The sequence below is a fragment of the Lotus japonicus genome, chromosome 2 (genome assembly GCF_012489685.1).
Source record: "Lotus japonicus ecotype B-129 chromosome 2, LjGifu_v1.2".
NCBI lineage: Eukaryota > Viridiplantae > Streptophyta > Magnoliopsida > Fabales > Fabaceae > Lotus > Lotus japonicus.
The window spans coordinates 69,804,818-69,927,204 of NC_080042.1; the positions used below are offsets into that span (position 1 = coordinate 69,804,818).

Below are 122,387 nucleotides of genomic sequence, written 5' to 3' on the forward strand. Positions count from 1 at the left end.
TGAAAGTTTTAATACATAAACCAAACCAATTGCCAAAAATATGGTTGGGATTCTATTTTACCTCAAAATCGAACCAACTCAAGTCATGTTCTCGGATAGAATCGCTTATGTTATGGGAGACAATCATGTTCGAGTCGGGAATATCATATCATAGTGAGACTAACTTAACATAGAGTTTTTTCATTTACGAGACTCGAACCATATACATTATTTATTTACTTAAGAGGAATCAAGCATGTACACTTGAATTAGGTTCCATAATAGTATTATTATTATTTTTTGGGGTCAAATAGTAGTATTATTTTAAATAAATATTTATACGAAATATAAAAATGAAAAACTAGGCTAGCCCATTGCGGACGAAGCCATTTCTGTCTGGGCTATGTTAGACTACATTAATGTTGCAGTGAATTTTCATTATCCAGCCCACGTCAATGAACCTTCAATATTAATCTCAATATGAAAATGGATACAAATGAATATAGAACTATTTAACACCAATCAAATATATTATATAACCAAATTTTATTCTTTCTATGAGAAAATATTTTTATAACTAATTTTTCATTATCACCTACTATTACTTTTTTTAAAGAAAAGAAAATACATGGATAAGAAGAATGAGAACTCAATTTACAAAAATATTAAAAGGTAAAAAAGCCCAACAAAAACATGCAAACCCAAACAAGGAAAATAAGCTAAAAATCCGAAAAGAAGAATCTGCATAAACCAAAATATTAGAAAGAACAATCTAAGAACAGATATAGCCTAAAACCAAAACAATTCTCAAACCCATTTCTAGCTCTACGGGACACAATCTGCTTAACATATGCTTGAATGACCATAGTCATTAGTCAGAACACACCGAGACTCTTCCCCACAAAGAAAGCCTGCCTCCCTCACGTCAAAGAGGCCAAAATCAAAATATTATTCCTACTGTTGTTTCCTCACCATCTTTGGTGTCCCAGAATCCTCTAGAATCATTGCCGTTAGAACCTTCTTTTTTCTACCTCTAATTGAACAATTTTCCACAACGACTTCTTTTTCTTGAAATAAGAAAAATATTTGCATTGCTGTTCGGTTTGTGCCGAGGTGTTCTCATGCCAGGTTGTATGAGCCAATGATTTAATGGCTAGGGCATGATGATGCTTGATTTGCATAGGATGGTTCTTTGTATTAAGAGGTCTAATTCAATCCAAAAGCTAGCTCAAGAGTTAAGGTTTGCACAACTATATATAAGCACTTGCTTGACCACATCTCTAGCCAATGTGGGACTCTAACACACTCCCTCACGCCCTGTGTATAATATCTGGAGCGTGGAATGAAACGAGTGGTCCAAATATGAGAGGTCTCCACAACAAATGGATCTAGGATAGGGGCCCAGGCTCATGGTCAAACAACCATTGGCTCTGATACCATATTAGGAGGTCTAACTCAACCCAAAAGTTAGCTCACGAGTTAAGGTTTGCACAACTATATATAAACACTTGCTTGGCCACATCTCTAGTCAATGTGAGACTCTAACACCCCCTCACGCCCAGTGTAGAACATCTGGAGCGTGGAATGAAACGGTTGGCCCAAATATGGGAGGTCTCCACAACAAATGGATCTAGGATAGGGGCCCAGACCCATGGTCAAACAACCATTGGCTCTGATACCATATTAGGAGGCCTAACTCAACCCAAAAGCTAGCTCAAGAGTTAAGGTTTGCACAACTATATATAAGCACTTGCTTTGCCACATCTCTAGCCAATGTGAGACTCTAACACTTTGCTCAGTTTTGGGCGCTCTTGTTCGAGGGCTTTTGGTGTGTTTGAGGTTTGTTGTTGGCAGCTGTGGGATTGAGGTGTGTTGGTTGGGCTTGTTGGCATCGGTTTTGGGTGTGGTGGTTTTCGGGTTGCTCGTGCTTTCTGGGTTGAGGTGTCCGTTATGTTGCTGCCTTTGGTCGATGTCTTGTGCTAATTCGTGTTCCCCCAATGCCGAGATGAGGCTCTAGTTTTGTTGGGTTTGTGTGGCTTCCTCTCGCCGCATCTAATCCCCGATAGAGGCCTCCTCTCGTTGGTCTTATAGTGCTTGATTAGGGGTTAGACTCTTTTGGTTGTGGCTCTGGGTTAGTTTGTTGCCTTGTAATGTTTTACGGGACGAGCTCGATTTTAGGTTTGCTTTGTAACATTTGGGGGACTTATGCTCACATTATTATGTGATATTTATACTATCAATCATTATCTAACCATGAATATTTTTATTTTTTTTTAAAAAGAAAAATTTGAATTAGCCCAGCCTCACAAATTTGTTAACATTATCACCTACTATTACTTACTTAAAATTATTTCACTACATATGTAAATTTTATAATTTATGAATAGAATAATTAAGAAATGTTAAGACACACACAATTTTAATAATATCTTAATATTAACTATTATTATTATTATTTATCACTTGCTACTCATTTGGACTCAATTCTTTACATAGTATAATTTAAAATTGACTAATTTATTCAAATAAAAAGATTAACTTAATAGTGGTTTGGATGAATGGTTATGAAGCATTTTTGTTAAGAATTTTTCCAAATTGGAGTTGATAATTAAAGTAGTGCATTTTAGTGACATGTTAGGTGGATCCCACAATGTTGCGATTGTGAAAGAGGTAATAAAAAAGTGATTTTCCTTAGTAAATAAACTTTTATTTGCTAAAAATATTTAGAAATTAATATTTTTTCAAACATTTAAAAATTATTACTCATTATGTCCCCTATTATAAGACCCCTTAATGACTTACTCTATATTCCTTAATATAAGACCCTTTATTAGATTTTAAAAAATTATTTTATTCTGTTTCATATTTACCCCCTTGTATTTATTAATTTTTTTTAATTTCAAAAACTTAAGTATGAGCAACTATTCATGGCTTAATTGTTTTCTAAGGCTAGAATTTAAATGTTTGTTAATTTTAAAGAGAAACTTTGAAAAGATAAACTTTAAATATATGATTTTAATATCTTGTGGATACATAGAAGATGTATTTTAATTTTGAGATGAGAAAAATGTTGATACATGAGAATGATAGGAATAAATCATAATCATTGGATCTAATATTGAACGGTTAAGATTAAAACATTAAGTCATGTCACATGATATCTTAAGGATAATATGACCATTAATTAACTTTCAATCATAACCATTCATGATTTATTTCTACCATTTTCATATATAACAACACATTTTTCACAAGACAATATTTATTAATAATTAATTGCATTTCTTAATATATGTGTTTTTGATAAAATTGACAATTATTTCGAAGTAATATACATAAGACAATATTTATTATTATTTTTACTCAAAAGTCAAAAATATTAATTGTTAATTAATACTATAAGAACGACATTAATTAATTTTTTTTTACTATTATCACATGTTATACAATAACTCTATGGCAAAGGATAAGTACGAGATGACATCATTCAGCTCTTTTTTTTTTTATAAGCAAAGGCAAGCAAGCATATAACATCATTCAGCTCTAACATTGGCAGTATATATTAATTCACACAAGGTAATTGACATCGTGTTTTTGAGACTTCGGAAAATGGAGAGTGGACGTGGTAGTGAGAAAAACAATGACAATCAAGGGAAGAGGAAGATGGAAACCAACACAACATTCTCAGAGATTACAAATCAAACTATAGAAAAAATTAAGCGAAGTCGTACTGGGTCAAGCTCAATCAAGGCCCCCTTGTGCACTGCTCATGACATGACATCACCAGGATATGAGTGGTTGCTCCCAGGCTGGGTCGCAGAAGAGCGACATATGCAATCTGGCAGGGTCTATAGGGTAAGCATCACATTCTTCTGGTTTCATAACATGTTAATTTGAATTAAATTATCTTTCCTGGAAATAAATTTCAAAACCCAGAAGTTATTCATATAAGTTTTTTCAATAATTGATTTTGGCTTTGAAATCGATTGTAGAAAGGGCTATGAGGAGAAGCTTATGTGGGTAGTTTCTGGGTGCCAAAAGATGCTATGCATATCCTCATTCATCAAATATCAAGAAAATTTTGATATACTCTTTTCATTAAAAAATCACCTTCTAGGGTTTCAATTGGGATTTTGATCTATTTCAATGCATCAAACAAATTGTTTGGTAATTATTTATATAAATCACCTAGATTTAACCATCTCTATATACTCATTTCCTTTGATCCCCCAAATCTAGGGTTTGGATGGGTGGCCGCCGCGCCGCCTCCTCGCGCGGCGGCAACCCCCTCTTTCTCCTCTCCTTTGCTCTTCATGTTATCCCTTTCTTTTGCTCCTTCCTTTGTGTTTCGTTTTGGCTTGCCCTGGGATCTCAGCGTCGATCTCTATTCCTCTCTTTTCATTAAAAAATCACCTTCTAGGGTTTCAATTGGGATTTTGATCTTCAATGCATCAAGCAGATTGTTTGGTAATTATTTATATAAATCATCTAGATTTACCATCTCTTTCTAACTTTTATCTCTCTCTATACTCATTTCCTCTGATCCCTAGATATAGGGTTTGGATGGGTGGCCGCCGCCTCCTTGCGCGGCGGCAACCCCTTCTCTCTGCTCTCCTTTATGCTCCTTCATGTTATCCCTCTCATCAAGCAAGCGTTTGTGTTTATGAATGCGGATATGTAAGGACTTGCCGTGACTTGTAAATCCAAGCGGATTGTCTTGGTGTTAGGTGGGTTTTTGGGATTTTGCTATGAGGTTTTCTGGCGACGGTGGTTTTCGGGTACGCTGGATGTGGTTGGGCTTGTGTTTATGGAAGATGGTAGGGTGTGGTGCGCGTGGCTAGTTGGTTCCTGTGTGATTGTTGGTCTCCAGTCCTTGTTCTGTGGAGATCGCTCGTTTTGGCTACAGCCACCTTCCGGCTTTAGCGTCTTGGTTTCTGCACGGTTTTGGATGAGTGATCATCTTTTGTGCCATTGTCTAGAGGTTGTTTATGGAGTCCTGCAAGCATTATTTTCTTTCCTGTTTGTTATGTATCTTGGTTTTTATGTCTCAGCTCTATAGTGTGGTTTAGTTTTATCTGTTGGGGCTTATGGTCAGTTCTTTTGGTTTGGTCTTTGTTGCAAGTGTTGAGCGGCTCAGTTATTTCCTTCGGTTGTTTTTGTCACCGTTTTTGACTTTTATGAAGACCTTTTTTAGAGAATTTTTCGCTTGGGGTATTTACTAGATTTTTAGCACGCTCTTGTGCGTGTAGGTTCTTTGGGAGGTTTTTGCTATATGAGCTGAATTTTGTCTAGTGTTATGCTAGCTAGATACTATACTCATGTTGAAAGGGGTTGTTTATCAACCTTCTTATCTATATAATATCATATCTTTTAAATTTTTCCTCACTCTGTATGGGTATATAGAAATGAGGTGTCCATAGAAGATTAACGGCTATGCGAACTAGGATTTATGCTTCATGTGATTTTTAGATAAGCAAGCAAAATGCATTAATAGACAAAAGAAGCGCCAAAGAAAAAAAACCAAGTACAATAAGAAACAAAAACCTGGCAAAGCCTTATCAGAAGAACACTGAAAAAAGCCAAACTAGAAAAAACAGAAGTTCAAACCAGAAGCTAAAACAAAAACAGGAAAATAAGGATAGAAAATACCACCTCTCTTCTCTACAAACCCCAACTCTCTTCCCTAGACAAAAAAAAAATCTCAGCTAGTTGAGCTTTTATATGAGAGAGAAAAGAGGAGAAAACAATTTATATAGGGCGAGGAGGATAATGAATAAAGAGGTTATATAATTTGTTCAAGTGGTCATAATTATTTTCAAATTAGGATAGTGTGTAGTAGCTAGCAGTAATGTATAAATAATGAATATAATGTGGTGTACATTTCATCTATAGATACTACTCAATTAATACGTAATACCATTCACATGCATACTTTTTTCTCATGCAGTACTTTTACGACCCTGAAGGGAATTCCTATAAGAGCAAGACCGAGGTTAAGGCTATTTGGGAGAAGGCCGGAATAATTGTCCTTGATGGCTGAATTTGAAGGTAATAATATATATAACAACATATACATATGCTTATGGGCTATTATTTTTTCTTTCCATTAAGCACATTTTTTGTGTTTTCTTATTATTACAGGATATTCTTTGTGCTGTGCTTATATAAGAGAATTCGAGCCTATTGGAGAAAAGCAACAATGTTTCATTTTGAAAGCAAATGGTGTATTTTTTCCGTAGGTTTTTGGTTCTTTTGAGCATGGTAACAATTTATATGTGTTATATTTATATCTGTAGTACTTTTTCTATGGATGCGTTAAGCATTTATGTTTCATTACTTGTCAATTTGCTATGCGGATATTTGGCAGTTGTGCTGAATTTGAGCCTATTGGAGAAAAGCAACAATGTTTAATTGCGAAAGCAAATGGTGTATTTTTTCCGTAGGTTTTTGATTCTTTTGAGCATGGTAACAATATATATGTGTGATTAATTTCTATATCTGTAGCACTTTTTCTATGGATGCGTTAAGCATCTCTTATGTTTCATTGCTCGTTAATTTGCTATTCGGATATTTGGTAGTTTGTGCTATGCTTATATGAGAGGAATTCGACCCTATTATGAAAGCAAATGTAGGCTGCCTCTAGTCCTCTACCGTGGGATATTTTGATTTTGGTCCACAGTGGTCCAAATTTCATTTTCAGGTGATAAGATAAAAATGTCATATTTTCACAATTTTTTTTTCATCTTTCTCATTCCTCGCATTTTCTCAATCAAGCCAACCCTAACCTCCCTCCGTCAGAAAAATCCCACGAGCTTTCCCTCATTTTCCTTTCCAAAAACCCTAACCACCAATTTCCCTTCCTCCCTCCCATGGCATGACTGCCGCCATCTCCTTCACCTTACTAGACCAGCGTCACCCTTACCACTCCTCTCACCGATGCACCACCATGCTCCTCCTTCGTTTCTGAGCTCCACGCCGCTGCTGCCCTTGCTTCAATGCCAACGCTCCATCCCATAATCTTCTTCCTCTCTCAGAGCTTCGATCTGGGTTTGTGAGAAAGAAGAGAGACTCCAATTCACGTGATATGATCTGGGTTGAGAACAATGCGTTTTTGGTGTAGATCAAACCCATATCAAGAAGGTTTGAGTGCGGAGGACGACAAATATTGGTGGCCTTGGCCGTGGTGAAGGCTCGGTGGTGTGCATAGATGACTTTGGCATGGTAGTGAGAGTGAAGAAGATGAAGCACATGCAACACAGATCAAACCCATATCTACTTTCAAGATGAAATATTTATTCTAGTTGTGGTTCTTGCGAGAGAGACATTGTGTGTGTGGTTTTCTAGTTCTGCGCTTTTTCTGGAATTGAGTAGTGGTTGGTAAGGAAGGAGGAGGAGGAGTGGTGGTTGAAGGGGAGGAAGAGTGGTGGTTGAGGGGCTTCATTGCAAGCTCTTTTGCTAGGGTGGAGGAAGACTAAGAGGGGTATTTCAGTAAAGCAATATATATTTAATAAATGATTTTTTATTCATGATTAATCTGATAAAAAATTATATCTAATAGTTGAGAATAAATTAGACCACGATGAGCCAGATGTCGGCAAAACCACAAATGTTTTTTTTTGATAAGCAAAATTGAATTAAAGTGGGTACTAGGTGTACCCAAAACCAAATACAAAGAAATAAACCCAAAAAATAGGGTCTACAAAGGTCTGCTACAAAAAGAGAAGCCTATCCCTCTAAGGCTACAAGAAAATAGGCGCCAATAAAAGAGGGTAGGGGAAAAGCAAAACAAGTTCTCAAAACAGCAGCTACAGACAAAGAATGCAGGGAAACAAGCACATGGAACCAGTCCTCATAAGCTATTTCCAGACTCCAATCTGATGCAGAGAAACACAGCAGCACAATGTTGATTACACAGCAATAAACAACTCCAGTAAACAGCTACAAGATTTGAAGACAATAAACTGGATTTGTCACCCACTCGTAGAGGGAGTATCGGAAGCGCTTATAGCGTGCTTTTAGCCAGTCCAAGCACGCATTTGGGCTAAGTCAAAGACTCTTTCAGCATCCTTCACACCTTCTCTAAAAATTACCCGGTTTCGGTGTAGCCACAACGTCCAAATTATTGCTAGCCAGATTGTTTGCGAACCCACCCTCTGCCTATTACTCCAGAGCTGCTGTCCATGCTGTAGGAGGTGCATCCTGCAATTTTCTGGAAGTGCTGTACTAACTCCAAACCAACTATTGTAAGCATTCCACACCTTCATTGCAAAGGGACAAGTAAACAACACATGTTCCATAGTTTCTGCCGCGTTAATACAGAACAGACAAGCCATCGCTTCTTCCGTTTGAATGATTCCTCTTCTCATCAAATTCTCTTTTGTTTGTATCCTTCCCCAAAGCGCTCTCCATCCAAAAGCTTTTACATTTGAGGGTGCTATATTTTGCCACAGTAGTTTGAAGACCGGAATTGATTCCTCTTCCTCAGGCCCCTGAATAAGCTTATAGGCTGACTTCACTGAATATAAGCCATCAATTTCAGGTTCCCAAAACCATTTGTCAGGTCTGTCTCTTGTGAGAGTTACCAAGTCCAAGAGGGCGAGAAGAGACTCAAGCACCTGTATTTCCCTATCCAGCAACAGTCTCCGCCATTGTAATCTCCACTGCCACCTGCCATTTGTCCACAGTCCCATGTCTCGGATCGAAGCATCTTGCTGTGAAGAAAGCAAGAATAGCCTAGGAAATTTGTCCTTCATCTTTGTCTGATCCAACCAAGGCTCATGCCAAAACTGAACCTCATTCCCTTCACCTATTCTCCTTTTAATTCCTTGATCAAACCAGCACATGTTTGGATTGTCAAAACACGTTTGAAGGATGTCTTTCCACCATTCGGACGCTTTTCCCCTCCTTTCCACTGTGTCACCAGGATTTGGGATTGTATATTTTGCTCTCAAAACAGTCCCCCATAAGCTATTTTGTTCATGCATTAGCCTCCATCTCCATTTCCCGAGAAGAGCTTTGTTAAAGACATGCCAATTCTTTATGCCTAGGCCACCCATCTCCTTCGGTTTACACACTACATCCCATTTTATCCAAGCCAGTTTTTTGTGAATGTAGTTGAGAATTAATCTGATAAATGATTTTTGCACACTATAATATTGTTAAGCACACACCCAATATTTTTTTAAAAGTTGTAATTCCCACAATACCCATAAATGTAAAAGTTCACAATCCAAGCATCCAGTACTTGAATGAAATTCCATAAATAAAAAATAGCTCCCAACACTTAAACCTCGATCTGGAAGTATTTTATTTTTATTTTATTTTTTTGCGAATCAGACTTCTAGAATTTGAATGTTCGGAAGTAAAAAATCACTCTTCCAGAAGTTGAAATTTCATAAGTGAAATTTTAGCTTTCAGAACTCGAACTTCCATATGTGTAACTAAATTATTTGCATGTTCATTATACTTATGAAAGCAAAAGATTTTGCACTTTCAGAAGTTAAAACTTCATAAGTGAGCATAATTAACTTTCAGAACTTGAACTTTTGAAAGTGTAAATTTTATTTTCTTGTAAATTATACTTTCGGAATTTGAAATTTTGAAAGTGTAATATTTTTTTCTTGTGAATTGCACTTTCGGATTGGAACTTAAACTTTTATAAGCATTGGCCACTTCCTCTGTAGTGTGGGTTAAGGCATGGGTTTGATGCTACGGTTCCCTTCCGACCTTAATGTTCTCCTCGACCAATGTTGCTGCGAAGGTGGTCCGGTAGCTGTTATTGGGTTGCTTGCTGCTGCTTGTTGTTCTATGTTTCTAGTTTTTCTATCTTTTTCTGCTGGTTGATATTGTTAGGTTTTGGGTCTCAGCTCTTTTGCCTCTGGAAGGTTTTTCTTATGTTGTTACTTGGACTTTTTAGCACGCTCTTGTGCGTGTGGGGGTTTTCAATGGTTCTATGGGAGGTTTTTAGAGGTTCTTTGGAAAATTTTAATGGTTCTTTGGGAGGTTTTTAGAGTTGTTAGGGAGGTTTGTTAATGGTTCTTTGGTAGGTTTTGGAGCTTAGTTTTCTGTCTGATATTTCTGTAAACTAGGTGACTTTACACATGTTGAGAGGGAATGTTTCTCAATATTTTCAATATTCACACACACACACATACATATATATATTAATTGCAACTTTGGTCCCGACGTTTACCAATACCACGATTTTGGTCCCCCACCTAATTTAATTACATGGATGGTCCCCGACGTTGTAGGCCGTGTGCAACGTTAGTCCTACCGTTTATTTCTTAATGGAGGAGACTTACATGAACGTCCAATTGGAGAGAGAAATGAGGTATGAGGAGAGAGGGAAGCACGTGAGTATCACGTGACCCTTATCTGAACTCATTATACCCAAACCCCTGACCTCCCTAGAACGAAGAAGGTAACACGATTTAGATCCCTAGGGTTTCAGATTTGGGTATAATGAGTTCATATAAGGTTCATGTGAGTTTACGTGATACTCATGTGCTTCCCTCTCTCCTCATATCTCATTTTTCTCTCCAACTAGACGTCTACGTAAGTCTCCTCCATTAAGAAATAAACGGTAGGACTAACGTTGCACACGACCTACAACGTCAGAGACCATCCAAAAACCATCAATGTCTTAAAAGTTCACTATCTCCTATAGCCGAAGCTTCCTAATTTTACAAAATCGTATTTGGCCTTTAAATTTTATCATCATTGCTCCCTTACCTAATGCCATTAGTTATCAATAAAGTAAGCATCCTCTTTTTTGTTATTCCAAATATATATATTCAAAAGGTGCACCAATTTGTTGACAATATGGATGAAAATTAAATATATCAAAGTTATTGTGGAAGGTTTAAATTAATTTAAGGTTATACCAGATCTAAACAAATTTCTGTCAAAAAAATCTAAACAAATTATATAATTTTCTTAAAAATATATTTAAATAAGAGTAAATTATACTCCACTACCTTAATATTTTCCTAATGTACTAAACTTCAAACTTACTAAAAAAAATATAATTTTGTGATGGATATAAATACATAGCTAATACTAATTACAAATTTGTATGATAAAAACACAATTATGTTTTTTTTATAAGCAAGATAGTATAAAAAGAAGTACTTAGTAGGGTACTTCAACCCAATACAATAGGGGAAGAAAAGAGAACAAATAAAAGAATACATACTAGAAAAAAAAACACGATTATGTGATTGGATCCCCTTTTAAAAAATGAGATATTTTAAATCTATTGGTAACACAATGTTGTACATTAAAAAATAATTTTTAATATTTTCACTAGAATTCACAGCTAAATTTTTAAGAAATAGATGCGATATTAGATATGTCAGAAAATTATGTTTTTTTAGTCTTGACAATTTGATATAAACGGGATCAAGTGTAATATTTGAATAAATTTAAAATTTAATATCACATTGATATAGAAAAACCTTAATGTAGTAGAGTGTAATTTACGGTATATTATTCAATTAAAAAAATATAACCGTTTAATTTTTGCATTTCTTTTTAAATGGTGGATCATATAAGCTATTAAGATTGCATTTATCATATCATGATTAAATTAACTAGTCCTCTAGTTTACAATAGGAGCAAAGCTACATTTCAGGGACATGTTTTACTGATGGCAACGTCATTCCAATAACCTATAAAGCCAAAATTTAAGGGTGTGTGTTCTGAAATTTATTATGAGTTTAAATTGTGGGGAAGATTGTTTAGGTGTTGGCGGGCCATGTGAGTAATAATTAGTTGTTTCTGTTGTTCACGAGCAGTGGCTCCTAGACAGTTAGATCACTTTAGTTTATTTACAATAATTCTTCTTGCCTGGCTGGAAAAGGCCACAACGGATATTTATGCTTTGCTTTCCCATGGAAGAATTTTATAAATCATACCAAATACAAAACTATAGATAAGTTTATTCAATTAACATAAATTTAAGTTAGAAGAAATTAAAGTTTAAGAATTTTGATCTTGTAATGTTGTAGCTGTTTAGTAGATTAAGTGTATGATTGGTTTCTCATGCATGATTTTACGTACCACCTAGACTCAAATGTGGATCATTGTTGAGTTTAGAAAAAATTCAAACATAAGGTATGGAATTTTTTTTGTTTTTGTATATCATACTTTTCTCACGATTGAAAGGTTGTGAGGACCTAACCAAAATATTATAGCCTTGTTGTCTTTGCCATCATGAGCATATGAGTCAGTCAGGATTACTTTTTGCATACCTTAAATTTGCTAGTTATCCACTCAAATTTTAAAACTTATTAATTACTAACATAACCTAAAGTAAAAAAAAAAAATAGTTAGTTGTACTTAACTATTTTCAAGTTCTCAACTCTCATATACACATTACCACACTCTTTACTTCTTGGCATGCATCTTATTACTTTCTTAGCAACAACTTAATGATAATTCCTAGGATTAGCAATAATTGCTATCATGCATTATCGTTATGCTTTATCCCAAGCTCACTTAATTAGTGGCGGAGTCAGAAATTTGAGACTAGGGAGCCAAAATTAAATAAGAGGAGGCCAAGAACAAAGAATATGGCATGCCTTCAATAATTTCTAACCCATGTAAAAATTCAAAATTGAAAAGTTTGTTAGCATGTCACCACCATGCATGTCCCATCCCTCAGCCCTTGCACTATATGTATATCTCCTTTGTTAAAACATTGGTTTTTATTGATTTTTTCACAATTATAATTACTCCTAACTTATACCTTGTGTGCAAGAAGACCACAAAATACGCAGATTCACATTTGCTTAAGATTGATATACAAAAAACATTGTGTACTATAATAGCATGGCACTTCAGCGCTTCCCTGAAAAGTGAAAACCATGGTTGAAACTAGCAAGAGTCCACGACAAGACTAAACTCATGGACGCTTCTCCATCATGTACTTGACTTGACACTAAGAAAAATAAGCTTGATTTTCAACAGTGTTACTGTTTTTGATTACTTGATGATTACATGATGGAACAAGCATTTACGTTGTCATCATTAAAAAGTGACACAAAATTCTCTTCAGCAGGGGCATTGGATGAGTCATGAGGAAATGCCTGATCAACGTTCCTAACAAATCCAGCAGGTGCTTTTCTGGCATAGGCTCCGGGGGCATGAGGATAGTACACCAGATGCTGCTCAACATAAGGCCAAAACTTAGCTCTTGTTTTCCCAGTGCTCTTTACCCTCTTTAATACCTTGTTTGGATCTACATAGCCGCTCACCGACACGTAGCTTTGCTTTCGATCCACCTCCACAGATTTCACCCCTGCGGAAGCGAGAGTCAGGATTAAGAAAAATTTGATTCACAAATTAAAAATGATTCTTTACAAATTAATTCTAGTACATGAAGAGCATCTTGTATATTAATAGTAAAAAGTGAAAACATAGTTTATTGGTGAACCAGTTTTTAACATGGCGCATTTGAAGCCTTGTAGGAAGTAGAATTTAATTAAAAACAAAATTAGACAAAAAAATATAGGAATGTTAACTGATCAAAATCCAGATATATAGAGAAGTTAGTAAAAAATAAAACACAACAGTATAGTTAATGAACTTGAAGTTTATACATTTCATATTTGAAGTCAAATTTTGCTATGACAAAGAAAAACAAGCTAGCAAGATGGGAACCTTTTAATGTAGTCACTGCATTTCTGACTTTTCTTTCACAGCCTTCACAGTCCATTCTGACTTTGATCTCAACTGTCTGAAATATTAGAGAGCAAAAATCATATCTGAGTAATTATATATCTAAAGGAATAAAACTACAAAAAAGTTAGATTACACTTGGTATAAGGAAGCAAGGTATGAAGAAACGTGAAGAAGCAAATTAAGAAGTGAGGCTGTGCTAAGTTCCTATTTGTTACCTGCATTGCTTTGCGCTTGTTCCTAGTGCTAATGCTGTCTACCGTGCAAAAGTTAGAGAGGTAATCAAGTGCACCCATTGAATTTGCTTCTTCTTTTCTAGAAAGCAAAGTCAGAGAGAGAGTGAGATAAAGTGAGATAGATGAATGGTGTTTATATAGGGGCCTCAAGAGTCAAGAAGAATGAGAGAACTCAGGTGCAAATTGTAAAAGCAGTGTCTTGAAAATTATATCATATAAAACTGCAATTATCAATGGGGACATCTATATGCTCCAAAGGCTCATTAATTGAGATGGAGCCAGCATTAGAAATGAGTCCATCCGTGCTATGTTTTGTAGACAATTTTCTTTTTCAAATCTATATGTTTTTATTTTATTTTTTATGGCTTACTTTTATACAATTTACTTACAAAATACTCCATCAAGTTACATAATTGTATGTAGGGTTATGACCTAAACCACCAACCGTACATACACTTTTCAAAAACCTCATTTTTTATCACTTCTTATCACAACACACATCATATATTACATTTTATTACTTCTTTTTTTTTTCTTCATTTTTTCTTCCCACAGTCGGCAGTTATGAGACTAATCATCTCTAGACTCTGAGTAGGTAGACCTTTACAATAAATCTATTTTCATAAACACCGTCCAACAATCAAACACTCAACTCTTAATGAATTCAATTATATATCAATTGTATTAGAACTTATTCGTTGAAACATCATGTTCTCCTTTTCATTTCTCACTCTCCTTATGTAGAGTGTCTAGGCCCCAATTGGATGTTTTACAGACATTTTCCAAGTCGGAAAGAGATTTATATAAAATATGATTTTAAGATATGTTAATTAAATAGAAAGACAAACAAGAGCGGCGCCATAGCCGAACAAGTTGAAACGACTATGATTATAATCCACCACTTCATGATATTGATATATGATTATTGAACCAATCACTAGACAAGGGTAGAATAATTGAACCAATTTGCTATATACTCTATTGTTGCCCACAGAAAGTGTAAAGTCTCTCTCTTTCGATCCATCAAAATTGCATGGAAATATATAATGGAATTATGCAACTCCATGATGAAACTGTCTGTTCAATTTTTTCGGCTATTAATTTTTCCTTGGCATTTATTAAGTGGCAAAAGTGGAAGGAACATGAGATATAAGAATTATGAGGAACAATTGAGAAATTCAGAGAGGATAAGAATGTGATGTGTAATTATTGGAATAATTTTTGAGAGGTTCAAATGGTGGATATGCATGCATGAGAATTCTATATCTCCATGAATATCGGAACTTTTGTTTGTAGTGTATGATTTGGTCTATGTACATAAACTGATAGCAACACACTAACATACAGTATTATGCAGGATTGTACACAAAATATCCTTTTTTGGCTCTATCTTTAGCCATGTATCTTTTATCCTTATACATTTAATGTGTATTTCCGTAAATGCTTACAAAATTAATTTTGAAAGAACTTAAACTTTGTAAAGTTAATTAGAGTAATATTGCATTTGAAAACAGTCATGGGTGTAGTTTTGTTGATTCTGTGGGTATTATTTATGTTTTTGTTTCCTTATATTTGGAATATGGGTTTCAATTAGCTAGAGTTTCATTGCCACATTTTTTCACTATTCAGTTTGTCTGACTCCAATGGTTATTCTGTTTTTAAGGGACTAAGAGCCAACTTGCTGGATTTGCTACCATCAACAAAAACTAGGAAATTTAAAAGACCCAAAAGCTACATTATGAAAAGACTGAAATGATCTCTTAATCTAACTACTTGCTGTGTGAGAAAGAACGGAACTCCCCATCAAGGAATAACCTGCTTACTAACTTGACAGCTTGCATTGATTTTGATTTAGCTACAGATGCACATGTCATGTCTCATTAGCTTGTTGCTTGTATTTAGATGTTTGAACAGTGGTCAAGTACCTTTGAAAGCTATATTTGTAAATTGCAAGTACCTTTTGCATTAAGCTAAGGAATTGCATCAAGGAACAATATGTAACAATTCTTTTTACCTGTCCCAAAAAACATTTCTACCGCAATCTTCCTTGGAGAGTTAGATCGACAACCCGCTTGAAGATGAGTGTTAATAACACTCATTTTAACACCCTTTTTAACCCTTTTTTGTATTAGTTGAAATCATGTGAGATCTACTAAATTATAGTCCGACCCCAAATTTAGTGAGTCCCATCTAGAATGCAACCAATTAAAGAGAGTTGCAATTTCTCCTCCTTCGAACATCGGAATTTCCATTTTCCTCCCTTTGTCGATCAAAACACTGACCATAGCTTCTTCCACACTCTTCTCACCTTCCGAATCTTCCTTGTTATCGTTTCTCCTTGGTGATTTCCTTGTAGAAATTCCTTTCTGCAGGTTTCGCGACACTTTCTGTTCATCCCGCGAAACCTTTTGCACGTTCTGCATCAAACTCAACATCATCTCCTCCAATTTCTTCATGCGAATTTCATTATTATCCCTGTCAGTGCTCAAGTTCTTCTCCATAGCATCAATCGTTCCTTCCACCTTCTTGTTGACCATGAGTGCGCTCAGATTTCTTCCCACAACTCCAGAAAGGAGCTCTGATACCAATGATAGGTATCAGAGGGAAAAGGAGAATTAGAACAGGAAAGGTAAACTGAATTCAGTCTAACTGGCATTTGAGAGGCCAGAACTCTCCACAACAATGGTGATTCTATGGAATGACCATAACTGACTAACATCCCCTCTCTTATAGGGAAAGTCAGTTACTAACTGCTAACTCCTGGTAACACACTAACTACCTCATATGCCACTTCTGGCTCAACAGCATCCCTTACAACTCATATTTACACCAAAGACATAATAGTCCCCCACCCCTCACGGACCCCTATTATTAGCCTTGGCCCTTCTCTGGTAAACTTTCCTAATAAGAGGCCTAGAACGAACTCTATCAATCAGTTAAACTTCAATGGAAGGAGATACCTCCTTCAACGTCTTCTTCATTGGAAAGTGTATAACACTTCCCATTTACCTAAACGGATATTCAACATCAAACCAAATAAGTTCTAAATGCTCTCTCATCTCTCATAATAAATTCTACTCTCACTTGATATACCACCTCTGTGTGTGTGTGTGTGTGTGTGTGTGTGTGTGTGTGAATGTGCGTAAGATACCAAAAAAGAATGCTTGTTTGAGAAGCCCTTTTATAGAGAAATTCGAAAGAGGATAGTTATACATGAATCATATAAAATGAAGAAGAAAATGAAAACAAAAAAGGAATTGATTGCCAAAACAGCCTAAAGATAACTTAAATAATAGGCTCTGTTGGGTAAACCACCTCTCATAATGTCTTCAGCTTCTGTCCCCGTAGCCCATTCCAAAAAGCAGCTGCATTTACTACCTTTTTTCCTGGAAGCTGAACTTCCAATACCTGACAGTATAACAACATCATTGAATTCAGAAAGGCATATTGATCTGCAATAATACTTGAATATAAAACTGTGCTAAATGCGTGTAACAAACAAGTGCTCTTTGTCAGATTAAAAAGTAAAAGTTTCAATGCTTGTTCCGCGTGAAATAAGGAAAAACGCATATTGACTGTATCTTTGAAACCAATCAATTTTCATAAACCTGCTTGACTATGTTCCAGAAAATTTCCATGTAATTACAGATTACATATTTATGGAGATCCCATTTTCAAAGTACAAAATGCTGTTTGAAACTTTGAATAAAGTGTGCATAAAAAATTTGGATCCCCAAAGACATTGCCTTTACAGCCAACTCCATTTGTTTTTCATACAGGATATTGTATTGGATATTAGTTTCAATACATAACACAGAATTTCAAAAAGAGCACTTGGACAAAAGAACAGGACGGGAAATTCCCAATTTTTTATTGAAGCAACATTAACTATATTTAATAGTGATTTTAAGTTGAAGATATTAATTAAGTAGTAACTTCGGCTTGAGATAACATATTGCGTAAATCGAAATGAATTCAAAATACAACTTCTGAAATAACTGCCATGTTTTTTGCTTTAAATTATTGTTTACTTTATGATTATTTATAAAAGCAATGAACAACTTCTAGTTTATAGTTAAAAGCAGATCCTTGGAAACAAAATTATTTTGGAATTAACAATAAACAATCCATTTTTCTCCAATTTTTCAATCTCTACTGCAGAAGGAACTATTTTTTTAATTCTCTAAAATTGTTTTGAAAATAAATTCAAAACAAAAATAAGAAAAAAATCTGGTAGAAAGTTTTTTTCTTAAGAATAACTTGTTTGGAGAAAAAAAAAAGAGAAAATTACAGCTTAATGAGATCTTTGCTTTGAAAGAGTTACTCCCAGAATTTTTTAGATTAACTGAAGGTGAAGAATCAAACTTATATAAGAATAAGAAGAGCTTCCCATAGAGACAAAACCAAAAACAAAACAAATTTACAAGTTTAGAAGATCAATTTTTGGGAGTAGTTCTCTGTTGGGTTTCTTAATATTATACTGGTTATAGTGTTCACATTACAAGTTTACAACTAAAACCTGTGACCTCTACCAAAATTACATATCTAGGTAGTGCAGGTGTAAGCATGATTTAGCTCTGCAGTGATCATAGAAACTTCAAAGATTGATTTAAAAGCTAAACATACCTCAAGTGCAGTGCCCCTTCCACATGGAAACACCAATGCACCATTGACAAATGCAATATCATCTGCTTCATTGAACTGCACATTTTCATGACTGCAAACTCTTGTAGTTATAATTTTAAACTCCAAAGTTTTCTGCTGACCATTCTTGTCAACAACTAAAACCTTTGCTCTAGTTCCTGGCCACCCTGAAAAAGCACGAACCTAAAATAGTTTTATGTCACAACTGCGCAGTTCAGATAAGATCATGAAGTTTACCTTATTATGTAGAACACATGCTTCTTGATCAAAACCTAGCCATGTTTCATCTGGACTTATCTGCATAAAATAGCGAAATCAAAATATGATGAATTCTCTAAAAGGAAGATATTTTATCAGCTGTATATATTGGTGTTTCTTTTCCTTTTCCTATTGTGGATAATTGGATATATACTGGAGTGAACAGAAAGGCACATAATATAATATCTCCCAAATCTATCTTTTTGACTCTCAATGACTCTAAAGAGTTTAGCCAACGGCTGAGTGAAACTATGCAAAAATAAATAGCATGAAAACATATGTCTTTTCAACAGGAGCTCCACATGTAGAAAGCTATCAGAATCAAAAGGAGAAAAATAAAATCCTTAATTCTCTGCAATTGATATAAGATCCTGCAAGATTATCTCTCTCAAGGACATGCTTCTTAGTTCTTAGAGACAACTGGTTTATTGAAGAATCTGATATATACACTGAACTAACATCAATAGGAAAATCATTTCTATTTCACTTTGAAGTTTGAAGTAACATAATCAAAACTAACACTACCTTTGGAGCCAATGTAACCTTAGAGTCATCTTGGGGTTGTGCCTTCACTCTCGCTGATCCATCAAATATAGAAGGAAGTTCCCGAATTAGAAGATTAGATCCTGCATTATAAAATAAGGATAAGAACTGATTCAGTAACAAAGAGACTTTGTATAAAAATGTCTGATAACAATAGCCTAGTACAACACTGGGAGAAAAGAACAAAGGAATGCATAAGTTAAAGTAACATTCATGGAGAGAAGAGTTATACCTTTGTGAAACAGAAGGTCAAGCAAATCAGGTGCCTACATAGATACCTAAAGATTTGTCAGAAGCAGGGAGAAAATGCAGTAACTAAGTTGCAACTTGTAAGTTTCACCAAATAAGAAGAGTTAAGCACAAGTCCCATAACGACAGAGCAAAACATGCCAGCTACAAATACACAGACACGCACATACACATTGCCTTTGCATATGCTTGATTTCAAAATGCAGATAGCAGAGCATATATGTCCTCTCAAGGGAGGGTGGATAAAGTCACTGATAGAAGGGGGCACATAAAATTTACTGAACATTCTAGTAATGAGCATAAGAAATTATTAATACATTGAAAGGAGCGCAAAAGCCTTGATATAATATGCAGTAGTATTACTCATTCAAACCAATAGTTTAAACATTCCAAGTTTAATTATCAAAGAGAAGTTGAGGACTAAAGACAATCATATGATCATTAATCTTTTTACAGATAAGGCTTATAAAAAAAAACTTTTTACGGATAAAGAAAAAGCCTGCGTGCAAAACCTTTTGTATTAAACCAAGACAACAGAAAATCATACCTTTATTTGATCATCAACTTCAACTCTTTCACTAGCAATGAGAGGTCCAGCATCCAGTGCACGAACAGTGTACGCTAATGATACTCCAGTTTCTTTAACGCCATCCTATTGTACAAATCAATATGTAGCATCCAAAAATAACCTCATGACAAAAAAGTTATAAAGGCTTTAGAGACTAAAATGAACTGACACACAGAAAAAGGAAAAATACCTGCAACGCTCTTTGAACAGGAGCAGCACCACGATACATTGGCAACAGGCTAGGGTGAATATTGACTGTTCCTGAGATATTAGACAGAAAAAATCAGTGTTAAAGCTATAGGTTTCACTATTTATAAATTTTGCAATGCAAATGTAGTGTGAGTTGAAGAAATTTGAATTCCCTACAATCAGGGAAATCCTAAACCCACGCAGTCAAGGAATCTTAAAGGTTCGATTAATCCTGACTGCAGTCAGATTACCTGAACGATTCGTTCCGATCCAGTCAAATTTTGAGCTAATCTGAGACATCCGATCTTAACGAAACATATGAGTTATACGATCCTAATCAAACAAATCAGATTACTTGAACACGTGAATTTACGATTGTCCTGACTGCAGGGAACCCTAATCCGAGTTTGCGTGTCCTATCAGTTTAGTAATAATGAAGGATACCCCATTGTAGTTTAAGCAATGAATATGAAAGAAAGATAACGGCATTAGCATTGGCAGTGCGAAAAATGACTAACCTAATGGTGGAATATCTAGAAACTTGGTAGGCAATATATTCCCATATGCTGCTGTAATGCATAGCTCCGGTTGCAAAGCTTTTAAATTTGACAAGAAAGCATCCTTCAAGAAGAAAAGTGAGTAAGCAATTCATTTTTTTTCATTCAAACTCAAAAGAAGACCGCGACGCAATAAACAGAACAAATAGAAAACAATAGTATAATTTAGTTACATCTCCAGCTCGCTCAGGAGTAAAAATGAGATGAGAAGAGAATCCCCTTTCAAGAGCATAGCTGGCCAAAGGAGATGGCATGAGCTTCTTTCCCCTGTCTCTTCTGGCATTTGGTTGAGTTACAATCGCCGCAACCTAAATTCCAAAAAGAAAAACTATCAAATCAGAAATTGAACATGGTGGTGAGAACTGAGAAGTGATGGGGGGAAATTGCCTCGAATGAAGAATGTGGAGAAGTGGAAGCGGTGAGAAGTGCGTCGAGGACGATTGCTGAGACCTGAGGTGCGCCTAGGAGGACAAGGGGTTTCTTCTTGGTGGGAGTGGAAGAGAATGGGAGAGATGGAGAAGTAGAAGAAGAAGAAGCGCTCTGTACGCAGCATAACCGACGAATCATTCTCAAACAACACCGTTCGTTCGAATACAGCTAGCTAACTACACACACGCCTTCTTCTTCTGCCTTATCACAATAGACTCCACTCTGTTCTGTTTTCAAAATGTAGCCTTCTCATTTTTTTTATTGGAGTGAAGAGTAAAATTAGTGACCCGAATATAGTTCAAGTGCTAGGAGCAGGTGAACATATGAATTCGGGAGGAATATGTTAAAGGATAAAATTTTAAAAATTGTAGTTTATCTTTTTGATATATTAACAAAATAGTAGAGTTAATTTCGGCACTAGTAAATTTGTCATTACAACAAAAAAAATAATAACTGATTCGATCGACATTTTACGTAATTGTAAATATGTCTTGATTCTAGAGACAAATTTGTCGGCCCTCAACCCTATAGATACTAATTTGTATTTCCATTTTGTTCCTTTTAATAATATATGAATTTGTTTGAATGTTGAGAAAATTATTTGTTGGAGGCATAGTGACAGTTTTCTGAAAGTTAGTGGCCTTTAAAAACGACTCATTTCGTAAGTGGTCATTAGTTCTTCTTCTTCCTTGTATTGGAAGATGTGATTTCTTCCTGAAGTGACTGAAAGAATTGCATGTTATCAATGAGGGAGAAATAAAAAGACTGAAAGAGAGAGTAGAAGAAAAGAGAGATATGTGATCTTTTGAGGCTGTGATAGAGGTTGGTGGCGTGTGAAATGTTTGGAACCACAACCATTTATATATATTATGCATAAGCGGTTAACACGGTCTAGAAGACAATAGCTTCACAAAATAATAGTCTCATCCAGAAGTGCATTTTATTTCATACATTTTTATGGGTGTAATACTAGTCTCATGGTAATTAATTTGATGTTGCACCCAATCTTTTTTAGTAATACCGAAATTCGTTTGAACCTTGAGAAAGTTATTTGTTGGGATAAAATGTGGCAGTTTTATGTAAGTTAGTGGCCTTTGGAAACGAATCATGTTTGTGTCCGGAGTTGGTACATTTGAAATATGCTTCGTACATGGTCATCTTGTTGTTCTTCTTCATTGCCTTGCAACCTCCAATTCCTCCCATGATAATTGATATGATATGATTGAGAGAATTGCATGTGATGAGTGAGGGAGAGACAAATAGAGAGAGCTGAAGAGAAGAGAGACAGAAAATTATCTTATAAGTGTCATGCTAATTTGATGTTACCTCCAATTTGTTTTAATAATGTGTTACAACCCTGATAAAGTTATTTATTGAGTGACATTGTGATAGTTTTCCAAACGAGTTTACATTTGTTAAAGAATAAAAAACTAATACTAAATCAGATTTAATTTTGTATTGAAGAATGAACAATATAATAATTTGTCAATTTCAGAAAAACAACAATTTATCAATTTAAAAAAAAAACCTTAAATACTGCATTGTATTTAGTATTTACTGTGGTATCACTCCAAAAGTGAAGTTCAGTCTAGTGTGTATGTTCTTATCTATAGTCTTATCGCTAGAGTGACCGAACAAGGTACCTGAGCAGAGCCGGAGCATCTTCCTCTGTGTCATCGGAATGGCCGTTTCCTTCGCCGTCAACCGCCCTCTCCTCCCTTCACCACTCGCTCCCTCCCAACCCAAGCTCAAATTCCCTTCACGCTCCTTCGCCATTCGATGCTCTTCTTCCCCTTTCACCGACAAAACCCTCATTTCGCTCCAACCCACCACAGTTTCAAACCCCAATAACCCTTTCGTTTGCCATGCTCGTCGTGCTCGTGCCCCCTTTGGAGGTAAGCTTCATTCCATTGCATTGCATTCACCCAATTGCTTATTTATGTTCCCAGTTAGATTTTTTAGGCCCAGTTTGGATTAGCTTCTAGCTTATGAGAGATTTTTCAGCTTATATGAGTATTTGGTTCCTAACTTGCAAAAAAAGCACAAAACTTGCTAAGTTACTAAGGCCCCGTTTGGGAAAACAGCTTAATTAAGCGTTTATGGTCATAAGCGCTTATGACATTAAGCGCTTATGACATTAAGCGCTTATTCATAAGCTATTCTTAAAAATTTATTAAAATAAATTGAAAATAAGCTATATATAAGCATAAACTCTTTTTCATAAGCTATCCTGGATAGCGATAGCTTATGAAAATAAGCTCAAAACAGCTTATGGTAGGAGAAGTTAGACAAAGAAGCTGGAAGCTATTGTGTAGAAGACTTATAGTTTTCGCGAGATCGTTTTAACTTTTCTTTTAGAGTAGGTGATTGTTAAGAAGTTTATCTAGTGGGTGTTTGGTTTCACGATTTGCGCACGATTCAATGCTCGTTTACTCGGAAGCGTAGATTAGAGTGTTTCGTAAACTCACTAGGCACATTTAATCAGAAAGTGAGTCTAGAGCATTTCGCTGCGGAACCAAGCATTCTTCTAAGCTGGCTTTTATCTCTTCTTAGCGGGGAACAAAATTTATAAGTAACGTGATTGAATTTGTATGTGTTTTTGGTATAGTGTCACACCCTACTTTGACATACCAATGGTTGTTCAATCAAACTAATACATATAGCATTTTTGGGAAGAGATTTAATCTTAGTTTAATCTATTTCCATGAAATGCTCTAAACTTACTAGGCACACTTAATCTTAGTTTAATCTATTTCCATATAGATTATGTATTTTTGGGCTGGCATGAAGATAATACATGTTCCTCATTCTTGGGAGTTGACCAGAATCTATTTACTAATTCAGAAGCACCTATTTTATATGAAATAATAATCCTTCTGAAAATCTCAAATGCTTTAGTACAACACAGAAAACAATGCTCAGTATTGCTAGAGCATGACTCCAACCAGATTAAGATAAGCTCATTTATATGTATGAATAAGATTAGTGACCAAACAAATATTTAGATTTTAGAGTTATATTTTTCTCCATAGTTTCTATCTTCATTCAGATTGTCACTTGGTTAGGCTGATAACTTCTGGTGAAGTTATGTATATCAGATATGGTTATATTCAGTATTGTACTCTGTGAATGCCCTATTGCTTTCAATAGCTAAGTTTTGGCATAGTGATAGATGAGAGTTTGAGAAGGGATGCTAACTTGTACACTGGTTATCCATTAGGCGTGTTAGCCACCTCTATCATCTTGTGCCTTTATAGCTGACACAACATTTTTCCCTTTATTCACTCTTATCGAAACTGTTTTTCTACAGTATTAGAAACTCAGTGGCAATGCCCTTATTCATTGTATGGGATTAGGAAGAGTTCTGTAACATTTAACTAAGATTCAAGTAATTGGTTGATACATATAGCATCCAACTATTAATACATTCTCATTTCCTTCGTTTAAATAGTGAGAGTTCTTATTGTTTTTTGTGAAGTGGAATATAGATTTGACTATGAGGTCTTTCTAAATCTCACCCTCACACACTCAAGGTATGCATGAGAAAGTTTAGGAACTCAAAATTTTCAGCCCTTCAGCATGCAGGTCCAGATGTTACTTTAATATTCCATCATGTATTGGATGTTAATGTTGTCATTCTGCTTAAAATGAAATGGTAAAACATATAACATATTCAATGGTCTGCTTAGAGTGAAATGGTTAAACATAGAACATATTGAATGCTGCAGGACAGGAGACCAACCAACAATATGTAGAGGCCTATGCTGTAGGGCGACATATTCGTACGTCTGCTGACAAAGCTCGAAGGGTAATTGATCAGATTCGTGGGCGTCCATACGAGGAAACACTCATGATATTAGAACTCATGCCTTACCGAGCCTGTGAACCCATTCTGAAAATAGTGTTTTCAGCAGGAGCAAATGCCAGCAACAATTTGGGTTTGAGCAAGTCAAGTTTAGTTATTAGTAAAGCAGAGGTTAATGAGGGGAAAACTATGAAAAGGATGAGACCCCGAGCTCAAGGGAGGGCTTATCAGATTAAGAAGCGCTCTTGTCACATCGCCATCACAGTAAAAGGTGTACCTAGTGACACTGCTGTGGAAGCAAAAGCTGCTTAAGCCGATTTTGGAAAAAAAAAGTATGAATCTCCTTCAGCCATTACATTTGATGAAAATGTCTGCAGTTTGATATTTTGTAGTTCATTCTATACAGTGACTTTATTAACAATCTTGAGTATTTTGTGTTGTTACAAGTGTATGTGTATCTAAGAATTGTTTGAATATTCTATTTAGTACTGAAAACGAAATGTTTTAGCATTAAATTTGAAAACAATTGTGACATAATTTTGCGCTTACAAAGAAATATGAAAAAAAAAGTTACTGCATTTAGCATGTAGCTTGATATGTTTCACAACACAACTCTTCATAAGTTGTTAAATTTATCTAAACCTTCTTTTAGTATTGTATTTTCACTTTACCAAATGCGAAACTTTTTCTGTACATTTTAAAGAAATTTAAACATATAATTGCTGAAGATTTTGGATTTGCCTCATCTAAAATGAGTTTTACTACTTAAATATATTCATGGCTCATATCGTTTACATTTTTTTGAAAAGGATATATACACACATACATATATTCCCTCTTACAGCAATCTTCTTTATATCCATGTTTCCTTTGTCCTTCTGCACTGTTTTTTGAAATAAGTTTTTTAACTTATGTTGAAAAGAAGAAGGACAAATTGTTTGACCAAGATATTTTGCAAGGTTAAACGACATGGCGTGAAAATTAAAAGCAAAACAAACTTGGGATGTTTTCAGTTTTGGTTTTAAAAACTAAAAACCAGAAACTGTTATTAAAATCAGTTTTTTCAGGACAATTTCTATCAAACATGACTTCCTCTTCTTTTGTTTTGAAAGACTAAGAATTCTTTGGTAAAATAATTATGAACAAAGTAATTGAACAAGCCCTAAGAGGCATTACAGAATTGAGAATGTTAAAACATGAAAACACTTAGAGAATGTGTTTGAATGTCAGTTAGGTAAATCAATGGAATTTCATTCCAATTCAATAATATATCAACTTCTCTGTTCATTGCATTTAAAATTCACTTTTGAGCTTTAGAAATAGTGCAAGCAATGGAAAAAGAAATGGACTTGCAAGTTAGCTCAAAGAGGCGCACGCGAGCTTTCTAACACCAACACTCAAGTAAGCATCCCATTTAACTGGATTCAAATACAAACACTCTCATTCGTGAGATCAATCTCTTATGACAGAATGAAGAAGAGACTGATATTGCTACTTTCTTTGCTTGAAATCTGATACCATTGCCCCAGTGTATCATATGCGTGTTTGTTATTAATTTATAACTTATTATCAGAAATAAAATCAACCAATGGGGTCATGCCCTTTGGCTATTGTCAATCCCTAACTAAAACTTGGTCTCAAAGATCAAAACCATGCGACTCAACCAAAGTATCCATTATAGCAAAGCAAAACCAATGCACAAATCTTCATTGGAAATGCACATTTTTATGATTCTTTATGTTTAATACTAGTTGAGTAGTTTTATTTTACTTCAGAATAAAACTTCAATCCACTTTATTACTTGCTAACCCCACTTGCAAGGGGTGACAGTTAACAGGTATCAAACCCAGTGTAACATTCAACTCAAGGATAGATAAGTTGCAAAATCCAACACATGAAGCAACAACATTCATAAAAGAGTGCAGTTCAAAATATTAAAAACGCTTAGCAATGAAAATTGTAAAGCTGATCCATGTGTACCATTTTCCTAAATCACATGTCCAACCATTTCTGATAATGGGACCATAAGAAAAACAAAGATAGCATAATAAGGGCTTAAGTTTCACTAACAAGACCATAAGAAAAATAAAGATAGCAGAATAAGAGCTTAAGTTTCACTAACGATGCTATCATCACCCAGCAAGTGGATTGACCACCTGCCCTGTAAATAGTATTGTTCCAGTCATCTCTTCTCTGATCACGAACAAGAAAGGGTGGTCAGCTACGAAGTCTACCCGAGTCTTCGGGCTTGGCGGCGCACACATCACTTGATCCATCCCTCCGCTCTCTGCTGCTGCAGCTTTGGTGCCTTTTTCATTTACTTCAATGAAAGACTTGTGAAACATCTTGGAAACATATAGGTCAGAATCCACCATTTTTGTCAAATTTGCATCAGTTGAGAAAGGTAAAACCACTCCTAACTCCTTAAGAACATCAGAAGCTTCAAACCCCAAAGAAATTTTGAATCTGGGAATCCTGAAGTCACCTACTGCCACTTTTTCACGAGGAAGCTTGGATTCGAGGAACCCAGCATTTGAAGTTAACTGCTCAACCAAAGCAGACAACCCACATTTTGCATTTGGAAGAAAAAAGAACATGGAAAACCGACGCTTATCTTGACCCTGCTTATAAGGCAAACCAAGGACTTTGAAACCCTTAAAAACACTAATGAATTGCTCCTCATAGCTGACCATGAAGCGAGCCTTAACTGAGGTGCCATTAAGAAGGTGAAAATCATACTTTTTTGTCATTGAAGCATCAAACTCCTCAAACCATTTACCTTTGAAGTACAATGCATTTGCAAAAATGAGTCTGGTTGATCTGTTAACTGAAATAGGATCAATAATGTCTTTGACAAGGCCATCTGTCTCTTGCTCAGCCCATGAATTAACTTCATTGGCCACTTCACCCGCCTTTAAAACCACCATCAAATTTAAAATCAATCATCAGAATATAATAACTTTATATAATTCTTAATTTTCATACAAGCACTTCAACCCAAGATTTTTTCTACTTTCACAACTATCACTTAATCATCAATTAGATAAAGTACAGAACAAATAAAAAAGGGTTATATACCAAAACAAAATACAAAGTCACTTTTGCTAACCTAGAATCAGAAACAGCAAGCAATTGTTTTCACTAACACACTACTACTACCCTAGAATCATTCTGGTGGTAAGTGAGTAACTTTCTTATTTCAAAAAATTAGAGTTATCAAAACTCAAAATAGAAACAGAGCAATCATAAATTAGGGTTATGAAATCAAATTATCACTGACCTTATTACGGAAATCAACAGATGTCAAAGAGGCCTTATAATCAGTAGCCACGAGTTGTTTGAAGGAATGGTGAAGAGCAAGGGATTGTTCAACCCACACACCGCTAGCAAAACGGAGTTCAGGGCCGCCGACGGAGGAAGCATCAGAGCGCGCGACGGAGATGAGTTGAGATCGTCCGTGGAATCGGATCCGAGGAAGGACAGAAGCTCATCAAGTGTGGAGCCATTGGAACCAGCAGCGATTATGCTGAGAAGAACGTGAAGCGATAACGGTGAAAACACAGTATTTCTGTCATTGTCTGAATTTTTCAAGAACAAACGTTTGGCGATGCTAAGTGCAACGTCTGTTTGGGTTCGGTTTGTTTGTTCACGCGCGGGTTTTAATTCATTCACATTCAATTTTCTCTTTTGTTCGAACCCCTCATACTCTCTTTTTTTATCCTCATACTTTCTCTTTTTACCTTTCTTTTCTTTTCCTTTTACATAAACCTTCATCATATGCTTCATCCTCCTTTCTCTTCTATTTCTATACTAATTTAGATGCAAGTGAAAATTGAGAGTCAATTCCTCTCTAACTTTTTTTATATATAGAAGAAAACCGTCTAAGTCCTAAGGTATGCTTGGGAATAAGTTTGTGTTTTTTAAGTGAACCTTTAGATATTGTCATTTAATATGCTTGGAGATTAAGTTTGTGTTCTCACACTAATTGTCATTTAACACATAGGTGTATCTTGACCTATTAATAATAAAATCAAATCTCGACTTATAATATATGATTTTGGAGATAGTCATAAAGTTCAAAAAAAGAGATAATATATCATATAATCGTATCTCTATAATTATTATAAATACAAATAACTTTCTAACTAAGTAATCATCTCCAGTTGGGAATCCGTTAAAAAAAAATCTCCTATTGAGAATAATGTTGTGAAAGGGATAATAGAATGTAGTTGGATGAATATCTTAATTAATATAATATTTTAAAAAACATAAAAATTTATTGAATTTTTTTTAATAGGTAAATGTTTGTTGTTAGTAATATTAGTAAATTAGTTTCTCCCCATGATTCAAGGTTCGAACCCTAAAAAATGACTAATTTATTAACATTTTTTTTAAGGAAACTAATTTACTAACAGTTTTTTTAACAAATAGTTTACTAACATTACTAGCAACTAATATTGAGTTATAAAAAAAATAACTTAAGTAACCCTCGGGATAAATCTATTGAAATTTAAAACACGCATATAATTTTTTTTTGACGGGTAACAACTAACACGCATATAATTGATACAGCCGCAAATTTTATTTTTTCCAGCCAGCTATTATTAAAATTTATCATAACAAATTGTTAAGCTTTCAATTTACTTTAATAAAATATGTATAACAAACTGATTCAATCTAGTATAAAACATTTACGTAAAAAAAATTCTTATATAGAGATTATAATATCAAATCATATAATAATGAAATCAGTATATGAAATCATAGTATTACTTTTAAGTTGAATCTTTAAAAAAAAAAGTTGAATTACATTACACATTACAATGAAATTGAAATTAAATTAACATAGGGTGATAGGGCTGTGGAGGGTCACCCTGGTTTGCCGTGGCATCAAATATGGAAGTGGGATGGGCCTTTCAAAGTCTCTAACTTTCTGTGGCGGGTTCTAAATAATGAAATCTGGGTCAATTTCCGCCGCTGGTGTGCGGGCATGGCTTTGGACTCTCTTTGCCCCCTTGCAATGAAGAGAGTGAGACAATTATCCATCTCCTCAGAGACCGTAGATGTGTTAGTCCCCTTTGGCAGCAACTCGTTCCCGCTCACCTTTATTAGGCCTTCATCGCGAGTGATCTTCGTCCTTGGTTGCTGGGGCAGCTTCGTAGTAGCTCACTGGCGCCGTTGGGAGGAGGAGTTGCCCCTGATTTTTGTAAGACCCAAGATTTTAGAATTAAATAATTAATTAATTTCCAACTCACGCATAGGATTATGTGTAAGCGTGAGAGGAACTTGACTTGTGCTTGATGGTTGGATTAGTATTATGAAGAAGAAAATTTAGGAAACGACATAGAATATTACTAAATTCGCTATAGGTTATAGCACGAGTTTCATTCACTTCCGCCTTAGGGCGAAAACGTTAGTAAATGGCTAATTTGCTCTTAAAGCACTGTAGAAACGATATTAAAAAATATTCAGAGGAATATAAGAACTTCTCTTATTCCTTTCCACGACGAGTGTTTCGACAAGAAACCCTGAACTGTACGAACGATTGATTTCGATTCTCGAAGTTTGCCGAAACCGAGTTCCTGTTAGCTCAAGAACCTTAAAGTAAACTGTTGATGAAGACTTTTTCTATTCGGAGCTTCAAACGAAGATTCCACACGCATACACCCATTTCTTTCGATGTTTCTAATCTTTCTTCAGAAAGAAGTTTTCTCATCCGACATCAACTGCAAAAAGTAGTTTTTCGAGTAAAATATATTTACACCGACTTTGGATTGTTTGCTTTAATTCTGAGAAACCTGTTTTGAGTTCTGGAATTAAGTCGCCAGAACCTATCTTAGAATTCACAGAGGAATGTGCAGGAAAAATTGGAATCGCGAAATATTCATTTTCCCGCGTTTTCCATTTTCTATAAATAGCTTGAAAAATGAAAAAAAAAAAAAAACAAAAACATCACCACCAACACACACACACGGCCGTGGGCTTCAAGGAGGAAGAAGGAGAAAAAGATTTTTGTCGATTCTTGTCTGATCGTAGCTCTGTTCGTTGCTACGCGTAGGCCTCGAGGTACTGATGCTTTTCCTTACCTCTGATCGTAAATTCTGTCGCTTTTCTCTATGTCTTTATGTGCTCAAAGTTTTGAGCTTTTTGTAAAACTATCCAAATAACTTGATTTCTCTGTCTAAACTTATTCCCTGCATGCCCAAGAGCATGTTTAGCGGATTACATTTCGCCAAATCTCGTCGAATCGCCGCAGAACTTCAATTCCGCTTTTTGAGTCAAAAACTCTCGACTAAGCTTAGCGTCAGTAGGATTAGTCGTCATAATCGTCGTTGGTATCGACCTCATCCAATTTATTTTTCGAAATTCTGATTTTGAGTTTCCGAGCTAAAAATCTTGACCAAAATACCCCTGTTCTAGTTTTCGATCCGATAATTTTTCTGAGAGTTTCCCTGGCCTAGATATCGCCTAAGAATACCTAGGAATTAAATTAGATCGAAGAAAAAGTTCGGAAACCCTATTTTTGAGAGTGGCCGAAACCTGTTTGTTAGGGTACCGTGTCCAAAAATAATTATTGGGTCTCTATGACCTGAGCTATAGCGTAGCTCTTTCAATTGTCGAAATTTTGGCGTTGGTTTCGTGCCATTCCGAGTTCTGTAGCTCAAGTTATGCGCGTTTCAGCAAATGAAGTTTTGTTGTCAATTTGTGCCTAAATAGGAACTCTGAAGCTTTAAAAGCGTTCTTTACGATTTCGATTAGTATTATTAGATCGTGTTGCTTCCAGTGAGGCTTGTGTTGATGATTGTGTTTCCTTGCTTTAGGTTCGCAACTTCCATGCACAACTTCTACTCACGAAGGTAAGGGTAACTCAGTTTTAAAGCGTCTTTGAGTCTTGTCTGCTTTTATCGCACTGCCTGCGTTTGAGATGAAGATGTTTACATTGATTGGCATTGGATTATGATTATTATGCTGAACTGGGAAAATGTTTTCTGGAGGCTTCGGCCGAGTGGACTTATTGAGACGTGTGTCTCCATTTTCTGAGAGGCTTCGGCCGTTTACTGGTTTCTGTCATTGAACTGAGTTGCTATGCAATTGAATTGAGTTATGTTCGTTGATAATAGGAATAACATGTGGTTACTCCGAATTAATCATTGGTTTGGACATTGTTGTTGATTGACTTGGCATATAGGGTTTGGTCTTTAAGTGGCGATGAGGTGGGGTGTGGTCCCGCGTGATTGTCCCGTCTTTCGAGACGTTATAAAGTGGCGATGAGGTGGGGTGTGGTCCCGCGCGATTGTCTCATCTTGTGAGATGTCCTAAGACCATGTACAATGGTGTAAACAAGTTTTTCCCATTCAACACCACTTTTTATCTTCCCAACACTCCACATCATCTTCTCTCTCCAATTCAACACACTTTCAACAAATACCCACTCCAATGGTTTTCTCTCTCAACACCCTACCCCACCACTCACCCTACCCCACCACTTTTTATTTCATATTTTTATTTAATTTTATGTTTTTGTTTTTTTTATTTACATAAAATTACAATTATTATTTTAAATTAAATTAAATAATAAACACTTAACGAATTAATTTTTTTTAATATAGATAATAATTTATTTTATTTCCTTAACTAAAAAATGGAAGACGATAAACGAAGCACACAATAATTTATTTTATTTTCTTAACTTAAAATGCAAGACAACAAACTAAGCACACAACACACAAATAACGTAATTAGTACGATACAAATCATCTTCCATCACGAAGCATTTGCAAACTTTGTCCATATGTGCTTCACTAGATCTGCTTGCAGTTCGTGATGAACGTTCGAATCACGCAACTCGGATCTAGCACGCACATGATTTGAATCGTCATATGTAGGCTCATTGGCAAAGTAGTCGTCAATTAGCCTTCGGTTTGCTGCTGCATGATCTCTACGGACATACTTTCTACGAGGTGCACTATCTTCCAAATTTTGGTTTGGACCCAACCCTAATTGGTTGAGTATAAAAGCTTCTTCAAGTTGAGAATTTTGAAGGTATGTTGCAATATCAAAAGGATTTTCACAAGGATTCTCAAAAGGATCAAAAGGATCCATTTGTTGTGAAATTCGAAGTAGAAAGTAAGAGGTTTTGGATATTGGTACATAAATTGATCTATGAATCCATATATATAAGTAAATTGAATGGTGGACACTGACGGATTCAAAACAAGTTACCCACTAGAGTTAATAATCGGAAAAGGACTAGATTCGAATTGAGTGGAGCATATTCAAACCCAATAACCCATACACTAAAGCCGAACACTGCAGACTTGACACCACTGGCAAATTATTAAAGCAAACCTCACCGACTTGACACCACTGGCAAATTATTAAAGCAAACCCCACCGACTTGACACCACTGACAGATTCGAAACAAGTTACCCACTAGAGTTAATAATCGGAAAATGACTAGATTCGAATTGAGTGGAGCATATTCAAACCCAATAACCCATACACTAAAGCCGAACACTGCAGACTTGACACCACTGGCAAATTATTAAAGCAAACCCCACCGACTTGACACCACTGGCAAATTATTAAAGCAAACCCCACCGACTTGACACCACTGACAGATTCGAAACAAGTTACCCACTAGAGTTAATAATCGGAAAATGACTAGATTCGAATTGAGTGGAGCATATTCAAACCCAATAACCCATACACTAAAGCCGAACACTGCAGACTTGACACCACTGGCAAATTATTAAAGCAAACCCCACCGACTTGACACCACTGACAGATTCGAAACAAGTTACCCACTAGAGTTAATCGGAAAATGACTAGATTCGAATTGAGTGGAGCATATTCAAACCCAATAACCCATACACTAAAGCCGAACACTGCAGACTTGACACCACTGGCAAATTATTAAAGCAAACCCCACCGACTTGACACCACTGGCAAATTATTAAAGCAAACCCCACCGACTTGACACCACTGACAGATTCGAAACAAGTTACCCACTAGAGTTAATAATCGGAAAAGGAGTGGATTCGAATTGAGTGGAACATATTCAAACACAATAACTCATACATTAAAGCCGAACATTACAGACTTGCCATCACTGACAAATTATTAAAGCAAACACAACATACTTGACGACAACACTGACAAATGGTTAAAGCAAACACCACAGACTTGACACCACTGGCGGGTTTGACCGAATACAGACAAATACTCGATTGAAATTAATTACCAAATAGGTCTTGGGCCAACTTACTCAACAGCTCTTTCTTACGGTCATCGAGATCCTCTTCAGAACTTAGCTTGAGATACAAATTGGTTTTCATCAATTGGTTAGTTTGTTCTTGCACCATTGTTAGCTTATCAATTCGTGCAATCTCTTGAGCCTTCAAATCTTTGTATTCAACCCAAACTTTCCCCTTCTCCTCAACGACAGGTTCTTTACTTTTCTTTTTATTCTTTCTTTTAGCTGCCTCCCTACCCATTGGACGAGGAATTGATCCTATAGTGGTTGAGCCACATGCATCACTGTCGTGAGATCTCTTAGATCCACTACTTGCTGAGCCACCATTTCCTCCTACTTGACTACAAAAACGTGGTAGATCACGGAGAGCGATCCATTCTTCCATCAAAGTAAATTGAACATTCTTCCCACATGCGAATAATTCCTGCGCTTTTGCCAAAACATCATTATCCGACCAACCGCTTCCTTGTTGACGCTTAGCGGCATCATAAGCGCCAATCCATTTACCCAGTATTTTGTTCATATAATTCCAACGGTTTCGACATGCAATTCCATCACGCGGAGGATCGAATGAGCAATGCTCATTACAATACTCAGCAATATCTCTCCAAAATGTTTCTCCTTTCTGGTTTTTCCCCACAACACTGCTTGTTCCACAGTTAATCCACCCACTAATTAGCACCATATTTTGTGCAGTGTTCCATGCGGGTGCATGCGTTTTTTTGCTCTTAGGAGTGACTTCATTGACTTCATTATCAGCTGACCCGTCACCAAGATTGACTTGTGTTGAAAATTCCGGAAATTCCGGTCCATCAACACTAGGAAAATTTGCACGAACCATTGGCATATAACCACTAGACTGGGGTGTTTGAGATGGATATCTCACAGATCCATAAGATGGATGAAAGTTTGGAACAAATGATGACTGGTTCGAATACTGATTTGGATCTGGATAATAGTTTGGATTTTGAGGATGTTGGTTGGAGAATTGATGTGGGACTTGAAAATAGTTTGGATTTTGAGGACGTTGGTTGGAGAATTGATGTGAGACTTGATAATTGGTGGGATTTTGAGGACGTGGGTAAGAAAATTGATTTGGATCTTCATAGTTGTTGGGATTTTGGTTGGAAATTGGGTAGCTTGAAGAATTCTGGGTGTTGTAATGGTGATTGTTGGGATCCATTTCAAAACAAATGCTAATAGAAGGATAATAAGATGGTGAGAGAGATAATAAAGATGGGGAAAAACTTGGTTTTTTTTTCTGTGTCCAAATCTATCAAACCAAGTCTCTATTTATAGAGAAAAAAAAGTTATGAATTTTGGTAAAAAAAAAAAAAAAAAAAAAATTTCAACAAGATAATTCAGTTTAAAGTTTTTAAAAAAAAAAAATCCGGCTGGCCAATGGGACGCTGCCACGCGTCCCATCCTCACCCACTCGGTCTTCTCTCTCCTCTCCCACTGACACGCCACGCGCGTTGTCGGCGCGTGTCCTGCACGCGCCTAGCGTTCTCCAATCCGGAGCTGCCACGTGGCTCCGGATGCTCCTCTCAACAATGTTGAACGGTTTCAACATTTTCCCAACTTCAACAACATTCAACAGACCAATGCAAGGGCTAAACATGTTTCAACAACATTCAACATCAGTTTCAACAGACCATTGTACATGGTCTAAAGTGGCGATGAGGTGGGGTGTGGTCCCGCGTGATTGTCCCGTCTTGCGAGACGTTATTGATCGATCCATCTTGGTAGCAGCATATAGTTGCATTATAGGGAACTAACACCTGACCCTATGTTGTTGGATTTTAGTTATTGGTTTATTGATATCAGATTTGATGTTACATTGTTGAGGTTATTATTATCTGAGTTAATCTATGTTAAGTTGTTGATATATGAGTTGAGTTATGTTGCTAGTTTATTTACCATGCTAGGTAATTAAATTTGAATAGCATGATTTTCTCTTTTATACATGGTAATTGCATGGAGTTAACCCTTTCTGTTTGCTACTTGTTGTTTGGGCGCTTAACGCTATTAGGCGATGAAGAGCCTTCTGACGATGCTTAGCCATGCTGAGATGGAGGAGGGATAGTAACCGGCGGAGCAAGGATGGAAGAAGCTGTATAGTTTCCTCTTAGTAGTTTATGCTTTGAGTCTTCTTCGTTATCTGAAAACTCTGCTACTAAAACCCTGTTTTCGCCACTGTTTAAGTGTGCGTACTTATTTTGGAAACTTGCTTATGCTATTGTAAGACACTATTATTATATGTCGGAAACGGGTTGTTTAATTAAGACTATGTTATGTATTAAACTGTGTTTAGTTGTTTTGAAAAGGAAAAAAATTATCGTGTTTTCTTAGGATTACGAAATAGTCCTTAGACTTTGTTAGGTGACTAATGTGACTCCTCAATTGAGAAATTGGGGCGTTACAATTTTGGTCTTCTTCTTTGGAATATATGGACATCGCGCAGGATTCCATTCGATTTCCATCAAGTGTTGACGTCTGGTTTACCGCAACAGCTGGACTATGTGCATTGTCGGAATGTGCTGCAGAACCCAGCTTTACCTCGTCGAGACAGATACCACACGGTGCAGATTGGTTGGTCTCCACCTCTGCAGCCATGGGTGAAGCGTAACACTGACGACTCAGTCAGAGGATCAACGAACTTAGCGGCGCGTGGTGGGGTGTGTCGAGACAGTTTTGGGTGCTGACTTTTTGGCTTCTGCAGAAACTTGGGTACTTCCAATGTGTTGTGGGCTGAGCTGTGGGGGATTTTTTTCCAGTTATTCAGCTTGCTTAGGATCGGGGTGTGCCGCGGATAATGGTGGAAAGTGACTCTAGTGTAGTCGTGAAGCTCATCAATGAAGGCTGTGATGTTTTGCATCCTTATGGTGGGCTGATTGCTCAAATTTGGCAGTGGAAGGACAGAGCTTGGGAGTTCCAATGTGTTCATGCTTGTCGGGAGGCTAATTGTGTGGCAGATGAGCTCGCTAATATGGTGCATGATCTTGATTTTGGCATCCATATCTTGGATTCTCCTCCCCCGAGGGTGTCGAACCTCCTTATGTTTGATGTAACGGGAGTTACTTTCACACGCTCTACTCGTGTGTTGTCTTTTCGTTTTTGGGTTGTAATCCCTCCTTTCAAAAAAAAAAAAGAAATTAAATTAACAAATATGATTGATTTATATGGGTATACTTGTTATCTCTTCTAATGTAAAAAAAAATATTAATAGTTTAATATGCAATTAGTAAGTAGTGTGATGAAGAAAAATAATATTATTTCTTTCTATTGACACTCAAAAATCAGTAATGACGGTGGATACCGGTGTTTGGCACTAGTATCAACAGTTTGTCATTGAGATTTGAGAGTGATTTTGTTGATGCGGTTGATTGTTTGACTACGCACAAACCTTTCGCACATCCTTATTGTGATATGGCGCGTGGTATTCGGCGTGTGATCCTTCCTCAGATGGTGGTGAAGTTCCAATCTACCCTTCGTGAGGTGAATAATGTTGCAGAGAGCACATTCTTGATGTCTCTCTATTTGAATGTCGCAGTCTCTTGTACGCGGACGCGGTTGAGACTTTGGCTTCGCTTAGTGTTTTTTTAGTGTAGCGTTTTTACCTTTTCGGGGCTCGCCCCACCATGTTACTAAAAAAAAAACTATAATGACTACAAAGATAGTCAAAAAGATAAGTTAACACTAGTGTGTAAGAGCTAGTTGTTGGCATGTCAATCGAAGTAGCATAACTAATCGTGTAACACCCTAATTTTAAATACTGAAATAATACTCTTTTTTAATAAACTTACATTTCTATACAAAACATAGTTAATAAAACTTTGTAGAATAATGTTTCTTTCACACCTCCCTTTGAGGTGGAAAAAGGTGGAATAAGGAGAGAGATAGAAAGAAAAGAAAAAGTAAGAGAGAGAAAGTATGAGATATGATAAATGATTAAAGGAGAGAGATAAAAATAAAAATATGTGGAAATGGAATGTTTAAAAAATGAGGTGTGTCTATATCATTATTGATACAATAAAATCTTTGAAAGTACATCGACTCCATGTGCATATATGCATTGTGACCATGATCCAACTACTTAACTTGAAATGTGATCCAAATTTCTCTATAGAATCTGGAATGTCATAACCCAAAAGCATAGTGAGTAAAAATCAGTGAAATAAAAACATTTCCAACAATGACATTCCAACATACTCTCTGGAAGGTATGAAAAATTCTCTTTTAAACACTTACTCCTATAAGAAGATAAAAAAACATGACCTTACAAGTTGGTTCAAAGTGGCGCACGAGTGCTGTCTAACACCAACACTCAAGTAAGCATTCCATTTAACTGGATGAAAATACAAATACACTCTCATTCGTGAGATCAATCTCTTAGTATAAGAGGAGTATTAATTTATTATTTATTATCAGAAATAAAATCAACCAATGGGGCCATGCCCTTTGGACAATGTCAATCCCCAAACTTGGTCTCAAAGATCAAAACCATGCGACTCAAGCATGGTATCCTTTACAGCAAAGCAAACCAATGCATATCATCATTGGAAATGCACATTTCTTATGATTCTTTGTGTTTAATACCAGTTCAGTAGTTTTATTTTACTTCGGAAGAAAAGTTAAATCCACTTTATTACTTGCTAACACCACTTGCAAGGGGTGACAGTTAACAGGTATCAAACCCAGGGTAACATTCAACTCAAGGACAGATAAGTTGCAAAAGCCAACACATAAAGCAACAACATTCATAAAAAAGAGTGCATTTCAAAATATTAAAAACGGTTAGCAATGAAAATTGTAAAGCTGATCCATGTGTCTCACGTCAAACCATTTCTAATAACAGGACCATAAGAAAAACAAAGATAGCAGAATAAGGGAAGTTTCACTAACAGGACCATAAGAAAAATAAAGATAACAGAATAAGGGCTTAAGTTTCACTAATGATGTTTTCATCACCTAACAAGTGGATTGAGCACCTGCCCTGTAAATAGTATTGTTCCAGTCATCTCTTCTCTGATCACGAAAAAGAAAGGGTGGTCAGCTACGAAGTCAACCCGAGTCGGCCTTGGCGACAGACTCCTCTTTAATACTATACCCGCACTTGCTGCTGCAGCTCTAGTGCCTTCTTCATTTACTTCAATGAAAGACTTGTGAAATATGTTGGAAACATATAGGTCAGAATCCACCATTTTTCTCAAATTTGATTTGGATGAGAAAGGTAAAACCACTCCCAGCTCCTTTAGAACAACAGAAGCTTCAAACCCGAAAGAAATTTTGAATTTGGGAATCCTGAAGTCACCTACTTCCACTTTTTGACGAGGAAGCTTGGATTCGAAGAACCTAGCATTTGAAGTCAACTGCGCAACCAAAGCAGACAACCCATCTTTTGCATTTGGAAGAAAAATGTACATGAAAAACCGACGCTTATCTTCACCCTGCTTATAAGGCAAACCAAGGACTTTGAAACCATTAAAAGTACTAATGAATTGCTTCTTCTTGCTGACCATGAAGGGAACCTTGACTGAGGTGCCATTAAGAAGGTGAAAATCATAGTTTCTTGTCATTGAAGCATCAAACTTCTCAAACCATTTACCTTTAAAGTACAATGCATTTGCAAAAATGAGTCTGGTTGAGCTGTTAACTGACCTAGGATTAACAAGGTCTTTGACAAGGCCATCTGTCTCTTTCTGAACCCATAAATTAACTTCGTCCACCACTTTACCCGCCTTTAAAACCACCATCAAATTTTAAATCAATCACCAGAATATAATAACTTTATATGGTTCTTAATTTTCATACAAGCACTTCATCCCAAGATTTTTTATATTTTAACCAATCTTATTTTCACAACCATCACTGAATCATCAATTAGATAAAATACATAACAAATAAAAATGGGTTGTATACCAAAATAAAATACAGAGTCACTTTTGCTAACCTTAGAATTAAAAACAGATAAATTAGTTGGCATGGTTGCCAAGGCAGCAAGCAATTGTTTTCACTAACATACTACTAACCCTAGAATCATTCTGGTGGCAAGTGAGTAGATTTCTCTTTATTTCCATAAATTAATTAAGGCTATGAAATCTCAAATTAAAACAGAAACAGATCAATCAGAAATTTCAAAGGCATACAATAAATTAGGGTTATGAAATCTCAAAATCGGGGAGGCAGGGAAAATCAAATTATCACTGACCTTAGTAAGAAAATCAACAGAGGTCAAAGAAGCATCATAATCAGTAGCCACAAGTCGTTTGAAGGAATGATGAATAGCAAGGGATTGTTCAACCCACACACCACTAGCAAAACGGAGTTCAGGGCCGCCGACAGAAGAAGCATCAGAGCGCGCGACGGAGATGAGTTGAGAGGCGGAGGAGTTGAGATGCTCCAGGGAACTGGAACGGAGGAACGAGAGAAGCTGATCGAGTGTGGAGCCATCGGAACCAGCGGCGATTATGCTGAGCAGAACGTGAAGCGACAACGGCGAAAACACAATGTTCTTGTCTTTATTAGATTTTTTCAAGAACAAACGTTTCGCTATGGTAAGAGCAACGTCCGTTTGGCCGGTTTGTTGTTGTCGGAAGGGTTTTGATTCATTCACACTCAGTTTTTTATTAGGTTCGGACTCCTCGAATTTTATCTTTCTATCTTTTTCTTCCTTGTACTTTCTCTTTTTACCTCTCTTTTCTTTTCCTTTTACATCACCCTTTATCATATTGTTCATTCTTTCTCTTCTATTTCTATGTCACTTCAGATGTAAGTGAGAATTGAGTGTAAATATATATTTATCCTTTATTTATAGAAGAAAACCGTCTATGGTGATGCTTGAGGAATAAGTTTGTGTTTTCTAAGTGGGCCTTTAAAACACTGATTGTGATTCAATACACAATCCTTGAAGATTAAGTTTGTGTTTTCAAGTGAACCCTAAAACACTAGCTGTGATTCAATAATCAATACATGGGTGTATCTTAAATAAAATCAAATCTACGTTAATTTTGATCCATTTATATGATAATTCTAGACATAATATATCAGAATTGTATTTTCTTTTTTGAATATATCAGAATTGTGTCTGCAATTATCATAAGTACAAATAACTTTTTAATTAAGTAATCACCTAGGGATAGGAATGGAAATAGGTAGCTTCTATGCATGGTACTATAGTACTCATCTTTATACTTGCGTTTTCAAAAATTACTTATAATTACCCTCATACCTACGTCGATAGCAACTTGAGTCTTGTCCACGTACCCTTTAAATACTTATGTACATGCACTCATACCCATTACTCGCAATTTAATTAACCAAAATATGACTTTCAATATTTTCATTATCAATAAAAAAAACAAAATTATAACTACATTTAGAAAATAAAAAACATCAATTAATATACAATAAACTCAGATATTTGACAAGTAAATCATTCAACTAAGTATAACTTTTCTAAAAGACTGTATGGAGGAGTCCATAAGAGGTTCAAGTTTCATTTATGTGCTAAAAGACCTCTTTGTTAAAGTTGTGAGATGAATGAAATCTTTGAAAATGGGGGCAAGTTGCTGATTTAACAGCTCTTACAAGTTATATATACAATTATACACTACCGGAAATAGTATACTGGTTTTAGCGACAAATTTGTTTTGCCAGCATTTTATGTAAAAAATTGTAAATATTTTAGAAAGTGGCGATTGGTCATTAATAAGTCCAGGATAGCGGCAATTAATGACAAAAGCAAAAAAAATAAAATAATTCACTTCCCCCTAAATTGTGACTCTCTTCCTCTTCGTTGTTGGTCTCGTCGGCGTCGCTACCTCTTTTCTTCCCCCTTTTTGGTCCTTGCTCTTCCCTCTCTCTCAACCTGTTTCCTTCTATTATCGGCGGCGACGTCCGAGTCGGTCGCGGCCACATCGTCCTTTCCACGCCCTCCGCCGCCGGCGAAGCATCCCCGCAGCAACGATCCAGTTCTCCCAGATCGGATGAACTCGTAGTTACCCTAGCACCGTCGCCGACGTTCGAGAAATTATAGCACTGCAAAGATAAGAGGAACGGTGTTCTGGTTATTTGATTGAGTTCAGGTTCTCGATTTCATTTCGGCGTTTGATACTTGTTTCAGATTTTGAGTTGCATTTGATTGAGTTCAGATTCTAATTGCATTTCCATTTCCATTTCCATTTCGTTTCTGCATTTGATTCTCATTTTAGGTTTTGTGGATTTTGACTGTTTGTAGGCTTTGGAGTGGCTTGGATCAAATAAGATCTTGGAAATGAGGAAAATTGGTATGCCTCAGAAATTATTCACAATTGATATTGTCTGTCTCATTTTGAGAAATTCTCAATTTTCTTGTTTGATGAAATGCTGAGATTTATATCATTTCCTTGCTAATTGTCAAGTCTATGATCAAATCACTATTGATTGTGTTCCACTCTAGTTTTGGTTGCTGATTATGCCCGACTTGTTTTCTATCTGGCAGCAGCTACAGTTGATGGGATGGAAAAACTTGTGTGCAGAAATTGCGGGGGAAGTAGTGTTGTGTTGTGTAAGTTCTGATGAAACTGTTTCCTTTGTGGTGATCTCTTAACTACATGATTTGAACTATACTTCTTCATTTTATATGCTCAACAATTCACATGTAAATCTTCAGAGAGAAGATATGAAAATTTCCATAATTATAAGTCTTGGTAGACCTTGTTTCTTTAAGAGAGTGAGACTTCTTGAAACTATGAGGAATATTATAGAGATCCATGACCATAAGCAAATCAGGTTATTGAGATGATTAATCTTTAAAAAGCTTTGCTAGTCCATCCTACTTCAAAACTATAGTAATTACAGTATTGGATAAAGCACCCTGGTTTAATAACACCTAACTAAACCAAGTTCCTAGCTATAAATTCTATAATGAATCTGATTTGTTCTTGGACCGGTTAAGAATATGATTGTTTCACTTTCCATAGTATTACCCAAAACCATGTTTGGAACATTTTATCAATCTGGAACCAGCATATGTGACTTTTATTTTGGAGTATTTGAGATGTGATTAAGAACAGAACTATTAGCGCAACTCTAGCTATTGGAGATGGAGCAAATGATGTTGGAATGCTCGAAGAAGCAGAATGGGTTGGTATCAGTGTTGTCTAAGGAATGCAGGTAAATTGGCAATATCCTTCAAACAATTTTCTTTGTTTTTTCTCTTACCTTTCTATAACCATAAACCTGAATTTGCATTTTTTTTAGCTTGCAGAGCCATAGACCCCTACCCTCTCAACTACTACCTGATTTATTTGCATTTGCTTTTGTTTTGCAGAAAATCAAGCACCCTAACTACAAAGGAAAATGGAGAACCCAATGGATAAGTAATCGAAGTTTGTTCAGTGTCTATATGTATATCCAGGTTCTTTGTCTTAATTTTGTATAGATTTCAGACTTTCATATGCACTAGTAAATGCTTAACTTTCGTATGTAGTCTCAGCTTGAATTGTACTTAAAGTTTCTAGCAATACTTTGTACATTAATTTAGTTCTATCCCATACCTTTGATTCAAAGAAGGCCATCATACAAGGGTTTATGCTAAGAAGTGGTGTTAGTGAGTGTGTATTTTTATGTGCCACATTCAATTGTTGACTTTTGGAGTTTATTTTATTTTGCACCATGATCTGAATCCACCAAGGCCTTTTCTTTTTTGTAAGCTCCCTTGGGAAGCTACCAAAGCACTATTATTTGCTGAAACTATCCAAATGCACATTATGACTAATACTACTTCATAATTGCAGATTTTGATTGCTTTTGCCCCTCAAAGTTCCTACATTAAGGTTAGACTATGAAATATGCTTCACTGGTCGATGGTTGGTTGAATTGTGGAGTTATAGTCATGAAACAGTATTCATTTGTTGGCTTGTCAACTGTATGTATTCTATTTGTTGAGGACCACTTCGTGCATTACTAATTTGATGTCTTTAAACAAATTCTGATTTTGAAAAATCAAAAGAAATATATTTCTTCTGCTATATTTATTCAACTGTAACTTGGCTTGCAAGAGTTTCTTCTGGAAAAGCTGGTACATTGAATGACAGGTTCAGTTTACCTTATTGGGAGCCATTTGATGGATAAGTCTGGAAGAAGACTTCTTATAACCGTAAATCTATTTTCAAGAACTCATTTATAAATGCTCTATAAAAGAAAAAGGATTAAGAACCTATATGTTTAGCAAAGTTCTTGTATATATGCAGGTTTCCCCAAGTTGGACATTCTTGGACAGCTTTATTATCGAAATTCACCTTCTTGACATCATGAATCAGAATCAAGGCTTATTGCTTGAGTGGGTGCCAACATTAGAAATTGCTGGTGTGTTGGTGAGATAGCGCGCAACTATACAGTCATTTTATAGTTGATAGTTTAACTATACAGTCTTTAAATTCCAGCTTGACTTGAAATTCTTTGATTTTTTTCATTCTTGTAATCATAATATATAACAGCATTTTCTATTGGGTTGGGGACTGTTCCTTGGATGTTAATGTCTTGAGGTATGTATCATTTGACACCGAAATTGTATTGGTATGTAGCTAGACTCTTCTGGCATATCTGTATTATTAAACAAAAGCTAGTAAAATTTGAAATGATAGTTATCTGAATATGTTTTTGATGTGTTCTTTATCAAGAGATGTAACCTGTTTTTTACTTCTGATTTTCAGATCACCTACACTTTTTTTTTTGTAAGCAAAAGAAATAATATAAGAAGTGATACTAGGGGGTATCACAACCCAAAGAAAACAAAAAATGAGGATGAGACTAAACTAACAAACCAGCATAGCAAAACTCAGCAGAGGCATAGTCTGCGAGTAGGAAAAACCATGCGACTCGCACCTTCGCGTCTTCTCTATCTGGAGGTTATACTATATTTTTATCATAGCATCAAATCTGAAGATGGACATAATAGTAGCTAGAAATGCATTAGACTATACTTGCAATTCTACTGACCATCTTCAACCAACATGTGGTACAAGTGTCTACACACACTTCATATCATATGATCAAAGATAGTAAGTTTTTTTTTAAAGAAACATAAGAAATTTTATTAGATAGAAAGAAGCTTGGGCACAAGGCTTACCCAAGTAGTCCACTAGGAAACAGAAACAATTTTTTTTTTCTTCTCAAAAGCTCTAAAAAAATGTTTTTCTCTTAAAAAATATATAATTTTGAAATAAGCATAATATATACTTTGGTAATGTTGATGTTATCACCCAAAATCCTAAGTCGTATCCGACGCACAGACTACCACTCATTCCCTGAGTGTATCATATGCATATTTGTTATTAATTTATTATATGTTATCACAAATAAAATCAACCAATGGGGCCATGCCGTTTGGATATTGTCAATCCCTAACTTGGTCTCAAAGATCAAAACCATGCGACTCAACCACGGTATCCATTACAGCAAAGCAAGCAATGCAAATTTCTTCATTGAAAATGTACATTTCTTATAATTCTTTGTGTTCAATACCATTTGAGTAATTTTATTTTACTTCAGAAGAAAATTTTAATATACTTTATTAATTACTTGCTAACCCCACTTGCAAGGGGTGACAGTTAACAGGTATCAAACCCAGTGTAACATTCAACTCAAGGATACAAAATCCAACACATAAAGCAACGACATTCATAAAAAGAGTGCAGTTCAAAATATTAAAAACGTTTAGCAATGAAAATAGTAAAGCTGATCCATGTGTACCATTTTCGTAAATCCTAAGTCACGTATCAAACCATTTCTGATAACAGGACCATAAGAAAAATAAAGATAGCAGAATAAGGGCTTAAGTTTCACTAACGATGCTATCATCATCCAGTAAGTGGATTGAGCACCTGCCCTACAAATAGTGTTGTTCTAGTCATCTCTTCTCTAATCACGAACAAGAAAGGGTGGTCAGCTACGAAGTCTATCTGAGTCTTCGGCCTTGGCGACGCACAAAGCATTGCTCTTCCTGCGCTCGCTGCTGCAGCTCTGGTGCCTTCTTCATTTACTTCAATGAAAGACTTGTGACATATCTTGGAAACATATAGGTTAGAATCCACCATTTTTGTTAAATTTGCATCCGTTGAGAAAGGTAAAACCACTTCTAGCTTCTTAAGAACATCAGAGGCTTCAAACCCTAAAGAAATTTTGAATTTGGGAATCCTGAAGTCACCTACTTTCCCTTTTTCACGAGGAAGCCTGGATTCGAGGAACTCAACATTTGAAGACAACTGCTCAACCAAAGCAGACAGTCCATCTTTTGCGTCTGGAAGAAAAATGTACATGGAAAACCGACGCATATCTTCACCCTGCTTATGAAGACCATGTTTATAAGGCAAACCAAGGACTTTGAAACCCTTAAAAGCACTAATGAACTGGTTCTTCTTGTTGACCATGAAGGGAACCTCAACTGAGGTGCCATTAAGAAGGTGAAAATCATAGTTTCTTGTCATTGAAGCATCAAACCTCTCAAACCATTTACCCTTGAAGTACAATGCATTTGCAAAAATGAGTCTGGTTGAGTTGCTAACTGACCTAGGATTAACAAGGTCTTTGATAAGGCCATGTGTCTCTTTCTGAACCCATAAATTAACTTCATCCGCCACTTCACGTGCCTTTAAAACCACGCTCAAATTTAAAAATCAGTCATCAGAATATAATAAATTTATATGATTCTTAATTTTCATACAAGCATTTCAACCCAAGATTTTTTATATTTTAACCAATCTTATTTTCACAACTATCACGTAATCATCAATTAGATAAAGTACATAACAAATAAAATAGGGTTATTCCAAAACAAAATACAAAGTCACTTTTGCTAACCTAAAATACAAAATCAAATTATCACTGACCTTATTGCGGAAATCAACAGAGGTCAAAGAGGCCTTATAATCAGTAGCCACAAGTTGTTTGAAGGAATGGTGAAGAGCAAGAGATTGTTCAACCCACACGCCGCTGGCAAAACAGAGTTGAGGGCCGCCGCCGACGGAGGAAGCATCAGAGCCCGCGACAGAGATGAGCTTAGAGGCGGAGGAGTTGAGATGGTCGGTGGAATCCGATCCGAGGAAGGAGAGAAGCTCATCGAGTGTGGCGCCATCAGAACCGGCGGCGATTATGCTGAGCAGAACGTGAAGCGATAATGGCGAAAACACAATATTTTTGTCGTTGTTTGAATTTTTCAAGAACAAACGTTTTGCGATGCTAAGAGCAACGTCGGTTTGGCTTCTGTCTCGGTTGGGCTTCTCATTCGTCGCAGATTCAGATTCTTTGAAATTTCTCTTCCTATTTCTCTTTTCTTTTCTTCCCGATTCTTCGAACTTTCTCTTTCTATTTTTCTTTTCTTTTCCTTTTACATCATTCTTCATCATATTGTTCATTCTTTTCATTCTTTCTCTTCTATCTCTATACCACTTTAGATGTAAGTGAAAGTTGAGTGCTAATCCTTGTTTATCCTCTACTTATAGAAGAAAACCGGTGATGCTTGGTGAATAAGTTTGTGATTTCTAAGTTAGCCCTAAAATACTTTTTTTTTGTGCATCGGAAAATAGCCCTAAAATACTAATTGTGATTTAATACATAAGTGTATCTTAATCAATTAATCATAAAATCAAATCTCCACTAACCTTGCTCAATTTATATGATTCTAGAAATAATATACATCAGAATTGTATCTTTACAATTATCATAAATATAAATAACTTTTTACTCAAAAAATGAAAAAATATAAATAACTTTCTTATTAACTCTCAAGCAATTTTGCTTCAACCATAAGTTTTTAGTTATTAGTTCTTACCACTATTCATTTGGTCCCACCAACCACATTATTTATACTTTTTAGTTTTTATTTTCATAAAGTAATAAAACAAACTCATAAAGTAATAAAATAATTTGGATGAGAGAGAAAAAATAATTGTTTATGCTAAGAACTCAAAAAGTAAAACTCCTTATATAAGAATTGAGTTCTTATTTTTAAGAACTAAAAACTTCATGTCAGCACCTCCAATGGTTAAGAACTCAGTTCTTAGTTCTTCACTTAAAAATAAGAACTAAGAACCTTGCATTGAAGATGCTTTAAGAACAAAACAATTTTTTCATAGTTGACAATTAATAGGGAAGAAATGTAATATTAAGTAGAGAAAAAGAAGGCGCACTGACAGTGTAAACTTGTTTTACACATGCACTCAATTGATTCCGCCACATCAACAATTTATTTATTTACTAATTAAAATTAAAAAGATTTATAACCACTTACTCTTATATGACATAATGTGATTGGACGTCAGCGTAAAATTATTGTGAATTTCGTTCCAATTCAATAATATATTTACTTCTCTAATCATTGCATTGAAAAGTCACTTTTGAGCTTTTGAAATAATGCAAGCAATGGGAAAATAAACATGGCCAGCCAAGTTGGCTCAAAGGGGCGACCGATAGCTGTCTAACACATAAGTAAACATTCCATACAACTGGATTCAAATACAAACACACTCTCATTCGTGAGATCAATCTCTTCTGAAGATAACAGAAGGAGGAAGACACTGATGGTTGCTTTCTTTCCTTGAAATCTGATATCATTCCCTGAGTGTATCATATGCGTATTTGTTATTTATTTATTTATTATTTAATATTTATGATCAGATCCCTTTGGATATTGTCAATCCCAAACTTGGTATTACGGATGGCAATGGGTAGGGTCTGGGTAGGATACTATAGTACTCATTCCCATACTCGCGTTTTAAAAAATTACCCGTACTCGTTCCCATACCCGCGTGGGTAGCAACTTGAATGCCCGTCCCCGTACTGGGTACCTATATGTCCGTACCCGTGCCCATTACCCGCAATTTAGCTAACTAAAATATATTTTTCACTATTTTTGTTAATAGAAAACAAAAAATACAACTAACTTTTTAAATAAAAAACACTAATATAAATACAAAAGATTATCTACGTAACAAATAAAATCATTCAACTAAGAATATATTATTTTAGAACGAATAAGCAAGAAAGATATAACTTAATTTTTTATTTTGGATTTATAATATAGTCCTAAAGTTGTAGGTTATTAACTTACTAATTTTAAAAATAAATTGGAGTAAATTAACAATGATTATGAATACTTTAAATAGTCACCTATTTTTTAAAATAAGTAAGTTTGAAAGCTATAGCTTAAGTGAATTTGTTCATATAATACTAAATAATAATAATAATAAATGTGTGTGCGGGTAGTACCCATACCCGCACCCATACCCAATACTTTTTTGCGGGTAATTACCCATACCCAACCCCATACCCATCTAGCAGGTTTTTACCCTACCCATAGTGGGTATTTTTTGCGGGTACCCTATGGGTCCGAGACCCATTGCCATCCTTACTTGGTATCCAATCCATTACAGCAAAGCAAACCAATGCACATTTTTAATTTTATTAAAATTTTGATTTACAGAAAAATGTAAAAAAAGGGATTTGATGGGTATGATCCACGGTTTATTCTTATATGCATCATAAAATCTCAGGAATTTAAATAAAAAACGAAAAAATTGAGCAAGTACGAGAAATTGGCCTCGCTCCGCTTTATTAAAAGCAAGGACCACTACGGGAGGTAAAACCAAGGAAATGACCTATGGAAGTCGGGGCTCGTCCCCGGTCAATATTGGATCAAATAAGATAGGGTCGTAGCACTGACCTATTCTTTTTTTTATTCAATACAATAGGGGAAAAGATCGTAAAATTTCCTACCGCGAGACAACAGAAACTCTCAACGGATCCTCCGCGCGCTGGGCATACCTCTTCCTTCTGTGGGTCTTTCTCGTGGCGGGAACAGAACAACAGGGAAAGACCCGACCGACCTGCCCAAGGCTTGAGGGCGAGCTTTATTTAAGAGAGAATGGGGAGTGAATCGAAAGGCTTCCATTTTCGTTCTTGGTTTTTTTGGGCTTGATGACCCGAGGTTTATTCTATGTTTATCGAGTCATTTTTGCCTCTTTATTCTTCTTTTTTGAGTCCTTCATTAAGTGTTGAGTCAAGTTGAGTCACTTTTTAATTCATAATTGCATCTGCATTAGTTTAGTTGTTTTTAGTCTATTTATTTGGTCTTTTTATTAGTTTTAGTTAGAGGATAATTGCTAAGGTCAGTTTTGAGCTGAAGTCCTTTGAATACTGAGAGTTGATTGCATATTGGGAGTTTTATTTGATGAATTGAATGAATGATTTCTGAATTATTGTGATTAAATGAGTGTTTCCATGAGTTACATTGGTGGAATGATGGTTTGTTTAGATTCTTTGAAGGTTTCAGGTGTTTTTGATGGCTAATGATGATGATTGAAAGCCAAGTAATGAGCCATGATGATAAATGAAGAAGGAGTTACAAAATTAAAGAAAAATCAGATGAGCCACGCATGTGCGCCATCTATCCCACGCACATGCGTGGAGCTACTGTTGGAGAAACCTGATGCCCACGCATGTGCGCCGCCTAATCCACGCACATGCGTGGTGGCAAAACCTGATGCTGCGATTTTTGCGTTTTGAGCGTTTTTGCCCACGCGCCACGCACATGCGTGGATGACCGCTGGAAACTCTATAAATAGGGCTTTTGTTATTTCTTTTAGGATCTTGTACTTTTTTGAACAAAACCTAGAGTTTTAGTTTCTTGGAGCTTGTGGGAGGCTTCTTGGCCCTCTTGTTTCAAGTTTTTGTTCCTTTAGTTTTCATTATGAATTCTCTATCCATGCTTGGCTAGCTTTCTTTGTACTTTGGGTGAAGTGAACCTTAGCTTTGATTATGTTTTGAACTTCTGAGTTTCTTATATGAATAAAGTTTCCTTTCAATGTATCTTTTCTCTGTTTCAATATTCTCTTGAATGCATGCAAGTGTTTGGCTTTCTTCTTGCACAACGGTAGTTGGTAAGGATTAAGGGACCATGAGATTAGATTGATTTGCTTACTACCACTTAGGTATAAGGGTGAGAACTTATTGTGATGGCCTGAACATGGAAGCTTCATTCTTCAATTGAATTGACTAGGTACTAAGGCATTAGGCTTAGCAACGGAAATTGAATGATTTACTTGATTAAGGTATTAACAAGTAAAGGTAAAGGCTATAGCATCATAGAAGGGTTTCTAAAGTTTATATAAGAATTTGGTTGTATGAAACACAATTGGACTAAGTGATACTTTGCCCAAGGTACTTCTTTTTCTGAATTGATTCTAGCTTTTGATTACAAGCGTTTTACATAAAACAAAACTCAAACTTATATTATTTTTCTTTTTACATTCTAAACACTAAACTCTTAGAAGAAATTGATGAACAACTATCCCTGTGGTTCGACAATCTTTTGTATTACTTCGATCAATCCGTGCACTTGCGAAATTGCTATCAAGGCTCCTCTCGATCTTATTCGTAGTTAGGAAGGGGGAAGGAGTCTAAATCAATGGACATTAATGAACCATCATTGATGGACGTTGCACATGACACGATCAATTCGACTCAAGGTCAGGCGCTAATAGAAGTTGCTTACTCTCCTAGTAGCGAAGGATAAAGGCAGGGCTTTTTTCGTAGTAATAGTGGGCGGGTCTCATGAGATCTATCTATGCCGGCCGTCGGAATCAAATGAAGGGGTCGAAGGACCATTCGATTAATTAAGGGGCATAGATCTAGGCCTCTTTGTTTGGTCAATCACCAAAGGCGGGGGGAACCACTATGGGCGAGACCCCCCGGCCTCGATTCTTTTGCATAGTCCAGGGGCCGGCCGCTGCAGAGCGGCGCCCTCGCCTGGCACCATTCCCGGATCTAGCAGCAGACAGGCGGGCCGGGCCTGAGCTTTACTGTATTCAGATAAAGTGATATACGAGTACTAACAGTTTGGTTTAATTAATGCCAGCCGAAAATGGGTTGGAGGAGAAGTTGTGCAAGCACTGGCTTATGATGTGCCAATTCCTGGATACCAAACCAAGAACACCATCAGTCTCCGCCTCTGGGAAGCAAAAGCGTCTGCTGAGGATTTTAATTTATTTTTATTTAATGATGGGCATCATGAATCTGCTTCAGTGCTTCACTCACGGTCTGAACAGGTTCGTATTAGTAAAATTTCTCTACTATTTTACATATATGACGAATAAGAATGAAATACATACAGAGATACACATTTCTTTGCAATTATAAGATCTTAGAACAATTACTGTTGATTTTTGTGTCTCCCCATTTCTTGTAAAGCAGTTCTATTTAAATTTTCTATGTAGATATGTGCGGTCTTATATCCTGGGGATGCCACAGAAGGTGGAAAACTTCTACGGCTGAAGCAGCAGTACTTTCTCTGCAGTGCATCACTCCAAGTAATTTAATTCCATCTGATAATTTCCCATATTTCTCTTTGTAACAAAGAATGCACTCTGATTTCAATGGCATGGGTATTTTTAACCAGATAATTAATTATATAATTTGGGCCATGGTTACGTTCTTTATGATACCCAAAAAGCAAAAATAATTTAGTTACCTCTTTTGATCGACACACTATTCTTACTGTTATTTACTCCTATCATGGACCAATTGCAGGACATAATTTCCCGATTCAAGGAGAGGAGACAAGGACCCTGGAACTGGTCTGAGTTTCCGACAAAGGTTGCTGTACAATTGAATGATACTCACCCAACTCTTTCAATACCTGAGTTGATGCGATTACTTATGGATGATGAAGGGCTTGGTTGGGATGAAGCATGGGATGTGACATCAAAGTCAGTGAATTGTAAATTGTTGCATGGAATGATTATTTGCCATTTCTTTCTTCAACTTCATGTCTATGTTTGTGGTGTATTATTGTATTCCTCACTGTTAAAATGCGATGCTGTATTAGGACAATTGCTTACACAAACCATACTGTCCTCCCTGAAGCGCTGGAGAAATGGTCTCAACCTGTAATGTGGAAACTGCTTCCTCGCCACATGGAAATCATAGAAGAAATTGACAGGAGAGTAAGTTTCTTTTCTTCCTTGTTCCTTTTTAATAGACTCCATTGATGATATACAGATAGATTTAATGTAAAAATCATAAAATGCTTGCAGTTCATAGCAATGATAAGTAAAACCCGGTTGGACCTTGAGATTGAACTTTCCACCATGCGCATCTTGGACAATAATCCCCAGAAGCCACTGTTCGGAACCCTTTGAACACTAAGATAATGCTTGAGGATTAAGTTTATGCTCTCACGTGAACCCTAGTACACAAATTGTGATTCAATATATAGTAGAATGTATACTTGGATCAATATCTTAATTAATATGATATTTTAAAAATGATAGAAAATCTATGAAATTTAAAACACGCATATGATTGATACGGCCACAAATTTTTTCAGTCAGATACCGCTATTATTAGAACTTATCATTACAAATTATTAAAATTTTCAATTTACTTTAAATTTCTAAACCAGTGTTCTTATTGAATTATTGTTTTAAATATTTAGTTCGAAAAGTGATATTCCACATCTCAAATTCATAAGCATAAAGCGTGAAATGAGCTTGCAAGCTCTATGAGCATTCCGTTTAAATGGATCCAAATCCAAACACATTCAATCGTGTGATCAATCTCTTGATTTGCTTGAGGACTAGAAACGGATGAACTATGCAGACAATCTTGTGAGCTGTTTGATTAATTATTGTGGAAAATTAACTTTTAAAATGCAGACTATTTTTGGGTGAAATTTTAATTTCACGATGCTTTAAACACAATAGACAAATTTTTATGCATTAGTGCATGTTTGGAAATCATTCTATAATTAATTTTGAAGCCCGAATAAATTTTGGGAAAAAAACTTCTTTGAGAATTGATTCCCGAAAGCATTCATACAGAATAAATTAATAGGTTCCTAGCATTTTAAGTGTTCAGGGTTACCTCAAAGTTCTGAAATTCGCTTACTACTCATTCTGCAAGAACAGGTAGAGTTCAAAGGCAACCACCTCAGCTACGAAAACAAAATATAAAGATACCACAGAAAACTCTTAAGCTCTGGCTCTTATGTTACCATAGTCCAGACAGAATGGCACACAGAACACAACAAGGCTTAAAAACACAAAGGGGCCAAACTACTAGAAGACCCTTTATTAGAAATAAGACACAAAGAAACAGAAACATAACAAAATTGGAGCACATTACTCTTCCTCTGATTCTGATTCAGCACTCTGAAGCCAATCGATCAAAGGTTTGGCATTCTTCCATATGTGAGAGTCCTTATTCTCGCCCTTCAGCCCTTCTTGATGCCACTGCAATATGTGCTCTTCCTCCAACACATCAGCATCATAGAGAGCCTTCAGAACAATGGCAATTTCCTTTGTAGCATTGGAAGTGGACTTGAGACAAAATGCCTCAATGCCTTGAAGCAATAGTATCTGCGAACCCCCCTCCATGGAAGCTGCAGCAGCAAGGTAGCTCTTCTTCCTGTTCACTTCTTTCCCAAACCCTTTCTCAATGCCCTCAAATAAGGCCTCAAGCAGAGCAATGGTCTTTTCTTGAGCAGATGCAGGAAGTCCAGCCATGAGGGACTGCAATCCTTTCGCATTGATACCTTTGTTCAAATTTGCTTTCAGTTCTCCGACCAGTTTCATGTAGTGCATTGAGTTGCCATTTTCAGAACCATCGCCTACCTTGCTTGCTGCTTTTCCGTTCTTCTCATGCCCATTTGTGGAGAGATTCTCAGAGCCATTGCCTACCTTGCTTGCTGCTTTCTCCTTCTTCTCATGCCCATTTGTGGAGGGATTCTCAGAACCATTGCTTGCCTTGCTTGCTGATTTATCCTTCTTCTCATCCTCATTTGTGGAGAGCATGACCATATCAGCTGTTACAGCACTTAACTGCTCTTGGATGCGTTGGCGAGCAGCCTCAAGTGAGGTGTCTGTTAGCCATTGTACATCACCATCATCTTCTTCATCAGGAGACTCTTCATTCTCATCAACTTGACCACGAGGTGGAGAAGTACGGTCTTCATCAGAGCTGTTTGATTTCTTCTTTGTAGAGCTGGGTTTTGCAGTCTCACCCGTGGATGTGGAAGAGACTTTCTTCTTGACCTATTTCTTTAATTTCTTTAGCTCCTCATCAGCTGCCTCACCTTCCTTCAATCTCTCCTTCTCAGCTCTCCTCATGGCCTTCTTGTCTTTGGATCCTTTCTTTGTTTCAGGAGGGTTTTTCACAATAAAGGTAGTCAGCTTGTCTCTCATATCCACATCTGACACAAAACCACAAGCAGCACATTTCAGCTGGATCATTTGGCTCTTCGTGATCAGTACCTCAGTTTCAGGGTTTCCACAACCATAACACTGGACATACTTCTTGATGAAATTCTCCAAAAGAGCAGCAAGTTTCGCAGTTTCATGTGCCCCATTCACATGAGATGTCCCATTTTTCTCATCAAATTTGGACTGAGCTCCAAGCTCACAACCAAAGTACTTGGTCGTGTACGCGGCCGGCCTCGCCAACGCCTTGGCAATATCAACCATATTGACAATATTTGTCTTGATGCCATTACCTCTACCCTCAATTTTGGTAATCATTCTAGGCATCTTATACCTGTAGAAGGCATCATCGCTGTTTCCAGCGCCAATGTTCTGTAACGCCATGATTACTTGAGCAAGGAAAGTTCCAAAGACAAACAATCAAACTAGATGCCACCCGTTGTAATCACAAAGAAGGTCCGCTGCGTGCAACTAGGGAAAGCTGCCAAGTACAACAACAAAGGTTACAATGTTCCTGATATGGCTGGGGATGCATAGACAAGGGCTTGTCCTTTTTCCTTTTAGGATTAAAACAGTCTCCTCCAATGAGATCAATTGCTCCGAAATGGATAATAGCCCGTTCAAACATGAAAGAAAGCTCAACGTGACTCCTTCACCTTCACTACAGCAGAACTTGCAGGAAATCCTGAATCAACAAAAACAATAACTAGGCTGAGAATTTACATAACATGATGAGACAAATTCATAGCCCATAACATTAACCCTACACATGATGCATGTTCTATTAGAACATATATTAAAAAAAACCTAATTGCACATCATATAAAATTATAAATTGTTGAATTGAAACAGATTTATGATATAAGGGGCTAAGGTTACCTATAATATATGAAAAAATGCATAAAAAAAACGAGAAAATAAATACAAAGCGTTGGTTTATGGAATTTGATCGAATTGAAACATATGAATGAATGTAACTGTGTGAGGAGATTAGTGTTGTTATTATGATGATGACAAACACGAGGATATGAGAAATCGAATTCGAATTTCGCAGAGATTGAAAGGAAGAAACCTGCGTGCGTGCAGAGTGAGATTGATTGAAGGAAGAAGATGATGAGAAGGGCGTCACGAGAACGAGAAGAATGCCTTCAAATGCTGCGCAGCGCCGCGTATCAAAGGGTTAATGGCTTTATATACGCACACGCACACGCACACGCACACGGAAGTTAAAATCAAGCATGCGTAACAACTTTAATTATTTAACGGGATAAACATTCTCTCATGTAAAAAAACTAGTATTATGTGGGCTTTAAGCCCTCCAAATTATCAAAAAAAAAAAACTAGTATTATGTAGGGTTTTTGTATATATCTCTCTCCATGTATATATTATATACTCTAAATATTTATAAAAAAGACAAATATAATCTTCTACTTAATATTGTTATGTCATATCACTCATATGTGATAGTCTAAATAGTATTGATCAAATTGAATCTATGTTATTTATGAAAATAATCAATGTCAAAATAAGATACAATTCAATTATTTTTTTAAATCTGATACAACTCAAATATATATTTTCGCGGTCGTTTTTACTTTCATTTTGTTAACAAAGTCACAATCTTGCAGTTGCAGTGGAAGCGTTTGAGGACGGTGAGAAACACTAATCTAATAACAAAAAGTGAGAGGAAGAGGTGCAATTGAGGTGATGCCACTAATATGAGAGCGATAAGGGGAACAACAACATTGATCTCTGAAACTAGTAGTAGACTCAACTGTCCCAAGGGAAGATGATTTTGCGTTCCTGCTCACTCGCTTAGTTGCTTCTATAGATTTTGTGGGGATGAAGAAGATGATGATTATAATTCAGAAGAAGATAATGAAAGAAAGATTTGTGTTTTTTTTAAATTGATCATGGTTACAAAATATAGATCAAAGTTAAAGATATAGAGAAATATGTGGTGGTCGGGGTAGAGATAAAGAATGAGGGGAGGGGGAGATGGAGGTGGCCATTGATCAGTTTTGATTTGCAAGACTAAATATTTTTTTTATAAGCTAAATATATTAGGAAGCACTAGGTATACTTCAAAACCATGGTATGTACATGAAAGAAGAAAGCCAACAAGCTCTAAATTACAAGACTTTAGAATTCTAAAGACATAAGTCAGCTAACTAGAAGAAATCAGAAACAGTGGCTGAAAACAATACTAGTACCCACACGAATACACAACCCTTCTATTCGCAAGACTAAATTGAAAATCACAAGGATTTAATTGACATTGATGTGATCCTTAAGGTGACATATCACTTAACTATTAACGGGATGAAAGACAAAACATTTCAAAGAACTAGCGTGATTAACATTTGAGAAAAAGGATGATGCACCGACGGTGTAAAGTTTTTTTACACCGTCAACCAATCAGATTTCAAGGATGTGCCACGTCAATTAATGAAATTAAATAAAAAGAGAGATTTTCTCACATCCTTGAAATCTGATTGGTTGACGGTGTAAAAAAACTTTACACCGTCGGTGCATAGAAATTAAACTCTTAACATTTTACAACTATTGTAACATTTTTGCTTCTTTTATGAGTAAAGAGACTAACCTAACCATCACTCACAACTTAAAAAATCACTCTATAAAATAACAAAAAAGATTTGGTGAACAACTGAATATCTAAATAGTGCAAACCATTATCAGACACCTATTTTTGTGGCAGTTTTTAATCGTGACAAAGTATTTTGATAAGTATAAACCACCACAAAAGTGAGGTGTCGAAGAGTGGTTTACACTATTTGAATATTTGTGTATCATTTCATAAAATAAATAAAAGTGTCCTTGCGTAATTTGGGTCATGTCAAATAGTAATGGTCAAATTTTTATCAATCATACTTTAGTAGAAAAATTTGTATACTTACCCAAATAAAATAAAATAAAATTGTAAGTTAAAATAAAATGAAGAAAATTAAAAAAATTAAAAAAATTTCGTGCTTAACGCTTTGCAAAAAAGTGTGAAATGTGGAAAAACTCTTTGGTGTTCATTTCAGAGACACACTGACACAGTACCTCTTCTCTTCCACCCTAATTTAGCTTCCAGTCTGTGAATCGTTCGGCGTTTGCTTGCAGCGCCATGGGTTTTCACGTCGCCGCCAGACGCTTTTACCAGAACCTCGCCGCCGCCGCCACCTATGGCCGTCAATGCCACCACTACTCTTCTTCCGCCTCAAACGAAATGAATCTGGTCAAGCAACTGAGAGAACGAACAAGCGCTCCGATCAAGGACGTGAAAGCTGCTCTCGTCGATTCCAATTGGGACATCGAGGAAGCTCAGAAGGAGCTCAGAAAACGAGGCAAAGTTCTCGCCTCCAAGAAATCCTCTCGAACTGCCTCCGAAGGTTTGCTCGCGCTCGCCCATGATCGCACCAGAGCCGCCCTCGTTGAACTCAACTGCGAAACTGATTTCGTCGCCAGGTAAGGGATGCTGTTAGAGTTAGTTATTTTCTGTTAGGGTTTGTTCAGAGTTTGTTAGAGTGGCGGTTAATCTTGTAGCTGAAGCTATATCTATGAATAGCTCTGTAATTGTTTATTCCGAATCGGTGAGACGATGATTACTCATGTTTTCTGTTTATATCAGGAATGAGATTTTCCAGCACCTGGCATTGTCTTTGGCGAAGCAAGCTTTATTGCTGGAAAACTCTTCTGATGCTCCATTTCACTTTGGACCTCAATCACTGGAGGTAATAGAAGCTTTCGTTTAGTGAACGGCTTTTACGATTTCAGTTTGAGTTGTTGATGGTGATTATGATGGGGTATTGTTTTACTTTCGCCAGGAGATGAGGTTGGATCTTCAGCACCCGAAGATCAGTGGAGAAACCACCGTTCACAATGCGATCACTGAAGTAGCTGCTATTATGGGGGAGAATGTAAAACTAAGGAGAGGTTTTGTGATGCCTGCATCGTCGCAGGGTCTTATATCTACTTATCTTCATACCAGTCCCCAACCAGGTGGTGAATTCAATCCTTTTTATTTTTATGTTTTTGTTCTCTTTAGTTTATGCATTTATGAGTGTTTTCCCGTTCTCGCATTTGCACTCTGCACACACTTAAGGTCATCAAATGAGGTTTTCATTGTTCTTTTAGAACATTTTGTGCTAAGTACCAAATTCTTTGTGACACCCACAAACTTGACATGATGTGGATATTGACTTACCCCCCTATTTGATTAGGTTTGGGTCGCATAGCTGGGATTTTGTCTCTTGAAGTTGATAATGGCAACACACGAGTGGATGCACTTCAACGAGTTGGATCAGAATTGGCCATGCATGTAGTGGCAGCAAAACCATTATTCTTAACAAAGGAACTTGTGTCCTCAGAGGCTTTAGAAAATGAGCGTGAAGTTCTTAAATCTCAGGTATTCCATTACCTTATTTTTTGGAGTTAACGGTAGTTGTAGGTCTATGCTTGGCATATGAATGATGAATCTTAATTGTCAAAGATCTATGCTTAGGCTACTGTAAGTTCTGGTCTTTAAGAAGTATTTGAAAAAATCTTCATTTGTTTAAGTGTGTGAATGGGGTGTGTTACACGGATTCATTGACATGCCTTATCGTTTTTCTCTGTTTTAACAGTGCTTAAGACTGTTGTATGGTTTTTGAGTCGTATGGATTGGCTTTTATTTAGTTGGGTTTAAGTATACTTCAACTGACTAGGTTTGGTTCAGTTGGCATTTGGCAAAGCTGACATTTGAACCAGTGACTCTATGAACTATGGCAGGGTACACCTGCACAAGAATGACGTCCTTCTTGTATTATAATTGTTTTTTTTTTCTCTTTGACCTTTCCCCTACTATATATACATGCCTTGATGAGTTAATAGCATTTCATTAGTGGCTATATCAACTTTAGGATTGTATTCAACTTTTTGATATACCAATTTTTACTAGCATTTAAAAATTCAGAATTAAAAATTTTGTTCAAAAATGCAGTCTGCTCAGTATTTATCTCATTTTGGATTTTCTGAATTCTTTCAGTTCATGTGCTGCAGTGCTACTTTCTTTAGCACATTATAGAAACTGAACAATAACTTTTGGTTTACAACTCATGATTTTAATATTTCAGGCAGAAGCCTCTGGTAAGCCTCAAATGGCCATAAACAAAATGGTTGAAGGAAGACTGCGCAAGTACTTTGAGGAAGTTGTGCTCATGGAGCAAAAGTTTATCTTGAATGATGCTTTGAATGTAAAGGTATGTGAGGGTTCTGTAAATTGAATTGGATCCTCCCAAAGAAAATTGAACCATGATAGCTATATTTATTGGTTAATAATGGTCAAGAATTTATTTAAGTAAAATTAAATCTTAACTACCCATGTGAGTTAGAGTAGTCAAGATTAACCCCACACTCGTCACACTCTCACTTGTTTCTCTTCCCATATGTATAGACTGAAAATAGAAAATACTCATATCTAGAATGCCTGCAATATTTTTTGTGAAGCATTCCTTGTTGGAGCCAAATTGTTTATTGTATCATTCATTATCTATTATCTTTCATGCCTCTTTGCAGACAGTGCTCGATAATCTATCCAAGGAGGTGGGCTCATCTGTAAGGATTGGGAGCTTTCTCAGAATGGAAGTTGGGGAAGGAATTGCAAGGTGAGACCTGTACCTTTTTTGACACTACTAATTCCTATCTTGTTTTAGGGCCTATTTACTATCGAAACAAGTCATTGCGGTTGGTCTACAATTTCATGCTTTGATGGAATTCTATTAAGTGTTTTTGGTGTAGTCAATGATGTTTTGTTGTACAATTTATGTTTTGGGTGTATTCGTCTTGCTGTTATGGCACGGTTGGGACTGAAGGTATATGTTTACGGAGATTACTTTTTATGTGGCTTTAGCAAAGGGGCTTTGTCAGTTGAAAATGCTTAGTTTCTCTTTTAGCTGATAAAAACGATCTAATGTGTATAACCTAAAGCATTTCTTGTCTAACAAATATTATACTATCTTTTCTTACTTACAACCTCCCTGATCAGTTCTAAGTTTCTTTTTGGCTTTGCAGCATCTTATTCCATGTCTGACTCCCTCTTAAGTCCTAACAACGAATGAATGAAATTGTGGATGAATTCTCATTATGTTTTCATATAATGGGAGCATTGTTGATTTTTCTGTTAATTGATTTTGATAATTTTGCTGACATCCGCTATTTTCAGTCAAGAAGCAGATTCATCTGAGTCTGTTGCTCAGGTTGCGTAATTTAAGGCGATTCAGTACATGTATGGAGGAAACTTCTCAGAGCTAAGGTTTGTTCTGTCTATTGATCCAGAAGTTTTTAGGTACAATATTCTGTTGAAAATTTTGCTCCTTAGGAGAAACTTCAATGGTTTCTGGTTAGTGCTCGGGTATGCTGTGGTGCGCTCTCCTGGTGGATGTCTGCTAAAAGCCCAAGAAAGTTATAGTTGAACCACATTGGTTGCTTTATATTTTGTTTCTACATCTTCTGTTAGCTCAGAAAGTCTCTTAATTTTAAATTTGCAAAACTGACAAATAAATTGATATGTTGAGCTTCTATTTAGAATGAAGCAAAAGATGCCTAAAAGCAGACTGAAGGTATTTAAGTTTTTAAAGGATTCAAATAAATGAATTATCCGATTTTCAATGCAAAAGCTTCATATTAACACGCATTACTTTTAATTCCATCCTGTAGTTCTGATTGATACAACCATTTACGTGCTTGCACTTCCGGTGAATAAAAAACATGGCATCCTCTAACTTCTAAGGAAATAATTTCGAAGTTTCTGGTCGGATATATTTAATGAGAAGTTATTCGTTTATAAGAAAATTAAAAGAAAAATAATGAAAAATATTTATTTTAAAAAGAAAAAGAGAATATATGACATGCATCCCCAGTGACACATTGTGGTAGATTTCGTTAGAAATTAGATGATAAATTGATGAATGACCAAGTTATACAAATTATAAATTTAGAGACCAAAATCCCTCGTCTTAAAATCATGCAGTCAAGCCATCAAAAGTTTAGAGATCAAAAGTGCAATTAAGCTTTTGTTTTACTGTTATCTTTTCTAAGCCAGTTTTTTTTTTGGTCAATCTTTTCTAAGCCAGTTAAGAAAGCCTTTATCTCATGGTGGGTTAGAAAAACTAATTAAAGGTTACCTGTAGCCGTCTGAAGTTTACCTGAAACACAAACTAGCTCGAAATTGTTCAACAAGTTAACAGAGTAGTTTCCATGCTGTGTTGTCATTTTAATTTGTTTTTCCTCTCAGTGAAACAAATGGGCCGAAAAGCCCAAGGACCAAAGACCTAAAAAAAATTCTTCCTTATAGGAGATTAGTAGTTGAAGACTTGTCCACTTTTGTTATTTTATTTTAAGTTTTTACAAAGATGATAGAACGAAGAGAAAACACCTCTAGATTATCGGGCATGACATCAGTGGTATGCTGGAGAGGCAAATAGAGACTCCTAGGTTGGAGCGCCAGAGGATCTCCCTAAATAGACGGTTGCTCACCAACTGAGATTTTATTGAACACAAATCATTTGAACCCTTAATCTATGAGGAGGTGAGAGTTAAACTCAAAACTCGTAATCAATTGTGTCAACTCAAGTCAGCGACTCATCCACTTTGTAGTGATGCTCCAACCCCTCATTTTATAATCTGATGGCTAAGTGATAAAGGATGTTCATATTATTTTGCATTGATTTTCTTTTGCTAAATGAAGCATCTTCTCCATAAAACAAGGATAAAACCATTCCTTATGAGAAAGAATATATTGAATTCAGAGAAGGCACATAGAAGTAATTAATGTTATTTTTCTAATGATATTGCTACAGAGAAGGCATGGAAGCCATTACTTAAAAAATTTGTCACATCCACTTCCAACTTACAACATGCAATTGATCGTTGCGAAGGCAACATGAAACTTCCCGATTCCCATCTTCAACAAAGAATTCTCATATGCCTGGAAAAAGAATCTAGCTAATCTGAATCATAATTATGACAAGTATGATTAATCTAAAATGATGCATCACGGCAATGGGTACGGAACATATAATGTAACTAATCATATGATTATCAGTGGATCCTCTCTGCCAATGCCATTTGCCAGAGAAGCGTTCCTCAAGAATGAGGTGTCATCTAATAAACCAGCTATATAAAAGATGACAAAAGAACTCTTACCATTAAAATAATTACTAAAAAACAACCATAACCTATTCATTGCTATCATGATACATATATGTATAATTCTTTAATATTCTTGATGTGGATATAATTTTAAATTCATGAAAGGAATGTATAGGAAAGTTTGGAATTAATGTGGAACCAACTAACCATCTCTTGAATATCATGAGCTGCATGCTACAACTTATCGACACCGTCACCGCAAATAAATATTAGTACTAGTGTTTGATCCGTGAGTTCACATCATCACATGCATTCTTTAAAGTTTCCTTCCTTATTTTGTGCTGAAGGTACTCAAGAAATTAAAATTAAAGGAATCCTTGTTCAAGTAATTAAAGCACCAAGCTATGAATATGAGCATAATAATGATAGGAAGTGTCAACCTAGCTAGCTTTCTATGTGAAGCAACTTAGAAAATATTGCACTTGGGTTCTACGCGTATATTGGCACAATAATAGTTTAGCAAATCATCACAACTTGCTTGTTTGACTATAAAAAATTAAAAATATAAACAAATAGCTTATCGCAAACTAGAAAATGGCAAAGAATGTGGTAGATGCCTTATTCCTCTTCAGCAAGATCTCGGATCAAGGGTCATGTGGATGAAAACAACTCTATTACGAAAGCTAGCTCTATCATCTTGCCGATGCGATGAAGATCTTTTCTCTTCATTTGATATTTTTTTCCCTATCCTACTAATCAAATTGCACTACGTAGACATGAATGTGAAAATAATAACCTTACCAAATGACACGAGTCATGACACAATTTGATTGGATTTGAATTCTCTGCAACTTTTCTACCTCTACAGCACATAAAACAACCTATCATCATTAATTGCTAAAGTTTTTTAATAATTATTTTTTCATGCAACAATCTTGATCTTTAAATTTATTTGATGAGATAGAGAATGAGATAACAAATAGAGACAGAAAATTCAATCCAATATAAATGTCGTTAACTCAAACATAATTGTCTTTCGTTTCATTTCGTTCGTGGATGATTGTTGTGCTTAAAAAAAATTGAAGCTTCCCATTAATCTATCTTATTGTTTTTTTTTTTTGACTGGTGGTGTTTTTTCAATCCAAAGCGCGTACTCTATTTAAAATGTCAACCGTATGCTTTAATTATAACAACACTTCCCACAGTTGAATTTACCAATCTGAAATTACTTATTTGACTTTTTCACACCCTATGTGTTGTATATATACACATTGAAAGTTGAAACTTGCAAGCCTCAGAATCACTTGTCTCCAATTCTAGTTCTCTCTCTTATTGCAGGATCAAGATATCAAGTCTTACAAGCTTCATAACCTTTTGGTACAACATTTCAGCAAATAGCTTTCAATCTTTGCCCTCAGCATCCCAAAATCACATTGAATCTCAATCACTTCAAGTCAAGAGGCAATTTCAAGACTTAAAGGGACTCAAACTTCCAGCCAATTTACTATAAGAGGTATTGGTGCATTAGAGTTCAACCACAATTGCAGCCTCAACGTAACGGGTTTTGAAGTCCTTGCAACGGCACTGCAACTGCAATTGCGACATTTTCAACCTGCATTTGTCTGCAATTCCACAGTCGCAACTGCAATTTAAAACCTTTCTTTGTGTGTGAAATTAAACATGGGAAACTACATTTCTTGCACTCTATCAACAGCAGGAAGCAAGCACTCAAGAGCCATAAAGGTGATCTTCCCAAGTGGAGAGATCCAGCAATTTGAAGAACCCATCAAAGCAGCAGAGCTCATGTTTGAGATGCCAAGTTTCTTTGTGGTGAACACTAGATCCTTACAAATTGGAAGGAGATTTTCCGCCCTCAACGCCGACGAAGAACTCGAGTTTGCAAATGTTTATGTGATGCTTCCAATGAAGAAGCTCAGCTCTTTGGTCACAGCAGCTGATATGGGTGCTTTGTTACTCACTGCAAATGCAGCAGCCAAAAGGGTCTCTGGTGCAAAAGTGAGAATTCTATTTCCAAATTCTAATATTGTGGAAGAGAAAGAGACATATATGGCAATGGAATCACCACCCAAATTGAACTTGGATGACATTGAAGAGTTCTCTAGCCAGGAATTCATTCACAGGTTGTCCTTTTGCAGATCAAAGAAGCCATTGCTGGAGACTATTGCAGAAGAACCATTGTGTTCAATGTGAAAGATTATCTCTGAATTTCTTTCGAGCTAGCAGAAGATTTTTTCAAGAAACTGCATGCATCTTTTGCTATTGGGTGGAGGTAATTATATATGGCAAAGAAGTTATAGCTTTGAAGACATTGAAAGGGTGTGGATATTATGATGATTAGATTGCTTTAATGAGGGGCTCAAAGAGTTCTCTGTAGACTAATTAAGTCCAGTTTGTGGCTTTCTTGGTCCTTTTTTGTGATGAAGGGTCATGTTCCATGTTGCCCTGCATCATTTTATGGATTCTTTTTTCAGTGATTGGAATTGTATGTATTGTTAAACTAATTCAAAACATGCAGTGCTGATAGGTAATTCTATGAATCAGGTGTTAGATTTCATTGCCTAGCTAAATCTTCAATTCATTGTAGGTTTCTGCTGGTGTCCAATAAATTCAGTTTTTAGTTGTATATCTTTTACAATAAAAATATATTTGCACCTCAAATCAACTCACACCAAGAAAGAAATTGAAGAGAGCGGAATGAGAGATATAATAGGTGGTGGGTGTGAATGTATTAAAACCTCATCTTTTAACATATAAGATTGAAATTCTTGTCAGATTAAGAGAATATCAAGTTATCTATTGAAAGGAAAAAGTAAAATCTCAAGTTTAATTTATAGAAAATAATTTAGATTATAGTAGGTTTTTGAACACCAATAAAGCATATAAATTGTTTAACTCTTAAATACACAATGAGAATAACCGCAACGAAGTTGGCATCTTCAAGCTAAGTAAGCAAATAAACTACTTCTCTTTGTTGTGAAGTGAGTCAGGTAAGAAAGGAATTCAACAATCTTTTGATCTTTGACAGATGTCGCCACTCATTTGAAAAATAGTTGTATGTTCTTCCAACAAATGTCTTTCTCGAGATTCGAACATGTACTCTCATCCTTATAAGAGTCTAATGTGCGTATTACTAGACAAGTATATTGCAATAAAGTTTTGTGCACAAATGTCACACATTTGCATCAATCCAAAAACAAACTTATACGAAGTTGTTAGGCAAATTGGAAAGCAATGTAGAAGAATCAATCTTATTTTTCTTCATTTTCTTATCACCATTCTATATACATCATGTGCCAATGGCATTTGGAGTCATTTGCAGAGAAGGGCCATATATGCTAAGACAAAATGTCCATATGGTGCCTATAATGCTTATCATCTGTACCAACAAAGAGTGCATATATATTACATATTGAGATACTCATTTTTTTTCTATACCAATCACATCATATAACATCTATCACTTTTTTCTCTCTAATGATCTTGCACCAATCCCCATCATTTGCCAAGGGTGTTGGTTTTGCTCGGAAGCTTATAGATAAATTATAAGCTTTTTACAGGTTTTATTAAATACCTCTTAAATATTTGGCAAAAAAGCTCTTTCAAATGCTACAATATTTTTATATAACATTAGAATGAGATCGGAATTAAAAACAAACAAAAAAAGAATACTAGTTTTAATGAAAATAAAAGACAGCCAAAAGAAAACATTTTAGAGCATCTCCAATGCAAGATTCTTAGTTCTTATTTTTGAGTTAAGAATTAAGAACTAAGAACTTTACCATTGAAGGTGCTGACATGAAGCTCTTAGTTCTTAAAAATAAGAATTCAGTTCTTATATAAGAAGTTTTACTTTTTGAGTTTTTAGCTTAAAATATTAATTATTTCTCTCTCATTCAAATTACTTTATTACTTTATGAGTTTTGTTTTTTACTTTATGAAATTAAAAAATATAAATAATATAGTTAGTGAGACCAAATGAATAGTGTAAAGAACTAAGAACTCATGGTTGGAGCAAAATTGCTTGAGAGTTGCTTAAGCACATGTGGAAATACGGACCACATGAATAGTGCTAAGAACTAATACTTTCGGTCCTATTTATAAGCATGAAAGAGAAGAAAAATCTTGGTCCTTTTTATAAGAACCAAATGAAAGTTTGAGCTATATTAATTATTTTTTTTCAATGATGCTCTTATTCATTCTAACTTGTAAAATGTGTCTCATTAATTATTCTCTCTCTTTCTCACTTTCTAACACTAATAACAAAGGGTAATTTTGAAAATTTATTTTGATTCAAGACATATTTAATGCAGTTTATCTAGTTTAACTACATTTCTTAAACTATGTGAATTTTTTTTTTTGTTGCTTATAAATAGAATCGGATGGAGTAAAAAATAAGAACTAGCATTGAAGATGCTCTTAGAATATACAATCAAGTGCTGAGTAGTCAATTCACATGAGATGTTTGCGAGCAACAAATATGTTCCCCTCATTATTTCCTCACATGACCAATGACAAAATCTGTGGCTCTAAAGGACACTGGCGAGAATAAATATACTGTAATGCTTATCATAACTCAAGTTTATCCATTTAGTTAAATGTAACTGCTCAAAATATAAGGGATGATATAACCTTATGAATTTACATTGCTAGTTTGCTATGTACAGAAATGGTAGTCTAAAGAATATCAACATCCCTAACTATAACAGCATGTTTGGATGTGTGTTGGACACACACTCCAAAACACGTTAGCAGAGAAGCTCCGTAGTGTTGCTATTGTGTTAACATGATGTTGAGGACTACGTGAATTCCAAACATGCACTAATTAGTCAGCTCAATGCAACCAAGTTCTGGAGGGTTAAAGTTCACTTTGAATTATCATTTCAGCCACCTCGCCCATGACGCTTGCCCCCCTAATTTCTAATAAGCGCAGAGCCAAGTCTTCTTCGTTCAACTGTCTTAATCCCATGCTCACTCTCTTCAACAAACCCACATCAAGTTCCTGGATCCACAGTGGCGTGCAACTCACCATCAAGCTTATAATTCCGGACACGTAGGCACGCCAAGTTGCACAATCACAGCGAAGTGACACCTTCCCATCCAGGGCATTTGCAAGAAAGTCTAAATGAATTGCAAGAATCTTTGGTCGTCGTTTCGATGCAGTTGACAAAGAGTCGATACCCCAAGCAAATGTCCCACTAAGTACAGCAAAACATGCCAGTGCATAGCCTCTAAGCATAGCAACCATAACTCCAGATTCTTCCACTTCCTGTTCCAATCCCTGTGCTGATAAAAACCAGGAAGGTAAAGTCTCTATTATCAAAGATTGAACCAAACTTGCACCACCAGATATCCAGAGAAAAGAAGCTCCAATAAGCGCAGCGTGCTTGACACGTGTCATTGACGCAGCAAGAGAAACTTGTCCATATCTCATTCCATGCTTCGTCCTCTTGGGTTTGTGAACTTCACCCTTGGGTAACCCACCACTTGCTATATCTCTAACTGAAAGCATTAGAAGAGATACAATTTCTTCTGTTAAGAACATAACATCTCTAATTGACCTGTAAACTCGCAGGTAGAGAAACCCAGGAGCAACTGGAGAGATCCCTCCACTGAAGTGAGAACCGAAGCCATGACCAAGGAGCGCGCCAATTCCACCGTTGTTATACATACTGGCAGAACCAAGCCCAAGGGTGGAGGTGAAGCAACTTCTTAGGAGCTGAACTACCGCATCCCTTCTGTGGTTGAAGACATTTCCAGAAGCACAGAATACGAAAAAGTCACTCCAACGCTTCACCTTCTGAGCCCACAAAGAAGCTACAATGGGCATGCAAGGCCAGGGACAACCAGCAGAAAGGTTGATCAAAGATGGGCCAGTCAAGACAAGGAAGCGCTCAGAAGTTTTGTCCAGCTTATATGTTATTGTGAGACTTAGAAAAGCAGCCAATGGCAGAGGAAGTGTAGCTGGAGTGTTCCCATCTGCTTGCAGCAATCAAAATATAGTGTCAAGTGTCAACAGATTGATTTCATAAACCTTAAGTCCATCTAAATATAAAATGAAAAAAAATTATTACAGTAAAAACTCAAGAAAGTAAATGGATATCATTTTTAGGTCAATCATACATCGGGTTCCTAATTGAGAACTTATTCATCACCCACCAACTAGTGTTGAAAATAATTATAAATGTGTAAAACAAGACAAATTAGTTTGCCTACATAATGAAAAAGACATAATTGTTGCAAGAATTATCAAGGGAAGGATAATTTGATCTTGCAAAGAGGGCTGTATTGTATCAAGTTATCCTGTGCAATTAATATTTCCACCAGACCAAAAAAAAAAAGTAAAGTGGCAAACCTATTGCTAGACTTGGGACATCAACACCTGTGGCTGCCAGAATTTTTTTTATTTGTTGCTCGACAATGGCCAAATTTGCCGCAGGGCTAGGCCAATCAGTTCCATTCATAAAAGCTGGTTTCCATACACCACGCGTTACTTCAGCTGAGAAGTAGCTTACAATGGTAGCCAAAGATGCTGGCAGAAAATCAGCAAGATCTTTGAGACCTGAGAAAAAGCAAGAAAATAGGACTTACTAAGCAAACAACCTAAAAAGTGCTTAAAGAATAAATCATCTGCAACCCAATTCATTGCTTTCCCAAACTTGCAATTTTTATAGTAACATTTATTTAATTAAACAAGTTAGTCCATGCCAACTTAAAGAAGCAGAAGGGGCTTATTAGAGACAGCCGATTCCAAAAGAAAACAGTCTACGACCACTGGTCATTGGTTATAGCCAGGAGTTAATAGAACAACAAAGTTATGTCTAGTTCAACCAAAGAAAAAAGAAGCTTATAAGTTCACTCGATACCCCACAACCTAAAATCTTAGGGGATCTGGGAGGTTAAAAAATAGTTATAAACCATGAAATTGTTCTATGCATATCTTCGGTGGAAACTGAGTTCCACAGTTCCCTGACATTTTGAATCTACACCTACATGGAGCAGGAAGAAATCAGTGAGGCTGAGTAAGAGGAAGCTGGAATCCACACGCAGCAGAACACAATCCAAAAGCCTAAGCAACCTCTGAAGCATGGAATTGAGTTACAAATCACAAAACATAGCCAGACCTCAAATTTATTTTCCATCTCATCGTACTTGAGTGAAAGAGATACAACATCAATAGAAAGAGATGCCTCAAAAGATAACAATGCAGGTCTGCTACAAACACTTGTATGGCCCAAGAGGGAAAATAGCAACTTAGTAAATTCATGTACCAGACACTAAGGAAGCACCACTTTAACACTTCCAGTTATTTTTGGCCCTCAAAATTATGAATCAATATATTTATTATCAGAATCATCATCTTTTAAATTCCACTCTATGGTTTACAGTCCAGTACCCTTTGTCCTTTATTTCACTAACAGATGAAGAGGGATCGGATCATCAAGTCAATGAGTAGGCAGTTGCAAATCACAATGAGATTTTGGTTCTATAATATTTCTCTTTTAAAAAGAAAAAAATTATATTTAATGTTTTAACTTTCTAAGTTATTCCAACAATCAAATGTAATGTTCAATCTGCTTTCATCTTTTCATCGGACATCTTACTCAACAGCTGTTCACGTTTTAAAGTACGAAAGTCTCAATATAATCTTGAAATAATTCTTAATAACGATAATATGATAAAAGAAAATTAAAGAGGCATCAATGCATCCATGACGAAACTGGGCAAACCTGTAGCCAATTCACGAGGGTAGAGACTTCCATGAGCACAAGCTGTAAGAGCAGCATCAAGAACAAAAGGAGCTGCTTCAAGGATATCCCATGCAGGCACTTTAAGTTTCATTAAAATATCATCCAATGAAGAGCTGGATGAGCTGCTGCTTCCTGAAGTTGCAGATGCCAATGATTGAGAACTTCTACTCATTTTCCTGCACATCATACTTAGTAATGCATCAACAATCTGAAGAATAGGTCCTCCTGGTGCAAGAGCTGATCGGGTTGACGCAATACATTCTTGATGCTGCCGATACCAAATGTTTAATTTTGGAAAAGAATCCATAAATACAGGCTCTGTAGCAATAGTTATCATTTTCGAATATCTTCTGCTGCTTATTCGATCTCTAGGTGATTTCCCAAAGGATGCCAACAAACTATTCCGAACCACTAAAAGGAACTCAGGACCTAACTGTGATCCTAATGCTGGAGTTGCTGCAGCCCCCATCACATGCTCAGTAGGTGGATGATCAAACCGCCATAACCTCAGCAGGAGAACAAATGCATTCGAAAACACTCCATGACAAGATAATTTTTCACCAGTTGCAGCAGTCCATGACACATTAGGCACACATGATCCAAAAGCCTCGCATATTGGCATTAGTGCAGCTGCAAGTAGTGGAACCTGAAATATTGTAAAACGACTGCAAAAAATCAGAAACAAACTAAATGCAGCAATAGTTATCCACTAAACAGCTCCCATCCTTCCTCCCCAAAACAATTATTTATTTATTTTCATTTGATTGGTAATAAGTACTTAAAAGTGAATTGAGCATGCTGGATGCACACTTTCCTCATTTATGTGTTGGGGGCCAAGGGTTCTTCAAAACATTGGTTCTGTTGATTTTGGTTTCCCCTTAATTTGAGTAAAATTTACCATAGATCACTTGCCATGTACATGTATGAGTCAGAATACATTGATAGCTAAATTTGAACATACCGCACCATGTAGGGAGAAAATCTGAACACTGTCCACCGGTGAAATTCCAACCAGAAGGACATTCAAAAATGGAGCATAGCTAATCAAGTGGCTTTCAGTCCCAGAGTATTTAGGAGGAATTGGAGGTGAAAGAAAGTTTATGATGAAAAAAACGACATGTTCCTGTGAACAAAGATAATCATTATAATCATGAATCGAAAAGAAAAGAAAAAAGACATGGAAACAAATAAGGGGAAGGGAACAAAATGAACCAGATAAAGAGCTATGTAAATTAAAAGAGTGCAGTAAAATTTTCTGAATATGAGAAAGCCAAATAAAATTGGTTTAGGGATCACCTGCACATTCCAACCACGTACTAGAGATGCCCCACACAGAATGGTAGCAGCAGATATCTTTTCTTCATCTGAGCCATTGATTGCAAATTCAAAAACTTTCTCAATCTCTGCTAAGCTTCCATGAAATCCACGAGCTTAAATTCAGTTGCCTTACCACAAGTAAATATATAAAATAAAGCATATGATGACTTCAGGAAATAGAAATGTGAAACTGAAGCCCAGGTATTAGGCAGGCAATACTACAGCCAATTAGACAGCTACCACTTTGAAACACAAATTTCACTTTGAGTGCATGCATAATTTGTGTGCCCAAGTCTACTTAATAACTATGTACTCATCTCTACTTTGCCTCAGAAGCAAGCAAATTTCTCTTTTCTTTTCCAGATGAAGTAAGCCCATGTGTCCTAGATTCACATGAGTGATAAAGCCCATAGAATAGGTATTAAGCTGCCCAGACTATATTAAGAAAAGGAACTCCTTAAGCACGCTTTAATATTAGATATGGTATATCTACAATACTTCAAATATTATTCTATATTATGTGTTCAGTGTTCTACATACCACTTTTCACAAATAATTTTTTTAACTATCATTATATATTCAAAGATTTAATTTTTTTTTAATATTCATTCAAGAAAAGAGAAACACAGACAGTACCATGAGTGTGGATAATTTTACCCATAACGGGTGTTTTTTATCTGCGGGTATCTGTGGGTGTGGGTACTTTTGACATCCCTAGATTAGACAGATTGGAATGAAGTTTATTGCTGAATATGCTATCCTACTCTGTACCAATATTACACAAAACACACTGGAATTCGACAGACCAGTTCTCTCCTATTCAAGATCCACATACAATCAGACAAACTTCCAAATTCCCTCTTTCTCCTATTAAACGTTCACTCTCCATAACTACCTACATAACAGCTGCTAGTTAGTTAGTTAGTTAGTTACACTGTTAAGCTTACACAATTAAGGCTACACAGATGTATGATCCTCTGTTACTCATAGAAGGTCTATATTTATCGCACTAGCAATGCATCAAGAGTAATCTAGGTCAGCATAAGGTCAGCATAGTGAATGGCTGCAACCAAGCGGTGCTTATATGTACTAAAAGTTTGGGATGTTTTACGATAACTGAAGGCTGCCCATGGTATTTATAATACAATTCAATCAGTTCAAAGCATGTAGCAGCTCCAAAGAGAAGCACCAATAAAAATTTAAAAGGCAAGAACACAACCAAGTGGTAAGACCTGTGGTGAAAAGGGAAAAAAATTGAGAGATAGAAAAACTGCGAAATAATATGGTGAGTTTTCATTTTTGCTTTGTCACATTGGAAAGAGCAACTTTCAAAAGAGCACGGGTTAATTATGAGGCAACAAATGATATAATATGAGGCAGCAAAATACCTGGAAGCAGGAGTTGCAACTAAGACATTAACCAATGGAGGAGTAAGTGGCGACCCCTTCATCAATGATGACCAGCTAGGCAAATGGTTAGGAATACTATGAGGTATTTGACTGCAAGGTGCACTAACATAACCAGGCCAGAAATAAGCTGAGGTATCAAGCAAATGTCTCGCAATGCAAGCCTCAATGATCACATGCCATAAGTTACCAGCTGCAAGAAAACATAAAATTTGATGAACTGTCACTCTCACACCAAAGAGGTATAATTACAACCCCAAGACAAATAAGAAAAGATCTATATGAGACCACTTAATCTGAAACAGAAGGAAATACAAAAGTAGATCATTGACAACAAAAAAATGACTAATTCCATAGAACCAAGCTAAACTGAAAACAATAAACTATTGATGACTAAAATACGATGGCCAAGATAGAGAGAGTTAAGGGTCAGATCATATGTCCCTAAAAACACATTAATGAACAATTAATGAAAGCATACATATACTTGGGACCATCTTGCCTGTTTGCACTCAGAAGTAGACCTGCATTGTCATTATTTTCATTTGTTAAGAAGTTCCTTTCAATTTTAGTTAATAGTTTTATTTTATAAAGAAATGATTGGACAAAATTTTATTTGATTATCCTTTAATCCCTCCATTTATTTAAACTTTAGTCCCGTAAACTTTTAAGTGCTCATTCTTCCCCTGTCTGAACATACAACCTATGAGAAAAAGAATGCAAAATGCAAATATTGACATGACCTCCTTCTGTAACCAACATTTTAAGAGATTCATATGACTAATAACAATAACTTACAGCAGTTCATGGGCAAGTCATTTACGTTCATAGATCCCAAGTATCCATTATGTCCTGATACAAACAGGGTAGCCTTGGCAGCAGCCTGATTAGCTACCCAAATAACAGATTGAGGTGGCTTGAGTAAATCCTCATAATCACCCAATAGCTGTAAGCAGGTAATCAATTCCCCACGACGTTCTCCCAAAGCCTGTTTGTCCTTCCTTTGATTTGTCGGGCTGCGCTCAGCTTCTTCAATCAGTTCACCTTCCTCTTCTTCGATGATATTAGCAACTACAAGGGTTGTAATGCACAATAGCATACACAAGCAGGTATCAAGGCGAGGTACAGGACCCTCACTTGGATCCCTCTCCTAAAAGAACAGGGGGAAAAATGCAAGCCTTAAAATAGAATCCAAACCCATACAAATTTACAGTGTATCTTATTGGACATGTTAAGAACCAGTAAATCAATTAAATGTAACTCTGCCAAACCAAAAAAATAATAATTAGAATGTAAACAACATACTGTATTTTCTTGAATCAGCTCTTACCCTTTGAACTATTCGTAGTGCTGCAATCCATAAACCTAAAAAAGCATTGTGCCATGCAGTACCATGAACCGCTTGCAAAGCCTTCACCAACCCTACAATAAGCCAAAAAGAAAATTTCTGTCAATGTCAATTAGACTTAAGTCTTGAAAGATTAATGACTAATGACATTGAAATTTAGGCATACCAGTAAGGACTTCAACAGCACTAGTTGTCGCGACATGATCACTATCCATCGCATCCTCAAGGAGTAGATCAATGGGAAGCCAAAGAGAAGACCAACTATCATGATGAGATTGAAGCGCGCAGGAAACACGAGAGCCAGCATTAGCAGCCATGACAGCACTAAGGTCCAGCTTCGGTGGCGTAGCTTTCCATTCCGGAGACAACAGCCCATTGGTCTTGGAATCCAAAGGCAACAAAGACTCAGGAGTAATATGTTTCAAGCTCCTCAAAACTAACGAGTTCCCCACAAGGCGCTGCAGTTGGTGAACAAAAGGTTCCCAATGTGCCGGCCTACAAATAATTAAATAAACACTCAACAACATATATAATTTATCAGAGTAAGTAAGATTCAAAATACTTCTGTATATTCTTGGTTATATCATATATGTACCCTGTATTGATATCATTTACAGAATGCAATTACATAAGGTAGTAGGCTCAGAGCTCACTCCCAATTGCAGGAAACAAGAGCTACCTTACTAACTAATAGAAACATTAATTAACTAAGAAGTAACAGCTAACAACCAGGCTTGTTAATAACGCGCCATAGCAGCGCAATAACACTATAGCGTAGCACCCTGGGAGTTCACAGCTACTCCACCATTCACCGCTACGCTATCCGCCATTAACAACCGTGCTAACAACTAATCATCATAGGCATTAGGCAGTAGGCACCCTCCTGTTGATGTATATCACAGAAATTTTATCAGTCCTACTATAGTCCACACTACATCTATTCCCTACCATTTTCAAAACTTCCATCAAGCATACAAAAATGTTAGTTAATGGCGGTTACTAGTGCTACTGAGAATGTAAATTTGCTAGTAAATGACAACAATTGAGCAAGAAAAAATTGAAAAATTGTTACATGTTTCGATGAACCAAAGAAAGGATCCTGGAAGTGACTTTGTTGTGAAGAAAGCGTGCAATGACCTCAATAGCAGTGGCAGTATTCTTCCGGTGCAAAACATTCCCATCCTTGTGGTCAGCAAAGTAGTTAGCCGCACGAGAATCCACGGCAGCGGCGGCGGAATCAGAGTCAGCAAATAAGAAGAATCTGGAGCTAGGTTCCAGCAATCCCTCATCCTCCAACGACGCTTCAACCAACTGCCAAACAACAGTAAACAGAAACTGAACAAGAACAGCTCCGGGATGAAGCGGTTGTTGCTGAGAAGGATAGAGGTGGGAGAAGCGAAGCGCGTGGTGAACGGATCTCATGACGGTGGGATACTCAGGGGAGCTGATGAGTGGTGTGAGGGCGAAGGCGTGGCGGTTGAGGAGGTGGAGGTATAGAGCGTAGGCGGAAGGGTGGAGGTGAGCGTGGCGGTGAGGGAGGACCTTGGCGGAGAGGAGAGCGAGGAGGAGCAACGGAGGGACGAGGCGAAGTTCCATTGCTTTCTCGAGAAACTTCCATGTGAGTGGGACGTGATTCTCCCAGAAGATGTGGGAGACGAGGCGGTGGGCGAGCTCCGCCGACGGTAACGGAACCGCGGCGGCGTTGAGGCAAGAGCGGACCTCGATTGACCAGAGGAGAGGGTCGGTTTTGTTTTCCTGCGCCCACTTGGTTAGGTCCAGTACACCGTCCCACACCATATCTTTTCTTCTGCTTCTGCTTCTGCTTCTGCTTCTGCTTCTTCTGGTTTGTGAAAAGTTTCTAGTGGTTGTGTTGTGTTGCGTTTTTTCTTGTTCTTGTGTTTGTGATGGGTTTGACTAATTGACTCAAAATTTCAAAAGTCTGATTTGGAGGCTTGTTAAAGGGGAAAGAAAGAAGAGGAATCATTCTTCTTCTTCTTCTTCTTCTTCTTCTTCTAGATTCTTGTATCTGTACTGTGTCTGTGTGTCATCTTTCCGCCGTCCAGCCATTGCTTTCACTTTACAAACTACTACTTTGAATTTTTTGGCATGTGATCTGGCATTTCTAATTGTAGGCATGGAAGTATCTCATGTGATTTGATATAAATCTCCACTAAAACCTAATTTCTTGTCTAACCAATGAAAATAACACAACCAACCATTAAAATATGATTTATTTACTAGTGACATAAAGAACATGTTTCGTATACTGGATAAGTTTTTAAAAAATATTTGAAGGTATACGTATGCTTAATTTCAGAAAGAAAAAAATGTCTAATTGTTATAAATTAGAGTTATTTTTATTCTATAAAGTAAATTTAATTGGAGGTCATTAAATGTAACTTTTTCTCATTAAATTTATATTCCCCTACTTTAAAATAAAAGTGGTTAAATAAAAATATTTTACTTCAAGGTCAATTTTTTAGTGGTCTACAAAATGTTGATCCCACAAGTCTGGACCAACCTTTAATAAAAATAACACAAGCTTGTTTACATTTCGGATTCAGACTTTAAGAGGATGATCGCCCTTCCAATTGGTCAAACTAACAAGCACGACTCCCTTAAATCTAACCAGTCCTTAGTACAAACAATGGAGTATATGTTTCTATTTCGACATTAGCCAGGGCCGTGGGGGCCTTTAGGCAAAAAATGCTACTAAGGCCCCCAAAAAAAAAATATTAGGCCCAATTTTTTTATAGTTATAAATGACGCAAACGGCCAAACAATGAGCATAAGCGTTAAAAAAACACATAGCGGGCTTTGGCCTTTTTTTGATGCTTAATACAGAGAGAACCGAAGTAAAACAAAACAGAAAAAAAAAAAAAAAACCCTCTATTGCCTAACTACCATGGTACCCAAGGAGTCGGCCAGGAGTAAAGCCTCCATGCCAGGGAGGGGATCCTGGACATGGAGGAGTTGTAAGTCTTGTGACGCACCCGCCTTAGCCAAAAATCAGCACAAGAGTTCCCTTCACGAAGGATATGCTCCACTCGAGCCACCCAAGCGCGCTTCAACAACCCACAGATATTGCTAATGAGGACAGCGAACACATGATGCTGCGTAGGGGGAGGGAGCACGCACCAGAGAAATAGCCAGCATTGAGTCAGAAAAACACACCACACGACGGTGCCCCAAGTTCCAAGCGAGCTCCAAACCATGAAACATGGCTAGCAGCTCCATATGCAACACCGATGCTTGCCCGCGATAACCCATAAATCCAGCAAGCCAACTACCTCGCTCATCCCTAAGACAGCCACCGAAACCAGATTGAACCGGGACCCCAAGCGAGCTACCATCGCAGTTAACGACAATCTCAAAAGCACAAGGCGCTATCCACGACACCAATCTCGGCTGAGAAGGACGTTGCCCCACAGGCCAAGCATGGAGAATCTGCCGCTTGAACTCAAGAATGTTCTGTACGAGGCGGTCCTCCGGCAACACAGTTTGATCAAACATCGCCATGTTCCGCGCTGTCCAAATCTCCCAAATAGCAGCTATCGCTGTCGCCTCCGCCTCACCAAGAACTTGCTTGAACCAGTCACACGGAGCCAACACGCCGAAAGAGTCATGTCTTGGGGAAATCCCTAGACGAAGCCAAACCCTACGCTCAAACCAGCAATCACGAAGACAATGCAGAACCGTTTCAGGGTACAGGTTGCACCTAGAACACACCGGCGACGCTGCCATATGACGGGAAAAACGAAGATGATTCACTGGTAACGCATTGTGACAGCCCAACCAGATTAAGAAAAGGATTTTGTAGGGTCCCTTGAGACGCCAAATCCATTGCCAACCAGCGGCGTTTGGAGGAGGAGGAAGAGGCTCATCCGCTGCCTGAACCCGTCTTTGATGGATCAACCAGTGATACCCCGAGGACGCAGAATACACGCCAGACGACTTAAAGGACCAAACCATGCAGTCGGGCACATCAGCACTAAGCAAGCTCTCACGCTTAACAATTTCCTCAGAAACAACACTTGGAAGACTAGTGTAAAGGTTGTCCAAATTCCAAGCATCACCAGTAATAACATCCCGCACACCAAGTTGCAAATCATGGATATCTACTGCTGGAACCAAGTCACAGATCTTATAATTCCCAAGCCACTCATCATACCAGAAAGAAGAACTACCATTCCCTAGCTTGAAAGAAAAACCCTCTATGATCACATCTCTAGCTTTCTGAATTGCCTACCAAACCGTAGAGCCACCCTTGACAGTACTAGACAAAAAATTCCCTTGAACACCATATTTTTCTCGGACCAAAGAAACCCAGGGTTTCCTCTCCCCATTAATAACTTGCCACACATTTTTACCAAGAAGGGCAGTATTGTGATCTCTAGCCTTCCGTAATCCTAAACCACCCAATTTTCTTGGTTGAGCCACAGTGTCCCAATTATCCAAATGAATACCATGATTGCTGTGACCCTTCCAAACAAACCCTTCCATCAGGCCCCGGAGCTTTGAAAGACCCCATCTGATGGATAGCTACTGACACTTCCTCCTTCGTGATCGGCTTCACAAGGTCCTCCATACCAACCGTTGGAAATGAAGGCAAGAGAGGAGTAGAAATGCAAGAAGGCTCCACAATCTCACAAGTAGCAAAAAGATTCGCATAAAATCTAGAAGCCTCCACCTTCAAACGCTCACCATCAGTACATCAATTACCATCCTCCAAGGTGAGCCCCTGAATATGATTGCGCCGCCTGCGAATAACGGTTTGGGTGCGCCTTTCTCTTTTATGAAATATGAAACCTTCGACAAAAAAAAATTTAGTAACTTGTCATATTGGAAATTGCAAACAAAATTGAACGGTTAATTTTTCATATATCGATATATAAGATTCATTAGAAATCCTACTAGAAATAAAGACACATAGTGGACCAAAACAAAATAAATAAAAATCATTTTCTAAAATGATTGGTGGAACGATTTATTTCACTATCTCTTTGTAACTGCAGCACGTTTCCAGGTTGTTCTGTACTTTTGTTCATCAATAATCTTTTTCAAAAATATAATTTAGACTTTACGATTTAGTTTATTTATATTTCTTTAATATTTTATTCAAGTCCCTTTAAAAATATTCTTGTTAAAAAAATTCTCCTTTAACATTTTCGCCTTAAGCTCCAAAATGTCTATACACGACCCTAACACTAGCCTTAAGAGGTTGTGTACCCTCTCATCCATACTCCAGTCAAGATAGAGTGCATGCGCCTGACTGTACCTTGTGCTCAAGGTATCCCGAGTTCTACCCTACAGAGGTGTGAGCCAAATGACATACAACTTCATTCGGCCAACAATAATATTATCGAGGATCACATGCAATAGTAAAGAAGAAACAAATCCAAAAAAACAAAGAAATTCATGGGACAGAGCGACAAATACTACGTATGGATCAAAGACATTTTTTTGTGATAAGATATGGATCAAAGACATACTTACTGGTGGTCTATTGTCTTAAATCGTGCATTCCTTTACGGTTTGCAGGCTTAAAGTAAGAAAAGACAACATCAGTACTAGACAAAGAGCGAAAATGATTAGGCAAAAAAAAAAAATGGCATATCATTGTAATAGTGATTAAGATTTCTCTTAACGTAGCCGTGTGAGTCTATGAGAAACTAGCATAACGATTTCCTAATCTAGTAATTATTTGAAAAGAGACTCGACTCTTTAATGTATGTCCCTAAGACACCCCAATAAAATTTTAATGAACGCTATTGAGAAGTTGTGACTAAGGTAACACATGAACTAAGTGAACAACTAAAATGGATAAAAGACTTAAAGCGATAAAGATAAAGACTGAAATAAACAGTTGAAAAGTAACAGTTGAAAGACTGTAAATGAACTTAAATGACTGAAAAGTAAAGGCTGGAAGGTAAGTAAATGAGGGAAATTTGTAGATTGTTGAGTTGTGTGTTTGCACAAATGACACTTATTTTATTTATAGAAGCAAATTCAATTAACATACGACAGTTAACAATCACGTGCCACTACCCACGTTTTTTGGTGTTTACAAGCATTTACAAATCGTGGGGTGTTGGGGGTTTGCTTCTCCTAGTCAACATGAAAGTTTGCTTTAAGCTGGCCTTTTTTGTGTCGGTTGGTCCATTTGCAGTAACTGCTTTCCTTAAATTGAAGGGTTGAACCACTTGGTGCTTCTTAGAACGTGAGGTCCTTCTAGAATCTCGTGAAATATCATCAATCGTGCGTATGAGCTCCCTGTACCTCCCCTCAAATCTCGTCCATGTTCAAGTTTCTTTTGCCTAACCATTTTTCCCTAACGCTCCATCGCTAGTCCTAATCTTTCGACTAAATTCCTAATGTCTAGTTTGTCACGTCGGCTAGAGAGTCATTTTGGCTATCCTAATAATCGTCGTTGTCGAATTTTTGAGTGCGAACACATTGTACTTTTATAACATTCGTGAGAGCAAGTTTATCAAACATAAGTATTTTACTTCAAGATCAATTTCAAATTTTCAATACGAGTAGTAGCATGTTTGCCCCCATTAAAAACTTCACGTGCAATCAGAGAGAGTTTCATGAACAAAGAATGCATTTCCACGCACACAATAGAGAAATGCATGATAATAGAAACTCAACTTAGGTTTCCGTTTCTCCAAATCAAAATCTGAAATAGGTGTGTGTTTGTAGAACTGGACAAAATCTAGATTATATATTTAGGAGTGACTATATGGATTGACAAGGAGGATTAGTTATAATCTTTATTGACTCTTAAAATGTGAGTTCGGTTGGGTTGAGTTGGTCTACTTTTAACATTTGAATTAAAAATCTCAACTCAATCCTCATTCTAGCACGGCAACAATAGAGGACATGCAATAAACAAAAAGCCAAAAATATTGCTCCTAATTTCTTTGTGCAATGAGCAAAAAGTCACAATGTGCAATTATCCAATTAATGACTCTTCCACACTAACATTAAATTAAAAAAAAAAAAGATATGTTAGCTGATTATTTCTCTGTTCCATGTCAGCCTTGTCATTGAATTTTGATTCATCTCAAACTCCATAATAAAAAACAATTAAAAGCTCAATGGAATTCCATAAGTTGTCCACAAATTAGAAGATAGAGATACCCTAGTAGGAATGTTAGACATCTCTTTTTTTAAGCCTCTCCTTCTCTCTTATGTAGATTTTCATGCCATCAACCTTGATAATATTCTAGAAACATGAATATAACCTGGACTCAAGTAGTTAATCAAACATATAATCCTCATATACTCAACAAATTCAAAAGGTAAATCTTGTTCAACAAATTTAAGTGAGGAGGGTTGGTGATGGCGAGCTTCTTCAACCTGATCTTCAATCTACTGGGGAAGGCGACGACTCTGAGTCCGAATGAAGACACGTGAAGATCAAGATCAATTTGTAATGATGAAGCTAAATATCAATTTTGCCTCTTCTAAGGACTAATTCGTCATTTCCAAAAAACACAGCACCGGGTATAAATTAACATTCAAAACCACACTTGATTTAGCAGTGTGTGTTACTTAAAACTGTTACGTCAATCAATTTTCCATTCTCAGTCAAATTCAATGGGGGAAGTTACCCAAATCGACGGCAACACCCTCGCCGCCAAATCCCTAGCCAGATTCGGCGTCGAACACATGTTCGGCGTCGTCGGAATCCCCGTAACCTCCCTCGCCACCCGCGCCGTCTCCCTCGGAATCCGCTTCCTCGCCTTCCACAACGAGCAGTCCGCTGGCTACGCCGCCTCCGCTTACGGCTACCTTACCGCCCGCCCCGGCGTCTACCTCACTGTTTCCGGTCCCGGCTGCGTCCACGGCCTCGCTGGCCTCTCCAACGCCATGGCTAACGCCTGGCCTGCTATCATGATCTCCGGCTCCTGCGATCAGGCTGATGCTGGCCGCGGTGACTTCCAGGAGTTGGACCAGATCGAAGCGGTGAAGCCATTCTCTAAGCTCTCCGTGAAGGCCACTGATATCTCTCAAATCCCCGGCTGCGTTGCGCGGGTGCTTGATCGGGCTGTGTCGGGTCGACCCGGTGGGTGCTACTTTGATCTTCCCACCGACGTGTTGCACCAGAAGGTGTCGGAGTCTGAAGCGGAGAGGCTCTTGGTTGAGGCTGAGAAGGAGCGCCAAAACACTCAGGTAGTAAACTGTATGCTTTGTTAGCATATATTACCAGTTTGGATTGATTTCTAGCTTTTAAGAATTTTTCAATTGAGATGAGTATTTAGTTGCAAACTAAGGAAATGGGCTTTGATTTTAAGTGTTCATGAGGAAGTTAGATGGGGGAGTTTCTAAAAATGTTTGAAGCAGGGTTGTTAATGGCAGATAGCGCAGTGTCGCGGCAAGCCCAAAAAACGCTATTTCAAGGGCTATTGCGGCGCTATAGCGGTGAATAATGGAGTAGCGTTGAACCCCCAGAGCGCTACGCTATAGCGCGCTATTAACAAGCCGGGTTTGAAGGTGTAGAAGCTGTTATTTAAAATGCTCATAGTTATTGCAAAATTATTTGGAGTTTTCTTTTAGTATAAGGTTTTGCTGAGAAGTAGTTGATTCAAATTGGATAATGTTATTGTGTGTTATATGCTAACTTGTTTGTCAAATGTTATCTCAGGCTCATGGGTCTGGTGTTGAGAATTCTAAGATTGAGGAAGCTGTTTCGCTGTTGAGGCATGCGGAGAGGCCGTTGGTTGTGTTTGGAAAAGGAGCTGCGTATGCTAGGGCTGAAGGCGCTATGAGAAAATTGGTGGAATCCACTGGGATACCGTTTCTTCCTACTCCCATGGGAAAAGGGTTGTTGCCGGATACTCATCCGCTTGCTGCCTCTGCTGCCAGGTCTCTTGCGATTGGGAAATGTGATGTTGCACTCGTAGTTGGGGCCAGGCTCAATTGGTTGCTGCATTTCGGGGAACCTCCCAAGTGGTCTAAGGATGTCAAGTTTATCTTGGTGGATGTCAGTCCCGAAGAAATTGAGCTCAGGAAACCGCATTTGGGTTTGGTAGGAGATGCCAAAAACGTTCTGGAGATTCTCAATAAAGAGATTAAGGATGATCCCTTTTGCTTGGGGAGCACTCATCCCTGGGTGCAAGCTATAACCAATAAGGCCAAGGACAATGTGATCAAGATGGAGACCCAGCTAGCCAAGGATGTTGTACCCTTTAACTTCCTCACTCCAATGAGAATAATAAGAGATGCAATTATAGGTTTGGGAAGCCCTGCTCCTGTCATAGTTTCTGAAGGTGCAAACACCATGGATGTGGGTCGATCTGTGTTGATTCAGACAGAGCCCAGAACGAGGTTAGATGCAGGAACATGGGGGACAATGGGTGTTGGTCTCGGTTATTGCATTGCGGCAGCAGTGGCTTCTCCAGGTCGCCTTGTAGTTGCAGTTGAGGGGGATTCTGGATTTGGATTCAGTGCTATAGAAGTCGAGGTACGTGCCTATGCTTATCCACTTTACTGCTCTTCTTCTAAACATTCTAATCTAAACTCTCACTCTTTGTGTGTGTGTGTGTGGCCATGACATTGATTTATTTTCCATTTATTGTCCTATTCAAACTGATTCTGTTCCTGTCTCTAGTCCCACAATTCTCTAGACTCTTAAGAGCTGATGCCATTCAAACATAGGAGGATGTATGAATGTATCCTTAGTGGATGCCCATCACCTGTTTTAGTAATATAATTTTCCTTCTATCCATAAAATTGGTCAATCTGAGAGTGTAGCAGGGAAGTTGACTTCCTTATATTTGGAACTGGGATCTTCCTTTCAATGTTTTTGTTATTTTTTTGGGGTGGAATTTTTTGGGCTCTCTTTGCACATTTCTAGTAGTCCTATATTCTGTTATGTTATGATGTAGCATTCAATCTCTTTTTCTTCTTTTTGTCCCCCTTTATGTTTTTTTTATCTCACTCTTCTGGTAGTAGCTGTAGCTTGATCCCTGTTGTGGGGGAGCAGGGGCATCTCTATCAGTATCAACTATATATTCTTCATTTTATGACCTAAAATGTCATACAAAGTTGCATGACCATTATTTTAATCTCCATTAGGCTTAGACATTCCTCTATGTTGTCTTGTGAGGGTTTTTGTTGGAATAAATTTTGGGCTGGCGTTCCTGATAGTGAAAGAAATTTGTTACTCGTGGCAAGTAAAAATGCCTTAATTGTCCTTGAAATTGGAAAAAGTGGTTCAGCACGTATTTTGTTGAACAGTAGTATCTTCTTAATCCCCATTTTCTATGTAGCTGATAAGTTAAAATGCAAATGGCTGAGCAACATAAGATGCAGATATGAATAGTTAGATTTTGCCTTCTTATGAAAACTTCTAAACAAGTTTCTACTGTTCTAGGTCGTTGTTATTATGGAGTTTTGCCCTGCCATTCTGGGTCTTACCTTTTCCCCAAGACTTCAGAAGTTTTATATCTCTTGTTCTGCCTGAAACTGGGAAAACAAATATCTTCAAGTTTCAAAAATAGTCTTTGCTTGAGGCTTTTTGCTACTATAATCCCCAATGGATTTTGTTGTTTAAAGAACCTTGTGAAGTTCAATTTTGTGAAAAATACTTGTGCTCAAGTTTATAAAATTAATGTTATTACTGTATGTAAATTCTATTGATCGATGTGATCATATGGGGGCATATGCTTTTGCTTTTATTTGGTACAGCTCTTGCAATTATTTTTTGAATGCAAGCATGACCTGTGATGCTTTATCTTTATCCAGACATTGGTTCGGTACCAGTTACCTGTGGTGGTGATTGTTTTCAACAATGGTGGTGTATATGGTGGCGACCGCAGAACCCCAGAAGAGATAAATGGACCTCACAAAGATGATCCGGCACCTACATCCTTTGTCCCAAATGCAGGTTACCATGCTTTGATTGAAGCTTTTGGTGGAAAAGGCTATCTTGTTGGGACACCAGATGAACTCAAGTCTGCTCTTTCAGAATCCTTCTCTGCTAGGAAACCAGCTGTAATAAACGTTATCATTGATCCCTATGCCGGTTCAGAGAGTGGGAGGCTGCAACACAAGAATTGATTTACCTTAATTGCCAAACGCTCTACTGCATTCCCCCACTTTATTTAACTGTGTTTTACTTTTTGATTTTCAATAACACTAAAATTGTTCTCCAGTGGTCATTAATGCTTGAGTTTTCTGGAACTGGGTTAGTGTTGAGAGGTTTGGATAGTTTGTATGAAGATCAAACCCAATTGCTATCACCGTATATCAAAAAAAAAAAAATGATGGACCATATCCATAAGGTATATAAACTGCACTGTTGCTTGTAAACACACTACATTAAACACCTCAACAATCTTGACTATCTATTTCATTTTTCTCACTACTTCTCTTTTCCAATTCATGTCATATCTTACATCTTTCACTTATCTTTGAACTCTTCTCATCTCTCATTTTATTTAGGGTGTATACATCTCAATGAGAAGATGATTAGGGTGTATCGTACTAGAGTGAGTAGATGATTAGAGAAACTTTTCAAAGTAATGTTATCTTTAAAGTTTAAAATGTATCATAATATTATTCTAATAAAATTTGAAGTTAAATATACACTTTTTTAACATTAAAAAATGATTTTATCTAATGTTCTTGCCGAAAATTTGCCTTCTAATGTCTCTAATGTAGTGTGTTTTCATTTACTCTTCCTCTTAACAAAAAAAAAAGCTTTTTATATCCTTAAAATAATATTTATTCTTTAATTTATGAAATTCCAAACAATAAATAATTTTGTTATGACCTTTCATTTATTTCTAAATTAATATTTTTATTTGACTTTAATTATTTTACAAATAACGTGTTTTGTACAGATTAAATTTAATATTGAGAAAACGATGATTTAAGGATATAGTAGATTCAAATTCTATATAAAATACTTTTAAAATGTGATTAGACCGTACTCTGTACTGATTAAATTTAATAATCAAGTTTACCATAAATAAATATTGAATATGTAATTAGACTTAGACGTGCTACCTGCTAAAATTTGATATTTGAAATGCTGGGGGAATGTGAAAACTTTATGAAATGAACATAGTTTATGAACCACGTGGTGTAACGTTCACGCATCTGTCCATGACCGATTCTTATCTTACCCAACGAAATGTCATTTTTTATTACTCTTCCGGTCTTCCCTTCCCATCTCAAGATCTTAGAAGTTAGGATAAACCTTAGGATCATTTTTTATGCAAGCCTCGAGGATCATTGATTCAATACAAAACAAATTTATAAAAGACTATCATTAAAAAACAAAAGTGGTTAGTTATGAAACAAATCCCTTCTTTTGGTCTTAAAGTCATAACCAAAGCTTCACATTGTTAAGATTAGATAATCACACTTAAGATAAATTGCATTACCTTTAAAGTGAGTTCACTCATTTTAAATGAGCGACTGTCGATATTCATGTGACTAATAATTCACTCGTTCAGCGTACTAAGCTTTAATTGTTGAGAATTCTTCAAGTGTGAATGAAAAATAAAATAAAGAAGTTACTCATTGAATAAAAAAAGTGTTTAATAGTACTCCATCTCTTCTTAGTAAAGAAGTTACTCATTAGCGGTAGAAACTTACCAATGAGTTTTTTTATTCACAAGATTAGGGGATGAAGTACCAAAACACTATTCCTAATAACTCACTTCTTTCACTTAATTAGTATTATTCATGTGACTTGTGTGGTGATTTGTTTATTTAGCCGCGTTTAAGGAGGAACAACTAGATGATCATTGACCACAAGAAGAAGACAACTTGTTGTTCCTACATATGTGTATGTAATTTCTTCCTACATGTTGGATGCAGAACAATCCTTCTCTGCTAGCATGGAGAGCTCTAGAGAGATGGCTCAGGATTTGGCAGCACCATTGCTAACAAAGAGTGGAGACAAAGATGATGAAGTTGGGGTGGTAACATCATCAGAGAGTACATTTTACCAGGAGCTAAAGAAGGTAAGCTTCATGGCAGCTCCAATGGTGGCTGTGACAGTGTCACAATACCTTCTGCAAGTGGTGTCCCTTATGATGGTGGGACATTTTAGTGAACTTGTCTCCTTCTCTGGGGTTGCCATTGCTATCTCCTTTGCTGAAGTCACCGGATTCAGTGTCCTTGTATGTAAACTCCTCATCCTTCTTCTCTTCAATTCATCCACTTTTCTCATTTTTGGAACTTAAGCAAGTCTTAGTTACTAATTAACTTTTCTGATTCTTGAGAGAGGACACTTGATTCAGTTAGTTAGAACTTAGTATTAAGTATTTTCATACTGAAGAGAGTCCTAAGCAGATTAAAGGGAGAAAAAAATTGTTTCTTTTTTGTAGTTAACACATTCATTCTTGTACTTAAAAATAGCATCCTATTGGTTATTTGTGTTTTAAGAGTGTACAGTAGTTGGGTTTGATTGATAACCCTTCTTTTCTGTTTCATATTGATGAAATAATAAGGAATTTTAGTATAAGAGAATCTATTTCTCCAGTCATATTAGGAAATAGTTTGAGTACATGTGAATGTAGATGCTCTAAATATTTGATGGATGGGGCTATGTTGCCTATAGTTGTCTTTTTATGTCTCAAAACATTGACTCAGTGGAGTATACCAATTGTTTAAATCTAAAAAAATTAGGAATTTAGGGTAAGTTAAGTTTTCATTTAGTATCTTAATTACAATCACACTTATTTCTGACTATAGATATAATTTCTCTTGTACCCCATCAGTAGTGATTCATGATCTGCACAAGTTGTTGGAAATTTAGAGCTAGAAATCTTCACTCATTCAACAGAATATACCTTTCAAATTTATGGTACTTCCTTGTACTATGTTCTTGTTTAGTGATTGTGTATGCATTGCAGTTAGGAATGTCAGGTGCATTGGAAACTTTATGTGGCCAAACTTTTGGTGCAGAAGAGTTTGGAAAGCTGGGAAACTACACGTGCTGTGCAATTTTCACTCTGGTTTTGACCTGTATCCCCATATCTCTCCTGTGGGTATTCACTGATCAAGTACTCATGCTGTTTGGTCAAGACCCTGGAATTTCCCACGCAGCTCGCGAGTACTGTGTCTACCTCATTCCGGGGCTATTTGGCCATGCTGTTCTTCAATCTCTGATCCGCTACTTCCAGACTCAGAGCATGATCATTCCCATGGTTTTTAGCTCAGTTACTGCTCTATGTTTGCATGTTCCAATTTGTTGGTGTCTGGTGTTTAAGTTGGAACTAGGACATGTTGGAGCAGCATTAGCTATTGGAATTTCATATTGGTTGAATGTGGTTTGGCTTGGGGTTTACATGAACTACTCTCCAGCTTGTAAAAAGACCAAGATTGTGTTTTCTTGTAATGCTTTACTAAGCATGCCTGAGTTTCTCCAATATGCTATCCCTTCTGGACTCATGTTTTGGTAAATATACGAACACACAAACTATGCATCATTCTTAAGATTATGGTGCTTTAATTTAACTTTCTTCTTGAGATTGTGTTTTCACATTTCAATGTTTGTTATGTAGTTTTGAGTGGTGGTCCTTTGAGGTGCTTACATTAGTTGCCGGGCTTTTACCTAATCCTCAACTAGAAACCGCAGTTCTTTCAGTCTGGTGAGCTGAAAACCTTTTACAATTGCTTCTGAAATCTAAATCAATTATGAGGAGAAGTTTCTATGAGTGGTTTCTGGGTGGCTGAATTGATTCTGAGAAAAAATAAGCTGACCATAACATGCTTATTATTGAAATAACCGATCATGGGGTATCTTCTAACTTACCTATCTCAATATCTTGCAGCCTTAACACAACCACACTGCACTACTTCGTTACTTATGCTGTTGGAGCTGCTGCAAGGTTTGGTCCAAATCTGCTATTCTTCTTTTATGACAATATATGCGTTCATAAACACTTATTCATGAGTTTATTTGATATGCTTACTGAAATCAGTCTAAAATAGCTTATAGGTACTTATATGCGATTATTATAAGCTTATGAAAATTTGCTCAAAATAGCTTATACGTAACTCAAACAATTGCATTAGTTCTTATACTATAGGCGAACTCAAATAAGCTATTCCAAACACAATTGCACGGTTATTTACTCGATTATAAAGCATAACATCATCTCATGGCATATGTATCGTTGTTTTTTCTGCAGCACTCGGGTTTCAAATGAACTAGGAGCAGGGAATCCAAAGACAGCTAAAGGCGCTGTTCGCGTGGTTGTGATTGTTGGGATTGTAGAAGCCATCATTGTCAGCGCATTCTTCATTTGTTTCCGGAATGTATTAGGATATGCTTATAGCAATGACAAGGAAGTGGTGGATTACGTTGCAGACATGGCTCCCCTTCTTTGTGGGTCTGTTATTGGTGATAGTCTAATTGGAGCACTTTCAGGTGAGTTTATACAATTGGCATCTGCATGGAGCTTATAGCATGTTTGTATCAGCTTCATTTTCCTCAGAATCAATTTTAGCACCTAGAAGCCTATCCCGAATTTATTTTGGTTTTAGAATCAATTGTAGAAAGATTTCTGAACATGTCATTAAACTGTGTTGCTTATTTACTATATCTGCAGGGGTTGCTAGGGGTGGAGGATTTCAGAAAATAGGAGCTTATGCAAACCTGGGAGCATATTATGTTGTGGGAATTCCTATTGGTTTGTTATTGGGTTTTCACCTGCATCTAAATGCCAAGGGGCTCTGGATGGGAACACTATCAGGGTCTGTTTCCCTAGTGATTCTACTTGCTATTGCAACAGCTTTAACAGATTGGCAGAAAGAGGTATGTTTTAGTTTTCTCATTAGGGACCAGTTGTCTGGATAAACTTATATAAACAAACACTTACAGGGCATGTTTGGTAAAGAAAACCAGAATCACGTATCCAATCTAATCGCGCGAAAGGTAAACAGCTTTCCGAAAACTGCACGCCCTTTTCATCGTCCATAACACAAATCCAAAAACCTCCTGATAGCATGTTCTCTTTCATCGTGAAATACTCTAGAATCACTTTATAATTGGAAACTAAAGGTACGAGTTCATGAGTAACCGTGGTTTGAATTCTGTGAAAATCCATACATGCACTTGTAGAAAATGAGAAATTAAATACAGTACTAGATTAGCACATAAGTTAGTTAGATAGATACCTCAGCTTTTTTTAAAAGCTCTCTTATCTAATTTCTTCACAGGCCCCTACAAAGTTTTAGTACTTTTTGATAAATATTTTATCTCAGAAAGCTAACTTCTATTCCCTAAAAAGCTAATCCAACTTAATTAGAACACGGATTCAGTTTTTTCATTGCTCATGAATTCTTGTGTAATTTTTTTGGACACCTTTGCACATGGATTGCACTAAAAACTGTATCTTGTGTCGTTATTGCAGGCAGCAAAGGCAAGGGAGAGAATACTTGAGAACTCTATCAAAACTAATGATGCATTAGCATGAAAGTTTAAGCAAAGTGATCAATAAAGGAGTGGAAGAAGAAACATTGAAGTACTCTGTAATCACAGAGTGCTGTCATTTGTTTAGTGTTTGTTCTGGGTTCTACATTGACTGTCACCTGAAGGTGAAAAACTAGGAAGAGAGTGAGTCTAGAGAGAGATAGGATAATGCACTGCATCACGTTCTTTATGGGCGTGTTGAGAATTGAAGTGTTTGTTTTTTGTGGTAATTAAAGAGACATAGTCAACTCTGTTTGTAGATACATGTGATTTTTGTAATGACAAATCAGATTCCCCAAACATGCTAACTTACATTATCAATACATGTTTGTCATGTGCATAAAGTCTATGATAATTCCTCCCATAACGTATTGCAGTTGCTATAGTGGATAGTGGTTTCATACTCTATCTAAAAAATTCAGAGAATAACTTCCCTCACATTTGGAAAGGTGTCCTCAAGCATAGCAAAACTCATTTTTAGACCTTGCCTTTCTGCAAAGTATTGTTGGTAAAAAAAAAGGCTTGTTTGAGTATCATTCCCTTATTATGGTATCAGAGTGACTAATCTTTTGAGATAGTAAGTGTCAAAAGTGAAAATTCCTCTTAGAAGATTCTGTATGCACATGAATTAATCTGATATGAAGTTAAATGATTAGGGTTTATGAACATGAAAATTTCAAACCCTAGACGAAGGATATAAAGATTAGTCATATCGTAGAGTACCCTTCATCTAAAGGCACAATCATACATGGGTTGGAATGATAGGTGAGATTAGTCATATTGTAGAGTACCCTTCATCTAAAGGCACAATCATACATGGGTCGGAATGATAGGTGGCTTGATAGCTCGAGCGCTAAAGCGCAAGACACACGTACAACTATCTATGGCTCGTTAATTACAGTTCCTCCACCATGTCTTTCATGTTGCAATACTAGTGAAAATACTTTATCAACATCGGAAAGTGGAACCATTGGTAAAATGTGTCCTTAGTCCTTACCACATCAAATGACTCATTTAGACCCATAAGGAAACATGTTATGTAATCTTGTTCCTTATACTTCTTTACTTCACAACTACATTGTGTAAGTGGCCTGAAATGTTCTAATTCCTCCCATAACACTATCAATCTAGTGAAATAATCTGTAAACTTGGTAGTGTTTTGTTTGAAATTAAAAATTTCTTGCTGTAATTTGTAACAGATAAAACTGATTCTCATCTATCCACCGTAGTAGAATGATTTATGGTTAAAACATGGTGATTTTCAGATATATATTCTTATACAAATAAGTAAAAGCAAAACAGAAACTGATAATACTGTAACTAATTACTAGTAACTAACTACTAACTAATAATAGAAATACAACTTCTCATCACAAACTATCTCAACTTTATTCTCTAATAATAGAAATACAAATCTTATGGTACTTTATACGGATACTGATACCGTACCTAATAATGAAGTTATAATCCAAAGGGAAATTATACATAAGCTCTTAATAAGTGCAAGCATGAGCTAGCAACTTACTAGACTAGACTAGAGCATGGTAGATAAGCAATTATTTATAATCCAAGGACTAAAATTAATAATAACGAGGAGGAGGGCCTGGACCAGGAGGATGCGGTGGCTGCGGAGGACCTGGAGGGCCAGGCGGCGGTGGGGGCTGATAAAACATGGCTGGCGGTGGGGGAGATGGTGGGCCATGTGGTGGTGGTGGATGGTGATGCCCGAATGGTGGTGGTGGGGGAGCAGGAGCGTAAGGATCCCGAGGTGGACCTGGCGGTGGTGGATTATAGTAACCAGGTGGTTGTGGAGGACCTGGTGGTGGTGGATTATGGTAACCAGGTGGCGGTGGACCTGGTGGCCCGGGTGGTCCTGGTTGCGGAGGCCAGTGCCTGTGGTCGTGGGGGTAACTCATGCTCTTTGCTTGTAGATGGAGAGTGGTGGTGGTGGAGAAAATGATTTGGTTTGCTGAATTTATTAAGATAAGAATGGAAGGTTCAAGATTGAGAAAGATGGGTAGGACTGATTTACTTATGGACTTATGGTTGAGAATTGGACTGGTTGTTCCTTCAATTCAAATATAGCCCTGTAAACTTAACAATAAGTAAGCTTGAAATAAATTTAGATAAGAATGTTTGCTAAGGTGGATATATATGAAAGAAAAATGAATCTCCTGGACCAAACACACAAGTGTTTCCTATCACTTGTGACAGATGGGTTTTTTAAGCTCCATTTACATGTTATTGAAAAAAAAGAGGCCCAAATTAGCTCTTTTCTTTTTAGTGTAGCAGAAATGAGTTTTGTCCAAAAAAAAAAAATAGTTTTATTTAAGAAATAAAGATACAATGTGTAAAATAGAATTTGGATGAATGTAGATTTACAAAATAGAGTTTGAGTCAAAGCGAGTTAAATGTATGTAATTTATGTTTGAAACTTTGAATACTTTTATTTCAAAACAAGGTTTGATATCTCCAATTTCTCAACACTAGCGTAAAAATAAGAATTTTGTTAAGTTGGATGAAAGTGAGTTTAAGTTACCCAAACATTACGGCACAGTGGTTAGTGCAAGCCACAAACACATTGAGTTCGTCAAATTAGAAACACAAACACAACCATTGACTCTACAATTTTAGTCTGGTTTATACGATGAGTTATGATTCATTCACACTCATATTTTGCCACTCCATTTCTATCTATACTTTCTATACATTTTTCTTTTCTCATTCAACTATACTCATCACATCTCTTATTTTTCCAATTTCTTTCTCATATGTCACTCTTTTCACCACTCTATTCCCACTAATATGGAATGTGTTTGATACTTTTCTTCTATATCTACTTGGAGCAGCCAACTAATTTTTTTTATGAATGATCCTTTAGGTAAACACTTTTCCGCCAAATCCAATTATCTTTTGAAATGTTACAATTACAATATTTCTATTAAAGAATATTTTTATGATGTAGATACTATAGATTGTCAAAACATCTAATAATTTTTTTCAAACTACATAATAACAATTGATTTTATTAACAAATAAAAAAATAAAATCTGAGGTAGATGTGTCAATCCATGTTATGCTGCAACCTGCAAGTGTCAACCCCAAGCGGTGCAACTTTTTGTTCAATTTTCAGTCTACAAATCCAACACCACCACCTTCCCTTCCACCGAACCACAACACAAACTCTTCCGTTATCCTAACTAACCTTAATGGGGCCCACACACGATGACTCTGGCGCCAAGCTCCGCCTAATGTGCAGCTACGGCGGCCACATCCTCCCCCGTCCACGCACCGCCACCCTCTGCTACGTCGGCGGCGACACCCGCATAGTCTCCGTCGACCGCCGCGCCGTGACCACACTCTCCTCGTTAGTCTCCCACCTCTCCTCCGCTCTCTCCCTCGACTTCCCCTTCGCCGTCAAGTACCAGCTCCCTCACCTCGACCTCCGCTCCCTCATCTCCCTCTCCTCCGACAGCGACTTCCGCGCCCTACTCGACCGCCACCACCGCCTCTCCTCCCCGAGAATCAGGCTCTTCCTCTTCCCTCTTATCCGCCACCCCAAGACTGATTCTTGGTTCTTCGATGGTGGTAACTTCTTGCACCCTGAGGTTCACCGCTTTGTCTCCTCTGCTCCGCCGCCTCGTGAAAGCGGTGTGGTTTTGGAGACTAGTTCGTCTTTTGAGTCTTCTTCTTCTTCAGCTTCCTTCACCAGCTTGCCTCCAAGGTACGTACTCTTTGTTCTTGATAGGTGATAATGTGATATGATATTGGTAATCTAGTTTGATTGTGATAGCCATAGCTGTGAGATTAACCTTTGGACTGAGAGTGAGTGATAGTTAATTAGGTGATCCAAGAAGCTCTCTCTAGAGCAGTGTTGTTTATTGCGGATGGCGGGTCATGGTGGAAAGCCCATACCCCACATACATGACGAGTAATGGCAGAATATGGCGGAGGCGTAATATTGCTGCCATATGGCGTAATATTGCTGCCATATGACCGGATATCGGCCATGGCGGAAAGTCTAAAACCGCTATGAGAAACTGCTGCCATGGCGGATATTTGATATCACTGCTCTAGAGTGATGATGACTAAGGTTTTGAATTGTGGTGGTAGTTGCGGTTGTCACCTTCAGCTGGCCACAATATGTGATTGTTAAGATCCTGAAAACCATGGCATTGCATTGTGATTTTGAAACTTGGTTATAGCTATAAGACTCAACCCTTTTAACCCTTGATATTTTAGCTAAAGAATGGCCAAGGGTTAATAACTTTTTATACAAGTTACATGCATAAATCTTTAAACATTTGAAAGAATGGATGTGAGGGTGAGGCATACTATTATATTTAGTAACATTTTTCACATGGATCTCACTTGTATGCATTCACACCTTTTGTATTCAAATTGGTAAAAATTTCTTGGTGCTAACTACTGAATGGCATTGCTGAACAGCCAATTGATGTGTTCTAGTAGATGAAGATGTGAGAATGCCTTTTTCTTTATTGGTTAATGGTTGTGTTTTATTTTTGTTTCAGTGATAATTGTGTTTCAAGTATCATGTCCCACCAGCAGAACATATCTCACCAAGACCCTGTGGTTCATATTTCGGAGGCAAGACTCAACGCTGAATCCATTGAAGTTGAAAGCGAAAGTCCTTATATTATTTCTGCTGGGGTCATAGCTAATAACACGAAAATTGGTATAGGGTATTCTGCATTTCCACAGCCTAATCAAGTGGAGAGGTCACATTTGCAGCCTGTGCAAGCTGCTGCACAGGTTTTACCCCTTCACCCGAGTGGCGTGTTGCCAGTACCATCTTATCAGCTCATTTACCAGCAACCACATCCTTTGCAGCATCCAACTTATCATATTAATCAACCAAGCCCTGTCTACCTTGTGCCTGTTGGAAACATGCCTCTCAATGCTTCTAACCAAGTTTCATTGAACCTTAATGCTCCCTCTATGAATTTTCATGTAGATCAAGACTCTGAGGTGGGAGCAAGGTGTCATTTTGCTCATGGTTCTTTTGCCTCCCAGAATTACTTAACAGATAATGCAACCATATCTTTTGTTTATGTACCGTACAATGGAAGTAAGCAGCCAGAAATGGATATTTATCCAATGCATCAGCAATCTCAGACTGTATCTATCACGGAGTTTCCCAAGGATGGAAATGAACTTGATGATGAGCTTGCTCATGATCAGATATATAAATCTCAGCCCCCACCTCCGACAATGCCTTCTAAGCACCAAACCATGACAAAAGCTACAACAAACCTTGTATCAGAGGCTCTTGCTCAATTGCAAGGGGATGACCTCAAGCAGCAGACAGAAACAACATCATGACCACATTGATTCTAATGTTCTGGAAGATATATATAGTTTGGGTAGAAGTTTTACAGTGACTTTGAAGTTTTCTTTTAGTTTCTCTTCGTATGTACTAGTATTTCTTGTCTCGCAAGTGGCAACACACTGTGAGTGTATAATATAGTGAATTTTCCTAGTACTTCCTTTTTTTCTTTTTGATATTTGTATGGTGTTAACTCTCTTGTTTGATATGTAAGCCTTCAAAAATGCCAAATCTTATAGAAAGCTACGTATGCCTATTCCCCCAATTGTTTTCCCTGAATTTCATCAGCAAAATCGTGCTGACAAAAAATATGGAATAAGAACTCAAAATGGATTTTATAAATTGTACAGTGTGCTGACAAAATTGTGCTGACATTGAACTTTATAAAAATTGGAATAATTTAAAAGATTAGAACTAAAAAAACTTAGTAAAAATTGAAGAGTTTAACTTTGATGCATCAATTAATCATTTTCTGACATTCTTAAAATCTAATTCGTTGACAGTGCAGATTTCTCGAAAAATAATATTATTTGATATATTTTTCTTGAAAATTGATATTATTTGAAGAATTTTATACTACTCGCTAAGGGTTCAGGGGGGGATTTCGAGCAGGGATGTGTTGGGATATCAAAGGTGAATAAGAAATTTCAAATTGAAGGAAAAAATGTTGAGTCGTTCATAAGATAATACACAAAATGTTTTAAGGTTTTTTGTGAAAGATGTGGTGTTCAATTTATAAGTAAAATGATCCATACATATAATGTCTTAACGTTTTAGATGAAAGACGTGACGTCCAATCTACTTGTGTGTTTTGCTTTTTAGCTTGATGTGGAGATTTCCAAAGTTTTATGTCTCTCACTGTCCAACAATATGCAATATTTTGAATAGAATATGATAATTTAATAATTACAAATGGAAAATAACTTTTGGAAGAATTTAATTGCAATAATATAAAATTGAAGCATCAATTAAAACATATCAAACTTTTGTTTAGGGAAAATAAGTAAATTTTGTTTTTTGGTTGGTGGAAAGAGGGAAAAGCGAGAAGCGCGCAATTCCTTCCAGTTAAAAAAAGAAAGAAAGTGAAGAAAATGCAATTGCATGGCGTTGATGGTCGTTGTTGTTGGAAGTTGGCAACCGAATGCAGATCAGATCAGGGCCAAAATGGATGTGGAGAGAGCTTCGCTGTGCAATCTCGTCGTCAACTTCCTCTTAGAGGAAAACTACATCCTCACAGCGTTCGAGCTCCTCCACGAGCTTCTCGATAATGGTCGCAACAATCAAGCCATTCGCCTCCAGCAATATTTCTCAGATCCCTCTCTCTTCCCTCCCAATCAAATCTCTCGCTTTAATTCTCTCCCATGTATTCTCTGAATCTTCTCTATTCCATTTTTCTCAATTTCTTTGTATTTTGTTTTTCATTCTTTGATTGAATTCCAAATTTGCAGTGGCGGATCCTCAAACTTTGCTCCAGCAAAAAGAAGCTGCTGAAGAAAAGCTAGCCGTTACTGATTACGAGCTACGTTTGGCGCGAGAAGATATTGTCAAACTCAAATCTGAATTGCAAACCAAAGTAGAATGCCTTAATCAACTATACGGTACGGTGTGTAGTTTTTTTTTTTTTTTACATAATTCTACTTAAGGAAGGAAGGAAGGCTTAGTTTTCTTGTTGGAAATTCAACTGTGAGTTTAGCGTCCACATTCATTAAGAATTGACTATAAATGTAGTGGTTAGTGTCGTGAACTAATTTTCCCAAAAGTTTAAGTTGCACATGAATGATTATATTTCTAACACGCGTCCTCAGACAAGAGTCCATTTTGGCTTGGAGCGTGAACAGTGCACAGACTCACCTACCATGTGCAGAAATTTCAACTTTTATAAGAAGAATTTGGGGCGGCAATGATTGAACTTTAGACTACTTCATCATAGAGGCTCTGATACCATGTCATGAACCAATTATCCGAAAAGCTTAAGCTGTTGGGTGAAATCCACATGAATGATTATATTTCTTAGAGTTAGTTCTCTTTAATTATGGTCTTTCAATGCATGTTATCCTGATGACATGCTTCCCTGTTAATTCCCAACACTTCTCAATATTGTTTAGTGTTTAGTTTTGTTTCATACATGGTAGGTGAGAAAAGGGACAATGGATATGCTAATGCTACATGTTGCCATTAACTCTTATGGTTTTGGTGACAACCATTGTCTAAGGCTAATAATGTTATTTACTTATATGCTTAATTGCATGGTCTATAAGGGGATTTGGCTCCTTTTCTAAAGTGTGAGGCTGAACTTTAGAGGATAAAGTTTAAGGACTGATTGAAAACTTATTTGGTAAAATTTTGATAATGTATGTGCATATAACAAAGTATAAAGATGTTAAAATATTAAACCATAAGATATAACTCCTCTAGCAGCATATGACCCACAACACAGCAGTGTCATTTGTGTTTGTTCTGGTTGATGCAGCCAAGTCAAGTGGAGATGCTTCGGTCAATAATGAGCTACAAATTCAACAACGAAATGGGGATATTTCATTCACTTATTTGGGCCCACTGAGGGATAGTGAGCGTCGAGATCTTAATTGTGCTGTGAAGGAATATTTGCTTATAGCCGGCTACCGTCTTACTGCTATGACATTTTATGAAGAGGTAGGGATTAGGAAATTTATTAACCTTTTTTTTGTCCTTACACCTGTGAATTTTTTAGTTTTGTCTTATGTTTTTCTTGTGCAATTCCGTCAGCTTTTAATAAGTTAAGGGATACGATAATATCAGTTTGTTACTTTCACATTTTATCAGCTCTGGACTAGTTTATTTATTTATTTTTCCCATCACCTGATATATTTAGCATTTAGGAATGAAGAGGTTAGTGGCTGCGGTGTTATGCGCATGGAACTTAGACTAATCAAATATGATCTTATATGGAATCTCTGGATCAAGTTATTTATGGAGTGCTGTGATGCATAGCTCTTGTTGTGACTTGTGACAAATGGAACTAAGTTCCCACCATAATATGCACAGATCCAAATATCCAACCATGAATAGGTTTTGTTATCATGGTAGTTCTTGTGTTTGTAGAAAAAAAAATGCTCTCTAGGTATTATTTCTGCTAGACAAGTTTGTGTATCATATGCCATTTTTAGTGCTTAATGTTGTGCAATGTTTAATTTGCAACTGTCCCTGCAGGTTACAGACCAAAACTTGGACATTTGGCAGAATACACATGCATTAATACCAGATGCCTTGCGTCATTATTATTATCAGTATCTTTTATCTACTTCAGAGGCTGCTGAGGTGATTATTTAGGCCAGTTTGCTAATAAGTGATCCAACTGGCTGTTTATTATTTCATGGCTTTGCTCCCCTAAACAAGGTTTTTCATTGTTCAGAAAGTGAATCTGTTTTTAGTAAAATAATTAATTTTTAGATATAAAACAATACACTACAGGAGGATAAGAATTCCTCCTGTAGCAACCACAAAAGGTAAAACAAAAATACATACAAAAAAATAATTACATCAGCTCGCAGAGCTCTTCGAGCCTCTTAAATACCTGGCTAGAATAATAAATGAAGAGTTAACTCTTCAATAGAAGCCCAAAAGAAGAAGTTTTTTTTTTCTAACATAGAGAAAATTTAAGAGAGAACCAACCCTGGCAAATGAAAAATGTTATCAGTGGAATGAAAACGTGCACTGAGCTCTCTGTTCACTTTGAACAATATATTATGCCCCCCAATTATTATCTGTCACTTGAGTTCAATACTCATTTTGTTAGTTTGTCATTGATATAGAAAATGAGGACATACTTTTCTCATTTTTTGGTATATCCATAGATTAACAGAAACATTAGAAATGGAGTTTAACATAAGAATCTCCGTGGAAAAGCACTGCCCTGATTGCTTATGTTATGTCTGCTTTAAATAATACATTACTTTCCAGTGATTGTTAATCAGCCTCTTTAATTCAAAAAGCAACAAACCTATTTAGGGCTTCAGCATCTGCACTGAACAGTGTATGACATTCTTCAACACATGGTTAAGTTTCCAAATCAGAGGCACACTGATGATGTGACAAATTCCCAAGTTCACTGATTTTCCAGTTGTATTCGATTGTATGTTCCTTTTTTATAAACTTTCTGGTACAGATGAAGATCTTGCAAGGCCTCATCTTTCTGTGCTGTGTTATTATAGTTCCAAGTCTCGGCTATCCGTTCATGCATTGTCCCATGCTTTCCATTGGCTTCCCTTGTAACTTTTTCAGTTTCTGTTTTGTTTTTATTTTCTGGATTTCTCATCCACATATTCTTCATCATATCTACAAATAGAAAACTAACATAGTCCAAACTACTTCAAGTACAATAAGATTCAGTTTAAAAGTTTCCTTTCTGATCAATGAATGAAAGTTCTTTATAATGTGGGGGAATCGATGGACTTGAATTGAATTTTGGTATCTGAAGATGTAGGTAAATGTAATCATATAAATCCTGTAATATTAATTTCAAATTTCCGTTTATGTTGAATCAGATATGAATGAATATGCAGGAAAAAATAGCCCAAGTTCTAGAAAATGAAACATTACTGAAAGCAAATCAGAGGCTAAGTCAAGAAAAGGAGAGCTTGTTGAAGGGCAAAGATTTGAGTGATGGTCAAATAGGAGCATTAACTAAATCCTTGGAGACACTACAAGGAGATCTTAAACACAAAGAAGACCTGGTAGTTCCTATTCCTTCTAAAAGATTATGTCAAACAGTAATATTCTATTATGAATAGTATACTAATATTAACTTTTAGGTGCTAGTTTTAAATAAGTCTTTGGAGAATCAAAGAGAGGAGCTCCACGCTAGCAGAGTTGAGACCAGTAAACTGAAAATGCATATTGAAGGGTCTGGTTCTGGGAAGAATCTGGTTGTTAGTGATGTTGATAATTTCCAACCTGAGTCTATAGATAAGTACAAGGAAGAAATTAAGAAATTGCAGATGGAAATTGAAGGGTTGAAGGAAAAGAACAAAGGACCTCCTGAAAATGGAATATTTGTCCCTGAAAATGAAATTATGCAGACAGAAGACAAAGTGATTGAGATTCACGAGGACCAAGGTGCAATATCTCATCCTGTTGAGGTGGCATTGGATGTTGTACAAGATGAAGATGCTCATTCACCGGTTGTTCAAACTCTTAACTACTATGCTGATAAACACAAAGATTCACAACATACATTATTTGATCCTGCAAATGCAAATAGTGCTTTTGAAAGTATTGAAAATGTCTCTGCACATGATGGTGGCAAGCAAGAACAGGATAGCAGGTGTGCTAAATCAGGCAATGTGGATGATGAAGCAATATCTGAGAAGAAAGTGAGTCATTTCTACTTGAGGAAATCCTCGAACATATTTAAGAAATTCTTTCTCACACACATATATATGGCCCTTGTAAAATTAACACACTTTAACTTTTAGATCCTATAAAATTTTTATTTACTTGTAGTCTTTAGCAAATACAAAAGTCATGTGGTTTTTGTCGGGTTTAGGGACTGAAACCGACACACTCTAATATCATAGGGACTAAAAACATATTTTTCTTATAAATATTTTATATTTCTTGATTCTTAAACCAATGTCTTGAGAGCTGAGGCACTCATTAGTAAGACCTATCTTCTTTACAGTATCATCCAATTATGTTTTGAAACATTCTTACCAGAGTTTTATTTGATTACAATTAGGTAAGAAGTGAAACTGAATGGTTGGGATTGGTTTTGTTCAAAGCTTGCTCTTGTTTTAAACACAGTCTACTGGCAGTGTCTTTGTAACACTGCTTTTATACATATAAAGCTCAATATCTCCCTCTGTCCCTGAAAAGAACAAGTGAAAGTCAGTCTGTTAGAGTGTTTAAATGAAAGATAACTGTTTTTGTCTACATCATAATGTAAATTTATGTTTTTTGTTTAATGTGTTTATATTTTGACAGGGGTTAGGAACCATTCAGATACTTGCAGACGCTTTGCCTAAAATTGTTCCTTATGTCTTGATCAACCATCGTGAGGTTTGCTACTCACTAAATTTATTTACACTTTCCCAACATAGAATACACATTGGAGACCACCATGATTTAAATGATTTGAAACTTACCTTTCTAAATTTATTTACACATTTCCAACATTGAATACACGTTCAATTAGTGTTTATTCATTGGTTGCAGGAACTCCTTCCTGTAATTATGTGTGCAATTGAGCACCACCCAGATAGCACGACTCGGGATTCTTTGACCCACACATTATTTAACTTAATCAAGCGTCCTGATGAACAACAGAGACGGATAATAATGGATGTAAGTTATACTGGTTTCTAAAGTTTGCTCAAAGACTCCTTGTTTTCAATGTAACTCTTATCATTTCAGGCATGTGTCAGCCTTTCAAAGAATGTTGGAGAAATGAGAACAGAAACAGAATTACTTACTCAATGTTGGGAACAAGTATATTCTGGCCTTACTTTTCTTCTTACCCTTTGTCATTCTGATTTAGGAGCCATGTTTTCACATTTTCAGTGTTATGGATTTTAGATAAATCACATGTACGAGGAGCGTAGACTGCTTGTCGCTCAGTCATGTGGAGAGCTTGCAGAATTTGTACGACCTGAGATTCGCGATTCTCTTATTTTATCTATTGTACAGCAACTGATAGAAGATTCTGCCACTATTGTTCGAGAGGCTGCAGCTCATAATTTGGCTAAGCTGCTTCCGCTCTTCCCAAACATGGATAAATATTTCAAGGTCAGCTTCACTATATATGCTTCGAGGCAATCATGGAGAAGATTTCTGACTTGAGAGAATTGGCTGCAATGTAAGCTCTGCAACAGGTTGACGGGACAGTCTAGGAATGGAGCTTTCTACCTTGCCATACATAATAAATAAGACAGCCTTTTTTTTCTAAAAAAAGTTAAAGATAAGGAGTTGCTCCAATTTTCTGTTTTATTTGTTGTTAGGTGGAGGAGTTGATGTTCCAATTGATTTGTGATCCCTCAGGAGTGGTGGTGGAAACTACTTTGAAGGAATTGCTTCCAGCAGTTATAAAATGGGGAAACAAATTGGACCACGTTTTGAGAGTTCTAATATCTCATATTTTGAGCTCTGCTCAGGTATTTGTTTCTGTTTGTGCTTTCTGCTATCCTTTGTGACTGATAACTTCATCCCTGACATTATTTGAGTGAATATCCATCTTCCAATTTGCAGCATTGTCCCTCTCTTTCTGTAGTTGATGGATGTGTAGAATCGCATCTACATGAATTGGGGGAAAGAGAGCGTTGGAATATAGATGTTCTGTTGAGAACGCTGGTGGAATTGCTTTCTTTGGTGCACCAGAGAGCAATTGAAACATGTCCATTGTTCACTTCAGAAACTACACAGTTTGTGTTAGATACCACATTGCTTGAATTGTATGCAAGGTAAGCTGAGCAAAAAATGTCCAGTTTGAAATAATACCATTAGGGTCTGTAAAAGAATTGGCTTAGCTGGCCTCTGGGTCTTGAATGTCATGTCCTTCCACCCATAAATGCCTGTTTTTGGATGATGGGTGAAATGTGGGTAAGTGAATTGAGAAATAGGTGGCAGGTCAGGTCTTGTGTCCAGAACCCACAAGCTTGATTCATGTGGTAATGTATCTGCATTGCAGACATGCATATGCAGAAACACAAAACTGTGCATGGCTGCAGTGTCAAAACTGGTACTGATCTTGAATGGTTTCCACTTCTTCTAGGGAAAATGTTGAGTGGGATGCATTTGAATGGATGCATGTTGAGTGCTTTCCTAAATTGATACAGCTGGCTTGCTTGTTACCATGGAAAGAAGATAATTTACGTAGTCGAATTTCAAAGGTCAGTTGTCTACTTTGTTTCGCATGTTTAGTAGTATAAGCAACTAAGTAATTTCTGATAGAAGCTATGTAATTGCAGTTTCTGTTATCTGTTTCTGAAAGGTTTGGGGATCCCTATGTGACATGCATAATGCTACCTGTATTTTTAACAGCAGTTGGGGATGATGCCGATTTGACATTTTTTCCTAGTGCTATTCGTTCGAGAATTGAAGGTAACGGTTCTTCACTTGCTGTGTGAAACTCGTACATAATCACTTTGCATTTGACAGTTCGCTTGTAGGTTTGAGACCAAGATCTGAGATTTCTGAGAGGCTCTGTACATTGTGTGTCCTACCACTTCTGTTGGCTGGTCTTTTGGGTGCTCCTGGAAAACGTGAACAATTCGCAGAGTACTTAAGGAAGCTGCTCCTAAAAGACAATTTCAAGGAGAATGCATCAACCAAGAACACTCCTGAGATAATTAACGCTATCCGCTTCATTTGGTTTGTATATCCCATAGGCCACCTATATTATATTTATATTTTAACACTAATGATAGAATTTTTTCCATTCAGTTATGATCTTTCTTTATAATGCAGCATATACGAAGAAAACCATGGCATGATATTTGAAATACTATGGGAAATGGTTGTTAGCACTAACGTGAACATAAAAATAAATGCTGCGAAACTTCTGAAAGCTATTGTAAGCTTACTGTATTCTTAGTTTCTATTTAGATCTTGTAGAAATGTCAAAACTAACATAGAAAGAGGTCTTCATTATTAGGTGCCGTACATTGATGCAAAAGTTGCTTCAGCTCATGCTTTGCCTGCCCTAGTTACTCTTGGATCTGACCAAAACCTCAATGTGAAGTGTGCCAGCATTGATGCATTTGGTGCTGTGGCTCAACACTTCAAAAATGAGATGGTATCTGCTGCTAGCATAGCATCTTGGTTTCTGTTGATGTAGAGTTAATGCTGCTACAGATTCAAACTCCTGATCAAATATATAATATCTTGCAGATAGTTGACAAGATACGTGTTCAAATGGGTGCTTTTCTTGAAGATGGATCCCATGAAACTACTATTGCTGTCATTCATGCACTGGTGGTTGCAATACCGCATACAACAGAGCAGCTTAGAGATTATATCCTTGACCTTATTCATGGAAAAGAAAGTGTTGAGAAATGTGTTTATTGTCCTGAAAAATGTGCTTATTGTCCTGATGTTATCTCTCATTTTTCAAGTCATTTGCATTTTGTATTGGCTTTCAGCATCTCCTAAATTGTGCCACTTGTTTCTTAACTTTGTTGTACATCTTTTGTCCAAGATTTCTCAACTTACAGCTGTGACAACTGCTGCTTCAAGTGACGTGATGCGTCGGCAAGAAAGAGCCAATGCATTTTGTGAGGCAATCCGAGCCCTGGATGCTACAGGTTTGCAGTTTATCAGCTTTGTCTTCCCAGGATGGGAGATTTTGATTTTCTAGTATGTGACATATATTCTTACAGCTAGTATTTTTAACTGTTGGTTTCATCTTATAGATCTTCCTGCAAATAGTATACAGGACTTCCTCCTGCCTGCTATTCAGAATCTTTTAAAAGACTCGGATGCGCTCGATCCAGCACACAGGGAAGCTCTTGAAATTATTATGAAGGAAAGATCAGGATCAAGTTTTAGTAGAACAAGTAGTACTAAGGTGATGGGTCTGAGCAACTTCTTTGGTGAGCGTGGAAAGAAAGACAGCACAGAAGCACCATCAGAGAGAGTTGTGTCCCCAAGGGCTGCTACATCACAAGTTCCAGCAGAGGACACTAGATTCCGGCGCATCATGCTAGGACATTTTGGCGAGATACTTCGGGGCAAGGGAAAATCCCAAGAGGAACCTCACAGCCGTTAAGATGCATTTTCTGCCTTGTAATTCATCCAAATTATACAAGAAAAGTTTTGTTTAGAAAACTTTCAATCCTTTTACAACGATTTTTAACAGATGAAAATATTGACATGAGGTACATTGTAGGTCAAAATTTAGGTATCTACAATCAAAGCATAACAGATGATTTTATATTTTGACATACATCCAGAATTACTTCATCACTTATCTTCTTCTCCCATTGTTTGCTTTTCAAAAAAAACTTATCTTCTCCAAACCTTCTGTGACATGAGACCTTTGTGATATCAGGGGAAAAGCCATTAATTATAAATAATGTTTTCTGTTCTGCACAAAGGTGAGGTTACTGGATACTAGATAGGAAAGCAAAGTTGAACTTGTGAATGGCTAATGGAATCGCATCCGTGTTAAGTAGTTTTTACATTAATTAATGATATCTGAATTAGTTTTTTGAAATCAATATCTGAATTATTAATTACTAGTAACAAGGTAGAGTTATCATTAGTAATCAAATACTAAGTACCTCTTGTACTTCGCTTCAATATAATTCATCTGGTTTATAAAAAAAAGTAATCAAATACTATATAAATACATACATATATATATATATATATATTAGAATATAATATAAAACCATTTATTTCACACTTTTGAGATAATTGGTTGTTTGACATGGTATCAGAATCTCAATGACCAAGCGGTATAGAGTGCGATCCATGCCACACTCTTTAAGTGTTGATTCCTATGAATAATTCAATTGAAGATAATTAAGTTCTGATTTTCAGGCCACCAACTACCAACCCCACTCTCATTCCTAAGGCGCAGGCAACTATTCAATCCAATCTCAAATGACCAAGCGGTATAGAGTGCGATCCATGCCACACTCTTTAAGTGTTGATTCCTATGAATAATTCAATTGAAGATAATTAAGTTCTGATTTTCAGGCCACCAACTACCAACCCCCACCTTCATTCCTAAGGCGCAGGCAACTAATCAATCCAATCTCAAATGAAAAGAATAAGTTAAACAACTTGCATGCATTCAAGCAAAACAGAGATATAAACTCATAGAAGAAAACCTTTATTCCATGTAAACTCAACAAAGTTAGATGAAAAACAAAAGAAGCCTTAAGAAAGCTCCAAGACATCTTACACAAGCCTCTGTCCAAAAAAAAAAAAACTAAGATCCGAAACAAAATTACAAGTATTCAATTTACAGGCAAAGAAACTGATGAGGAGCATGTCCGTGACAACATCTTTTTTTTCTTTCTTCAGCTCACAATGCCAACTTTGATATCTTTTATGTCTTCAACAACTCTATTTTCCTTCAATGTTTGGTTCTAAAACCTTTTGGCCCTTAATTATCATCAACCTTGTCCTTACTCTCCAATAAATATTCCATTGAACCTCTATCATGGACAACTAATGAGAGCTGCACACTAAACACACCATCAAGCCATCTTTGTAACCACAAAACATCATTGTAATGCACATAAAGTCATGAGAGCTCAGCTATATTTTCAGCACGTTTTAGAATTCCATATTCTTATTTTGCCCTTAATTACTCGAACATGCTAGAACAAGGACTACAATTCAAAATGACTAATTCCTAAGGACTAAGTATGCAAATAAAGACTCTAAAAGGACTAAAATGCAAATGATGACTCAAAAATATAAAAAAGACTCAATTATAACAAAAGACAATAATTAAGACTTAAAAAGATAAAAATAAAGAAAGAAAACACAAGAAAATAAAAGGAAAAGGACTATATAATTCTTGGTACACACCACTATACTCAACAACAGTTTGTCCTCAAGCGTAAAACTTAAGCAAGTTTGTCCTCAAGCACAAAACAAATCACCTTTTCTTCAGCTGCCCAAGCTTTTAACACAAGACACTATATAAATGTGGGTTCCTTCCCAAGCATAAGTGATAAAAAATGTATATTTCTGCATATATCGTATATAGACACTAATATCTATCACACAAAAGCCAAAGGACTATTCTATGGTTCAAAGTTCAATCCAAACACAAAACAATAATAATATAAAAGAGACAAAAAGGAATGAATTAGCAGCTTTCTTGGTTAGTGTCATGAAAAGAATAAGCATTTTTGCGGGGGTGGGGGGGGGGGACAATGAGAATTTTGCAGGGGAAAAATTTCAGCTTCAAATGTATTTCCTTTCTTTGATTTAAAGTGAAACCAGTCACATGAAAAACATCCTAGAACAAATGAAGCAGCAGAGCCACCTCACCTTTAGTAAAGGTCCTATCTTTCGAACAGCTGAAATGGTGATCTAGCAGGAACAATTTCTTGTTCTGGATAGTCTGTCCAACAAAATTTAACTTGGTTAGAATAATATCGACATTACTTGAGCGACTATGGCAACAAAACAATAACATAGTTTACCATAGAAAACATAATTTTTTATCATGGGAAACAAAAATTTATCTTTACCTGATCTGCAGTGAGCCTTTCTAAGTTAAGCTCTATTTGTTCTTTGGTTATTGTTCTTGTACGATCCCCATAGACTTCACTGTCTAGCTTACTTTTTGGAGGAAACTCCTGGAATTAATTTTAAAAAATTATGAGGAATTTAACCAATTGTTCACCATTAGAACATTAAGTGGATCAATGTTGCTGATACCAAATTGAAACTAATATAGTAGTATACAATGAAATGTTGAGCTTACTTGAAGGATGTGATCTAAACCAGGATTTACACCAGCAATGATCTCTCTTGCAAATTCTTCATCAGTATTCCAATCTGACTTAGTCACTGTTTAACATATAAAAAGAAATAACCATTGTCAAAATATCCATTCTTTCAAGCTGCTAAATGTAAAAAAGTTATTACATTTTTGCTTGCAAGTGTCAGTTTTGAGGAAGTGGCTGTTTTGACAAAGGTAGTACCTTGAATCACTTTAGCATGTGGAAACTTGATCACCATCAGTTCTGAAGACTTCCTTTAACACTTTAAAGGATTAATTTTAATCAGTATAACTGTAGACAGCTTAATTCCCCCTTCGTATAAGTCATACAAGTCACCAAAGCTATCAAATAACTGATTTCATAGCCTCAATGAATTTGAAATGAAAACAAATAAAAAAATCCAGCCAATGGAAAGAAAAAAGAAGTGTTAGTGGTTGAGGGTGTTTATCAAAATTAGACTTTGACCCCTGTGTCCCCTTCTCATAATTTTCATTCTTTCATTAAGATTAAAAAAAAGACTTCATCATAATTTTCACCACATGTAATCAAGTCTAGACAATCCTTTATCTCATAAAAATAACAAAATTAACATTTTAGAATAGATGGAGAAAGGGAGAAATGCAGGAACAGATGGAGAAAGGGAGAAACAAATATAGAAAGGGAAAATGCACCTCAATGAGACAACCTTCAGCTGCGAATATGAGAGAAGCAAAAATCATTGAAGAAGAAAGAAAGAAAAATAGTTAGAAATGCATGAATGGATAAAGAAAGGGAAAATGTAGAATCAAATGAAGGAAGCTAAAATGAAGGGAGAAACACACCTGAAGAAGATTTTTGAAACTGCATCTCCTAGCACAGCCAAGCTTGTGGGACAAACCCCTTTAGCTTTGCAGACATAAGAAAACAAATATCAGTGAAGTGCAATTATGTAGACACTGAAAAATATATAAGATCTTAAGCTCTCATAATGACTTACCACTCCTCACACAGAAAGCTCAATCCTATTCCACAAGTTTCACCTGACATGCACATTCCCTCATAACCTGGTCAGGCAAGCCAAACGCGACTTGATTATAGACACTGACTATGCCTCTATGCCTCAACCGCCATTAAAACATAAAAAAAGATCTCCCCACCTGTGAAGAGCCAGAAAACTTGTTAGATTAGAAATCAAAGTTTTCAGGGGCCTAATTGAAAATATAACTTCATGTCGTAAGGCTTCAACCTTAACAACCACCAAATATCTTGTACTCTGTAATCAATCCAATAATATCTACCAAAAATCATATAAACAACAACAATCAGATACTTTAACATACTTTAACAGAGAAATCAATTCAGAGCTATTAACTTTGTATCTTGTTTATGTGTAACTTTAGCTAGATAGTCTACTTGTAGTTTCAAACAAAAAATCCTCTTCACTGGATCACTAAATAGAAAAGAAAAAGTGGACATTTTTTTCCTTATAAACTTGAAAACTTTTATCTCATTTATGGTTCAATTCTTAAGGAAATGAAGAAGAAGAAAATGGAAAGCCTCACATAATCGAAAAGAAACATCAACTGAAATTATAAATTACCAAAATCGTATATTTAGAAAAAGAATCTCTGTACACAGTGCCTTAAGTGGCACAAAAGCAAGAATCAAAATCCTATTCCTCTTCCTACCAAGTTGTGAACATTGAAAAATCACATAATTACTTTGAATCGGTCCTATCCTACTCTATTAAAAGTAACAGGCCATGAATATTGAAAACTCTAATTTCATAAAAAAAAAATTGATGAGGTTAATTCAGAACAAATTTTATAAAATTATCAGCCAACAAAATGAAAAATGAAAAATGAAAAATGAAAAATGAAAAATGAAAAATGAAAAATGAAAAATGAAAAATGAAAAATGAAAAATGAAAAATGAAAAATGAAAAATGAAAAATGAAAAATGAAAAATGAAAAATGAAAAATGAAAAATGAAAAATGAAAAATGAAAAAAGAAAAAAGAAAAAGTATCAACAATAACTAACACTCGATTATAATCCATTGCATGAATTTAAGAACTGGAAAGCATATGGTTTGGAAGGTTCAGCAGTAGGTGCCATCTCCCACTTCCTAATAACCCTTGCCATGATCTTCCTGGGCATAAGCTTCGAATGGAATTCATGTGTGCAGATACAGAATAAATAAAAGCACAGTAAGATTCAATCAGATTAGTGAGTGAGATAAAATAGAAGAGGAGGGTTTCAAGCAGAAATATTGGGACATGAGAATGGTGAGAATGGGAGTTCACAACATGGGGTACTTATAGCCAAAATTTGAAAGTGAACTGACAACATCAGACCTAACTATACTGATAGATAAATCTCTTTTAACACATTGGAGTTGTACGAAATATATCAAAAAAAAATGAATAAAATGAATTAGGATTGGGATTGAAACTGACCATTTGATAGAGTATTCAACCTTTGCTGATGCATTCAACCATAGTAGTTGGAGTTCTCATGAGGAAGGATGACGAATGAACAGTGTGCCATTTAAGGTGTCGATCCAAAATTGGTTCTACCATAATCGACGGCAAAGTTGGCTTCAAATACACATCAAGCGGCGGCCGAAAGCAATTCCTCATCAGATTAATCGGAAGAGACTCTATTGATGGATTGGTGAGAAGTAGGTTGAGAAAGGAAGGCTAACACGGAAGCAGACCTAGGGTTTGAGATTGATGTGGATGAAGGGAAGGCTGTGAGGAAGACTCGAAATCAGAAGGAGATGAATGGTACGACGGAGTAGGTAGAGATGGAGAGAACACACGCGATTAGAGAGCTAGGTTTGATGGGAGACGGTGATGAACAGTGTAGAAGCAAAAACGACGTCGTTCTTCCTTTGTTGAGTTGAAAAAAAAATAAAAAAACAGAAGTAAGTAAAAGCAGGACACGTGTCAATGTGTAATTGGAGGTTATTTAGCTACAGTAGTGGAAGATTAAGAAGTAGTAGATATGTGGCTCAAATGGTGCAGGAGACAATTCGACAGTAGAGGATCCACATCAGCAGTGATGATAGAAAGAGATGTGATGTGGTAAGTTACTGTAATGATAAATCAGAAATTGAACAGAAAACTCAAGAAGGAAAGTGTTCTTCTATTGCAAGGGAGTAACTCAGAGCCTCAGTGTGAGGGTTACAAGAGAAAATAAGAACAATTGTAGAAAGAAATACAGAGGGGGGAGAATATTCAGAGAGGAAGAGGGAATACATCCAATGTCATGCCTATTACATTGCTCTACTCTCTTATATACCACTCTCACCCATGTGATTCGGTTAACTTCCAGCTGGGTTTCTTCTCTCTCTTCCCGCGGCCCAATTCCTCTGATTCCGGAAGGTTGTTATGCTTCCCCTTTTCCCTTGATGACTCAGCACTAGTGGCAGCTTGCCCCTCATGTGCCATTCCACTCGTTACATTACCTTCCCCTTTAAAAACAACCTTGTCCTCAAGGTTAAAAGTAGGATAACTTGCCATGATATCATCCACATCTTCCCAAGTAGCTTCCTCATTCAGACCATTCTCCCATTGGACCAGTATTTGCTCAATCTGATGATGACCTCTGATGACAGAACGAGTTGCCAGGACTTTAATTGGCTGTAGAACAGGTCTCATTTCTGTCACTGTTAAGGGTAATGGCAAATAGGGCTCTTGAGCATGTCCAGAGTAAGCCTTCAGCTGAGAAACATGGAAGACAGGGTGGATTCTTGCAGTGGAAGGTAACTCCAATTTGTATGCAACCTTCCCAACCTTGGCTAATATTTTAAAAGGGCCAAAGTATCTCATTGACAGTTTCTGGTTCTTCCTCAAGGCAGCAGAGTGTTGTCTGTAGGGCTGTAATTTCACCAAGACCTCATCACCTACTTGAAATGATACATCTATTCTCTTTTTGTCAGCTTGTTTCTTCATGATCTGCTGAGCCCTTGACAAGTTTGATTTGAGCTTAGCTAGCAAGATATCTCTGTCAGCTAGTTGTTCCCTTACTTCAACAGGGTCCGTAACTGAGCAAGGTTGTCTAGTTAGAGCTGGTGGTTCTCTGCCATACAATGCTCTAAATGGGGGGTGCCTAAGCTCAAATGATAGGCAGTGTTGTACCAAAACTCCGCCCAAGGAAGTGCCTTCACCCAGCTTTTAGGATTCTCATAGGTGAAGCATCTAAGATACATTTCCAAACACCTATTCAGAATCTCTGATTGGCCATCTGACTGTGGATGGTATGCTGATGACATAGCCAGTGTGGTACCTTGCAACTTGAATAAATGCTGCCAAAAACTGCTAGTAAAGACTTTATCTCTGTCAGATACTATAGATCTTGGTAGCCCATGCAGCTTAACTATGTTATTCATAAATGCTTCAGCTACTACTTTGCTATTGTAATCAGCTTTCAAGGGAACAAAATGTGCATATTACGTGAGTCTATCGATCACTACCATGATGACAGTCCAGCCAAGAGAATTAGGTAGTCCTGTGATAAAATCCATTGCTACATCCTCCCAAACTTGTTGAGGGATTGGTAATGGTTGAAGTAGTCCCGCGGGCAATGTGTTGTTTGCTTTGGCTTGTTGACAAACCAAGCAGTTCTGGATAAAGACCTTGACATCTTCTTGCATCTTGGGCCAGTGAAATTGAGCCTTGAGTCTGGCCAGTGTTCTTGTGATCCCAGCATGACCTCCAATTGGGGAGCTGTGGTATTCCTGGAGTATTTTCTGTACTAAATCATCTTCAGCAGGTATTGCAAGTCTGCCCTTCCAGTATAATAAACCTTCTCTCAAAGTATAATGATTTGCATCCTCAGCTTGCTTGTGTGGCTCCAGCAACTGTGTCAATCGAGGGTCCCTAGCCAATCGTGTTCTTAATTCATCCAAGAACATCGAATGAGGTTCTGACCAAGCCAAAAGAAACATTCTGGACAAGGCGTCAACCGCTTGATTGTCTTTCCCAGGCTTATATTCAATCTTGAAATCATATCCTAGGAATTTGTGGATCCATGCTTGTTGCTCAGGGGTTTGTAAGGTTTGGTCCATCAAGCTTTTCAAGCTTCTTTGATCTGTCCGGATAACAAACTTATTGCCTAATAAGTAGTGCCTGAATTTTTCCAGAGCTTCAGTGATAGCTAGCAACTCCCTGATATAAGCTGATTGCTTCTGCATTCTAGGGGCCAGTTTCTTTGAAAAATAGGCAATTGGATGGCCATTTTGTCCCAGCACAGCTCCTACACCAATGCCTGATGCATCAGTCTCCAAGATAAAAGGTTGAGAAAAGTCAGGTAATGCCAACACCAGGGCCTCAGTAATGGCTTTCTTGAGCCTAACAAATGCTGCTTCTGTGTCTTTATTCCACATGAAATTGTCATTCTTCAAAAGATCAGTTAAAGAGCCAGCAATATGTGCATAAGATTTAATAAATCTTCGATAGTAACCTGTGAGGCCTAAGAATCCTCTTAAGCTGTTTCACATTTGATGGTGTAGGCCAGTCGAGCACTGCTTTTATCTTAGTAGTTTCTATGGAAACCCCTTTTCCAGATACTGTGTGACCTAAGTAATCCACTTCTGTGGCTCCAAATGAGCATTTAGATAGCCTTGCATATAACTGATGCTGCCTCAAAGTCTGCAGCACTGACTCCAAGTGCTTGAGATGATCCAGCCAAGAAGCACTATAGATCAAAATATCATAAAAAAAACGAGAACAAATTTTCTAAGAGCAAATTGGAATACTTTGTTCATAAGACACTGAAATGTAGCTGGTGCATTTGTAAGACCAAATGGCATTACTAGCCATTCATAATGTCCATGATGTGTTCTAAAAGCTGTCTTTAGTCGATCTTTAGGTTGAACTAATATTTGGTGATATCCGGACCTCAAATCCAATTTGGAGAAATATTGAGCTCCAAACAGTTCATCTAATAGTTCATCTACTGGCATTGGAAAATTGTCCTTCATAGTAATGGCATTCAAGGCTCTATAATCAATGCAAAACCTCCAACTGCCATCTTTCTTCTTGACCAAGAGGATAGGAGATGAAAAAGGGTTGTTGCTTGGTTGAATGATGCCTTGATCCAACATCTCTTGTACCATTTTTTCAATCTGTTCTTTCTGTGTGTGGGGATATTTGTAGGGTTTAACCTTGATTGGTCATGTTCCCGGTTGTAATGGTATAGCATGATCTTGTGCTCTTTGTGGTGGTAGGGCAGTAGGGACAGCAAAGACTTGTGCATAAGTGTGCAGAAGTATAGCCAGTTCAGGTTCAATATTGGTTGGCAATTCTTGTAAAATATCTTCTGGAACATCCTGCTGAATTAGTTGTATTGCAAAGCACTCCTCAATTGCTTTGGTGTTATGCAGTCTTCTGAAATGGTGTAGTTGGGCCTGTGTTACATCCACATTGCTTTCACCTTGTAGGGTAATGAAGTGTCCATTATGGAAGAACTTCAATCTTAATGCTGCATAATCAGCTACATGAGGTCCTAAAGTTGCTAGCCATGTTGAACCCAAAATCACATCTGCACCAGCAAAGTGCAATAAGTACACAGGTACTTTCAATTCGTGGCCCTGAACTTGCAGTGGTAACTGCTGTATGAGCTCTTCCGCATGCAAAATCTGACCATTGCCCACTGAAACCCGCAAGGTAGGAACTGGTTCCACTGGGAGTCTAAGGACTTGAGCCACTCTCGGTTGAATGAAGTTGTCAGAACTTCCTCCATCTACCAGTACCTTAACTTGTATGCTCCCTATTTGGCTAGTAAAACGAATAGTGCCCACACCATTTGATCCTCTCATGGCATTTAGAGATAAGTGGTGCGTATCACCCTCCAAGTTTTCCTCCTCAGTCTGTATCTCTTGATCATCAGTTTGAGTGTCATCGGTTTCTTCCAACTGAAGCAACATCACTTGTCGATTGGGACACTTGTGAGCAGGGGAAAACTTCTCATCACAAAAATAGCACAAATTCTTTTCTCGTCTCAACTGAATCTCAGCAGGGGAAATTCTTTTGATGTTGTGGTTTTTTATGTTAAAAGGTTTGATCGATGGTGTAGGTAATAGTGGTGGCAAGGATGTTTTTGGGGTATCGGTTTTTTGGGTAAATGATGAGTGTCGTGGTGGGATTGTGATGTTTGAGCTAACATTTCTGGCTAAGTTTGTGAATGTTTGCGGTTTGGGTGATGAAGTGTATTTTTCTTCAAACAGTTTGGCTAGAGCCACTGCTTTGGTTAGTGTCTGAGGTTCCAATGCTTTCACATCCCGGCGAATGCCTTCCTGCAAACCACTCATAAAACAATCCAGAATTGCATCTGCACTCAACCCCTCTACTCTATTTACCAGTGCAGTGAACTGCATATAAAACTCATTCACAGTTGCAGCTTGATTCATTTTAAACAAGGTAGCCCGAGGACAATCAAACGCAGATGGTCCAAAATCTAATTCCAAAGCTCTAGTAAAAGCTTGCCAAGAGCTAAATGGTTCAGTTTTTTGAATCATTTGATACCAAGGAACCACGTCCTGATCTAAATGTACTGAAGCAATAATTAATCTATCAGCATCTGGTGTCGCATAGTAATCAAAGAATTGTTCAGCTTTGAAAATCTAGTCCATCACATTTTTACCATCGAAGCGAGGAAAATCAAGTTTGACAGATCTGACCTGAAACGAATTCCTCTGTTGATCTTTGCCTGAGCTCGATGCACCATGGGAAGACGTTGGAAGAGTTTTTAGTTGTTGCAACACTTGAGCCATCAACGTGTTCAGCTGCGTGAATTGTGAATCATTTGTCGCTTGCATCACATCGATCTTCTCCATCTGGACTTGATTCGCAGCTTCCACTCGATTAACTTGGACTTGAAGGTCGTCACTAACGCGAGAGATCGCATCAGCGCTCTTCTTCAATTCCGCATAGATCTCCTTCATGCGTGTGTTGTCTGCCATGGTGAGATGAAAGCACCAATTGTAATGATAAATCAGAAATTGAACAGAAAACTCAAGAAGGAAAGTGTTCTTCTATTGCAAGGGAGTAACTCAGAGCCTCAGTGTGAGGGTTACAAGAGAAAATAAGAACAATTGCAGAAAGAAATACAGAGGAGGGAGAATATTCAGAGAGGAAGAGGGAATACATCCAATGTCATGCCTATTACATTGCTCTACTCTCTTATATACCACTCTCACCCATGTGATTCGGTTAACTTCCAGCTGGGTTTCTTCTCTCTCTTCCCGCGGCCCAATTCCTCTGATTCCGGAAGGTTGTTATGCTTCCCCTTTTCCCTTGATGACTCAGCACTAGTGGCAGCTTGCCCCTCACGTGCCATTCCACTCGTTACAGTTACGTTCCAAAAAAATAAAAATGTCGTAAATTAAGAGAATTAAAGTGAAAATATTGCGGGAGTGTGAGTATATTATAGCTCCTTCCTATTTATATCCATTCACCTTTTTGTGTTGAAACCATTAATTTCAAAGCCATGGAACCTGTTCTTAATGTCTATCAAGAACTTTGGAGCCTCATCATACTGATCATGCTAGCTAGCTTTACACCACCCCTATTCAAATCCCTGAAACATAGTCACAACAAAAAACCAAGACTCCCTCCTGGTCCCGCACCTTGGCCTATAGTTGGCAATCTTCCACAAATGCTAGCAAACAAGTCTGCATTCAGATACATACAACAAGTCATGAATGATCTCAACAGTACTGAAATTGCATGCATCCGTTTGGGTAACATCAATGTCATCCCAGTGTCAAGTCCTGAAATTGCACGTGAGTTCTTGATAAAATAGGATTCTGTTTTTGCCTCAAGACCCTTGAACTGGTCCAGTGCGCATGTGTCACATGGATATCTAACCACAGATCTTGTCCCCTTTGGAGAACAGTGGAAGAAAATGAAGAAAGTGATCACCAATGACTTGCTTTCACCCCTCAGGCATCAATGGCTTCATGACAAGAGGGTCCAAGAAGCTGATAACCTTGTCAGTTTTGTGTACAACCAATGCAGAAATGGTGGTGGACTAGTGAATGTGAGAGTTGCTGCACAACATTATTCTGGGAATGTGATAAGGAGGTTGGTTTTCAATAGAAGGTTCTTTGGAGAGGGTAGGGAAGATGGAGGACCTGGTGTTGAGGAAGTAGAGCATGTAGAAGCACTTTTCACTATGCTGAAGTACCTCTTTGCCTTCTCTATTTCTGATTACATGGCATGCTTCAGGGGACTTGACTTGGATGGTCATAAAGGGAACATAAAGAAGGCTTGTGAGGTTGTGAGAAAATATCATGATCCAATTATTGAAGACAGAATTGAGAAATGGAAGAATGAGAAAAATACAGATCAAGAAGACTTGCTAGATGTTCTCATTTCACTCAAAGGAGCTCACACCAATCCACTTTTGACTGTGGAGGAAATTCGGTCTCAAACTATGGTGCCACTCTTGCTTCTTAATTTCTAGCCCCTTTAAGTCTTGAGTTGTTGTGATTATGTTTGTTTGTTTTTTTTAAGCAAAAATATATCGATATAATAAATAGGGACAGCAAAAGATTAACCACCTCATGAAAGCAGAGATATAGCTACTCACCTTGTTCAAAAACAACAAAGGATAAGAGATTAAGAGCAACAACTCTAGCAAAAATTCACTATATATACAACACCTTCACCAATGACACAAACTCCTCATATAACAAAAAACCTGTCAAAACAAACAACCCAAAAAGACCACAACAACACCTAGACCCACAAAACATCAACAAACAGTTTGTTTTGTTTCTTGGAAAAATCTCTTTTTAATCGAAAATCATTTTACCAACTTTTTAGGTTTGTTTAAGACTATGTTTCAGTTTTTTATTCTAGAAATCACATTTTTTAATTAATTATTTTTTATTTTTAGATGTTCATTTCAGCTTTTTAAAAAATTATTATTTTAAAAAAATCTTGATTAATATTATTTTAAAAAAATATACTTTTATTAGCTAGGGAAAAGCTTTTTTTGAAAAAAAAATAAAAAAAAATTATAGTTATTATTTTAAAAAAGAACTTGGTCAAATTAATTTAAATTTTACTTTAATTATTTAATTAAGAAAAATAGTTGTAATAAAAGAGTAAAAGTTGAAGTAAAAATATTTTTATTCGTATAAACAAACACAAACGAGTTTATATTTTTGGCAAAAATCACCAAAAACACTCTCTCTTTTAATGCAGCTAAAAATCATTTTTTAAAAATATTAAACAAATGGACTCGAATATCTCCACATTTTATTTTCATGTCTAATTATTAAAATTGAATACTATTATTAACAGCCATATATATTTTTCAAAAAAAAATGTTCTAAAAAGCAAACATTCTATACATATTTTGTTTCTAATCGAAATCTGTTAAAACAAAAAATCTTTTAATAAAAAATTTAAATGAATGTAACTGTTCCTCCTACGTGTAAAATTTTAAATAGTTGGAGTGTAAAATTATTTTAAATTAATCATAATTAAACTCTTTTAGGATATATTACAGGAAATAATGATGGCAACAGTTGATAATCCACCAAATGCACTTGAATGGGGACTTGCAGAATTGATAAATCAGCCTGAGCTACTACGAAAGGCCACTGAGGAATTGGACAATGTGGTAGGTAGAGGAAGGCTAGTGCAAGAATCAGATTTCCCAAAGCTCAACTATGTGAAGGCCTGTGCAAGAGAAGCTTTTCGTCTTCACCCCATTACAGATTTTATCATTCCCCATGTTTCAATGGCTGACACAGTTGTTGCTAATTACTTTATCCCAAAGGGTAGCCATGTGTTGCTAAGGAGACAAGGAATTGGCCACAATCCAAGAGTTTGGGAAGAACCACTCAAGTTCAAACCAGAACGTCATCTTAAGAGTGATGGGTCTAATTTGGTTTTAACAGAGCCAAGCTTGAAGTTGATAACATTCAGCACTGGAAGACGTGGTTGTCCAGGACTCATGCTTGGAACTTCAATGACTCTTATGCTATTTGCAAGGTTGCTTCATGGCTTCACTTGGAGTGTGCCACCTAATCAGTCTAGAATTGATCTCTCTGAATCTGATGGAGATACCACCAAAGCTAAGCCTCTTGTGGCCTTTGCAGAGCCAAGGTTATTGGCAGAGGCTTATCATGTATATTAAGCAAACTGCAGAAGCCATATATTGAAAGGAGTGACAATGATCTTAAACTTGAGTCTAGAACAAAAAACTTAGTTGAGCTCAGCCACCACCGATTGGTATGTTTGTTGACAGAAATTAAAAAATCCCTTGAATAAAAATTTAAAATGTAGTTGTTTTGTTTCAAACACACGTAAAAGAGTAAGTGCACTCTACCACAAAAGTAATATAGGATCATGCACTTAGTTTTATTTACTTTCATTAAGTATCGTGACATTTTCACCCTCCATGGCTTGGTTTGTAATGACTTTGTCTTTTATGCATTTCTTTTAAGTATATTTGGTGTTGCCGCTGATAACCTTTTTATTGCGTCACCAACAGGTTCTATTTTAATTTCTTTTGTTCGCCTTTGGCGTTTACTCGTGCATTGTTACGCGCTTTTTAATTTCGGTAAGTTATGTTTTAACGATTTTGTGTGATTTCAACTGAGACTATGCTTGAATTAATTCGATCAAGGCTTGTCCTCACTTACGTGAGACTTTGTACTTCACAAAGAGTTCGCCTCATTTGGGGCTATGTTGCTTGGGGTCCAATGGCCATTTGGAGTTTCCCAAGGTTGTGCTCAATAAGATGTTCGCCCTTATTCCGGGGAGACTTTGGCAGGTAATTTCTACCCCACACATCGCCAACGATTCCAGCTGTTACGTCGGCTTTCCCGGGGTCAATTCTTAACACTTTGTCCTTTATCAAATTTCCTCCTTCAATTTTCTATAAACTTTTCAGTTTTCATTCATTACTTTGATAGTAACTTTTACTCACATAACTTGGCGCCTCATTAAAAAAAAATCTTTTCAGAAAGGAAAAAGAGTACGTCGTTATTTACATTTTGAATTTCCAGTTGCATCAACCGTAATAGTAGCGGAGATTGGCGGCGTTCCAGATTTTGGTACTCGTTGTCCATCCAGCTCTTCAAGGTGATAAGCTCCTCGCCCTAGGGCCTTCAAAATTCTGTATGGCCCCTCCTAGTTCGGGCTAAGCTTGTTCCCCTGTGACCCTGTTCGCCTTTTCAGCACCACATCTCCTTCCTGCATCTTTCTTGGCCTTACTTTGCATTCATACTTTTTGACAGCCCTTTGCTTCATGGCAAGCTCTATAACTTTCGCTTCCTCTCTAGTCTCAGACAACAAGTCTAACTCAACCGCCATATTCTGGTCATCTTCCTCCTCATGCATTGTTTTTTCTCACCAAGAAAAGTTGCTAATTTCAATCGGGAGCATGGCGTCTACCCCATAAGTCAATCGCAAAGGAGTTTCCTTCGTACTAGATGGCGGCGTTGTGTTGTATGACCACAAGACCACTGGAAGTGCACAAAACTTTTGAACGTCGCCAAGTATGAGGCAGTCGACAAATGTTTGGGTATATACTTGTTACTTT

At 36.9% G+C, this 122,387-nt stretch overlaps 14 protein-coding genes, 2 long non-coding RNA genes and 3 pseudogenes across 16 annotated transcripts; 11 read left to right on the top strand and 8 right to left on the bottom strand.

Moving 5' to 3' along the window:
• The first annotated feature begins 3,535 nt into the window (after positions 1-3,535).
• Positions 3,536-6,474, top strand: LOC130735596 (uncharacterized). The gene is made up of 3 exons (XR_009018511.1): positions 3,536-3,834; positions 5,927-6,027; positions 6,121-6,474. It is a non-coding gene; the product is annotated as an uncharacterized LOC130735596 (long non-coding RNA).
• A 6,269-nt stretch (positions 6,475-12,743) lies between these two features.
• LOC130735597 (heavy metal-associated isoprenylated plant protein 21-like) lies at positions 12,744-14,058 on the bottom strand. The gene is made up of 3 exons (XM_057587531.1): positions 13,881-14,058; positions 13,645-13,720; positions 12,744-13,282 (listed from the first exon to the last, which is right to left on the bottom strand). The coding sequence occupies exons 1-3, from the start codon at positions 13,956-13,958 to the stop codon at positions 12,978-12,980; spliced, it is 459 nt and encodes a 152-aa protein (XP_057443514.1). The 5' UTR covers positions 13,959-14,058; the 3' UTR covers positions 12,744-12,977.
• Positions 14,059-17,046: 2,988 nt separating this feature from the next.
• LOC130739149 (uncharacterized) lies at positions 17,047-21,574 on the bottom strand. The gene is made up of 10 exons (XM_057591388.1): positions 21,294-21,574; positions 21,080-21,214; positions 20,868-20,970; positions 20,351-20,421; positions 20,140-20,244; positions 19,576-19,609; positions 19,326-19,426; positions 18,780-18,839; positions 18,525-18,725; positions 17,047-17,306 (listed from the first exon to the last, which is right to left on the bottom strand). Exons 1-10 carry the CDS (start codon positions 21,471-21,473, stop codon positions 17,217-17,219), a joined length of 1,080 nt encoding a protein of 359 aa, XP_057447371.1. The 5' UTR covers positions 21,474-21,574; the 3' UTR covers positions 17,047-17,216.
• Positions 21,575-22,899: 1,325 nt separating this feature from the next.
• Positions 22,900-25,616, top strand: LOC130739150 (50S ribosomal protein L22, chloroplastic-like). Its single transcript, XM_057591389.1, has 2 exons — positions 22,900-23,230; positions 25,064-25,616. Exons 1-2 carry the CDS (start codon positions 23,017-23,019, stop codon positions 25,450-25,452), a joined length of 603 nt encoding a protein of 200 aa, XP_057447372.1. The 5' UTR covers positions 22,900-23,016; the 3' UTR covers positions 25,453-25,616.
• Positions 25,617-27,018: 1,402 nt separating this feature from the next.
• LOC130739152 (serpin-ZX-like) lies at positions 27,019-28,933 on the bottom strand (annotated as a pseudogene).
• A 10,209-nt stretch (positions 28,934-39,142) lies between these two features.
• On the bottom strand, positions 39,143-41,146 carry LOC130739151 (serpin-ZX-like). Its single transcript, XM_057591390.1, has 2 exons — positions 40,608-41,146; positions 39,143-40,137 (listed from the first exon to the last, which is right to left on the bottom strand). The coding sequence occupies exons 1-2, from the start codon at positions 41,133-41,135 to the stop codon at positions 39,364-39,366; spliced, it is 1,302 nt and encodes a 433-aa protein (XP_057447373.1). The 5' UTR covers positions 41,136-41,146; the 3' UTR covers positions 39,143-39,363.
• Positions 41,147-46,239: 5,093 nt separating this feature from the next.
• LOC130736947 (serpin-ZX-like) lies at positions 46,240-48,623 on the bottom strand (the record flags this gene model as incomplete). Its single annotated transcript, XM_057588724.1, has 3 exons — positions 46,240-47,028; positions 47,269-47,641; positions 48,598-48,623. Coding segments are annotated over 3 exons (1,188 nt in total), but the record flags the coding sequence as incomplete, so codon positions are not given.
• A 2,021-nt stretch (positions 48,624-50,644) lies between these two features.
• Positions 50,645-53,627, top strand: LOC130736948 (alpha-glucan phosphorylase, H isozyme-like). Its single transcript, XM_057588725.1, has 6 exons — positions 50,645-50,680; positions 52,273-52,482; positions 52,651-52,743; positions 52,964-53,142; positions 53,262-53,379; positions 53,470-53,627. The coding sequence occupies exons 1-6, from the start codon at positions 50,645-50,647 to the stop codon at positions 53,572-53,574; spliced, it is 741 nt and encodes a 246-aa protein (XP_057444708.1). The 3' UTR covers positions 53,575-53,627.
• A 667-nt stretch (positions 53,628-54,294) lies between these two features.
• On the bottom strand, positions 54,295-56,863 carry LOC130739153 (eukaryotic translation initiation factor 5-like; annotated as a pseudogene).
• Positions 56,864-58,641: 1,778 nt separating this feature from the next.
• LOC130739154 (elongation factor Ts, mitochondrial) lies at positions 58,642-62,291 on the top strand. Its single transcript, XM_057591391.1, has 7 exons — positions 58,642-59,104; positions 59,268-59,370; positions 59,464-59,638; positions 59,860-60,044; positions 60,751-60,876; positions 61,193-61,281; positions 61,839-62,291. The coding sequence occupies exons 1-7, from the start codon at positions 58,764-58,766 to the stop codon at positions 61,879-61,881; spliced, it is 1,062 nt and encodes a 353-aa protein (XP_057447374.1). The 5' UTR covers positions 58,642-58,763; the 3' UTR covers positions 61,882-62,291.
• Positions 62,292-65,043: 2,752 nt separating this feature from the next.
• On the top strand, positions 65,044-66,410 carry LOC130735599 (uncharacterized). The gene has a single exon (XM_057587532.1). It carries the CDS (start codon positions 65,447-65,449, stop codon positions 65,975-65,977), a length of 531 nt encoding a protein of 176 aa, XP_057443515.1. The 5' UTR covers positions 65,044-65,446; the 3' UTR covers positions 65,978-66,410.
• A 1,923-nt stretch (positions 66,411-68,333) lies between these two features.
• On the bottom strand, positions 68,334-77,724 carry LOC130739155 (mediator of RNA polymerase II transcription subunit 33B-like). Its single transcript, XM_057591392.1, has 10 exons — positions 76,679-77,724; positions 75,773-76,101; positions 75,589-75,680; positions 75,057-75,408; positions 74,241-74,451; positions 72,832-72,946; positions 72,497-72,658; positions 71,515-72,181; positions 70,140-70,346; positions 68,334-69,763 (listed from the first exon to the last, which is right to left on the bottom strand). Exons 1-10 carry the CDS (start codon positions 77,401-77,403, stop codon positions 68,643-68,645), a joined length of 3,981 nt encoding a protein of 1,326 aa, XP_057447375.1. The 5' UTR covers positions 77,404-77,724; the 3' UTR covers positions 68,334-68,642.
• Positions 77,725-82,795: 5,071 nt separating this feature from the next.
• On the top strand, positions 82,796-86,980 carry LOC130739156 (2-hydroxyacyl-CoA lyase). Its single transcript, XM_057591393.1, has 3 exons — positions 82,796-83,787; positions 84,260-85,078; positions 86,362-86,980. The coding sequence occupies exons 1-3, from the start codon at positions 83,212-83,214 to the stop codon at positions 86,674-86,676; spliced, it is 1,710 nt and encodes a 569-aa protein (XP_057447376.1). The 5' UTR covers positions 82,796-83,211; the 3' UTR covers positions 86,677-86,980.
• Positions 86,981-88,349: 1,369 nt separating this feature from the next.
• Positions 88,350-92,399, top strand: LOC130739157 (protein DETOXIFICATION 9-like). Its single transcript, XM_057591394.1, has 7 exons — positions 88,350-88,751; positions 89,487-90,031; positions 90,138-90,224; positions 90,408-90,464; positions 90,768-91,006; positions 91,188-91,393; positions 91,992-92,399. Exons 1-7 carry the CDS (start codon positions 88,434-88,436, stop codon positions 92,052-92,054), a joined length of 1,515 nt encoding a protein of 504 aa, XP_057447377.1. The 5' UTR covers positions 88,350-88,433; the 3' UTR covers positions 92,055-92,399.
• A 2,860-nt stretch (positions 92,400-95,259) lies between these two features.
• Positions 95,260-97,393, top strand: LOC130736949 (protein PAL OF QUIRKY). Its single transcript, XM_057588726.1, has 2 exons — positions 95,260-95,774; positions 96,583-97,393. The coding sequence occupies exons 1-2, from the start codon at positions 95,260-95,262 to the stop codon at positions 97,391-97,393; spliced, it is 1,326 nt and encodes a 441-aa protein (XP_057444709.1).
• A 1,090-nt stretch (positions 97,394-98,483) lies between these two features.
• Positions 98,484-107,347, top strand: LOC130739158 (uncharacterized). Its single transcript, XM_057591395.1, has 20 exons — positions 98,484-98,760; positions 98,846-98,995; positions 99,868-100,049; positions 100,587-100,694; positions 101,939-102,109; positions 102,188-102,748; positions 103,359-103,433; positions 103,590-103,718; positions 103,788-103,862; positions 103,950-104,159; positions 104,372-104,524; positions 104,619-104,830; positions 105,142-105,259; positions 105,338-105,470; positions 105,539-105,740; positions 105,837-105,942; positions 106,024-106,164; positions 106,260-106,383; positions 106,553-106,672; positions 106,781-107,347. Exons 1-20 carry the CDS (start codon positions 98,499-98,501, stop codon positions 107,134-107,136), a joined length of 3,588 nt encoding a protein of 1,195 aa, XP_057447378.1. The 5' UTR covers positions 98,484-98,498; the 3' UTR covers positions 107,137-107,347.
• Positions 107,348-107,952: 605 nt separating this feature from the next.
• On the bottom strand, positions 107,953-111,743 carry LOC130739160 (uncharacterized). The gene is made up of 8 exons (XR_009019785.1): positions 111,066-111,743; positions 110,817-110,976; positions 110,662-110,725; positions 110,512-110,531; positions 110,042-110,102; positions 109,822-109,907; positions 109,586-109,693; positions 107,953-109,455 (listed from the first exon to the last, which is right to left on the bottom strand). It is a non-coding gene; the product is annotated as an uncharacterized LOC130739160 (long non-coding RNA).
• Positions 111,744-118,298: 6,555 nt separating this feature from the next.
• On the top strand, positions 118,299-119,291 carry LOC130736950 (isoleucine N-monooxygenase 1-like; annotated as a pseudogene).
• Positions 119,292-120,353: 1,062 nt separating this feature from the next.
• LOC130736951 (phenylalanine N-monooxygenase CYP79D16-like) lies at positions 120,354-121,056 on the top strand. The gene has a single exon (XM_057588727.1). It carries the CDS (start codon positions 120,354-120,356, stop codon positions 120,975-120,977), a length of 624 nt encoding a protein of 207 aa, XP_057444710.1. The 3' UTR covers positions 120,978-121,056.
• Positions 121,057-122,387: the final 1,331 nt, after the last annotated feature.

Excerpts from the sequence above, each read along its gene's own strand:
- LOC130739158 (XM_057591395.1), top strand. The coding sequence starts at position 98,499 with ATGGCGTTGATGGTCGTTGTTGTTGGAAGTTGGCAACCGAATGCAGAT. Across the intron at positions 104,525-104,618 it reads ATATTTTGAGCTCTGCTCAG|CATTGTCCCTCTCTTTCTGT; the intron begins GTATTTGTTTCT and ends TCCAATTTGCAG. Across the intron at positions 104,831-105,141 it reads TTGCTTGAATTGTATGCAAG|GGAAAATGTTGAGTGGGATG; the intron begins GTAAGCTGAGCA and ends CACTTCTTCTAG.
- LOC130735599 (XM_057587532.1), top strand. The coding sequence starts at position 65,447 with ATGGGAAACTACATTTCTTGCACTCTATCAACAGCAGGAAGCAAGCAC.
- LOC130736948 (XM_057588725.1), top strand. The coding sequence starts at position 50,645 with ATGAGTGTTTCCATGAGTTACATTGGTGGAATGATG. Across the intron at positions 53,143-53,261 it reads GCATGGGATGTGACATCAAA|GACAATTGCTTACACAAACC; the intron begins GTCAGTGAATTG and ends ATGCTGTATTAG. Across the intron at positions 53,380-53,469 it reads TAGAAGAAATTGACAGGAGA|TTCATAGCAATGATAAGTAA; the intron begins GTAAGTTTCTTT and ends AAATGCTTGCAG.
- LOC130735597 (XM_057587531.1), bottom strand. The coding sequence starts at position 13,958 with ATGGGTGCACTTGATTACCTCTCTAACTTTTGCACGGTAGACAGCATT. Across the intron at positions 13,721-13,880 it reads ACAAGCGCAAAGCAATGCAG|ACAGTTGAGATCAAAGTCAG; the intron begins GTAACAAATAGG and ends CTAATATTTCAG. Across the intron at positions 13,283-13,644 it reads TGCAGTGACTACATTAAAAG|GGGTGAAATCTGTGGAGGTG; the intron begins GTTCCCATCTTG and ends TCGCTTCCGCAG.
- LOC130736951 (XM_057588727.1), top strand. The coding sequence starts at position 120,354 with ATGGCAACAGTTGATAATCCACCAAATGCACTTGAATGGGGACTTGCA.
- LOC130736949 (XM_057588726.1), top strand. The coding sequence starts at position 95,260 with ATGGGGCCCACACACGATGACTCTGGCGCCAAGCTCCGCCTAATGTGC. Across the intron at positions 95,775-96,582 it reads TTCACCAGCTTGCCTCCAAG|TGATAATTGTGTTTCAAGTA; the intron begins GTACGTACTCTT and ends TTTTTGTTTCAG.
- LOC130739157 (XM_057591394.1), top strand. The coding sequence starts at position 88,434 with ATGTTGGATGCAGAACAATCCTTCTCTGCTAGCATGGAGAGCTCTAGA. Across the intron at positions 88,752-89,486 it reads TCACCGGATTCAGTGTCCTT|TTAGGAATGTCAGGTGCATT; the intron begins GTATGTAAACTC and ends TATGCATTGCAG. Across the intron at positions 91,007-91,187 it reads TCTAATTGGAGCACTTTCAG|GGGTTGCTAGGGGTGGAGGA; the intron begins GTGAGTTTATAC and ends CTATATCTGCAG.
- LOC130739156 (XM_057591393.1), top strand. The coding sequence starts at position 83,212 with ATGGGGGAAGTTACCCAAATCGACGGCAACACCCTCGCCGCCAAATCC. Across the intron at positions 83,788-84,259 it reads AGGAGCGCCAAAACACTCAG|GCTCATGGGTCTGGTGTTGA; the intron begins GTAGTAAACTGT and ends ATGTTATCTCAG. Across the intron at positions 85,079-86,361 it reads TCAGTGCTATAGAAGTCGAG|ACATTGGTTCGGTACCAGTT; the intron begins GTACGTGCCTAT and ends ATCTTTATCCAG.
- LOC130739151 (XM_057591390.1), bottom strand. The coding sequence starts at position 41,135 with ATGAACAATATGATAAAGGGTGATGTAAAAGGAAAAGAAAAGAGAGGT. Across the intron at positions 40,138-40,607 it reads CTGTTGATTTTCTTACTAAG|GCGGGTAAAGTGGTGGACGA; the intron begins GTCAGTGATAAT and ends GTGGTTTTAAAG.
- LOC130739149 (XM_057591388.1), bottom strand. The coding sequence starts at position 21,473 with ATGATTCGTCGGTTATGCTGCGTACAGAGCGCTTCTTCTTCTTCTACT. Across the intron at positions 20,422-20,867 it reads TCTAGATATTCCACCATTAG|GAACAGTCAATATTCACCCT; the intron begins GTTAGTCATTTT and ends CTAATATCTCAG. Across the intron at positions 17,307-18,524 it reads GAAGGGGCACTGCACTTGAG|GTATTGGAAGTTCAGCTTCC; the intron begins GTATGTTTAGCT and ends TTATACTGTCAG.
- LOC130739155 (XM_057591392.1), bottom strand. The coding sequence starts at position 77,403 with ATGGTGTGGGACGGTGTACTGGACCTAACCAAGTGGGCGCAGGAAAAC. Across the intron at positions 70,347-71,514 it reads CCCTCGTGAATTGGCTACAG|GTCTCAAAGATCTTGCTGAT; the intron begins GTTTGCCCAGTT and ends GCTTTTTCTCAG. Across the intron at positions 69,764-70,139 it reads TGTCCCAAGTCTAGCAATAG|ATGGGAACACTCCAGCTACA; the intron begins GTTTGCCACTTT and ends TGCTGCAAGCAG.
- LOC130739150 (XM_057591389.1), top strand. The coding sequence starts at position 23,017 with ATGGCCGTTTCCTTCGCCGTCAACCGCCCTCTCCTCCCTTCACCACTC. Across the intron at positions 23,231-25,063 it reads TGCTCGTGCCCCCTTTGGAG|GACAGGAGACCAACCAACAA; the intron begins GTAAGCTTCATT and ends TGAATGCTGCAG.
- LOC130739154 (XM_057591391.1), top strand. The coding sequence starts at position 58,764 with ATGGGTTTTCACGTCGCCGCCAGACGCTTTTACCAGAACCTCGCCGCC. Across the intron at positions 59,105-59,267 it reads GAAACTGATTTCGTCGCCAG|GAATGAGATTTTCCAGCACC; the intron begins GTAAGGGATGCT and ends TGTTTATATCAG. Across the intron at positions 60,045-60,750 it reads GTGAAGTTCTTAAATCTCAG|GCAGAAGCCTCTGGTAAGCC; the intron begins GTATTCCATTAC and ends TTAATATTTCAG.